At 43.6% G+C, this 110,867-nt stretch overlaps 4 protein-coding genes and 1 pseudogene across 5 annotated transcripts; 3 read left to right on the top strand and 2 right to left on the bottom strand.

Moving 5' to 3' along the window:
* The first annotated feature begins 10,732 nt into the window (after positions 1-10,732).
* Positions 10,733-18,117, top strand: LOC105494283 (acyl-CoA thioesterase 6). The gene is made up of 3 exons (XM_011762567.3): positions 10,733-11,236; positions 14,908-15,110; positions 17,463-18,117. The coding sequence occupies exons 1-3, from the start codon at positions 10,780-10,782 to the stop codon at positions 18,066-18,068; spliced, it is 1,266 nt and encodes a 421-aa protein (XP_011760869.2). The 5' UTR covers positions 10,733-10,779; the 3' UTR covers positions 18,069-18,117.
* A 16,063-nt stretch (positions 18,118-34,180) lies between these two features.
* LOC105494323 (acyl-coenzyme A thioesterase 2, mitochondrial-like) lies at positions 34,181-40,778 on the top strand. Its single transcript, XM_071099889.1, has 3 exons — positions 34,181-35,378; positions 35,787-35,871; positions 39,355-40,778. Exon 1 carries the CDS (start codon positions 34,899-34,901, stop codon positions 35,340-35,342), a length of 444 nt encoding a protein of 147 aa, XP_070955990.1. The 5' UTR covers positions 34,181-34,898; the 3' UTR covers positions 35,343-35,378; positions 35,787-35,871; positions 39,355-40,778.
* Positions 40,779-46,431: 5,653 nt separating this feature from the next.
* On the top strand, positions 46,432-104,849 carry LOC105494282 (dynein axonemal light chain 1). Of its 2 annotated transcripts, none has more exons than XM_071099887.1 (8): positions 46,432-46,572; positions 51,841-51,879; positions 55,861-55,970; positions 59,664-59,719; positions 69,478-69,533; positions 73,927-74,053; positions 75,609-75,749; positions 97,402-104,849. In XM_071099887.1, the coding sequence occupies exons 1-8, from the start codon at positions 46,570-46,572 to the stop codon at positions 97,440-97,442; spliced, it is 573 nt and encodes a 190-aa protein (XP_070955988.1). In that variant the 5' UTR covers positions 46,432-46,569; the 3' UTR covers positions 97,443-104,849. The 2 variants fall into 2 exon arrangements, with proteins under 2 accessions (XP_070955988.1, XP_070955989.1); XM_071099888.1 differs by lacking the exon at positions 46,432-46,572 and adding an exon at positions 50,036-50,193.
* Positions 56,598-56,696, bottom strand: LOC139355539 (U6 spliceosomal RNA; annotated as a pseudogene).
* A 3,162-nt stretch (positions 104,850-108,011) lies between the features above and the next one.
* On the bottom strand, positions 108,012-110,653 carry LOC105495814 (PNMA family member 1). Its single transcript, XM_011765632.3, has one exon. The coding sequence runs from the start codon at positions 109,870-109,872 to the stop codon at positions 108,811-108,813; it is 1,062 nt and encodes a 353-aa protein (XP_011763934.1). The 5' UTR covers positions 109,873-110,653; the 3' UTR covers positions 108,012-108,810.
* Positions 110,654-110,867: the final 214 nt, after the last annotated feature.

Below are 110,867 nucleotides of genomic sequence, written 5' to 3'. Positions count from 1 at the left end.
CTGGCTAATTTTTGTATTTTTAGTAGAGATGGGGTTTCACTATGCTGGCCGGGCTGGTCTCTAACTCCTGACCTCAAGTGATCCACCTGCCTCAGTCTCCCAAATTACTGGGATTACAGGCATGAGCCACTCGCCCGGCTTACCTAGCATTTATTAATATAAGTGTATTTGAAAAGATAATGACTGAGAAATTTCCAAAACTGATATAAAAGACATTCAAGAAGAACTGTAAATGCCAGGCAGAATAAATACAAAGAAAAACCATGCTTATCACAGTAAAACTGTTTATGGTAATTTTATTATTTATTTATTTATTATTATTATTTTTTGAGACGGAGTCTCGCTCTGTCGCCCAGGCTGGAGTGCAGTGGCACAATCTCGGCTCACTGCAAGCTCCACCTCCCGGGTTCATGCCATTCTCCTGCCTCTGCCTCCCGAGTAGCTGGTGGCACCCGCCACCACGCCCGGCTAATTTTTTGTATTTTTAGTAGAGACAGGGTTTTGCCATGTTAGCCAGGATGGTCTCGATCTCCTGACCTCGTGATCTGCCCGCCTGGGCATCCCAAAGTGCTGGGATTACAGGCGTGAGCCACCATGACCAGCCATTATTTATTTATTTACTTGAGACAGTCCTGCTGTGTTGGCCAGGCTGGAGTGCGGTGGCACAATCTCAGCTCACTGCAACCTCTGTCTCCTGGGTTCAAGTGATCCTCCTGCCTCAGCCTCCCAAGTAGCTCAGACTATAGGCATGTGCCAGCACGCCCAGCTAATTTTTGTATTTCTTTTTCTTTCTTTCTTTCTTTTTTTTTTTTTTTTTTTTTTTTGAGACGAAGTCTCACTCGGTGGCCCAGGCTGGAGTGCAGTGGTGCGATCTCAGCTCACCACAACCTCCACCTCCTGGGTTCAAGCAATTCTCCTGCCTTAGCCTCTCGAGTAGCTGGAACTACAGGTGCCTGCCACCATGCCTGGCTAATTTTTCTATTTTTAGTAGAGACAGAGTTTTACCATATTGGCCAGGCTGGTCTCAAATTCCTGACCTCATGATCCATCCGCCTCAGCTTCCCAAAGTGCTGGGATTACAGGCATGAGCTACCGCACCTGGCCTTGTATTTCTTTAGTAGAGATGGGGTTTCGCCATATTGGCCAGGCTGGTCTTGAACTCCTGACCTCAAGTGATCCACCTGCCTCAGCCTCCCAAAGTGCTGGGATTACAGGTGTTAGCCACTGCACCAGGCTTGTTTATGGTAATTTTAAAACATAGCTGTAAATTCATTGGCATTTCCCTCATCAAGAGATGGGAGACCTATGTCCCCTCCCTTCAAATCTGGATGAACTTGTGACTGTTTCAGTCAGTAGAGCAGAGCGGCAGTGATGCTACCTGACTTTGCAGGCGAGGTCATATAAGGCCATGAGGATTCCACCTTGTTTGCCAGGAACACCTGCCTTTGGAGCTTGAGCCACTATGTAAGAAGTTTGGGCCAGGCGCCGTGGCTCATGCCTATAATCCCAGCACTTTGAGAGGCCGAGGAGGGCAGATCACCTGAGGTCTAGAGTTCGACACCAGCCTGACCAACATGGTGAAACCCTATCTCTACTAAAAATACAAAAAATTAACCAGGTGTGGTGTCGGGTACCTGTAATCTCAGCTACTCAGGAGGCTGAGGCAGGAGAATCTCTTGAACCTGAGAGGCAGAGGTTGCAATGAGTCAAGATCACACCACTGCACTCCAGCATGGGCAACACAGCGAGACTCTGTCTCAAAAAAAAAAACTAAAAGAAGTTTGACAACCTTGAGGATGTGATGCTGTGATGCTGTGAGGAAGCTTAAAATATATGTATAAGTCAACCACAGGCACTCCTGTGACAGTCTCAGTTGTGGTCAGCATCTCAGTTATCTCAGCCCAAGTGCCAAACATATGAGTGAAAAACACCCCCAGATCATTCTAGCCCCCAGCCATTTAAATCTCAGTGGAGACTTCACATAACCTCCACTGAGCAGTGATGTCCCTCTCAAGCCCTGTCCAAACTGCAGATTTGTGAGCAAAATAGATCGTTTTTGTTTTATGTGACTGTTTTCAGGTGTGTTTCAGTTATCTATTGTTGTGTAGCAAACCACCCTAAAACAGCAGCTTAAAACACTAACCATGTATTTTTCTCAGGAGTCTGCAAATGGGACAGGACTTGGTAGGAATGGATCACCACTGTTCCAAGTGGCACCGGCTGGGGCAATTTGACTGAGGGGTTGAAAGTCAGCCCAAGTAATTAGCAAGAAGGCCCAGATGGAGAGAATTTAAGAACCCCCTAAATCATATCCCTTCCTGAGTTCCCAATTGACAGCCAGCACCAACCTCCCTGCCATAAAAGTAGAGTCTCCAAGAGTGAGCACACCGAGTAAGGCAGACTTGCATTGACCTTTGTTCAGCTTTGTCTTGGAAGCTATTATACATACTATCAGTCTGCCATGCTCTATTGAACAAGGCAGTCAAAGGCTAACCAAAGTTCAAGGAGAACATAGTCTGCCTTTTGAAAGAAGAGTGGAAAGGTTCTGGAGAAGAGCATGTGGAATGGGAAATAATTGTAACCATCTTTGGAAAATAAGTCTGCCTTCTGGCCATACATTCCTCCACGTGTAAAATACACCCATCTCTCTTCTAAACCCTCTCCCTGCAAAATCCCTCATTTCATTATAGCATCACACTCAGGCTGAAGGTCCAAGATTTCATCATTTATATCAGGTCCAGGTATAGATGAGGCTCAGAACAGTCCCTTGGGTATAGCTCCTTGAATATCATTCTTCTTAATCTGAACAGCTTTGAAACAAACAAGTTAGCTATCCTCGCAGAAGCATGTTCATAATATAACGGTGGGAGAAGTGTAAGATAACTCCTATAGACACTTCTGTTCAAAAATGGGGAAAATGTGGCACACAGCTGTCACTAGCCTGTAGCGACTCTGAAACACACCTGAGAACATGCTGCCAATTCCTTCATTAGCGTTCAATTTACTCTCTGTGAGTTGCTCTCTGTAGCATTTGGTTCTGCCTCCTGAGTCGAAACCTTTATTTTTCATAAGAAAATGAATTAGCGATTAAATTAACCTGCCTCCTACATGGAAAAGGGGAGTTCAAATTTCTCTTTTAATTTTGTATTCTCTACCTTTTAAGTTCCAGCTCACAGTGGAACTGGAGTTATTCTTCAGCCAGAACAATTTTCTTTTTTTTTTTTTTTTTCTGAGACTGAGTTTTGCTGTTGTTTCCCAGGCTGGAGTGCAATGATGTAATCTCAGCTCACTGCAACCTCTGCCTTCCGGGTTCAAGCGATTCTCCTGCCTCAGCCTCCCAAGTAGCTGGGATTACAGGCGCCCACCACCACGCCCGGCTAATTTTTATATTTTTAGTAGAGACAGGGTTTCACCATGTTGGCCAATCTGGTGTCGAACTCCTGACCTCAGGTGATCTACCTGCCTAGGCCTCCTAAAATGCTGGGATTACAGGCATGAGCTACTGCGCCCAGCCAGCCAGAACAATTTTCTTAAAAACTTTGTGGAGTTTTCTAAAAATCTCAGTGGGTTTCACTCCACTAGACAAAATACACCTCTAGAAATCTGTTTAAGAACTTCTCAGCCAGGCGTGCTGGCTCACGCCTGTAGTCCCAGCACTTTGAGAGGTCAAGGTGGCAGATCACCTGAGGTCAGGAGTTCGAGACCAGCCTGGCCAACATGACGAAACCCCTTCTCTATTAAAAATACAAAAATTAGCCGGGTGTGGTGGTGCGTGCCTATAATCCCAGCTACTTAGGAGGCTGAGGCAGGAGAATTGCTTGAACCCAGGAGGTGGAAATTGCAGTGAGCCGAGATTGCACCACTGCACTCCAGCCTGGATGACAGAGCGAGACTCTTCTCCAAAAAAAAGAAAATGACAATTAAATGCAATCTTTCTGTAAATGTTTAAATGTACCTGAAGCTTTGACTGTCTTCCCAAAAATATGGATGTGACAAACCAAACATTGGTTATAAACTACTTTAGCAGGTCAGGTGTAGTGGCTCAGGCCTGTAATCCCAGCACTCTGGGAGGCTGAGGCGGACAGATCAGTTGAGGTCAGGAGTTTGAGACTGGCCAACATGGTGAAACCCCATCTCTACTAAAAATACACAAATTAGCCGGGCATGGTGGTGCATGCCTGTAATCCCCGCTACTTGGGAGGCTAAAGCAGGAGAATTACTGGAACCTGGGAGGCGGAGGTTGCATGAACTGAGATTGTGCCACTGCACTCCAACCTGGGCAACAGAGTGACACTCTGTCTCAAAAAAGAACTACTTTAGCAATTTATAAGTCAGCACACCAATATATATTTAAATTGGATCATTTTGTCTTTTCCATGATGAATCATAGAAAGCATAACTTTTAAGAACAAAATCTTTAGGGACTCAAGAAGGACAAGGCAGCCGTCCTGGTTCTCCATGAGTCCATGCTTAACACTGGATTTATGTCCTCTTGAATACCAGCTATTTCTCTAATTTAGGTGCATAGCACTGATAACCAACGGGTTTTTACAGGTAATTTGTCTTAGACCATGGAATTCAAATGACTTTAAATAGTAATAGTTAAAACACTTTTAACAAGGAGATCTGGTTATTTCTGTGCTACAATAACAATATAATTATGCTTTTTAAAAAATCTTATTTCATTTTTTTTGAGACAGTCTCGATCCGTATTTTTTGTTTGTTTGTTTGTTTGTTTGTTTGAGACGGAGTCTTGCTCTGTCACCCAGGCTGGAGTGCAATGGCCTGATCTCAGCTCACTGCAACCTCTGCCTCCTGGGTTCAAGCGATTCTCCTGCCTCAGTCTCCTGAGTAGCTGGGACTACAGGTCCACAGCACCACATCCAGCTAACTTTTGTATTTTTAGTAGAGATGGGGTTTCGCCATTTTGGCCAGGATGGTCTGGATCTCTTGACCTCGTGATGTGCCTGCCTTGGCCTCCCAAAGTGCTGGGATTACAGGCAGGAGCCACCGTGCCCAGCAGGTACTTATTTTTCTTTAAGCCAATTAATTAGAGTCCTTTTATGCAAACGTCACACACATAACACATATATACAACTACACAGACAGAAGAAAATCCAGTAGTTGTAAGATTTTTCATTTGCTAGTTTCCTTTTTTTTTTTTTTGAGATGGAGTCTCGCTCTGTAACCCAGGCTGGACTGCAGTGGCTCAATCTCTGTACCTTGGCCCCTTTTAGCCAGAGGTGGAGTGACTGGGACACAGGGCACCAAGTCACAAGGCTGCACACAGCAGGGGAACTCTAGACCCAGACCAAGAAATCATTTTTCACTTCTAGGCCTCCAGGCCTGTGATGGGAGGGGCTGCCATGAAGTTCTGTGACATGCCCTGGAGACATTTTCCCCATTGTCTTGGTGATTATCATTAGGCTCCTCATTACTTATGCAAGTTTCTGCAGCCAGCTTGATTTTCTCCCCAGAAAATAGGGTTTTCTTTTCTTTTCTTTCTTTCTTTTTTTTTTTGGAGACAGAGTTTCGCTCTTGTCATCCAGGCTGGAGTGCAATGTTGCGATCTGGGCTCACTGCAACTTCTGCCTCCCGGGTTCAAGCAATTCTGCCTCAGCCTCCCAAGTGGCTAGGATTACAGGCATGCACCACCATGCCTGGCTAATTTTTGTATTATTAGTAGAGACGGGGTTTCACCATGTTTGCCAGGCTGGTCTCAAACTCCTGAACTCAGGTGATCCACCTGCCTCGGCCTCCCAAAGTGCTGGGATTACAGGCGTGAGCCACCATGCCCGGCGAGGTTTTCTTTTTTCTTTTTTTCTTTTGAGACAGAGTCTCACTCTGTTGCCCAGGCTGGAGTACAGTGGTGCGATATCGGCTCACTGCAACCTCCGCCTCCCAGGTTCAAGCAATTCACCTGTCTCAGCCTCCCGAGTAGCTGGGATTACAGGCGCCCGCCACCACACCTGGCTAATTTTTGTATTTTTAGTAGAGACGAGGTTTCACCATCTTGGCCAGGCTGATCTTGAACTCCTGACCTCGTGATCCACCTGCCTTGGCCTCCCAAAGTGCTGGGATTACAGGCATGAGCCACTGTGCCCAGTCAGGGTTTTTCTTTTCCATAGCATAGTCAGTCTGCAAATTTTCCAAACTTTTATGCTCTGCTTCCTCTTGAACGCTTTGCTGCTTACATATTTCTTCTGCTAGTTACCCTAAATCATCTCTCTCAAGTTAAAAGTTCCACAGATCTTTGGGGCAGGGGCAAAATGCCACCAGTCTCTTTGCATAGCAAGAGTGACCCTTACTTCAGTTCCCAGCAAGTTCCCCATTTCCATCTGAGACCACCTCAGCCTGGACTTCATTATTCATATCAGTATCAGCATTTTGGTGAAAGCCATCTCACATCTTTCTTTCTTCTGAGCACTCCAAGTCTCTAGGCAGTTCCAGACTTTCCCAAGCTTTCCTGTCTTCTTCTGAGCCCTGCAAACGGTGCCAACCTCTGCCTGTTACCCAGTTCCAAAGTCGCTTCCACATTTTTGGGTATCTTTACAGCAGTGCCCCACTCTCTGTGGTACCAACTTACTGTATTAGTGTGTTCTCACGCTGCTAATAAAGACATACCTGAGATGGGATAATTTACAAAGGAAAGAGATTTAATTGACTCACAGTTCAGCATGGCTGAGGAGGCCTCAGGAAACTTACAGTCATGGCAGAAGGGGAAGCAAATATGTCCTTCTTCACATGGTGGCAACAAAAAGTGCTGAGCAAAAGGGGGAAAGCCTTTATAAAACCATCAGATCACAGGAGAACTCACTCACTATCACCAGAACAACGTGAGATTAACCACCCCCATGATTCAATTTCCTCCCACCAGGTCCCTCCCAGGACATGTGGGGATTATGGGAACTATAATTCAAGATGAGATTTGGGTGGGGACACAGCCAAGTCATATCAGGTGTAATGCTAGCCCTCTGTGACAGGTTTCGTGAACGATATTGATTGTATGGGGGAGACTGAGCTCATGTCACTATGCCATCAGTGAGAACTGGCTGGTGAATGCCAATCCTCCATAGCCATGACTGGGTCGCTGAATAAAATAATTCAGTGTGCATCCGAAAGCTGCCTCTTTCTCTGTGGGTGATCTGGGAGTGAGCCAAACATGGGATGGACAATGTCATACCTGGAAAGTTGGCAGATGATGGGATCCTGGACATGGGGCATGCTGGGGGTGCTCCTGCATATTACCCCTGTGTACAAGACACATTATTGGGCCAGTAGCCTAAAAGTTTGCGCCATGCTTATTAGGAACCTGTCAGGTCATGGCTGATTCTAGGTTTAGGTCCTCTATGACATTTTTGGTACCATACAAAGGAGTCAGTGCTCATGAAGAAAATGATAGGAAAACTGTGCTTGATATTGCTGCTTCCAGTGCCACTGCCTTGGCAGCCCAGGGACATCCTTCAACTCCCTTCGGAAGGTTGTTTTATTATTTATTTTTATTTTTTATTATTTATTTATTTATTTTTGAGATGGAGTCACTCTGTTGCCCAGGCTGGAATACAGTGGTGTGGTCTCGGCTCACCACAACCTCTGCCTCCCGGGTTCAAGCGATTCTCCTGCCTCAGCCTCCTGAGTAGCTGGGACTACAGGCACGCATCACCACTCCAGGCTAATTTTTTTGTATTTTTAGTAGAGACGGGGTTTCACCATGTTGGCCAGACTGGTCTCGAACTCCTGACCTCGTGATCCACCCGCCTTAGCGTCCCAAAGTGCTGGAATTACAGGCATGAGCCACCGCACCCGGCTGTGTTGTTTTAAACAACAGAATTCCTCTAGCCTTTTTTTTTTAGACTAACTGGGAGAAGTGTGTGCCACTGCCAACATCTCCTGGCATACCTGGATAAACACCTCAGGCATGGTGGAGACATAGGTAGAGGAGATCTGGAAGCAGGCCTACTGGTTGCAGTCAGAGTGGCTACCTAAAGAATCTTTCTTGGACCTCTTTAACAACTTCTTACCTGGATCACTAGGACTTGGGCGTAGGCCACAGCTCCAAACAAGCCTGATCATCCCGCTTATTATAGTAGTCTCCTGGGCCTAGTGCAATGTATTCTGGCCATGGCTTAATAATGTTGCACTGAGATTGTGTCAGTCAAGGTGTCGCTTTTTTTTTTTTTTTTTTTTTTTTTTTTTAGACAGAGTCTTGCTCTATCGCTCAGGCTGGAGAGCAGTGGCGAGATCTCGGCTCACTGTAATTGCCACCTCCTGGGTTCAAGCATTTCTCCTGCCTCGGCCTCCTGAATAGCTGGGATTACAGGTGCATGCCGGCACATTCAGCTAATGTTTGTATTTTTAGTAGAGACAGGGTTTCACCATGTTGGCCAGGCTGGTCTCAAACTCCTGACCCCCAGTCATCCGCCCCCCACAGCCTCCCAAAGTGCTGGGATTACAGGCATAAGCCACCATGCCCGACCAAGGTGCCATATTAATATGAGCAAACCTCTGCCTCCAGATCCTGGGGGTCTGGAGGGCATATGAAATGTACTAGGTTTGCTAAAGCAGATATCTGGGTTGGGGATGGACTGCAGGGCAGTTCTCTGGTTGGCCTTGGACTGACTCAGTTCTCCCCTTTCTCACTAGTAGTTTTCAAGCATAGAATGTGCTGGGAATGTAACATCCTGAGATAGGGACGGACTGACTAGAATGGCCCTGGCTCTATTTCAGCCCCTCCCTACAAATAGGATGTCTTTCAATGCTTTAGCCCAGCAGTCACATGACCCCAGAGTACAAAACTCAGGGCAGCTGCAGTGCAAATGGGGCACACGCACATGAGACTCCATCACCCAGGCAGCATTCCTGAGTCTTGGGGGACTGCTTTCCAATGATTCTTAGGCTTCTGTCATTCTTTGCTGCCTATCTGTAAGTAATAAATCCGGTTCATGTAAATTGTTGTATTAAATATATGAATGTGTTTTCTCACTGGACTCAGACAAGTTGGTAACCAGCATACAGTGAACTTGCTTCATATAGTCTAATACCTTTTTGCTCAGTGTATACATGTTTACTGAGCTGGCCATCACTATATGCTCTTCTTCCTTCTCCACCCTGCTATGTTCCCAGCTAGGCTGAGCTGTGTGGTTGGGTTTGGCCAAAGAGAGGCATTAGCAAGATAATGAAAAACAAGAGGAGAGTCAAGGGATATTATAGTCTCCTCCTTCCTGCCACAAACCATAGGTTTCTTCTAGAAAAGCTACATCTCCTATCAGACTGCCCCCTTCCCTTGAACCTTCAGATTCAGGGTTCTACACCGAATCTTGTTTCATTGTTTTTGTTTCTGAATCTTGCCCATGCCTTTGTAGATAGTACCTTTATAAAACTCTCCTCAGTTAACACAGGCTGAGAGTGCCACTTGCTTATTGCCAGAACTCTGTATGCACACAACCCAAAAGGGACTCTGCCAGTGATTAGATTTGTGAGATAAGAAACAAAACTTTCACTGGGTACTAACCCTACAGGTGTGTCAGTGTAGTGTTTTTACACATTAGCGCATTTAATGGTCACAATAAGCCTTTTCAGATAAGAAAACTGATATTAAGGCCGGGCGCGGTGGCTCAAGCCTGTAATCCCAGCACTTTGGGAGGCCGAGACGGGCGGATCACGAGGTCAGGAGATCGAGACCATCCTGGCTAACACGGTGAAACCCCGTCTCTACTAAAAAATACAAAAAACTAGCCGGGCGCGGTGGCGGGCGCCTTTAGTCCCAGCTACTCGGGAGGCTGAGGCAGGAGAATGGCGTGAACCCGGGAGGCGGAGCTTGCAGTGAGCTGAGATCCGGCCACTGCACTCCAGCCTGGGCGGCAGAGCGAGACTCTGTCTCAAAAAAAAAAAAAAAAAAAAAAAACCTGATATTTAGAGGGTTATGTTTCTTGCTAAAGATCACCAGGTATTAATACTAAGGATCAGGGTCAGACCGGAACTCGGCTAGGTCTGCCTCCCTAAACATCAGCTTTGCTCCAGGTACCATTAGCTCTGGAAAAAAGGCTTGGTAAGGGACTGAGGGGTAAAGGATGGATTACGAACATGTTTCTCCAAGGGGTCACCTGAGAACAATCACCTGGGATGCTTTTTCAAAATCTAGATTCTTAAACTGTATCTCTCTCAGTCCTTTAGTTCTCAGTGGTTTTTGTGCCTCTATTTCGACACTCACCACATTGGATTGCAGGAATAAGGAATAGCCACTAACTCGCTCTCTTTTTTTTTTCCCCAGACGGAGTTTTGCCCTGGTTGCCCAGGCTGGAGTACAATGGTGTGATCTTGGCTCAGTGCAACCTTTGCCTCCTGGGTTCAAGCAATTCTCCTGCCTCAGCCTCCCAAGTAGCCGGGATTACAGGCATGCGCCACCACACCTGGCTATTCTGTATTTTTAGTAGAGATGGGGTTTCATTGTGTTGGTCAGGCTGGTCTCGAACTCCTAACCTCCAGTGTGATCCACCCACCTGGGCCTCCCAAAATTCTAGGATTACAGGCATGAGCCACCGCGCCCGGCCGGATTGGTCATTAACTCTTATTTCAACAGATACTCCTTCATTTGGGACACTGGTGTATTTGCACAAATTCTAGCGCTCCACGCAGCGGCCTGGAGCCTGTCCCCAAGTCCAACCAATGGGAGTAGTGTTAAGGGTTCCGCCCTCGACTCCTTTCAAGCACTGGGCAAAGCCGCCAGGCCCTCCCACTGACGCCGGGGAGCTGAGTCGTCCCTCTTCTACCCAGGTCAGGATGGCAGCGACGCTGATCCTGGAGCCCGCGGGCCGCTGCTGCTGGGACGAGCCCGTGCTCATCACCGTGCGCGGCCTGGCCCCGGAGCAGCGGGTCACGCTGCGCGCGTCCCTGCACGACGAGAAGGGCGCGCTCTTCCGGGCCCACGCGCGCTACCGCGCCGACGCCCGCGGCGAGCTGGACCTGGAGCGCGCGCCCGCGCTGGGCGGCAGCTTCGCGGGGCTCGAGCCCATGGGGCTGCTCTGGGCGTTGGAGCCCGAGAAAGCCTTGGTGCGGCTGGTGAAGCGCGACGTGCGGACGCCCTTCGCCGTGGAGCTGGAAGTGCTGGACGGCCACGGCCCTGAACCCGGGCGGCTGCTGTGCAGGGCGCAGAACAAGCGCGACTTTCTCCAGCCGGGGGTGCGGCGCGAGCCGGTGCGCGCGGGCCGGGTGCGCGCCGCGCTCTTCCTGCCGCCGGGTGAGTAGTCTGCCCAAAACTTGGTCGAGCTCTGCGACCCCCACCTGCCCTTTTCCTGTCCTGGGAATCACGTGATTGTGGAACATCCCTGAACTTTTTCCTTCGCTCCAGAGTCTGTCATGGATTCTGAGTCTCTGGGCTCCCACTGTTGCCCAGGCTGGAGTGCCGTGGCTGGATCGTAGCTCACACTGCAGCCTCGAACTCCTGGGCTCAAGTCTTCTCGCCTCAGCCTCCTGAGTAGCTGCTCCAGTCTTTCTTTTTTAAGTTTCACGTCCCTCCCTGGAGGCACTGCCACTTTCGCTCTGTGCTGAATAGTGCATTCAACTTATTATATATTTATTGAGAGCCACTATGTGCCAGCCGTGTGGTTTTGTTTGAATACGATATGGGCAAAACCTTAAGCTGATGTGCAAGAATGATTTTTGCCTCAGTTCACATCAAACTTCCAAAGAAGCTAAAATCCACAATAGTGGCAATACCCTTTAATTGTTTAAAAACACACACAAAACTGCCTGACAGTCCTCTCCCTTCTATCATAAACATTGTTGTACTTGGTTCTCAACCTGCAGTGATTTTGCCGCCTTCCCTGGGGGAAATTTGGCAATATCTGGAGACATTTGTGGTTGTCGTTCCTGAAGGGAGAGGTGCTATTGGCATCTAGCAGGCAGAGGCCAGGGATGCTGCTAAACACTCCACAATGCACGGGACAACCGCCAGAACAAAGAATTGTCTTGCTCAAAGTGTCTGTACTACTGAGGTTGAGGAACCCTAGTCTAAGTAAACACAAGATATTTGCTAGGTAAAGGTAACCCAGAAAGAAGGCTCCTGATTAATCCCTTCTAACTAAATTCCTGATTTAAACCTCTACCATATAAAAATGCTGAGCCGGGCACAGTGGCTCAGGCCTGTAATCCCAGCACTTTGGGAGGCTGAGGTGGGCAGATCACTTGAGCCCAGGAGTTCAAGACCAGCCTGGGTAACATGGTGGAATTCTGTCTCTACAAAAAAAAAAAAAAAAAAAAAAAATTGAGGCAGGCATGGTGGTGCACGCCTGTAGTCTCAGCTGCTTGGGAGGCTGAGGTGGGAGGATTGTTTGATATCAGGAAGTAGAGGTTGCAGTGAGCCGAGATCACGCCACTGCATTCCAGCCTGGACACCAGAGTGAAACCCTGCCTCAAACAGCAACAACAACAAAAAATTCTAGAGTTGCAACAGCACACAGAATCCTTAAACTGAATTCTGTGATGATTCTCCAAAAACAAGGAAACTTGCTTTATTTTTACGGCTCTTCAGCAATTCTTAGCCTTAACTCGTGGCTGCCCACTACACTGTGAATTCCTGGGGCTGGAATTGGGTCTTACAGGTTTCTAAATATCCATGTTCCTAGAGGCTTTTGCAAGGTTATAGTAAGAGTTCAATAAATCATAGTGTCTGGGCCAGGCACAGTGGCTTACACCTGTAATCCTAGCACTTTGGGAGGCTGAGGTGGGTGGATCACTTGAGGCCAGGAGTTCAAGACCAGCCTGGCCAACATGGCAAAACCCCACCTCTACTAATAATATAATACAAAAAAAATTAGCCAGGCATAGTGGCTCACACATGTAGTCCCAGCTACTAGGGAGGCTGAGGTGAGAGAATTGCTTGAACCTGAGAGGCCGAGGTTGCAGTGAGCCAAGATCACGCCACTAGACTTCAGCCTAGGCAACAGAGCGAGGCCCTGTCTCAAAAAAAACAAAACAAAACAAAAAAAAGAAAAACAACACATACTAAGAATCAACTAAAACCTTTCATTAAAAACAAACAAGGCGGCCAGGCGTAGTGGCTAATGCCTCTAATCCCAGCACTTTGGGAGGCTGAGGTGGGTAGATCATGAGGTCAGGAGTTCAAGACCAGCCTGGAGAAGATGGTGAAACCTCGTCTCTACTAAAAATACAAAAAATTAGCCGGGCATGGTGGCGGGCGCCTGTAATCCCAGCTACTTGGGAGGCTGAGGCAGGAGAATTACTTGAACTCAGGAGGCAGAGGTTGCAGTGAGCCGAGATCATACCACATCACTCCAGCCTGGGCAACGGAGAGAGACTCTGTCTGATAGAAAACAAAAAACAAACAAAACAAAAAGAAACAAACAAGGCTGGGCGCAGTGGCTCACGCCTGTAATCCCAACACTTCGGGAGGCTGAGGTAGGCGGATCACCTGAGGTCGGGAGTTTGAGACCAGCCTGACCAACATGGTGAAACCCCATCTCTATTAAAAATACAAAATTTGCCTGGTGTGGTGGCACATACCTGTAATCCCAACTACTTGGGAGGCTGAGGCAGGAGAATCGCTTGAACCTGGGGGGAGACAGAGGTTGCAGTGAGGTGAGATCGCACCATTGCACTGCAGCCTGGGCAGCAAGAGTGAAACCCTGTCTCAAGAAAAACAAAAACAAAAAAACAAACAAGCAAAAAAAAAACAGGCTGAGTGCAGTGGCTCACACTTAAAATCTCAGAACTTGAAGAGGCCAAGGTGGGAGCATTGCGATGGGAGGATTGCTTGAGGCCAGGAGTTCGAGACTAGCCCAGGCAGCATAGTGAGACCCTGTTTCTACAAAAAATTAAAAATGGGGCCTAGCTATTTGGGAGGGTAGCTACTTGAGGCTGGAGGGTCACTCGAGCCCAGGGATTCAAGGTTACAGTGATCTACAGGCTACAGTGCAGTAGTGTGATCATAGCTCACCACAAACTAGAACTCTTAGGCTCAGATGATCCTCCCGCCTCTGCCTCCTGAGTAGCTAAGACTATAGGCATGTGCCATCATGTCCAACTAGTTTTTTAAAATTTTTTGTAGAGACAGGGGTCTTGTTATGTTGCCCAGGCTGGTCTTGAATTCCCAGCCTCAAGTGATCCTCTTATCTTGACCTCCCAGAGCACTGAGATTATAGGCATGAACCACCACGCCTGGCCTCATTATGTTATTTCTAACTTGGTTTATCTTTGTTTGTGAAAATAATTTCTATTATTATCATTATTATTATTATTATTATTGAGACAGAGTCTTGCTCTGTCGCCCAGGCTGGAGTGCAGTGGTGTGATAATAATTTATATCATTAAAAATTTTTAGGCCAGTTGCGGTGGCTCATGCCTGTAATCCCAGCACTTTGGGAGGCCAAGGTGGGCAGATCACCTGAGGTCAGGAGTTCAAGACCAACCTGGCCAACATGGCAAAACCCATCTCTACTGAAAATACAAAAAAATTAGCTGGGTGTCTGGTGCATGCCTGTAATTCCAGCTACTTGGGAGGCTGAGGCAGGAGAATTGCTTGAACCCAGGAGGCAGAGGTTGCAGTGAGCCAAGACTGCACCACTGCACTTCAGCCTGGGCGACAGAGTGAGACTGTCAAAAAAAAAATTAATTTCAATACCTTTTGGTGTACAAGTGGTTTGGGGTTACATGGACGAACTGTACAGTGATGAACACTGAGATTTTAGTGCACCTGTCACCTGAGTAGTGTACATTGTACCAAATATGCAGTTTTTTATCCCTCTATATTATTATTATTGTTTGAGAAAATAAGACATTTTGTTCTTTTTCTGCCAATCTGTCTACCCCCAATCTCCTTGGCTTCAAAAACTTGTTTGCTTGCTGTCTTTTGAGACTCTAAAGCTCCTTGTGATTTGTGATGTTCTCCAGGCAAGGGGCCCTTTCCTGGGGTCATTGATCTGTTTGGGAGTGGCGGTGGCCTTTGTGAATACAGGGCCAGCCTCCTGGCCGGACACGGTTTTGCTGTGCTTGCCCTGGCTTATTTCCGATTTGAAGACCTCCCTGCAGATCTGAATGATGTACATCTGGAGTACTTTGAAGAAGCCGTGGACTTGATGCTGCAGCATCCAGAGGTGCGTTCTGGTGGCCACCTGAGTGTAGAAGAGAGGGGGCAGAGCTGACGCAGGGCGGAATCCCAACACTGGGAACTAGAAACATGCCAGGAGACACCAAGTCTCCTTCAAAAATTACTAGGATGGAAGCTGGGCATGGTGATGTGCACCTGTAGTCCCAGCTACCTGGGAGGCTGAGGCTGAGGGATTGCTTGACTCCAGGAGTTCAAGACCAGCCTGGGCAACATTTAGTGAGACCCCTGTCTCAAAAGAAGTTTTTATACTAGGATTATTATTTCCATTTTCTCCCATCTCTCTCTAATCCCTTAAGACTTGACTATTTAGTTGTCTTTGTAATTGTGTACCAAAATTCAAAGAGCACAGGACTAAAAAGAGTTCTGGCTCTGTGTCTACCACAGAGTGGCCTTATGATTCTGAATAAAGCAGTTACTCTCTCTGGAGTTCAATTTTCCTCCTTAATAAGATTAACATAAATGTATATAGAGAAAATGACCATAAAGAGATATTTTTTGAGACAACTGGAGACATTTGAATAAGAATGGTATATTTGATTATATGAAATAATCGTTATTAATTTTGTTGGGTATGATAATGGTATTATGGTTTTGTACAGAAAGTCCTTATCTGATAACAGAAATAATCAATTAATTAAAACATTTTGGGCCGGGTGCGGTGGCTCACGCCTGTAATCCCAGCACTTTGGGAGGCAGAGGCGAGCAGATCACTTGAGGTCAGGAGATCGAGACCAGCCTGGCCAACATGATGAAACCCCATCTCTACTAAAAATACAAAAATTAGCCTGGCATGGTGGTGGGCACCTGTAGTCCCAGCTACTCGGGAGGCTGAGGCAGGAGAATCGCTTGAACCCAGGAAGCGGAGCTTGCAGCGAGCCGAGATCGCGCCACTGCACTCCAGCCTGGGCGACAGAGCAAGACTCTGTCTCAAAAAAAAAAAAAACATTTTGGCCAGGTGTGGTGGCTCACGTCTGTAATCCCAGCACTTTGGGAGGCTAAGGCAGGCAGATCACTGAGGTCAGGAGTTTGAGACCAACCTGGCCAACATGGTGAAACCCCATCTCTACTAAAAATACAAAAATTAGTTGGGCATGGTGGTGCACACCTGTAATCCCAGCTACTCGGGAGGCTGAGGCAGGATAATTGCTTGAACCCAGGAGGCAGAGGTTGCAGTGAGTCGAGATTACACCATTGTACTCCAGACTGGGCAACAAGAGTTAAACCCCATCTCAAAAAAAAAAACAAAACAAAAACCACAGCAACAAAAAATTTTGGTATAACTAAAAATTGAATGATATATACTCTTTGTTATCATCCAAGTTTAAAGAGACCCAGACATTCTAATGTTAAGATATAAGATGTTCTTCAGGGTTCTTTCCCCTATAACCCCCAATGCTCTTGGGATCTGGCACCCCAGAATTCTCTGCCAAACAGCTCTGATCCTGCTTCCAGGCCCTAAGCCTCTTTTCTGGGTTCATCAGTGTGTATACATCTAGGCCTTAAACATGCAGGTTGGGGTGTCCACACACATGTGTGAAAGGCCCCTTAAGGTCCATGAAGGAGCCAGTGATGGAAGAGAAGGAGTGTGGTGCAGGGCCCAGGGGCAGGCCTCTCCTGTATGTCACATTCCAGTACAGAACTCCAGTGGATTCCAAGATTTTAAATTTGAGCCTGACCTTATGAATTGTTATGGTGGTATATTTATCAAGGCAGAAGAAAATAATATACTGTATTTAACAGTTTGTTCATTTGATTTATAATTTTGAAATATTTAGGTATCGGGTGTCTGGGCCTCTGTGTATACTCCTGACCCAGTCCTCATAAATATTAGGGGATGATCCATTACTAGGAAATCAGTTGATTTGCTTATTAGAAGACATATTTGAACTTTGCAGATTGTTGGATAAGGAAGGAAAGCAAATGATAGTTAAGAAAGCTACTATCAGGGCATGGTGGCTCATGCCTATAATCCCAGCACTTTGGGAGGCCCAGGCGGGTGGATCACTTGAGGTCAGAAGTTTGAGACCAGCCTGATCAACATGGTGAAACCCTGTCTCTACTAAAAATACAAAAATTAGCCAGGCGTGATGGCGGGCACCTGTAATCCTAGCTACTCGGGAGGCTAAGGCAGGAGAATCGCTTGAACCCGGGAGGCGGAAGTTGCAGTGAGCCAAGATTGCACCACTGCACTCCAGCCTGGGGGACAGAGCGAGACTCCATCTCAAAAAAGAAAAAAAAAAAAAAAAAAGAAAGAAAGCTACTTGGAGAATGTAAAATCACTGTCTGTGTCCTCCATTTGTGAACTCTAAGCTTGTTTCCTTCTCTTTTTCCTCAACAGGTGAAAGGTCCTAGTATTGGGCTTCTTGGATTTTCCAAAGGAGGTGACCTGTGTCTCTCAATGGCTTCTTTCTTGAAGGGCATCACAGCCACTGTTCTTATCAATGCCTGTGTAGCCAACACAATAACTCCTCTACATTACAAGGATATGATTATTCCTAAACTTGTCGATGATCTAGGAAAAGTAAAAATCACTAAGTCAGGATTTCTCACTTTTATGGACACTTGGAGCAATCCCCTGGAGGAACGCAATCACCAAAGTCTTATTCCATTGGAAAAGGCCCAGGGGCCCTTCCTGTTTATTGTTGGCATGGATGATCAAAACTGGAAGAGTGAATTCTACGCTCAGATAGCCTCTGAAAGGCTACAAGCTCACGGGAAAGAAAGACCCCAGATAATCTGTTACCCAGAAACAGGTCACTGTATTGACCCACCTTATTTTCCTCCTTCTAGAGCCTCTGTGCATGCCGTTTTGGGTGAGGCAGTATTCTATGGAGGTGAGCCAAAGGCTCACTCAAAGGCACAGGTAGATGCCTGGCAGCAAATTCAAACTTTCTTCCATAAACATCTCAATGGTAAAAAATGTGTCAAGCACAGCAAAATATAACATTGTAGCCACAGACCAGATACCATTAATAAAAATCCTGTTCATACAACTAGTGTTGGGCGGGCTTCCTTCCTTCCTTCCTTCCTTCCTTCCTTCCTTCCTTCCTTCCTTCCTTCCTTCAAGTCTCACTGTGTCACATAGGCTGGAGTACAGTGGCGTCATCTCGGCTCACTGTAACCTCCACCTCCCAGGTCCAAGCTATTCTCTGACCTCAGCCTCCCGAGTAGCTGGGATTACAGGCGCATGCCACGGCACCCAGCTAATTTTTGTATTTTTAGTAGAGACAAGGTTTCGCCATGTTGGCCAGGCTGGTTTTGAACTCCTGGCTTCAGGTGATCTGCCCACCTCAGCCTCCCAAAGTGCTGGGGTTACAGGTGTAAGCCACCACACCCAGCCTGTGTTGGGTTTCCCAGAGCCCGTAGCAACCTTTTTTGTGACGAAGCAACCATCTCAGCTTCTTTGTCTGGTTCTCCCTGATTCTCAACCTTTGCAACCTGCCTTCCTTCACCGCTGGGTCCACATAGGCTTAACCTTGATCTTATTTGTAGGACCGGTCTTCACCTTAAGCAAGAGAAATGTAAGAAGTGCTTTCCCAATTCCCAGTTGCTGGCCCAGCTTTGGCCTCGTGTCCCCTTTCTGAGGACTGACCTTTGGTATTGCTCTGGAGTCTCATATCCCCTTTGGCCCTAACTGACCATGTCTGAGTCTTGGGAACCTGCCCACACGAGTGCCTTAAGGAATGGACTCTGCCTCATTCTCTCTCTCTCTCTTTTTTTTTTTTTTTAAGATGGAGTCTCGCTTTTGTTGCCCAGGCTGGAGTGCAATGGTATGAGCTTGGCTCACTGCAACCTCTGCCTCCCAGGTTCAAGCGATTCTCCTGCCTCAGCCTCCCAAGTAGTTGGGACTACAGGCTCACGCCACCATGCCCAGCTAATTTTTGTATTTTCAGTAGAGATGGGATTTCACCATGTTGGCCAGGCTAGTCTCGAACTCCTGATGTCAGGTGATCCACCTACCTCAGCCTCCCAAAGTGCTGGGATTACGGGTCTGAACCACAACGCCCGGCTCTACCTCATTCTTGCCCATACACATGGCTGAATGTTTACTCAAGACTTCTCCCTGGGCTAGGCGTGGTGGCTCATGCCTGTAGTCCCAGCACTTTGGGAGGCCAAGGCATGTGGATCACCTGAGGTCAGGATTTCAAGACCAGCCTGGCCAACATGATGAAATGATGAAACCTAGTGTCTACTGAAAATACAAAAAATTAGCCGGGCAAGGTGGCGGGCGTCTGTAATCCCAGCTACTTGGGAGGCTGAGGCAGGAGAATTGCTTGAACTCAGGAGGTGGAGGTTGCCGTGAGCCGAGATCACGCCACTGCACTCCAGCCTGGGCAACAAGAGCAAAACTCTGTCTCAAAAAACAAAAAACCCTTGTCTCTGAACCCCAATCTGAACACCAGGAGCATTATACCTGTGGATATACTTCCTTTATGTTTGCCAGGGGATTCCCAGTCACTATATGGTCATTGCTTGCCTGGAGGAATGCCTTGCTGCCAAGATTTTCAGGACAATACTTTGCAGGCAATGGCCTTCATCTTTGATGTCATGTTATACCTACCAAATCGGACTTCATCCCACAACCATCTAGTCCAATTACCCTCCTCCTGAGAAGGACTGGGACCTGTCTGCCTCAACCCACTGCAATATACTGGGAACTATCTAGAGTCATAACAGACCAGAGCAGAGAGTCTTCTTTGAGCATAAGAAAGTTTTCCTGTGATTTCACGGCACATCCCATGATTTTCTGAGTACGTACAAAATCCTTCACCAATTTGAGTCTATCCAAGCAAATGCCCATTAGATCTTAACGATGAAAAGAAAAGTTCCTTAGAGGTAACTTAATTTTGATCAGTTGTTAAACTCTGTGTTGAGTATAGTCATTCACCATGTAGTATAATTTTCCTTTCCTTTTCCTTCCCTTTTCTTTTCTTTTCTTTTCTTTCTTCAGTCTCACTCTCACTCTGTCATCCACGCTGGAGTATAGTGGCATGATCACGGCTCACTGCAGCCTCAACCTCCTGGGCTCAAATGATCCTCTCACCTCAACTTCCCGAGTGGCTGGGACTACAGGCAAGCACCACCACACCTTTTTTTATTTTTTGTAGAGATGAGGTCTCCTTATGTTGCCCAGGCTGGTCTCCAACTCCTGGGCTCAAGCGAACTGCCCCCCTAGGCCTCCCAAAGTGCTGGGATTACAGGCATGAGCCACTGCCCCTGGACTGTGTAGTCTTAATTTTCTATGATGTGAATTCTGGGAGCCTGTGCTTTAACTCACTCCCAGGTGGATCTGCTACTGTAGAGATGCTCTTGGGGTGTGAGATCACAGGAGGAAGATAGGAGGAAAGTGGCAGGGAGGATAAGAAAGCAAAGGCCAAAAAGGTAGTCCCAGAAGTCATGCAGGAGGATGATGACTCTACATCTATATGTATTAAAGCACTAGGGCAGGACAGCCCTAGACCTCAATTTCTTCCTTACAGATAAAGCAACCTAGAAATGGCATACACTGACTAAAGATATTTGCTTGCTTTTCCCTGAGAGGTGACTGTATGTGGCCACCTGTCTCCAAGATTTTTTTTTTTTTTGAGATGGAGTTTCGCTGTTGTTGCCCAGCCTGGAGTGCAGTGGTGCAATCTCAGCTCACCGCAACTTCTGCCTCCCGGGTTCAAGTGATTCTCCTGCCTCAGCCTCCCTAGTAGCTGGGATTACAGGAATGCGCCACCACGCCCGGCTAATTTTGTATTTTTAGTAGAGACAGGGTTTCTCCATGTTGGTCAGGCTGGTCTCGAACTCCTGACCTCAGGTGATCTGCCCGCCTTGGCCTCCCAAAGTGCTGGGATTACAGCCATGAGCCACCGCGCCTGGTTTGAGATTTTTATTTCAAAAGAATCTCAGGTTGTTATCAAGCCATTCAAAATGGAGTAAAGCAATATGAAGTAGAAGGGAGAAAGAGAAAGGTTATCCATAAAGTTAAGCTGGAAATGAGGCTTAACAATAACAGTGCTTATTATGGAATCCTACGCCCTTGCCTGGATTGACAACTCATTCAGTCATGTATTTTATAGTGGTTTTTTTGTTTGTTTGTTTGTTTTTTGCTTTTTTTGAGACAGAGTTTCACTCTTGTTGCCCAGGCTGGAGTGCAGTGGTGCAACTTCGGCTCACTGCAACCTCTGCCTCCCAGGTTCAAGCGATTCTCCTGCCTCAGCCTCCCTGTAGCTGGGATTACAGGCATGCATCACCATGCCTGGCTAATTTTGTATTTTTTCAGTAGATACTGAGTTTCACCATGTTGGTCAGGCTGATCTCGAACTCCTGACCTCAGGTGATCCGCTCGCCTCAGCCTCCCAAAGTGCTGGGATTACAGGCATGAGCCACCATGCCCAGCCTTATAGTGGTTTATGCAAAGAAGGAAACCTAATTAGTTATGCAAAATTTACAACTTTCATAAAATAAAAGCCAAACTTAGAAATCAGTTTCTTCCAAAGATAGTCGTACTAAGAAACATTAAGTGATATAAAGGGTGGTGCTATAGTTTAGATGTTGTCCTCTCCAAATCCTATGTTGGAATTTGATCCACAGGTGGGCATGGTGGCTCATGCCTGTAATCCCAACACTTTGAGAGGCCCAGGTAGGAGGATTGCTCAAGGCCAGGAGTTTGAGACCAGCTTGAGCAAAGTAGCAAGACCCTGTTTCTACTAAAAATGTTTTTAAAATTAACCAGGCATGGTAGCAAACACTTGTAGTCCCAGCTACTTGGGAGGCTGAGGCAGGAGGATTGGTTGAGCCCAGGAATTCTAGCTATGATGATGCCACTGCATTCCAGCCTAGGTGACAGAGCAAGATCCTATCTCTAAACAATAAAGAGAAATTTGAATCCCAGTGTTGGAGGTGGGGCCTAATGGGTGGTGTTTGGGTCATGAGGGCCAACCCCGCAGGAATGTCTTGGTGCAGTCCTCTCTGTGAGTTCCCACAAGAGTTCCCCTGAGAGCTGATTGTGAAAAAGAGCCTGGCACTTCCTTCCCCTCTTTCCTGCTTCTCTCTCGCCATGTGATCTGCACACACTAGGGCTCTGTCCCTTCTGTGGTGAGTGGAAGCAGTCTCAGGCCCTTACCAGAAGCAGATGCGGGCACTGTGCTTCTTGTACAGCCTGCAGAACCGTGAGCCAAATAAACCTCTTTGTGACCAGGGCCAGTGGCTCGTGCCTGTAATCCCAACATTTTGGGAGGTTGAGGCGGGACGATTGCTTGGGACCAGGAGTTTAAGACCAGCCTAGACAACATAGTGAAACCCCATTTCTACAATTTTTTTTTTTTGATACTGCATCTTGCTCTGTTGCCCAGGCTGGAGTGCAGTGGCGCAATCTTGGCTCACTGCAACCTCTGTCTCCCAGATTCAAGCGATTCTCCTGCCTCAGCCTCCCGAGGAGCTGGGACTACAGGCGCCCGTCACCACGCCTGGCTAATTTTTGTATTTTTAGTAGAGATGGGGGTTTCACCATGTTGCCCAGGCTGGTCTCAAACTCCTGACTTCAGGTGATCCACCTGCCTCGGCCTCCCAAATTGCTGGGATTACAGGCGTGAGCCACCGCGCCCGGCCAACCCCCAAATTTTTTTTAACAAAAATTAGCCAGGTGCAGTGGTACCCACTTGTAGTCCCATGTACTCAGGATGCTGAGATGGGAGAACAACTTTAGTGTAGGAGGACAAGGCTACAGTGAACCATGATCACACCACTGCACTCCATCCAGCCTGGGTGACAAGAGCAAGACTGCTCCCCGCCACCCCAACAAAAAACCTCTTTTTAAACTAACTCTTCTTTATAGCAACACAAATGCACTAAGACAGGTAATGTCTTCGAGGATGCTTCTACAGTAGACGTAAATCCCAGCCGAATCCAGGCTCACACAGTTTATAAAGGAGTGCAGCCTGGGGTTTCTGTCTATATGCCTCATCTATGAAATGGGCATAATAATAGTAGCTACTTCATGGGGCTGTTGTGATTAAATTAGACAATCCATGTAAGGTACTTAACATACTTTACTTTTCAAATACAGGTAGACTTTGTTTTATTGGGCTTTGCTTTATTACATTTTCCACAAGTTAAAGGTCTGTGACAACCCTGTGTCAAGAAAGTCTATCAGCACCGTTTTCAACAACTTGTGCTCACTTTGTGTCTCTGTGTCATATTTGGTAATTCTCACAATACTTCGGTCTTTTCATTATTGTTTACTTATTTATTGATATTTGAGATGGAGTCTTGGTCTGTTGCCAGGCTGGAGTGCAGTGGTGTGATCTCGGCTCACTGCAACCTCCGTCTCCTGGATGCAACGATTCTCCTACCTTAGCATCCCAAGTAGCTGGGACTTACAGGCGCCCGCCACCACACCCAGCTAATTTTTGTATTTTTAGTAGAGGTGGGGTTTCAACATGTTGGCCAGGATGGTCTCAATCTCTTGACCTTGTGATCTGCCCGCCTTGGCCTCTCAAAGTGCTGGGATTACAGGTGTGAGCCACTGCACCAGGCCTATTTTATTTATTTTATTTTTTAGATGGACTCTTGTCACCCAGGCAGGAGTGCAGTGGCACGATCTCGGCTCACTGCAACCTCCGTCTCCTGGGTTCAAGGCTGAGGCTGCCTCAGCTTCCTGAGTAGCTGGGATTGCAGGTTCATGCCACCATGCTCAGCTAATTTTTGTATTTTTAGTAGAGACAGAGTTTCACCATGTTGGCCAGTCTGGTCTCGAACTCCTGACCTCAGGTGATCTGCCAGCCTTGGCCTCCCAAAGTGCTGGGATTACAGGCATGAGCGACCATGTCCAGCCTTTTTCATTATTATTATATCTGTTACGGTGATCTTTGATGTTACTCCTGTAATTGTTTTGGGGCTCCAAAAACTGCACCCACATAAGATGGTGAACTTAATAAATGTTGTGTGTGTTCTGACTGTTCCACCAACTGGACTTTCCCATCTGTTTCCCTCTCCTCAGGCTTCCCTATTCCCTGAGACAAAACAATATTGGAATTAGGCCAATTAATAACCCTACAATGGCCTCTAAGTGTTCAACTGAAAGGAAGAGTCTCAGGTCTCTCACCTTAAATCAAAAGCTAGAAATGATGAAGCGTATGGAAAGCCAAGATAGGCTGAAAGCCAGGCCTCTTCCCCTAAGCAGTTAGCCAAGTTGTGAGTGCAAAGGAAAAGTTCTTGAAGGCAATTGAAAGTCCTACTTAAGTGAACACAGTAAAACATCCTTATGGCTGATTTGGAGACAGTTTTAGTGGTCTGGATAGAAGATCAAAGTAGCCACAACATTCCCCTCAGCTAAACAGCAGGGGTGTCCAATCTTTTGTCTTTCCTGGGCCACATTGGAAGAAGAATTGTCTCAGGTCACACATAATATACAACAACGCTAATAATAGCTGATGAGCTTTAAAAAACATCGCACAAAAATCTCATAATGTTTTAAGAAAGTTTACAAATTTGTGTTGGGCCACATTCAAAGCCATCCTGGGCTGCATGCAGCCCACAGGCTGTAGGTTGGGCAAGCTTAAGCTAAAGCCCAATCCAGAGCAAGGCCTTAACTCTCTCTTCAATTCTATGAAGGCTGGGAGAAGTTAGGAAGCTGCAGAAGAAAAGTTTGAAGCTAGCATATGTTGGCTTATGAAATTTAAGGAAAGAAGCCATCTCCATAACATTAAAGTGCAAGTTGGCCAGGTGTGATGGTGCATGCCTGCAGTCACAGCGGCTCTGGAGGCTGAGGAAGAAGGATCACTTGAGCCCAGAGGTTCAAAACCAGCCTGGGCAACGTAGTAAGACCCTGTCTTTAAAAAAAAGTTCAAGGTGAAGCAGCAAACGCTGATGTAGAAGCTGCAGCAAGTTATCCAGAAGATCTAGCTGAGATAACTGGTGAAGGTGGCTACACTAAACCACTAAACAACAAATAGCCTTTTTTTTTTTTTTGAGATGGAGTTTTGCTATTGTTGCGCAGGCTGGAGTGCAATGGTGCGATCTTGGTTCACAGCAACCTCTGCCTCCCAGATTCAAGTGATTCTCCTGCCTCAGCCTCCTGAGTAGCTGGGATTACAGACATGCGCCACCACACCTCGTTAATTTTTATATTTTTAGTAGAGACAGGGTTTAGCCATGTTGGTCAGGCTAGTCTTGAACTCCTGACCTCAGGTGATCCACCCGCCTCGGCCTCCCAAAGTGCTGGGATTACAAGTGTGAACCACCGCGCCTGGCCAAAACAGACTTTCATAGTTAGTGAGAAGTCTATCCCTGGTGCAATTCTCTCACTCAACACAACAATCAACACAGAATACTTCTGTGACCAAATGTAGGAGGTGTCTCCCCACACACCACGCAAGCAAACAGTTCTGCAGTAGACACCAGCTGGGTGTCCTCCAATTCAATTCTGACACAGTCTACCTGGAAATAACATCAGATCCCATAGGTTGAGGGGTAGGTCCCACAAGACCAGTCTCTTCCCACCAGTCTTAAGTCTAGGTTTTTGGAACTTCTGACCAACTGGCTTCACACTGGGGTTCCAATGACCCCCTCGTTGGGTTCGATTTGCTGGAGTGACTCACAGAACTTGGGAAACACTTCCACTTACTGGTTTACGATAAAGGATATTACAAGTGATACCTATAAAGAGATGTATGGGGAGAAGGGACACAGAGCTTCCATGTCTCCTCCCTGGGCATGTCACTCTCCAGGAACCTCCATGTGTTCAGCTATCCAGACGATCTCTGAACCCATTTCTGGATTTTTATGGAAGCCTCATCATCTAGGCATGATTGATTATATCATTGGCCATTGGTGATCAGCTTAACTGTAACACTTTCCCTCCTCTCCAAGGTTTGGGAGGATTACAATGGGGCTGAAAGTCCCAACAATTTTTTGTTTTTTTTTTTGAGACGGAATCTTACTCTCCATTGCCTAGGCTGGAGGGCAGTGTTGTGATCTCAGCTCACTGCAACCTCCGTCTCCTGGGTTCAAGCGATTCTCCTGCCTCAGCCTCCCGAGTAGCTGGGATTACAGGTGGGTGCCACCAAGCCTGGTTAATTTCTGTATTTTTAGTAGAGACGGAGTCTCGCTATGTTAGCCAGGCTAGTCTCGAACTCCTGACCTCAAGTGATCTGCCCACCTTGGCCTCCCAAAGTGCTGGGATTATAGGCGTGAGCCACTGTGTCTGACCTTCAACTCTTTAATCCTGCCTTGGTGTTTCTGGTGACCAGCCCTCATCCTGAAGCTACCTAGGGGCTACCAGCCATCAATCAACTCATTAACACAGGAAAGATAATACGTTGGAGATTCTAAAGCTTTTAGGAGTCGTATGTCACAAAACAAGATTACGACCAAATATATATTTCGCAATATCACATAGTCTTTTTTAAAATTTAAACAAAATTGATAGAGATGGGATCTTGCTAGGTTGGCCAGGTTGGTCTTGAACTCAGCCTCAAGCAATCCTCCTACCTCAGCCTCCCAAAATACTAGGATTACAGGCATGAGCCAGTGTGCCCAGCCCGTAGTCTTATTTTTAAAAATAGCCACAGCCACTGGGTGTGGTGGCTCACACCTGTAATCCCAGCACTTTGGGAGGCCAAGGCAGGCGGATCACCTGAGGTCAGGAGTTCGAGACCAGCCTGACCAACATGGAGAAACCCTGTCTCTACTAAAAATACAAAATTAGCCAGGCATGGTGGCACATGCCTGTAATCCCACCTACTTGGGAGGCTGGGGCAGGAGAATCACTTGAACCCAGGAGGTGGAGGTTCAGTGAGCTGAGATCGGGCCATGGCACTCCCATATGGGCAACAAGAGTGAAACTCTATCTCAAAAAAAAAAAAAATTCTACAGTGGTGGCTCATGCCTGTAATCCCAGCACTTTGGGAAGCCGAGGCTGGTGGATCACCTGAGGTCAGGAGTTTGAGACCAGCCTGGCCAACATGGTGAAACCCCGTCTCTACTAAAAATACAAAAATGTTACCCGGGCATGGTGGTGGGCGCCTGTAATCCCAGCTACTTGGGAGGCTGAGGCAGGAGAATTCCTTGTACCCGGGAAGCGGAGAGTGCAGTGAGCCGAGATCACGCCACTGCACTCCAGCCTGAGCAACAAGAGCGAGACTGTTTCCAAAAAAAAAAGAAAAAAAAATTGCCACAGCCACACCAGCCTTCTGCAACCACCACACCACCCTAGTGAGTCTGTGGCCTTCAACATGGAGGCAAAACTATCAGCAAAAAGATTACGACCCACTGAAGTCTCAGAGAATCATCAGCATTATTTAGCAGAGGTGTGTTTTTTCATTAAGGTACGTACTTTTTTTAGACATAATGCTATTGCAACTTAATAGACTACAGTATATTATAAACCTTTATATGCACTAGGAAACCAAAAATTCATGTGACTCACTTTATTGCGATATGTGCTTTATTGTAGTGGTCTGGAAGCAAATCTGCAATATCTCCCAGGTATGCCTGTATTAACAATTATTATTTCAGATGAGAAAATGGAGATCCCAGAGAATTAAGAAACATGCCTGCTTAGTGGGAGAGCTAAGTCAGTCCAAGGCCAAAGCCCATGCCTTCACTGACCATTTGGCTCTAGTGCCTTCCAGCCTGAGGAGAGACTGGAAGAGTGCAGAGCTGCATGAAAGGGACTACAAGAAAGTTAATGGTATGTCAGGGTCACATGATGGAGGTTTCATAACCCAAGGTGGAAAGTTTAGATTTAAAGTGATAAGAAATAAGTAATCTGGGGCCAGGCACGGCGGCTCACGCCTGTAATATCAGCACTTTGGGAGGCCGAGGTGGGGGGATCACAAGGTCAGGAGATCGAGACCAGCCTGGCTAACACAGTGAAACCCTGTCTCTACTAAAAATACAAAAAATTGGCCGGGCACGGTGGCTCACGCCTATAATCCCAGCTCTCAGGGAGGCAGAGGCGGGAGGATAGCTTGAGCCCAGGAGTTCAAGACCTGCCTGGGTAATATAGCGAGACCCCATTCTCCACAAAGAGGAAAAAAAAAAAAAAGACAAAAATACAAAAAATTAGCCAGGTGTGGTTGCAGGCACCTGTAGTCCCAGCTACTGGGGAGGCTTAGGCAGGAGAATGGTGTGAATCCAGGAGGCGGAGGTTGCAGCGAGCCGAGATGGCGCCACTGCACTCCAGCCTGGGCAATAGAGCGAGATTCGGTCTCAAAAAAAAAAAAAAAGGAATAAGTAATCTGGCCAGGCACGGTCGCTCATGCCTGTAATCCCAGCCCTTTGGGAGGCTAAGGCCGGTGGATCACATGAGGTCAGGAGTTTGACACCAGGCTGAGCAACATGGTGAAACCCCATCTCTACTAAAAGAATACAAAAAAAAAAAAAAAAATTAGCTGCGTATGGTGTCGCACGCCTGTAATTCCAGTTACTCAAGAGGCTGAGGCAGGAGAATCACTTGAACCTGGCAGGCAGAGGTTGCAGTGAGCCGAGATCATGCCACTGAACTCCAGCCTGGGTGACAGAGCAAGACTCCATTTCAAAAAAAGAAATAAATAATCTTTGTTAACATGCAATACTGAATTTTTTTATTGTACTTTAAGTTCTAGGGTACATGTGCACAATGTGCAGGTTTGTTACATATGTATACGTGTGCCATGTTGGTGTGCTGCACCCATTAACTCGACATTTATGTTAGGTATATCTCCTAATGCTATCCCTCCCCTCTCCCACCACCCCACAACAGGCCCCGGTGTGTGATGTTCCCCTTCCTGTGTCCAAGTGTTCTCATTGTTCAATTCCCACCTATGAGTGAGAACATGCGGTGTTTGGTTTTCTGTTCTTGCAATAGTTTGCTGAGAATGATGGTTTCCAGCTTCATCCATGTCCCTACAAAGGACACGAACTTATCCTTTTTTATGGCTGCATAGTATTCCATGGTGTATATGTGCCACATTTTCTTAATCCAGTCTATCATTGATAGACATTTGGGTTGGTTCCAAGTCTTTGCTATTGTGAATAGTGCTGCAATAAACATATGTGTGCATGTGTCTTTATAGCAGCATGATTTGTATCCTTTGGGTATATAACCAGTAATGGAATGGCTGAGTCAAATGGTATTTCTAGTTCTAGCTCCTTGAGGAATTGCCACACTGTCTTCCACAATGGTTGAACTAGTTTACAGTCCCACCAACAGTGTAAAAGTGTTCATATTTCTCCGCATCCTCTCCAGCACCTGTTGTTTCCTGACTTTTAATGATCGCCATTCTAACGGTTGTGAAATGGTATCTCATTGTGGTTTTGATTTGCATTTCTCTGATGGCCAGTGATGATGAGCACTTTTTCACGTGTCTGTTGGCTGCATAAATATCTTCTTTTTAGAAGTGTCTGTTCATACCCTTTGCCCACTCCGCTCTGTCACCCAGGCTGGAGTACAGTGGCCGGACCTCAGCTCACTGCAAGCTCCGCCTCCCGGGTTTACGCCATTCTCCTGCCTCAGCCTCCCGAGTAGCTGGGACTACAAGCGCCCGCCACCTCGCCCGGCTAGTTTTTTGTATTTTTTAGTAGAGACGGGGTTTCACCGTGTTAGCCAGGATGGTCTCGATCTCCTGACCTCGTGATCCACCCGTCTCGGCCTCCCAAAGTGCTGGGATTACAGGCTTGAGCCACCGCGCCCGGCCTTGCCCACTTTTTGATGTGGTTGTTTGTTATTTTTCTTGTAAATTTGTTTTGAGTTCTTTGTAGATTCTGGATATTAGCCTTTTGTCAGATGAGTAGATTGCAAAAATTTTCTCCCATTCTGTAGGTTGCCTGTTCACTCTGATAGTAGTTTCTTTTGCTGTGCAGAAGCTCTTTAGTTTAATTAGATCCCTTTGTCAATTTTGGCTTTTTTTGCCATTGCTTTTGGTGTTTTAGACATGAAGTCCTTGCCCATGCCTATGTCCTGAATGGTATTGCCTAGGTTTTCTTCTAGTGTTTTTATGGTTTTAGGTCTAACATTTAAGTCTTTAATCCATCTTGAATTAATTTTTGTATAAGGTGTAAGAAAGGGATCCAGTTTCAGCTTTCTGCATATGGTTAGCCAGTTTTCCCAGCACCATTTATTAAATAGGGAATCCTTTCCCCATTTCTTGTTTTTGTCAGGTTTGTCAAAGATCAGATGGTTGTAGATGTATGGTATTATTTCTGAGGGCTCTGTTCTGTTCCTTTGGTCTATATCTCTGTTTTGGTACCAGTACCATGCTGTTTTGGTTACTGTAGCCTTGTAGTATAGTTTGAAGTCAGGTAGCATGATGCCTCCAGCTTTGCTCTTTTGGGTTAGGATTGCCTTGGCAATGCGGGCTCTTTTTTGGTTCCATATGAACTTTAAAGTAGTTTTTTCCAATTCTGTGAAGAAAGTCATTGGTAGCTTGATGGGGATGGCATTGAATCTATAAATTACCTTGGGAAGTATGGCCATTTTCACAATACTGATTCTTCCTATCCATGGGCATGGAATGTTCTTCCATTTGTTTGTGTCCTCTTTTATTTCATTGAGCAGTGGTTTGTAGTTCTACTTGAAGAGGTCCTTCACATGGCTTGTAAGTCGGATTCCTAGGTATTTTATTCTCTTTGAAGCAATTGTGAATGGGAGTCCACTCATGATTTGGCTTTCTGTTTGTCTGTTATTTGTGTATAAGAATGCTTGTGATTTTTGCACATTGATTTTGTATCCTGAGACTTTGCTGAAGTTGCTTATCAGCTTAAGGAGATTTTGGGCTGAGACAATGGGGTTTTCTAAATATACAATCATGTCATCTGCAAACAGGGACAATTTGACTTCCTGTTTTCCTAATTGAATACCCTTTATTTCTTTCTCCTGCCTGATTGCCCTGGCCAAAACTTCCAACACTATGTTGAATAGGAGTGGTGAATAGGCATCCCTGTCTTGTGCCAGTTTTCAAAGGGAATGCTTCCAGTTTTTGCCCATTCAGTATGCTGTTGGCTGTGGGTTTGTCATAAATAGCTCTTATTATTTTGAAATACGTCCCATTAATACCTAATTTATTGAGAGATTTTAGCATGAAGGGCTGTTGAATTTTGTCGAAGGCCTTTTCTGCATGTATTGAGATAATCATGTGGTTTTTATCATTGGTTCTGTTTATATGCTGGATTACATTTATTGATTTGCGTATGTTGAACCAGCCTTGCATCCCAGGGATGAAGCCCACTTGGTCATGGTGGATACACTTTTTGATGTGCTGCTGGATTCGGTTTGCCAGTATTTTATTGAGGATTTTTGCATCAATGTTCATCAGGGATATTGGTCTAAAATTCTCTTTTCTTGCTGTGTCTCTGCCAGGCTTTGATATCAGGATGATGCTGGCCTCATAAAATGAGTTAGGGAGGACTCCCTCTTTTTCTACTGATTGTAATAGTTTCAGAAGGAATGGTACCAGCTCCTCCTTGTACCTCTGGTAGAATTCGGCTGTGAATCCGTCTGGTCCTGGACTTTTTTTGGTTGGTAGGCTATTAATTGTTGCCTCAATTTCAGAGCCTGTTATTGGTCTATTCAGAGATTCAACTTGTTCCTGGTTTAGTCTTGGGAGGGTATATGTGTCCAGGAATTTATCCATTTCTTCTAGATTTTCTAGTTTATTTGCGTAGATGTGTTTATCGTATTCTCTGACGGTCGTTTGTATTTCTGTGGGATAGGTGGTGATATCCCCTTTATCATTTTTTATTATGCAATATTGAATTGTTTAAAGGGCTATCAATAATGGAGTCTCACTCTCCATTGCCCAGGCTGGAGTGCAGTGGCTTGATCTTGGCTCATTGCAACCTCTGCCTCCCGGGTTCAAGTGATTGTCCTGCCTCAGCCTCCCGAGTAGCTGGGATTACAGGCACGTACTACCACGCCTGGGTAATTTTTGTATTTTCAGTACAGACGGGGTTTCACCGTGTTGGCCAGACTGGTCTTGAACTCCTGACCTCAGGTGATCCACCTGCCTCGGCCTCCCAAAGTGCTGGGATAGGCATGAGCCACTGTACCCGGCCAATAATTTTTTCTTGAAGCTTAGTGGCTCAAAGTAGTTGAAGCCTAAATGGAATTCAGTTGGAGACAGTTATTAAAATGAGAACAAATAGCAAATTAGAAAATGTTACTAAATTCAACCCATTATTTTGTTTGTATACCTAATACCCTTGAATGTTCTATCACGATAAAAAAGGCTGACGGACAATTGTGAAAGCAAATGTAAGATTTTTCTAACCACTGATCGTTTAAAAAACATTTGTACAAACCGGTTACGTATTTCAGGCTATTGAAAACACAAAGACTTCTTAATTATTTCAAATTATCATGAGTATTTTATATTCATTTAAAGCTATTTTATATTCACTTAAAGTGGCCTTGGAACCCTGGGACAATAAAAGCTTGTGGAAGGCAGTGTATTTTTTCCATGTTAACATACAGATACGCACAAAATCTACCATTTATGGCCAGTATAATGATGGATTTGGAGGCAGACGTCAAAATTACTTGAGTTGTTTTTCTAATGTTGGGAGGTCAGTGATACAGTGGTGCGATCTCAGCTCACTACAATCTCTGCCTTCTGGATTCGAATGATTCTCCTGCCTCTGCTTTCCAAGTAGCTGGGATTACAGGCGCCCATCACTAATCTTTGTACTTTTAGTAGAGAAGGGGTTTCACCACGTTGGCTAGACTGGTCTCGAACTCCTGACCTCAGGTGATCTGCCTGCCTCATCCTGCCAAAGTGCTGGGATTACAGACGTGAGCAACTGTGCCCAGCCAAGACTTGGCTTTCTGAAGGGTCATTACAAAAATCAACTTTCAAAAGGCAGATTAATTGGAGAAAAGGCATACAATTTATTTATCATGTATTACGGGAGCCTTCAGAATGAAGATCCATCCAGATGTAGTGGCTCATGCCTGTAATCTCAGCTCTTTGGACTCAGCACTTTGGGAGGCTGAGGCTGGAGGATTGCTTGAGGCCAGGAGCTCAAGATCAGCCTGGGCAACATATTGAGACCCCGTCTCTATAGAAGAAAAAATTAGCCAGGCATGGTGGCACATTTCTGTAGTCCCAGCTATTGGGGGAGTGGGAGAGTGCTGAGGTGGGAAGATAGCTTGAACCCAGGAGATGGAGGCTACAGTGAGCCATGATTGCAACACTGCACTCCAGCCTGGGTAACAGAAGGCCAGACACAGTGGCTCATGCCTGTAATCCCAGCACTTTGGGAGGCCGAGGCTGGCAGATCACCTAAGGTCAGGAGTTCAAGACCAGCTTAGCCAACATGGCTAAACCCTGTCTCTACAAAATACAAAATACAAAAATTAGCTGGGCATGGTGGCACATGCCTATAATCCCAGCTACTCAGGATACTGAGGCAGGAGAATCACTTGAATCCAGGAGGTGGAGGTTGCAGTGAGCCGAGATTGCACCACTACACTCCAGCCTGGGTGATAGAATGAAACCCTGTCTCTACTAAAACTATAAAAAATTAGCCAGGCGCGGTGGCCTTCGCCTGTAGTCCCAGCTACTCAGGAGGCTGAGGCAGGAGAATGGCGTGAACTCAGGAGGCGGAGCGTGCAGTGAGCCGAGATGGCGCTACTGCACTCCAGCCTGGGCGACAGAGCGAGACTCTGTCTCAAAAAAAAAAAAAAAGAAAAGAAAAGAAAAAGAAATGTAATATACTTGTTAAGTTTTTTTTCTGCATACAAAAAATATACATTATTAATACTTGTGCCAGGCCACAGGACAATAGAACTTATTTCCTCAGGGTATATATCTGTAGTTCAGCTTTCTCTCTCTCTTTTTTTTTTTCGAGACAGGGTCTCATTCTGTCCCCCACACTGGAGTGCAGTGGCACAATCTCGGCTCACTGCAGCCTCCGCCTCCCGGTTTCATGCAATTCTCTCGCCTCAGCCTCTCAAGTAGCTGGGATTACAGGTGCCTGCCACCACGCCTGGCTAATTTTTGTATTTTTAGTAGAGACTGGGTTTACCATGTTGGCCAGGCTGGTCTCGAACTGCTGACCTCACGTGATCCACCCACTTCGGCCTCCCGAAGTGCTGGGATTACAGGCCTGAGCCACTGCGGGCTGCCCTGTAGTTCCGTTTTCTGAATGAAAAAGCAAAATATATGCTCCCTCCTGCGCTCATCCCCTATGTCCGGCTGGGCTCGTTTTAGGTCTTTGCTGGCATTCAAGTTTGGGAAGTGTCTCTCCACCAGTTTCTATTATCAATCTCTACTATTTTATAGTTCAATTCAGTATCTCATCGGAAACGTTTAAACTTTAACCTTGACAGGCTTTCTTAATCCAGGACAAAGGTTACTTAAAAGGGAGGAAAGGAATTTGTTCGGAGCCTAGCACACTTGGCCTCCTTCAATCAAGTTTAGAGAATAGTGACCCCTGGTGGCCAGTGAGGGAATTCAGAGGAGGCCAGAGGCCGGCACTTTCTGTTAAAAATGTTTTTTATTCGCCACACGTCCAGGGTAAACTCGCGAGGGGATCCTGCCTCTTCCAGACGGTTCCACACGGGACCTCTAGGAGTTCAAAGGACCCTGGGCCCTCCGGAGTCGCCTCTTCTTGCAGCCCGTTGCTAAGTGGCGCCGCAGGGAACAGCCCAGGTCCCATCACGTGGCCCTGCAGGGTTTTGCCCCACGGGGCCACGCCCTGCCAGGCCGGGCCCCACTCCTCCCTTCTCCTCAGCGCGGAACCTCGGCCACCAGCGCCCGGCCGCCTAGACGTTGGCGGAGGTCAAAGCCGCAACGGTCCCGGCACGATGTGGAGGGCGGCCCGGGCAGCGCTCCGAGCCTCTGGGGTCCCCCTCCAGACCTGGAGGCCGATATTCACATCGTCCCTTTTCTCCCAAAAGGCCGCGACCCTGACAGTCACGCCCAAGACTGGGCTGGCCGACAAGCGCCCGGATGTGAAAGCAGAAGGCTTGGGCTCCGGGGAGCGGGTGACCCTGAGGGTGTCGGGCGTCCGCCACCGAGGCTGCCTCTTCCACTCCCTCGTCCACTACGAGGTGGACAGCGGCGAGGGGCTGGCCCTGGCCAGGGACCTGGCTCCGGGCGGCGACTTCACGGGCGTGGGGCCCATGGGGCTTCTGTGGAGCCTCATGCCGGCCGCTTCGAAGGATCCCTGCCTCAGTCGAATGCCGAGGGCAGCCTTGAAAAACCCCCTCAAAGTGGAGGTGACCGTCCACCTAACGCCGCTGCAGTAGGCGGCGCCGCTGGATCCAGCGCTGGCCTCGGCCCAGGTGCAGCGCTGGTTCTCCACCCCCCAGCTGCGCCGCGCGCCTGCGGGGGGTCTTCCTGCTGCCATCAGGTTCGGGGCCCTTTTCCGCGGAGTGCCTGGCAGCACAGTGAGGGAATCCGACTGGCTGGTATAGGAAAGCTGGCTTGCTTTGCTAGCTGGTTTGTCATCTGAAAACAAAGCGAGCTCCTTAATCCCTTATTTTGTCTCCTAGACATCAAGTGGAACATTAAATGGTGGCTAGGATCTAAATTTCATCTGCTCATGCACCTTTCTTCTGCCAGCTGCTCACCCGCCAGAGTCCTAGTGCTGCATACGCTATTCCTTAGGAGCATACACCCTGCGTGTTTGCTATATTAAGCATAAGATTGCTGCAAAATTTCTAGCATTAAATGCTTTTGTTTGCTTACAGCAGTCTCAACCTCCTGAGCCCAAGCGATCCTCCCACCTCAGCCTTCAGAGTAGAGTATCTGGGACAGCAGGCATGTGCCACCCAGGTAAATTATTTATTTATTTATTTATTTTTGAGACGGAATTTCACTCTGTCGCCCAGGCTGGAGCGCAGTGGCGTGATCTCGGCTTACTGCAAGCTCTGCCTTACGACTTCACGCCATTCTCCTGCCTCAGCCTCCCGAGTAGCTGGGACTACAGGCGCCCGCCACCACACCCGGCTAATTTTTTGTATTTTTAGTAGAGACGGGGTTTCCCTACGTTGCCCAGGCTGGTCTTGAACTCATGGGCTCCAGCGATCCTCCCACCTTAGCCTCCCCAAGTGTTGGGGAGCCACCACACCCAGCCATCTTTCTTTTTAAAATTCTTATTTTTTTAGAGACTAGGTCTTGCTCTGTCACACAGGCTGGAGTGCAGTGGCACCATGGTAGCTTATTACAGCCTCGAACTTCTGGGCTCAAGTGATCCTTCCACCTCATCTTCTCAAAATGCTGGGATTACAGGCATACATGGCCTCATTTTAACCTTTTAGTTTTTTTAGAGATGAGGTCTTGCTATGCTGCCCAGACTGGTCTTGAATTCCTGGCTTGAAGCAGTCCTCCCACCTCAGCTTCTCAAAGTACTGGGATTACAGACACACACAACTGAGCCTGGCTTTTTAAAAATTATTATTATTATTTGAGACAGGGTCTCAGTCTGTCACCCTGGCTAGAGTGCAGTGGCGCTGTCATGGCTCACTGCAACCTCCCCTCCGGGGCTGAAGTGATTCTCCCACCTCAGCCTCCCAAGTAGCTGGGACTACAGGATCTCACCACCCAGCCCAACCACTTTTACTTTAATTGGAATAACAAAGGAATATATCTGAAAAATACCAGGAAACAACTGGCCGATAAATTCTTCTCTTGGAATAGTGAAGGAATAACACATCCCCAATACGAATATTGAAAGAGAAATAATAGACCAACATTAGGAGGATATTAGATTGATAGTTTAGTATCTCTTCACACATGTAGTTCACTTTATAGTACACCTTCATTAGACCTTTAAAATAGTTTAATCCCTGTTGAATTATGGATTTTGGTGACTCTGACTGTATCTTAAATTTATTGAGAAATCAAAGGGCCCTTTAAATTTGGATGTCTGGGTTTCTTTTTGTTTTTTGATTCTTTGTTTTTTTTTTTTTTGAGACGGAGTCTGGCTCTGTTGCCCAGGCTGGAGTGCAGTGGCCGGATCTCAGCTCACTGCAAGCCCCGCCTCCTGGGTTCACGCCATTCTCCTGCCTCAGCCTCCCGAGTAGCTGGGAGTACAGGCGCCCGCCACCTCGCCCGGCTAATTTTTTTTGTATTTTAGTAGAGATGGGGTTTCACCGTGTTAGCCAGGATGGTCTCGATTTCCTGACCTCGTGATCCGCCCGTCTCGGCCTCCCAAAGTGCTGGGATTACAGGCTTGAGCCACCGCGCCCGGCCGATTCTTTGTTTTTTGAGACGTAGTCTCACTCTGTCGCTAAGGCTAGAGTGCAGCGGCCCGATCTCAGCTCACTGCAACCTCCGCCTCCCAGGTTCAAGTGGTTTTCCCACCTCAGCCTCCTGACTAGCTGGGATCACAGGCATGCACCACGACAACCAGCTAGTTTTTTGTATTTTTAGTAGAGATGGGTTTTTGGGGTTTCACCACAATGACCAGGCTGGTCTCCAACACCCGACCTCAAATGATCGGCTCACCTCGGCCTCCCAAAGTGCTGGGATTACAGGCATGAACCACTGCACCTGGCTTTAAAAATCTCATTCTAAAAACCAGACATCCAGCTGGGCGCGGTGGCTCACGCCTGTAATCTCAGCACTTTGAGAGGCTGAGGCGGGCAGATCACCTGAGGTCAGGAGTTTGAGACCAGCCTGGCCAACATGTAGTGAAACCCCATCTCTACTAAAAAATACAAAAATTAGCTGGGCGTGGTGGCACACGCCTGTAGTCTCAGCTGCTTGGGAAGCTGAGGCAGGAGAATTGCTTGAACCTGGCAGGCGAAGGTTGTAGTGAGCTGAGATTATGCCACTGCACCTAAGCCTGGGCAACAGAGCAAGACTCCGCCTCTCAAACAAACAAACGAACAAACAATAGCAGACATCTGGCCAGCACAGTGGCTTACCCCTGTAATCCCAGCACTTTGGGAGGCTGAGGTGGGTGGATCACCTGAGGTCAGGAGTTCGAGACCAGCCTGGCCAACATGGCAGAAACCTTGTCTCTACAAAAATTAGCAGGGTGCGGTAGGGGACAAGAATTGCTTGAGCCCAGGAGGTGTGGAGGTTGCAATGAGTCCAGACCATGCATGCCACTGCACTCCAGCCTGGCCTATGGGAGTGAAACCCTGTCTCAAAAAAGAAAAAAAAAAAAAAAGAAGGAGATTTTTATTCTTACATAACTCAAAGCCTGCATAACTATTTGCTTAGACTTATCAGGACTTGTACTTCAAACCAAAATACCTTCCACATATTTGATGCGATTTTTCTTTCTTTCTTTTCTCTTTTTCATTTACCATGGTTAACTCACAGGAAAAAAAAAATATTTTTACATTTATAGCTTCAAAATAGCTCAAATAAATGTCTATTTCAACCACAATAATAAATCCATTTCCACCAAAACAGATGTTTTCTTTTCAAAGTGAGTAGGTAGTTTTTTTAAAAAATAAGATAAATTATATGATCAAATTTTTATTTAGAAAATGTTGGCTAGGTACTATAGTCCATTAAATGTTCTGTCATCTAGCCCAAGATTCATTCCCTTTCCTGGGTTATAGGTGATGGTCCTTTTCCTGGTCTCATTGATATATTTGGTGATGGAGGATTAAGTGAATCTTGAGCAAGTCTCCTGGCTTGTTGAGGTTTTGCTACTCTGCTTTGCCATTTTTTGGCTATGAAGATCTACCTCCAGTCGTGAAAGACTTAAATTTAGATTACTTTGAAGAGGCAGTTAAATTTGTGCAAAGTCATCCAAAGGTGAGTGGTATGAGAGAAATGAATGAATTACTCCAGAAGAGAGTGAATAATGCAAGTGTTACTAATGGGTTGGAAAATATATGTAACAAATACCTGTTGAATTAATAAATAAATACTAGAGTTGTCTGATAACTTCATAAAAGACTTTCTGGCCAGGCACGGTGGCTCACACCTGTAATCCCAGCACTTTGGGAGGCCAAGGCAGGCGGATCATCTGAGGTCGGGAGTTCAAGACCAGCCTGACCAACATGGAGAAACCCCATCTCCACTAAAAATACAAAATTAGCCGACTTGGTGGTACATGCCTGTAATCCCAGCTATTTGGGAGGCTGAGGCAGGAGAATCGCTTGAACCTGGGAGGCAGAGGTTGCGGTGAGCCCAGATTGCGCCATTGCACTCCAGCCTGGGCAACGAGCGAAACTCCGTCTCAAAAAAAGAAAGACTCTCCTTTATTGAGGACTTTGGTGATCCCATTAACAATTATGCTTCATTTTTCCTTTGTCTCTTTCCGTGTTTGCCTTCTTCTTCTTCAATCTGCAGGTCAAAGGTCCAAACATTGGAGTGATTGGCTCAGGCAAAGGGGCAGAGTTGGCATTTTCCATGGCTAGCTTTCTCCCAAATATAGCTGTGGTCATGACCATCAATGGCTGCATCTCAAACACAGCTACGCCCTACCTGTGGTAGCTTGATCCTGCCAGGACTGCCTTTTAACCTAGACAGAATCTTTGCCACTGATTCAGGAGTATACGGTTAAAGAAGCACTGGAAGACCCCTTGGACAAGCCTACCAAAAAAGCTGTATCCCTCTTGAAAAAGCCAATGCTGGCTGGGCGCAGTGGCTCACGTCTGTAATCCCAGTACTTTGGGAGGCCGAGGTGGGCGGATTACCTGAGGTCAGGAGTTCGAGACCAGCCTGGCCAACATGGTGAAACCCTTTCTCTACTAAAAATACAAAAATTAGCCAGACATGGTGGCACATGCCTGTAATACCAGCTACTCGGGAGGCTGAGGCAGGAGAATTGCTTGAGCCCAGGAGGCGGAGGTTGCAGTGAGATGAGATCGTGCCACTGCACTCCAGCCTGGCCTACAGTGCGAAACTCTGTCTCAAACAAACAAACAAGAAAGAAAGAAAGAGCCAATGCCCATTTCCTTTTTATTGTTGGAGAGGATGACAGGCGTTGGAAGAGCTCCGTTTATACTGACATAGCCGTGAAGTGTCTCAGAACATGGGAAGACAAATTTTACTCTTTTAAGCTAGTCCAGTGCTGGCCACAAAATAGATTCCCCCTTATAGTCCTTTTTTCTCTGTAGCTCTGGATCCCGTATTAAGGGTACCTAATTTGGGAGGGGGGCAGCTCAAAGCTCATGCTATTGCTCAGATTGAGTCTTGGAAGATCTTGGAGTTTTTGCACTTAGGGTAAAGGCTAACTAGACAATTAAATGTATTATTTATTTATTTAAGTGGCAGGGGTCTTGCTCTGTTGCCCAGGCTGGTCTTGAACTCCTGGCCTCAAGCAATCCTCCCCCCTCACCCTTCCAAAGTGCTAGGATTACAGGCATGTGCAGCCTTGCTGGGCTAGACACTTAAATTTAGTTATGCTTCAGAGCAAATCCAGAGACAGACTGAATATTTTTATCAAAAAATGACTGAGATCTGAACTTCTCATGGTCATCTGCAAGCTTTTAAAAGAAATAAAAATGCTAAATTCAAGTTCATCATAGACTGCAGTTTTGGAACTATCCATATTTCTCCCTGTTTGGTTTGTTTGAGCTTTAACTCAAGGTAATTGCTAACTGAAAGCCAGCTTTCAAGCTGCTACTTACCCATCTTTCCCACCTACTCTTCCTGCCACCTTCTGTACCTCCAAAGATCTAAAAAGCCAGTGTATGACTATTAGTTTGCTATATCTGTCCCCGAAGTTTTAGATTTTTTTTCCCTCCCTCCCTCCCTCCCTCCCTTCCTCCCTTCCTCCCCTCCTTCTTTCCTTCCTTCCTTGATAGAGTCTCCCTCTGTCACCCAGGCTGGAGTGCAGTGGCTTGATCTTGGCTCACTGAAACCTCCACCTCCCGAGTTCAAGTGGTGCCTCCCACCACGCCCGGCTAATTTTTGTATTTTAGTAGAGATGGGTTTTCACCATGTTGGCCAGGCTGACTCAAATGATCTCAAGTGATCCTGACCTCAAGTGATCCACCCACCTCGGCCTCCCAAAGTGCTGGGATTACAGGTATGAGCCATCGCGCCCGGCTGTTTTAGGTATGTTTTGACCAGGGGTGAATACATACACAGAGGCCCCTGGTTTTGTGATGAGGAACCATTTGGTTATGACAATTTTCTCATAATAGTCAGAGACTAGAGTGAATTCTACAGGATGACTCAGAGGCTAGTTGGTGGTAGACTGAAGTCACAGAATATTTTCTGCTGTTAATCAGATTTTGATATGTGTCTAGCTGCACCCTGTTCCAGGATCTTTACAGAAAGCTGGGAACTCTAAGATATTTATCTTTAGAATGGCAACTAATTACTGAGAAACACTTGCTTTGATTCTCCAAAATTCCCTTATCTTGGTATAGTTTTAAAAACTTTCCTTCATGCTTTTGTTTAAAATTATATTTTAAAACAGGCAGGTTCCAGGTTCTAGTTGCAAATTGATAATTACACATGTAGACAATGTAATTATCTGAGGGAAAGACAGAGTTTATCCCTTCCACCTTCTCCACCAAAAACTTAATTACAGTTTGTGGATGAGCTTTAACTTGTTAGAATTATCTTAGATGAAGTTCTGAGTTTTTATTCTAAACACTTAAAATGTATGGAATTGAAACATGTTAAAAGTTCTGGTCCTCATTATAATTTAGTTTTAGTTTTGCAGTTGCCATTTGTTTTTACATATTTGAAGGGAAAGGTACCAATATTAATTATTAGACTTTGATTTTGGTTGATCAGTAATCTTGTGCTTATGACTGGTTTGCGGCTGGGCACGGTGGCTCACACAGGTAATCCCAGCACTTTGGGAGGTTGAGGCGGGCAGATCACTTGAGCTCAGCAGTTCAAAACCAGCCTGGGGATGATGGCAAACCTTGTCTCTACCAAAAATACAAAAAATTAGCCAGGCGTGGTGGCACACTTCTATGGTTCCAGCTACTTGAGGGGCTGAGGTGGCAGGATCGCTCCAACCTGGGAGGCCAAGGTTGCAGTGAACCGTGATTGGTCTACTGTATTCCAGCCTGGGTAATAGAGTGAGACTCTTATCTAAAAAAAAAAAAAAAAAAAAAACCAGTTGCGAGGGGTCTTCTTGGAAGAGGTTGAAGAGTTGTTGCCCTAATTTATAGTATTATTAAATAGTTTCCCCCAAAATTAACATTATTTTTAAAATCGAATACCAGTTTCAATTATTAACATCAAGAAAAAATACAGGCTTTGGTGGGGTGGTTTAGGCCTGTAATCCCAGCACTTTGGGAGGCCAAGGTGGGAGGACTGCTTGAGCTCAGGAGTTCAAAACCAGCCTGGACAACATAGCAAGACCCCTGTCTCTACAAAAAAAATTTAAAATTTAGCTGGGGGTGGTAACACATGCCTATAGTCCTAGCTATTTGGGAGGCTGAGGCAGGAGGATCATCTGAGCCTGAGGGATTGAGGCTACAGTGAGCTGTGATTACAGCACTACACTGCAGCCTATCTACCCTGGGCAACCAAGTGAGACACTGTCTCCAGAAAATGAAAAAAAGGTGTGTGTGTGTGTGTGTGTATAAACTCATACACACCACTTCTTGAATTCAGGGTTTTTTGTGTAAGATTTTTGTTTCTTTTTTTTTGAGTCTGAGTCTCGCTTTTGTCACCCAGGCTGGAGTGCAGTGGCGTGATCTTGGCTCACTGCGACCTCCATCTCCCGGGTTCAAGCAATTCTCTTGCCTCAGCCTCCTGAGTGCTGGAACTATGGCATGCACTACTATGCCCGGCTAATTTTTGTATTTTTAGTAGAGATGGGGTTTTACCATGTTGGCCGGGCTGGTCTCAAATTCCTGACCTCCAGTGATCCACCTGCCTTGGTCTCCCAAAGTGCTGGGATTATAGGCAGGAGCCACCACACCTGGCCCTTGTGTAAGATTTTAAAAAGAGGTTTATTGTTGCCCAGGCTGCAATGCAGTGCATGAGCCATCATGCCTGGTCAAGGTTTATTTTATTTTATTTTTATTATTTATTTATTTATTTATTTTTTTTGAGACAGAGTCTCGCTCTGTTGCCCGGGCTGGAATGCAGTGGCATGATCATAGCTCACTGCAACCTTGACCTCCCAGGCTCAAGTGATTCTTCCACTTCAGCCTCCTGAGTAGCTGGTACTACAGGCTCACGCCACCATGCGCAGCTAATTTTTCTTTCTTTTTTTTTTTTTTGGTTAAATATGGGGTCTCGCTATGTTACTCCGCCTGGTCTTGAACTCCCACTCTCAAGCCATCCTCCTGCCTTGGCCTCCCAAAGTGCTGGGATTACAGGTATGAGCCACTGCACCCAGTCAGCCAATTCTAATTTGAATTGATAAACCTCTCTAGTATATAAACAACCTTAAGAATTAGTGCCTATCCTAGGGTTTAAGTCCTTTTTTTAAATTTTAAGATATGTAACTTTTAGCTATTTTGCTTAATCTCTAACTCATTTCTTAAATGTGACAATTTTTTCTTCTCTTTTGTTTGGCCCACATTTTTGTTTAAAAATTAAGGATTTCGGCCGGGCGCGGTGGCTCAAGCCTGTAATCCCAGCACTTTGGGAGGCCGAGGCGGGCGGATCACGAGGTCAGGAGATCGAGACCATCCTGGCTAACACGGTGAAACCCCGTCTCTACTAAAAATACAAAAAACTAGCCGGGCGCGGTGGCGGGCGCCTGTAGTCCCAGCTACTCGGGAGGCTGAGGCAGGAGAATGGCGTAAACCCGGGAGGCGGAGCTTGCAGTGAGCTGAGATCCGGCCACTGCACTCAAGCCTGGGTGACAGAGCGAGACTCCGTCTCAAAAAAAAAAAAAAAAAAAAAAAAAAAAAAAAATTAAGGATTTGTTTTGAGACAGGTTCTCGTTCTGTCGCATGTTCTGTCGTTCAGTGGCACAACCTTGGCTCATGGCAACCTCTGCCTTCCGGGTTCAGGCAATTCTCCTGCCTCAGCCTCTCGAGTAGCTGGGATTACAGGCACGCGCCACCATACCTGGCTAATTTTGTATTTTTAGTAGAGACAGAGTTTCTCCATGTTGGTCAGGCTGGTCTGGAACTCCCGGCCTCAGGTGATCTGCCTGCCTCGGCTTCCCAAAGTGCTGGGATTACAGGCATGAGCCACCGCGCCTGGCCTTCAATACTATTTTTAAACTTTCTTTCAACTTATTTTATCCAAGCCTGAAATAAGAGCAAGCAGACCCACACGTTCTCTGGTGAACAGGTTTTGGAATCTATTTTGTCATTTTGTAGGATATGAAAGAACAAAAGAAGGGTCCAAGTTATATAATTATTTTATTTTCTGTGTGAATGTTTTTAACCTTTGAGAATCTGGAACTCAAAATGTTCTTTATGTGAAGTGTACCAATATTTTGAAACCTATCCAATAGTCCCATAGACAGTTTTTTGTTTTATTTTGGCCGGGCGCGGTGGCTCACGCCTGTAATCCCAGCACTTTGGGAGGCCGAGGCGGGCGGATCACAAGGTCAGGAGATCGAGACCACGGTGAAACCCCGTCTCTACTAAAAATACAAAAAATTAGCCGGGCGCGGTGGCGGGCGCCTGTAGTCCCAGCTACTCAGGAGGCTGAGGCAGGAGAATGGCGTAAACCCAGGAGGCGGAGCTTGCAGTGAGCCGAGATCGCGCCACTGCACTCCAGCCTGGGCGACAGAGCGAGACTCCGTCTCAAAAAACAAACCAAAAAAAAAAAAAAAAAAAAAGAAATTGACCCTTCCGGTTTTAAAGCTTAAAATTTAGGTACCCCCCAGACCTCTCAGAAAGTATCAAAGAACGTAAACTCACCAGATCACTACATATGAATTTTGGTGTACCACCACTCAGTCCACAGCAAACATTAAACCCTCATAATATCCTTTTAGATAAAGGTTTATATGTGTCTGTGTACTATGTATAGCTTTTCCAATATTTTTTGTTTTTTTTTTTGTTTTAGAGACAGGGTCTGACTCTGTTGCCCAGGGTAGAGTGTAATGGCACAATTATAACTCATTTCAGCCTCAAACTCCTCAAATGATCTTCTTGCTTCAGCCTCCCCAGCAGCTGAGGCTATCAGTGTGTACCACAACGCCTGGCTAATTTTTATTTTTTATAGAGCCAGGGTCTTGTTATGTTGCCTAGGCTGGTCTCGAACTCCTGGGTTCAAGGGATCTTTTTACTTTGGCCTCCCAAATTTCTGGGATTACAGGCATGAACAAACTGCACCAGGCCACTATGTATAATTTTAAAAGAAAATCGTACCAACTATTTTGTTCGGTAACTTCTATTTTTACTTAAAATATGACTATCTTTGGATGTGAATAGATGCCTTTCAGCAAGTCATTGGTACTTTTTTAGTGGAAGAACATTATTGCATTGGATGTTCAATACTACTAACCAATTTTCTCTCTTTCTTTCTTTTTTTTTTTTGTTTGTTTGTTTGTTTTGAGACGGCGTGTCACTCTTGTTGCCCAGACTGGAGTGCAGTGGCGCGATCTCGGCTCACTGCAACGTCCGCCCCTCGGGTTCAAGCAATTTTCGTGGCTCAGGCTCCGGAATTGCTGGGACTACAGGCGCGTGCCACCACACCCGGCTAATTTTTGTATTTTTAGTAGAGACGGGGTTTCACCATGTTGGCCAGGCTGGTCTCAAGTGATCAAGTGATCCTCCCGCCTCAGCCTCCTAAAGTGCTGGGATTACAGGCGTGAGCCACCAGTCCCAGTCACCAATTCTCTTTTGTTGATAATTGAGTTTTTCTTTTTTCTTTTTTTTTTGCTATTAAAGCTTTGAACACACATCTCTGTGCTCAGGATAAAGTCCTAGATGTGGAACTGCTGGACCACAAAGGGTGCAAAAGTTTTTGAACAGCCAACAGCCTTCCAGAAAGGCTGTATCAATTATAAACAGCAGCGTATTTGTGTGTTCCTACTTCTCCATACCCCTATCAACTCTATGAATTATTATTATTGTTAATTTTTAGCTCATTTGGTAGGTGGGGGAAAAAAGACACCTTGGTGATTAAAACCCACAATTTGTGATATTTAAAATGTGGAACAGAGCTTTTAGCTGCCTCTGGCTCCCTGGAGGATCCGGGGTAAAGAAACATAAAATCGGTGGAGTTTGGCTCTGGTATTCTCAGTGGGACGGAGGGATAAATTACGGCAAGCCGCTTATTTTCCCTCCTCCGGAAAAGGGTGGGAAAGGCCATCGGTAGGGGAAAGGAATTAAAAACATTATTTTATGAAAAGGGCAGTTGTTAGGGGGACGTTTTAAGGTCTTTAACTTTAGGCGGGCGAGTCACTACAGATCAGCTGAAACTGCTTTCGGTCCTGACCACTCTGTGCGCGGTTAAGCCCTAGAGCAGCAAAAGGGCAGCCAGCAACAGCCGGACGGGAGGACCCCGGCGGCCGCCACGCAGTCCCACAATGCCCCGCTCGCACCACCCTGAGGGCGGAGAGAAAGGACCGCTGCCGGGCATGGGGCTTCGGCGGGGAGCGCCGAGAAGTGCGCACGCGCACTGACCCCGCGGGCCCTAGCAACCAGAGCAGTGACAGTAGCAACCGCCGGAATGGTGAGTACCTTTCGGGCCGCGTAGCCAAAGCTGAGAGAAGATTGGGAGTGGAAAAGGGTGACTGTGGAGTGTTGAGGGTCTGGGGGTCCTTGAACAGCGGAAGGGAGCCGGTAGCTGACGCTAGCTCTGTGGAGTCAGGGGCCCCGGGCGAAAGAGAAGCCCTGGCCGGGGGTGGTCTGGGGTGAGGGCGGCCTGGGGTGAGGGCGGCCTGGGGTGGATCGGAGGTTGGGTTAAGGTGGAGGGACTCTGACAGGAGAAAAGGGAGGGCGAAGAGCAGGAAATTCTCCAAAAAGAGCGTATTGGAGTGGGAAGGGTGATGGGAAGGAGAGTGTGAAGATATCTCTTTACATATCAGTAATTTTAATGACCCCCCCGTCGAGATGCAGGGAGGGACTGGTTACCAGAGGGTTCTGTATAACAGGGATTGCAGCAGTATTCGTAACCTGTGATGTACCCAGGTTGCCTTCTGAATGACTACGAGTGCAATTATTAGGTAACGCTGTAAAACACACTCTGGTGGATGTATTAGAGCACTGATTCTCAAATTTCAGTATGCATAAGTATGGGCTTGTTGGAATGCAGATTATGAATTTTTAATATGATTGGGGGTTTCAGGAATGTGCATTTCGACAACACACCTCAAGTGATTATAAAATTGGGGGGCATCCCACCACACTGAGAAATGCTGTTACCTTAGGTTTGAAATCTACCAGCTGTCTATCCAGTCAGAGCTCTTTATGAAGTAATGGTTTTACCTAGAGATGCTCCTCAACTCTTACTTGAAGTGTTCACTCTCTTGCTTACATACTTGGTAGTTCTAACTAGTCGTTTCAAAAGGATTACAGACAGAGCTATTGAGCAAAGTATGTGATGTCCTACTGGATAGAGATGTTTATGAAGAAGCAGCATAATTACTTGTCTTCTTTTTGTGATTCCAGTGCTATATTAGTGGGCAGAAATTGAGCCCAAGAGATGAAAATGATGAGGAAGTCATGCCTGCCCTCAACAGATTAAATACCACTCTTTAAAAAGTAGTTTCCCCCCCTGCTTTCCTTACTTTGTCCCCCAAGCAGTTAGCTGAAAGCCACTGCCAAGGAAAGTTGAAAGTTCTGGAACCTGGGTTTATATTCAGGTGAAGAAAGCCTCAGACCTAAATATTTATGAAAGTATGAGCCATAGTGATTGTTGAAAATCTTCAAATAGAGAATCAGAACGAGTACAGTTATAAGTCACTTAATGATGACAGGGATACATTCTAAGAAACATATCATTGGCAGTTTTGCCTTGCAAACTTCATAGAATATGCCTACAAAAACCAGATGGTGTAGGCTATTGCTCCTAGGCTACAAACTTTTATAGCATCTTACTGTACTGAATACTGTAGGCCATTGAAACAATGTATTTGTGTATTTAAACATAGAAAAGCCTCCAGAGTGCAGTGGCTCACGCCTGTAATCCCAGAACTTTGGGAGGCTGAGGCTGGCAGATCACCTGAGGTCAGGAGTTCAAGACCCCCCGGGCCAACATGGTGAAACTCCGCCTCTTCTAAAAATACAAAAATTAGCTGGGTGTCGTGGTACGCCTATAATCCCAGCTACTCAGGAGGCTGAGGCATGAGAATCACTTGAACATGGGAGGTGGAGGTTGCAGTGAGCTGAGATTGCACCACTGCACTCCAGCCTGGGCAACAGAGCAAGACCCTGTCTCAAACAAACAAACAAACAAACATAGAAAAGTTACAGTAAAAATACAGTATTACAGTCTTATGTGACCACTGTCTTATATGTTGGCAGCTTTCCCTCTTTTTCTGGTTTCTGAAACAACTTGTTACAGGGAATACCCTTGAAAGCTTAGTAGAACTCACTTGCAGAAGTGTCTAGGCTTGCAGTATTAGGGGAGGAGGATAAGGGTAAATCTATCATTTTAATATTTTAAATAGTGTTGGTCTATTCAAATTTTCTTGATTCTTATGACAGTTTTGACACTTTTATGTTTTTTATAGAAATGCATACCTTGTCTAGGTTTTAAACCTTATTGCCATATGTTTGCTTATGATATTTATTTTTTATTTTGGAGATGGAGTCTTGCTCTGTCGCTCAGGCTGGAGTGCAATGGCACAGTCTCGGCTCACTGCAACCTCCACCTCCTGGGTTTAAACACTTCTTCTGCCTCAGCCACCCAAGTAGCTGGGACTACAGGTGCACACCACCATGCCCAGCTAATTTTTGTATTTTTTGTAGAGATGGGGTTTCCCAATGTTGGCCAGCCTGGTCTCAAACTCCTGACCTCAAGTGATCTACCTGCCTCAGCCTCCCAAAGTGCTGGGATTACAAGCATGAGCCACTGTGCCCAGCAATGATATTTTATTTTTAAAGTCTCTGTGGTGTCTGTAGTTATTTCTCTGTATTCTGTCTCTTTTTCTGTATGTGTGTGTATGTGTGTGGTTTTTGTTTGTTTCATTTTTGAGACAAGATCTCGCTTTGTCACCCAGGCTGGAGTGCAGTGGCACCATTTAGGCTCATGCAGCCCTGACCTCCCAGGCTCAAGTGATCCTCCTGGCTTAGCCCCTGCCCAGTTCCCCAGCCCCCCAGTAGCTGGAACTGCCAGTGCCTGCCACTATGCCTGACTAATATTTGTGTTTTTTTGTAGAGACAGGGTCTTGCTATGTTGTCCAGGTTATATATATTTTTTGAGACAGGGTCTTGCTCTGTTGCCCAGGATAGAGTATAGTGGTGTGATCTCGGCTCACTGAAGCCTCCCTCCCTGGGTCAAGTGATCTTCCCACCTCAGCCCCCCGAGTAGCTGGCACCACAGTCATACGCCACCTTGCCCAGTGCCACCACGCCCTAATTTTTGTTTATTTTTTGTAGAGACAAAGTCTCACTGCCTTGCCCAGGCTGGTCTCGAACTCCTGGGCTCAAGCAGTCCTCCCACTTTAGCCTCCCAAAGCGCTGGGATTACAGACATGAACCACCATGCCTGGCTCATTCTATATTTTCAGTTTATATTGCTCTCTTTTTTGCTCAATCAGGCTTGCCAGGGATTTAAGAACCAACTTTTAGTTTTGTTAGTTATTTTATCCCCCCATTCTGTTTTCCATTGACTTTTTCCTTTGTATTTCCTTCTACCTTCTTTGGGTTTGTAATGATGTACTTTTCCAAATGTGTGAACACCTAGCTCATTTGTTTTCTATCTCTTATTTTCTGACAAGTGTATTTGAATCTGTAAGTTTCCTTCTTAGTGTTATATTCCCCAGATTTTGACTTTTTTTCTTTTATTATTTTATCATTTTCTTTTTAACCCAAGGGTTACTTATTACTATGTCTTTACTTTCTAGACATAATGGTATATATTTGTGAACAAAAATTCTCTCAAAAGGAAAAGGGAGGGAAGAAACCTTATTTCAATGAACAGTTTACATATGGCTACATGCAGCCTTAGGTTTAGAAGGGAGGTGTGTTCCAGAGAATAAAGGGAGGGCTTGAGTTTTATAGCCAAAGTTCCCACCTTCTCAATCAGGTCTGTTTATGCAAATGAAGGATTCAAACTCATTCAGGTCTGGCTCGTTGATACAGCTGGGCCTTGATTGGTTGAGGCAAGTGAACTGATTGGTTGATTCAGGTGAGTTCTGATTGGTTAGTTCATATGAACTCTGGAAGTCCCAAAGTTGAACAGAGGTGTGTTTTTTGGGGGGACTCAGAATATGCATATGACCTCTAGTAAGCAAATGGCTGCTTGACTCTAATTAATTTGATTTAATCTAATTTAATTTTTTCAGAGACAGGCTTGCCCTGTTGCCCAGGCTGGAGTGTGGTGGTGCCATCATACCTCACTGTAACCTTGAACTCTTGGGTTCAATTGATCATCCCACCTCAGCCTCCCAAGTAGCTAGGACTATAGGCATGCACCACCGTGCCAGACTAATTTTTTTTGTTTGTTTGTTTTGTAGAGGTGGAGTCTCTGTATGTTGCCCAGGTTGGTATTGAACTCCTGGCCTCAGGTGATCCTCCCACCTTGGCCTCCCAAAGTGCTGGGATTATAGGTGTGAGACACTGTGCCTAGCTTAGGCCCTGTTTTAAATTTAGGCCCAGTTAACTACTCAGGATTTGTCTTGAAGAATTGATTCTTTCAGGTTCACATTTGTTCACATAGTTTAAAAACTTTTCTTTTGTTATTCTTTGGGGTTCTTTTTTAAAAAAAGAGCACCAGCAATAAATCATTAAGGATATCTTCCGTTGGGTACCTTTAGAGTTTTAAATATATTAAATTGAATCTAAGCTGCTATTAATTATAAGGTGCAACATTATTTTGTTTTACTAAGAAAAAAATGGTTTGAACTGAACTATGACAAATATTTTATTATTTAAAATTTTTATTTTGTACTTATTGATAGAGTTCTTTTAAATGTATGTAGACATACAGATTTTTATCCTATCCTTTATCCTCATCCTTTGCAAACATAAAAAGGAATATATGATAAGAAATAAAGTGGTTAATATTTTTCTAAAATTTCACCACTGCCACCTGCCCACAGCAATTGTAAATTGTTCCTGAGTATAAAATATATCCAAATTTCAATATTAAAATGTAAGAAAGATGTAGATCCTTAGAATCAGTAAAATAAGATGTATTTTAATATCAAGTATTGAAAGCTACATATTTTTTGTAAACCAAGTGGGAGTGAAGTGTATGGGTGTTACATAATGATTTCCTTATTTTTTTCTCAGAGATATTTAAATTATTCTGATTTCAGCAAATTAAAACATCTTCTTTGCATATAAAATCTCCAAGAAAGAAATCCTTTTAATGGTAGAAGCCAAGGCTAATAGTTATTGCTTGAAAAGTGTATCAACAAATTACACCAATAAAGACAACTTGGGGCCGGGCGCAGTGTCTCACGCTTGTAATCCCAGCACTTTGGGAGGCCGAGGCAGGGGAGGGCAGGGAGGAGGGCGGATCATGAGGTCAGGAGCTCGAGACCAGCCTGGCCAACATGGTGAAACCCCATCTCTACTAAAAATACAAAAAATTAGTCAAGCATGGTGGCACGCACCTGTAGTCCCAGCTACTTGGGTGGCTGAGGCAGGAGAATTGCTTGAACCCAGGAGGCAGAGGTTGCAGTGAGCGGAGATCACACCATGGCACTCCAGCCTGGGCGACAGAGCAAGATTCTGTTTCAAAATACATACATACATACATACATACATACATACATACATACATACATACAACTTCTTTTCTTTTCTTTTCTTTTCTTTTTTTTAAAAGGCAAAAGCAACAACAATCAAAGAAGCCTTAGCGAGATGGGTGAGTACATGAGTTTTTCCTTCTTTTAGAAACTGTACAAAAAAAATGTTAGTTATTCAAATCCAGCTGTTTAATACAAAGGATCCTTTTGGTATTGGAACTATTCAGCTATCTTGACTATGGTGGTGGATGCATGAACCTACACAGATGATAAAATTGTGTAAAACTTAATATACACATACAGCCGGGCGTGGTGGCTCACGCTTGTAATTCCAGCACTTTGGGAGGCTGAGGTGAGCGGATCACGAGGTCAGGAGATCGAGACCATCCTGGCTAACACGGTGAAACCCCGTCTCTACTAAAAAATAAAAAATAAAAAAAATTAGCCGAGCGCGGTGGCGGGCGCCTGTAGTCCCAGCTACTCCAGAGGCTGAGGCAGGAGAATGGCGTGAACCCGGGAGGCGGAGCTTGCAGTGAGCCGAGATCGTGCCACCGCACTCCAGCCTGGGCGACAGAGCGAGACTCTGTCTCAAAAAAAAAGAAAAAAAAAAAAAAGCTTAATACACACATACAAACACACAGTCATACATGCACATGAGCACAAGCAAACTTGGGAAAATCAGAATAAAATCAGTGGATTGTATCAATAGCAATACTATAGTTACATTATGCTATAGTCATAAAATGCTACCCTTGGGGGAACTGGACAAACTTCAAATATTATAATAAAAATTTCAATTAAAAAAATCTGACCTCTGGAAGATTTAAATATGGAAAAGCCGATTTTACCTATTGCTATAAAATTGCTGGAATTTCTGTGTTAATACATTTTCTTTTTCAACTGTATCATCACTAAGCTACATATCATTTTCATATGCTGGAGTCATATGGGTTGTGAATTATCTAGGCTTTAGAAGGTGGTTTTAGCCTCGTGGAGGTTAGTACAGAGACAATCAATGTGGACAATGTAAATCATGCATAGACAACTGAAAAAAAAACACTGAATAAAAATACTCAAGTAGCAATAGTAGAAAGGAAACTACATTGTAAAAAACATACATTATATATAAATTATATTTTCAGTATTATATAACATTCTATATGGTTTGAACAGTTAGAATTCAGCATTGTAGACATAATTTCCATAGAGTACAGAGATGGCTCCTGAATTTCTGTGCCCATAAACTTGTCTATGTTATCAGTAGTTTTTTTGCTTCGATTCTCGGCCTTTTGACTAAGATCTAGTGTAGTTTTTTTGCATAATAATGTACCTTTTGCTTTTGTAACTAGGCTTTGAATAAAAAGGCTTTCAGAAGCGTTGGTGTCTGGGGAAAATAGACAAAAGTCGATAAAATAATGAAATACTTGAATTCTTGTTTTAGTGCTTATAAATTTCTCATTTACTTTAAATGTATTTTTATAATTTATTTCTGTTTAGTTAAATATTTAATGAAAAATCTTAAGAAAAAAAAGAATATGGAGTAGACTTAGTACCAGATTTCATTTTCCTTGAATTGGATTTTGACACTTTATTTTACTTACAATAACTAGTGTTTTTTTTTTTTGTTTTGGCTGGTAGAGTCTATTTCTGGATTACATTGTGGCCATACATTTTTTACTTTTTTTTTTTTTTTTGAGACAGTGTCTCGCTCTGTCACCCAGGCTGGAGTGCAGTGTCACAATCATAGCTCACTGCAGCCTCAGTGTCCTAGGCTCAAACACCTGAGTAGCTGGGAGTACAGGTGTGCATTACCACCCCTGACTAATTTGTTGTTGTTGCTGTTGTTGTAGAGACAGAGTCTCATTATGTTGCCCAGGCTGGTCTTGAACTCCTGAGCTCAAGTGATCCTCTTGCCTCAGCCTCCCATGGTGCTGGGATTACAGGCGTGAGCCACTGTGCCTGGCCCATGCATTTTTTATTTTAAGATTATTCAAAGACATCAATCTCACTTTTTCATTGATTCCCGCAACATTTATTGAGGATCTACTAGGTGTCAATTTCTCCTCCTCTAACCTACAAATATATGACATAAAAATAAACACTGAGTGGATGCGTATTAGATCTTACAACTGATTGTATATTTTCTATCATTATTATTAAATATATTTTATTTTAATTTAATGTTGTTAAAGTAAAGATGGGGTCTCACTATATTGCCCAGGCTGGTCTCAAACTCCTGAGCTCAAGTGATCCTCCACGCTCAACCTCCCAAAGTGCTAGGATTATAGGCATGAGCCATTGTGCCCAGCCTGTTTTCTATTATTGACATGTGGTGATTTAAGTTTTTGAAAGGAGTTTTGTGTGTCTTACACTGCAGTGGGTTATAAAAAACATAGGAAAGCAAAGGAAATGGCTCCTGAGCTTCTAGTTTTGTTTGGTTAGTTAGTTTGTTTTTCTGGGGACAGGGTCTCTGTCCCCCCAGGCTGCAGTGCAGTGAGCTCAAGTGATCCTCCCACCTCAGCCTCCACCTCCCGATACTATAAAGTATTGGCACATCACCAAGATGTGGTGTGTGCCACCACATCTGGCTGATTTTTAAATTATTTGTAGAAATGAGGTCTTGCTACGTTGTTCAGGCTGGTTTCCAACTCTTGGGCTCAAGCAGTCCTCCTTCTTTGGCCTCCCAAATTGCTGGTGTTACAGGCATGAGCCACTGTGCCTGTTTGTCATTTTACTATTGTGTTGAGTTCACTTGTCAGATGAATAGTTCGCAAATATTTTCTCCCATTCAACAGGTTTTCTCTTCATTCTGTTGATTGTTTCCTCTGCTGTGCAGAAGCTTTTTATTTTTATTTTTATGTTTTGAGATGGAGTCTTGCTCTGTTGCCCAGGATGGAGTGCAGTGGCATCATCTCAGCTCACTGCAACCTCTGCCTCCCAGGTTCAAGCAATTCTCCTGCCTCAGCCTCCCAAGTAGCTGGGATTACAGGCGCACACCACCACGCCTGGCTACTTTTTTGTGTTTTTAGTAGAGATGGTGTTTCACCATGTCGGCCAGGCTGGTCTTAAACTCCTGACCTCAGGTGATCCACCCATCTTGGCCTCTCGAAGTGCTGGGATTACAGGCGTGCACCACCACGCCTGCCCAGAAGCTTTTTAGTTTTAGTTCCATTGTTTATTTTTGTTTTTGTTGCCTGTGCTTTTGAGGACTTAGCCATAAAATCTTCTCCTAGACCAATGTCCTGAAGTGTTTTCCCTGTATTTTCTTCTAGTGGCTTTATAGTTTTGAGTCTTACTTTTAAGTCTTTAATTCATCATGGTGATTTTTGCACATGGTGCGAGAAAGGGGTCCAGTTTCATTCATCTGCATTTGGATATCCAGTTTTTCCAGCACCATTTATTGAAGAGGGTATCCTTTTCCCAATGTATGTTCTTGGTGCCTTTGTCAAAAATCAGTTGGCTGTAAATACATGGACTTATTTCTGGATTCTCCATTCCATTCTATTGGTCTATGTATCTGCCTTTATACCAATACCGTGCTGTTTGGGTTGTGTTCACCTTATAATATATTTTGAAATCAGGTAGTCTGATAACATCCAATTTTGTTCTTTTTGCTCAGGATTGTTTGGGCTATTTGTGTTCTTTTTTGGTTCCATATAAATTTTAGGACTTTTTTCTATTTCTGTGAAAAATGACATTGGTATTTTGATAGGAATTACATTGAATCTGTAGCTTGCATTGGGAAGTATGGTCATTTTAATTATATTAATTCTTCTGATCCATGAATATGGGATATCTTTGCATTTGTTTGTGTCCTTTTCAAATTTTAAATACCACAAAAATAAAGTTTTTTTAAATTTTCTTCTCATTTTCATTTGGTAGGGACCTAATAGTTATCTGATTCAGCCACATGTAAATCTGATTATTAGGGTCAGTAGGTAAATGTTTTCAATAAGCTAATGGTAAAGAATTATTAAACAGTTTGCTAAATTCTAGCAATTGTTTTGAAATAAACATGGAAAAGCCTTGGGAAATTCTGGCCTCTTTTGGTTCCACATTACAATCATGGGTTATTTCTTCCAAATGTATTTTTCTCATAGGAAGAGAAAACTGGCCAGAGGCCATCTGAAGCCAAAGAGATAAAACTTTATGCCCAGATTCCCCCTATAGAGAAGATGGATGCATCCTTGTCCATGCTTGCTAATTGCGAGTAAGTTCTCTTTTCATCCTTCTAGTATTGCTGTTAGGTTTCCCTTTCTTTTCTTAAACACACAAAGTAAGAAAATATGTTTGTTTTCTGTGGTCTTCATTTTTTTTTTTTGTTTGCTTAGTGTAATTCTCCCTTTGGCAAGGCCAAACATGAAAAATGACTGGTTTATGGGATTATTAATAGAAACTATTGAACAGTACAGTACAATTTTTTTTTTTTTTTTTTTTTTTTGAGATGGAGTCTGGCTCTATCGCCCAGGCTGGAGTGCAATGGCATGATCTCGGCTCTCTGCAACCTATGACTCCTACCTATGACTCCTGGATTTAAGCAATTCTCCTGCCTCAGCCTCCCAGGTAGCTGAGACTACAGGCACGTGCCACCATGCCCAGCAAATTTTTTGTATTTTTAGTAGAGACAGGGTTTCACCATGTTAGCCAGGATGATCTTGATCTCCTGACCTCGTGATCTGCCCACCTCGGCCTCCCAAAGTGCTGAGATTACCGGCGTGAGCCACCGCGCCTGGCCGAACAGTACAATATTTTTAGTACAGTTTTTATAATGTGTTTGAAAATATACATCTCCTAGTCTTTTGGGAGAAGCTAAATAACACAATAAACTATATATTTTTTAAATACGGAATGCGTCATGAATGTGTATGTCATCCTTGTGCAGGGGCCATGCTAATCTATTGTTCCAGTTTAGTACATGTGCTGCTGAAGCGAGCACCATAATAAACTATGACTCTTGTAAAATCTACTACTTTCTCTTGTAAAATTATCCACAAAGTCAGAAATGTATTTTCTTACTACATGCCTAAGAGATACCCCTTAAAAAAAAGTTTAAAGTTAATAAAAACACGTTGTAAAACATCTGGAAAATATAAGCAGCACAAAGAAAAGGAATTAACATCAACCAAAATCCAGCACTGTGTGAGAACCAGTGCTAGCATTTTTGTAGAGCCTTCTAACTTAAAAAAAAAAAAAAAAAAATTCTAATTGGGATCAAATTATCCTTTATTTTTTTGAGACATTCTTTGTCACCCAGGCTGCAGTGCAGTGATGTGATCTTGGCTCATTGGAACCTCTGCCTTCTGGATTCAAGCAATTCTCCTGCCTCAGCCTCCCAAGTAGCTGGGACTACAGGCGCTCGCCACCACACCTGGCTAATTTTTTTAAATATTTTTAGTAGAGATGGGGTTTCACCATGTTGGCCGAGTTGGTCTCGAACTCCTGACCTCAAGTGATCCACCCACCTCAGCCTTCCAAAGTGCTGGGACTACAGGCATGAGCCACTGCGCCTGGACTACTTATTTTGTAATCCTATATCCTGTGACTTTAAATATCAAATCTATAGTAATTTCTGTTAATTTATTTTCTCAATATATGTATTTTAGCAGCATTCTGTGGCTAATTTGAGGCAATTATACCATGTTGCCTTGTAACCATGTTTTTAGGCTACAAGTGTCTCTCATCAGGGCTATAGTATACCACAGAATCACTGGGTTTTTTTCTGATTTCTTCACCCTGTGTTTGTCTAAGTGTGATCCCTTGATCATCTGCACTTTATGCAGGAGATCAGCCCTATCCCAAATTTATAGAAATAGAATATTTACTGATGAAACCTAGGAATCTGCATTTACAGTAAGCAACTTGGGTAATTCTAGGACGCATGTTTGTGAACCCATGCATTAGACTAATATCCATCTGTGGGATCAAAGGGGAGAGCAAACATATTTAGCTTTTGTACACAGCTTGTTCTTTGTGATGAGAACACAGTGTGTCACGTAAAAATCCACCACCACATGCTTTTTTGGCATCAGGCATGATTTCAAAGTCATCAAATATCTTCTTATCATAAAGCCATCTCAAAGGCAAACAAATTTGAGAAGGTTTTGTACCTCATGCTAAAGCACCTTGTGTATCACCTCGAGTCAACCTGTTCATATTTTGCTGACAATTTCTTTGTGCTGGCTGCCTTAACAAGAATTAAAGAATTATTTCCCAACCGTATTCCTAGATTTAAAGGCACTCCATTAATCACTGGGAGTTCTCAGGAGTGGGGGGTGACTAGAAAATATACAGATTTGGCCAGTCGTTTACATGACTTGCACACTCATAATCCCAGCTACTTGGGTGGCTGAGGCATGAAAATCACTTGAACCCAGGAGGCAGAGGTTGCAGTGAACTGAGATCATGCCACTGCACTCCAGCCTGGGCCACAGAGCGAGACTCTGTCTCAAAAAAAAAAAAAAAAAAAAAAGTATTGTTCTGCTAGATGGTTTTTAAATTATGTATCATAGACATCTTCCCAAGTTGGTGTCTATAGCCCAATCTTCTTTGTTTTAGTGGCAGCTTAATATTTCACTATCTGTTCCTCAGTTAACAGGTGCTTATAGATTTTTTCAATTTGTCTGCTATTCCAGTAATACGTATAATCTAGTTCATTATCTTTTGGCATTTATATTAATATTTCAGTAGGATGTATTTCTATAAGTGAAAAACTGAGTCAAGAAATGTATGCATTAAAAAACTTGATAGGCCGGGCGCGGTGGCTCAAGCCTGTAATCCCAGCACTTTGGGAGGCCGAGGCGGGCGGATCACAAGGTCAGGAGATCGAGACCACAGTGAAACCCCGTCTCTACTAAAAATACAAAAAAAAAAATTAGCCGGGCGCGGTGGCGGGCGCCTGTAGTCCCAGCTACTCAGGAGGCTGAGGCAGGACAATGGCGGGAACCCGGGAGGCGGAGCTTGCAGTGAGCCGAGATCGCGCCACTGCACTCCAGCCTGGGCAACAGCGTGAGACTCCGTCTCAAAAAAAAAAAAAAAAAAAAAAAAAACTTGATAATACCAGGGCCAGGCGCGGTGACTCACACCTCTAATCCCAGCACTTTTGGGAGGCCGAAGCAAGTGGATCACGTGAGGTCAGGAGTTCAAGACCATCTTGGCCAACATGGTGAAACCCTATCTCCACTAAAAATACAAAAATTAGCCAGGCATGGTAGCAGGCACCTGTAATCCCAGCTACTTGGGTGGCTGAGGCAGGAGAATTGCTTGAACCAGGGAGGTGGAAGTTGCAGTGAGCTGAAATGGTGCTACTGCACTCCAGCTTAGGTGATAGAGTGAGACTGTGTCTTTTTTTTTTTTTTTTTTGAGACGGAGTCTCGCGCTGTATCACCCAGGCTGGAGTGCAGTGGCGCGATCTCGGCTCACTGCAAGCTCCGCCTCCCAGGTTCACGCCATTCTCCTGCCTCAGCCTCCGAGTAGCTGGGACTACAGGCGCCCGCCACCACGCCCGGCTAGTTTTTTGTATTTTTAGTAGAGACGGGGTTTCACCATGTTAGCCAGGATGGTCTCGATCTCCTGACCTCGTGATCCACCCGCCTCGGCCTCCCAAAGTGCTGGGATTACAGGCTTGAGCCACCGCGCCCGGCCGAGACTGTGTCTTAAGAAGAAAAAAAAATTGTTAATACCAAATTGCCCTCAAGAAGATTTTTTCAAATTTTCAATAAGTGTTTATTAACTTATGTAATCAGAGAAAAACAATGATTTTAAAATGAAGTAATAAATACTATGATTGAGTGGGGAAGTATTACTTAAATACTATCTTTCATGGGCACTATTGTTAAGGAATAATTTCTGATTTACCATTTAAGTTTTTCACATTAATTTAAATTTTTTCTTTGTTCTTTTAAAGGAAGCTTTCACTGTCTACAAACTGCATTGAAAAAATTGCCAACCTGAATGGCTTAAGTAAGTGATTCACAGTAACAGATAGTTCATGGATTTCCTAGTTATTTTAATAAACATTCCAGAGACAATATGTAATTCCAGAAGCTGGCACCTGTTTTAGCTATACTTGTTGTCAGATAGTAGAATACATAAACTATGTCTTGAGTTTGATTATCCAAAGAAAAGTAGAGATAGCATGAGCTCTGAACATTTTAAAGACATTTAAAAGCTTTTATAGAGTTAGAATTGAGATGTCTTAAATATAATATCAGATTTTTAATTATATATTTCTTTGTTCAGATTTGTCTTTTCTGTATTTCCAACTTGTTATATTTAATTTTTAATTCATCATCCCTGTTTTTCCTGTGCTCCTTATCCTTGTTAATGACATTGCCTCCCTCCCAGTTGCCAAGGCCTCTGACTCTGTGTTAGTTTCCTGTGGCTGCTGTAATTTGATGGCTTAAAATGATGGATATGTATTCTCTTATGGTTCTGGAGACCAGAAGTCTGAAATCAGTTTCATCTGGTGAAAATCAAGCCATGCTCCCTCTGGAGGCTGGAGGAGAATCTTTTTCTAGCCTCTTCCAGCTTCTGGTGGCTGCTGCATTCCTTGGCTTGTGACTCATCACTCCAGTCTCTGCCTGTAGTCACATTGGCTTCTCCTTCTATGTCACATCTCTGTCTGCCTCCCTCTTATGAGGATACATGTGATTGCATTAGGGCACACCCTGATCTTGAGGATAATCTCCCCATCTCTCAAGATCCTTAATCATATCTGCAAAGTACTTTTTTTTTGCCATATAAGGTAACATTCACAGGTTCCAGGGATTAGAATGTAGGTATCTTTGGGGAGCCATTGTTTAGCCTACCACAGTCTCTCTTGAAGCCCTATATGCAAGTTCATCACTAAATCCTGTTAACTCTACTCTTTGAAGGAGCACTCAAATAAAGTATTGCTTTTCCATTTCCAGGAGTTACAACTTTAATTTAGACCCTCATCATCTTCCCCTTAGGTCATGTTCTTCAAACATTTTGACTACTTTCCATTGTAAGAATTACATCTGAATTTATTATACATTCATATGAATATGCATATCAAATATGTACATACACGTATAAACATGAATAAAGTTTGCAAGACAGCATTTACCCTTATATAGCATAGGTCCCAGTAATTTTTTTTCTTTTTCTTTTGAGATGGCGTCTCACTCTGTTGCCCAGGCTGGATTTCAGTGGTGCAATCTCAGCTCACTACAACCTCCGCCTCCTGGGTTCAAGCAGTTCTCCTGCCTCAGTCTCCCGAGTAGCTGGGATTACAGGTGCCCACTGCCACACCTGGCTAATTTTTGTATTTTTAGTAGAGACAGGGTTTCACCATGTTGGCCAGGCTGGTCTCGAACTTCTGACCTAAAGTGATCCACCCGCCTCAGCCTCCCAAAGTGCTGGGATTATAGGCATGAGCCACCACGCCTGGCCACTTCCATTATGTGTTTTTAAAATTTTCTTTCTTTCTTTTTTTTTTTTTTTGAGACAGAGTCTCGCTCTGTCGCCCAGGCTGGAGTGCCGTGGCGCGATCTCAGCTCACTGCAAGCTCTGCCTCCTGGGTTCACACCATTCTCCTGCCTCAACCTCCCGAGTAGCTAGGACCGCAAGCACCCGCCACCATGCCTGGCTAATATTTTTTGTAATTTTAGTTTCGTGTTAGCCAGGATGGTCTCAATCTCCTGACTGACCTCGTGATCCGCCCGCCTCGGCCTCCCAAAGTGCTGGGATTACAGACGTGAGCCACCACGCCTGGCTTTTTTTTTTTTTTTTTTTTAATGTTGATCACAACACACTAAATTGATTTCATAACCTATTAATTTAGGCTCACGACCCATAATTTGAAAAACACTATAACTTTTGTGATAGTGAAACAGGTCAGGGTCACTGGTCTTATTATCTAAGGTGTTATCCTAGTTCGTTGTCTCATGACTGAGAAAATTAAGGAATGTGGATGCAAAGGGTGAGGTTGCAGTGAAAGTTTAATGAGTGAAAAAAGAAAGCTCTCTGCAGTGGAGAGGGAACCCCAAGTGAGTTGCTGTTTTTACAGTTGAATTCAAAAACTTTTATAAGAAACTCCTCTCACCTCTGTAGCTGTTTGAGTAACTTCTCTTATCTGAAAAGCTGTCTGCACAACTCCCCCTTATCTATGTAGTTGTGGGTATATCTCCAGGCAAGCATCAAAGCACTGCTTCTCTTCTTTGTGTAATTATGGGTTTATTTTAGGTAAGTCCCTTTCCTCCCTGTACAAGTTCCCAGGGAGCCTACTGTGTACGTATCTGAAAAGGGGAAGAAACTTTCCTGGGAGCCCGCCATTTATACAAAGAGCAATTTGTGCTGGACCCTACATACTTATCCGTGCAGGTGCTGCCTGAGTTTTCCCCAGGCTGTTGTATTTTTGCCTGTAGCTATGATTTTTCAGGCAGGCTGCTTTTCCAAGGACTGGCCTTCACTGTTTACTTAACTGATTTCTCCTTTTCTTCTCCCTCAATAGCCTCCTAATTGATCTCCTTTTCTCCTGTATTTCTGCCCTTCAGGTGACCTTCCTCACTGATAAGAGAGTTTTCTTTCTAAAAATATTATTTGAATATCATTATATCAGAGACCTTTTAATGATGCCTCTTTGCCTAGTAAAGACCAAATGCTTTGATGTTGCATTCAAAGTCATCTAAAAGCTTTTACTATCCAATTCACACCCAAATATACTATTTTAAAAATGACTTTGTAACATTTATTATTGCAATACTTTTCACTGAGAACAGCTTCTTCCTGTAACAGGAAAATCCTGTAAGAATTTAAGATTAAGAATGCAGCCAGATACTGTGGCTCATGCCTATAATCCCAGCACTTTGGGAGGCTGAGGCAGGTGGATCACTTAAGTTCAGGATTTTGAGACCAGCCTGGGCAATATAGCGAGACCCCCGTTTCTACTAAAAATGTTAAAAATTATCTGGGCATGGTGGTGTTTGCCTGTAGTCCCAGCTACTTGGGAGGAGGATTACTTGAGCTCAGGAGAGTGAGTCTGCAGCGAGCTATGATGGTGCTACTGCACTCCAGCCTGTGCAACAGAGCAAGACCTTGTCTCAGAAAAAAAAAAAAACATTACGAATGCTATGTGTGAATGTCACCCCTCCTTAAAGACTTCCCTCATCTCCATCGTCAAAATTAATTACTCCTTTGGGAATATTCATAACAGTCTACTTGGATTATAATAATAATTACCTATCTCATATAATTATTGTGAAGACTGAGTTAGTATATATAGAGTACTTAGAATTATGGCTGGTGCATATAAAATGCGCAACAAATATTAATCATTATTATAGTTAATTGGGAATATGTTCTGCTCTTTAGATAGTGAATTCCTTGAGGAAAAGCATCATCTTGTTAATCTTTTAATCTTCTATTCCAGTACCCCTCGTACCTTACTCAAAGTCGGCATTCAGTACTTACACACTGCTGGAAAGTTGGCCTTCAGTATTTACATATGTTAACTAGTAGAGTTGTGTTGTGAGATGCCTGTCTATTCTAATTTTTTGCTGACTCACTCATTAAACAATTTATTACATTTTATTCAGCTTTTTTGTCTGTAATTGAAGTAACTTACTTAAATGTGACTAAGCAAGTTGATAACATATTATTTATCATGACAGATTACATGCTTTTCTTTATATAAAAACATGACTGTGGACTGGGCATGGTGGCTCACACCTGTAATACCAGCACTTTGGGAGGCCGAGGTGGGTGGATCACCTGAGGTCAGGAGTTTGAGATCAGCCTGGCCAATGTGGTAAAACCCTGTCTCTACTAAAAATACAAAAATTAGCCAGGCATGGTGGTGGGTGCCTGTAATCCTAGCTACTCGGGAGGCTGAGGCAGGAGAATCGCTTGAACCCTGGAGATGGAGGTTGCAGTGAGCTGAGATTGGGCCATTGCACTCCAGCCTGGGCAACAAGAGTGAAACTCTGTCCCCAAAAAACGAAAGAAGGCTTGGCGCAGTGGCTCACACCTGTAATCCCAGCACTTTGGGAGGCCGAGGCAGGTGGATCATGAGGTTGGGAGATCGAGACCACTGGCCAACATGGTGAAACCCCATCTCTACTAAAAGTACAAAATTAGCTGGGCATGATGGTGCGCACCTGTAGTCCCAGCTACCCAGGAGGCTGAGGCAGGAGAGTAGCTGGAACCCAGGAGGTGAAGGTTGCAGTGAGCCAAGATTGTGCTACTGTACTCCAGCCTGGGAGACAGAGTGAGACTCATCTCAAAAAAAAAAAAAAAAAAAAGACTATGATAATACTGAAAATGGATGACCTTCTATGTAGGGCTGGCACTGGGTTTTAAATAACTTTCTAACTTTGGTCCGTTGGTAGAGACTCTTAGGAAAATTGTAATAATAAGAGTTCCAAAAACTTAGTGGAACGAATACCTTGATCAATTATTGATGTCTGCTGTAGACACAAAATCAGAGAGTATAGGTATTTGCTATATTTGGCTCATTTCATTTTAGTTCTGCTAGTAACAAATACAATTTATGCAGTCTGTGGCTAGCGAATACATTTTATCTGTGACTATGAAGCAAAAAGAAGCTAATTGATCCATATAAGGATTGAAGTTATGCTGTAGCTTGCCTTCTACCCATCTCCTTTCATGAACACTGTAGTCTTACCTATTATGCCATCATGAGATGATCTGAAATAAATAGGTATTCCTATTTAACAGGTGATTTATCAGGCAGAACAACCCTAATAGCAATTTTTATTTATTGTACCAGAATTGTGACTAGAAAATTGCTTGATATGACTGTGTTCAAACCATGACTAAAAAGCTGTATAATATGAATAATAATCTTAAAGATTAGAAAATAAATTTTGTTGCTATTTGTCTTTGGTGAAAAAGTATACTCCTTCAGGTTACAGGTTACAAATAAGCATAAAACTTGAAAGCACAGTTTTGATTTTCATCAGGATCTTGTATGAAGAAAACTATAGTACTTTTCTTCTAGTGATACCCTACTTATGCAGCACATAAAATATGGAAAATATATATTGTGTTATGTTAGAACACTTAATCTATTAACTTTGGATATCAATTTATTTCCTTATACAGTAATACATATGGTCTTTTTAGCCATTCATTACCATTTTCATGTGCAGTTTTTCAAAAAGGAGTTAGAGATTATCTTAGAAAAAATTGCATGTATTTCTTATCTCCCATTGCTGAGGTCATTTCTCAGTCCTCATCTTAGTTGATGAATCAGCGTATTTTTGACACAGATGATTTCTCTTCCCTCTTTAAAGCATTTTCAGTATTTGGCTTTAGGATACTGTCCCCCTTGATTTCCTCCTGTCTTTTTGGCCACTTTTTCCCAGTTTCATATCCATAACCTTTAAATATTGGAAGGCCCCAGGACTCAGTTATTGTATCTCTTCTCTTTTTTTTCTTCATTTACTCCCTAGATTATCTCATCCAGAGTCATGGCCTCACCATCAGTATGCTGATGGCTGCCACATTTAGATCTCTAGCCCAACTGTGTCCTCCGAATTGCAGATTCATATATTCCATTGGGTGATATTTCCACAGGATATCTGACAGACATCTCATACTTTTTAAAAATTGAATTTTTCATTTTTTAAAAAATTGAATTTTATGGCTGGGGATGGTGGTTCACACCTGTAATCCCAGCACTTTAGGATGCCCAGACAGGTGGATCACTTGAGGCCAGGAGTTCAAGACCAGCCTGGCCAACATGGTGAAACCTCATCTCTACTAAAAATCCAAAAAAGTTAGCTGGGCGTGGTGGCACACGCCTATAATCCCAGCTATTTGGGAGGCTGAGGTGGGAGGAGCTCTTGAATCAAGTGTGAATCAAAGTGCTGGGATTACAGGTATGAGCCCCAGTGACTGGCCAACATCTCACACTTAACATGTCCAAAACTGAGTCTAGATATCTTCCCCTAACCCCAGATAAACCAACTCCTGTGTGTTTCTTTTCTTTTTACAGGATCTTGCTCTGTCACCCAGGCTGGAGTGCAATGTGATGCCATCTCGGCTTACTGCAACCTCCACCTCTTGGGCTTAAGCCATCCTCCCACCTCAGCTTCCTGAGTAGCTGAGACTATAGGTGTGCACCACCAAGCCCGACTAATTTTTTTTGGGTATTTTTATAGAGTTGGGGTCTCCCCATGTTGCCCAGGCTGGTCTCGAATTACTGGGCTCAAGCGATCTGCCTGCCTCGGCCTCCCAAAATTCTGGGATTACAGGCGTGAGTGAGCCACTCTTGCACCAGATTTATCTCAGATAGCGACAAGTCCATTTCTCCAGTTGTTCAGGCCAAACCTCTTGGTAATTTCTTGACTCCTCTCTCTCACATCCTCTCTAAAGCCTATTATTTCCTTTAATTTCTTTCATATTATATGTATGGACTTACAACCAAGAATATTTCCTCTAAGTTCATGTCCTATTACTCTTCATTCATTCTCTCAGCTTATGTGGTCCTGCCTCAAAGCTTTTGTACTTGAAGTTCTCTTGCCTGTAAATGTTCTTCCTCCAGATATCTGCATGGTGAACTCTCTTACTAACTTCCTTTGGGTCTTTCCCTAACATCATCTCCTATCAAAAAATCAGCTGTTCCCAACCTCCTGATATTTCATTGCTTTTACTTGGTTATTTCTTTTCTCCTTCACATTTGTCACTATCTAATATACTTACTTATTTTTGTTTATCTGCCAAATGTTAGCTCCTTGATAGCAGGAATTTTGTCTGTATTATTTGCTGTAATATTGCAAGTGCTTATTGCTGTTCCTGGTGTATGGTAGATGATCAATAACTTATGTGTTGAGTGAATAAATTATTGAATAAGCATTTAATTCTTCATGAAATAGAAAAAAGAAAATGGTGTTTTTTCATATCAAGAAGCTTTAAAGAATAATTATGTGATTTTCTTAAATATTTAATTTTCATAAATTTATAGTAGTTATATAGGATATATTAGTTTGCTAGGTTGCCGTTACAAAGTCCCACAGATTGGGTGGCTTAAACAATAGAAATTTTCTCACAGTTCTGGAGGGTAAAAGTCCAAGGTCAAGATGTTCAGCATAGTTGATTTCTTCTGAGGCCTCTCTCCTTGGCTTGTAGATGACTGTCTTCTCCCTCTGTCATTTTTTTTATTTTTATTTTTTTGAGACAGAGTCTTGTTCTGTCACCCAGGCTGGGATACAGCGGCATGATCTTGGCTCACTGCAACCTCCGCCTCCCAGGCTCAAGCAATTCTTCTGCCTCAGCCTTCCTAGTAGCTGGGATTACAGGCACACACCATGCCCAGCTAATTTTTTTATTTTTAGTAGAGATGGGGTTTCGCCATGTTGGCCAGGCTGGTCTCAAACTCCTGGCCTCAAGTGATCCACCCACCTCGGCTTCCCAAAGTGGTGGGATTACAGGCGTGAGCTTCCACACCTGGCCCCTCCCTCTCTCTTTACGTGGTCTTTTTCTGTGTCTGTGTCCAAATTGCCTCTTGTTACAAGGATACCAATCATGCTGGACAAGGATACCAATCATGCTGGATTACGACCCATCCAAATGACCTCATTTTACCTTAATTACCCTTTTATTTTTTTTAAGTGTCTAAATGGCCCAATTAACTACCTCTTTCTTTTTTTCTTTTAGACAGGGTCTTACTCTGTTACCCAGGCTAGAGTACAGTGGTACAAACTCCTGTGCTGAAACCATCCTCCTGCCTCAGACTCCCGAGTAGCTAGGCTAGGCTTACAGGCATGTGCTACCATGCCCCATGCCCAGTTAATTTTTTTTTTTTTTTTTTGAGAGGGAGTCTTGCTCTGTCACCAGGCTGGAGTGCAGTGGCACAATCTTGGCTCACTGCAAGCTCCACCTCCTCGGTTCAAGCGATTCTTCTGCCTCACCCTCCCAAGTAGCTGGGATTATAGGCATGCGCCACCATGCCCAGCTAATTTTTGTATTTTTAGTAGAGACGGGGTTTCACCATGTTGGCCAGGATGGTCTTGATCTTCTGACCTCGTGATCCACCCGCCTCAGCCTCCCAAAGTGCTGGGATTACAGGAGTGAGCCACCTCGCCCAGCCTAAATTTTTTATTTTGTATTTTTATTTCTGTAAAGGCAGAGTCTTTCTATGTTGCCCAGGCTGGTCTCGAACTCCTGGCCTCAAGTGATCCTCCCACTTCACCTTCTCAAAGTGCTGGGATAATTGGCATAAGCTACCATGACTGGCCCAATTACCTCTTTACAGGCTCTGTCTCCAAATGCAGTCATGTTCTGATGCTAGCGATTAGGATTTAAAGATAAGAATTACACAATTCAGCCCATAACATGGGGTCTTGCTTCAACAGTTAAATCATTTGGTGTGAATTAGACCACTCTTAAAATACCTTGCTCTAAAAGCTCATTGTTTCTTGTAAGACGATTTAAAATAATTTATAAAATAAATTAAAGTTTAAAGTCAAAGTTACATATGCCTGATTCACACAGACACACACACACACACACACATTCACACACAGATCATTTATTGTGTACTTACCATGGATTACACATCTCACTGAATGTTTTAGGTAATTACCTCATTTCATCCTTAGATTCCTATAAGATAGAAATTATATTTCCCCATTTTATATATGGTAAAATAGATTCAAAGAGGTTTGGTTGCTTCCCTAGAGAGTTGGGATTGAAACTCAGTTAATTGGATTTGAGTTCTTACCATTCAATTATGGATGTTGTAGAATAATGTCATCCAACAGAACTGTCAGCACTGTCCCAATACAGTTGCTACTAGCCACATATAGTTATTAAGCACTTGAAATGTGGCTAGTGTGACTGAGAAACTGAATTTTAAATTGTAATTAATTTTAATTAAAGAGCCACATGTGGCTAGTGACCACCATATTAGACAAAGAAGTTACAGATGTTTAAGGTGTGAAAATTCAATATAGTGATAAGCAAAAGTAATCACAGTAGTTTCTTGGAACAGAAATGAGGTTTCCTGGGTGTTTAAAAAAGATTTTTTTTTTAATTTGGAAAAATAATATATGCATCTGGCTTTATTCAAATGGTTCAAAAGAGATTACAATGGGAAATGTCTACTTCTAACCATAGACTGTTATTTCCTCCCCAAAGACAACCACAGTTTCTACTTTCTTTTTTCTCCTCCAGAAATAGCCTATATGATATACAAATAGAAATAACCTTTAAAAAATAAAGATAGGCATTTTATTTTTTAACCAAATCACAGTCTAATTATTTAAAAACTTGAAAGCAAATGATTTTTTAAATACCAAATTTATTTTATTTCACTTCTAATCCTTCATGGAGTGAGGTGGACAATACATAAATATATGTTCTTATTTTCTAGTGTGAGTTCTCATAAGAGATTTGAAATATATATGTTCCCAAACTCAAAATATTCTCTACTGTTCTTCTATCCTGTAATATTTTTATTAGCCAGCAATTTAAGACCATGTGTTCCAGATAGCTAACCATTTTTAAATTTAATATTGACATGTTATGAAATTATACCTGTAGTGTTTACTTTAGGTGATAGGTCGATGTTATTTTCTACTTGATTACCCATTTTTGTTAACACAACCTTTCTTACTCATTGTATAAGGATATCTATTATATAAAACTTATTAAAGCTTTATTATACTAGATTTACAACAATTGTGTACTATGATTCTAGTAAACAAAAAAATGTTTTCTTTTCACTACAGAAAACTTGAGGATATTATCTTTAGGAAGAAACAATATAAAGAACTTAAATGGACTGGTAGGTTGTTATTTATTATTATTTTATTTATTTAATTTGCACACATCCATGAATAATTTCTTGGATAAATTCCTTGAAATGGAATTGCTAGGTCAGAAGGTATCAGTTTCTTTTAAGGCTTTTGTGACATATTCTCAAGTTGCCCTTCAAAAAGTTTGTAACAACCTATACTCCCACCAGTAATGTGTGAGATTTCCCAATTTCCCATACCAGCCTTAGGCATTTAAAATTTTTTTGACATGTCTTATTTCTATATTTATTGGCCATTTGAATTTCCTTCCAAAGAAGGTAAGATGGAGTAATAACGTAAAACTAGGCAACTTCATGAAAGATGAAGTGTATTTTTCTTGTATCTGTTCCCGAAAAGACAATAATTTTTAATGTGTTTATTGTTAAATAATTCATAAACATACTGAAATTTTGTATGGCCCTGACTCCTTTCCCCTCCCAATAAATCTAGCTTGTGCTTTGTAAGAGGCAGTGGGGAGCTGAAATTGCAGTGGTTTTCAACAGTAACCTCCCAAGACCAAACAGGCTAACATGGCCATCCTCCTCAGTACAGAAACAGTGGTAACCCTGAATAGGAGTCATGTTCAGAGGTGCAATTTTGGAATTATCTCAAATTTATTAGCCAAACTGTGAATTATATTTCCACCTCTGTGATTCTATTTACCCACGTAAAGTGTTACTGATGAGTTTTAAAAATGCTTGGAAATTCTTAAGGGTCAGGCTGGGCGCGGTGGCTCACACCTGTGATCTCAGCATTTTGGGAGGCCGAGGTGGACGGATCACGAGGTCAAGAGATCGAGACTATCCTGGCTAACAAGGTGAAATCCCATCCCTACTAAAAAAAATACAAAAAAAAATTAGCCAGGCGTGGTGGTGGGCGCCTGTAGTCCCTGCTACTCGGGAGGCTGAGGCAGGAGAATGGCATGAACCTGGGAGGTGGAGCTTGCAGTGAGCTGAGATGGGGCCACTGCACTCCAGCCTGGGCAACAGAGCGAGACTCTGTCTCAAAAAAAAAAAAAAAAGAAATTATTAAGGGTCAGATTCTGGGATTAAATAAAGGAAGTTTATAACCATTAGATGAATTATTTGCTTTCTAATTGGATATAGTGAGTAAAATTCTTTTTTTTTTTTTTTTTTTTGAGACGGAGTCTTGCTCTGTAGCCCGGGCTGGAGTGCAGTGGCCGGATCTCAGCTCACTGCAAGCTCCGCCTCCCGGGTTTACGCCATTCTCCTGCCTCAGCCTCCGGAGTAGCTGGGACTACAGGCGCCCGCCACCTCGCCCGGCTAGTTTTTTGTATTTTTAGTAGAGACGGGGTTTCACGGTGTTAGCCAGGGTGGTCTCGATCTCCTGACCTCGTGATCCGCCCGTCTCGGCCTCCCAAAGTGCTGGGATTACAGGCTTGAGCCACCGCGCCCGGCCAGTGAGTAAAATTCTTAATGCTCTATAAAAATTTGATTTTTTTTTTTTTTTTTTTTTTTTTTTTGAGAGGGAGTCTTGCCCTGTCACCTAGGCTAGGGTGCAGTGGCGTAATGTCAGTTCACTGCAACATCTGCCTCCCAGATTCAAGTGAATCTCCCTCCTCAGCCTCCTGAATAGCTGGGATTACAGGCACGTGTCACTGTACCCAGCTAATTTTTGTCGTTTTAGTAGAGATGGGGTTTCACCATATTGGTCAGGCTGGTCTCGAACTCCTGACCTCAAGTGATCTATCCGCCTTGGCCTCCCAAAGTGCTGGGATTACAAGCATGAGCCACCGTGCCCAGCCCACAACTGTAGATTTTATAAAACACTGTACACAGGCTACACTTAATTTATAAATAATGTTTTAGCTGGGCACAGAGGCTCAGATCTGTAATGCCAGCACTTGAGGAGGCCGAGGCAGTGGGATCACTTAAGGCCAGTAGTTGGAGTCAAGCATGGACAACATAGTGAGACCCTTGTCTCTACAAAAAAAAAATTTGTTTCTTTAATTAGCCAAGCATGGTGGCACCTGCCTGTTCTAACTACTCAGGGAGCTGAGGCAGGAGGATCACTTGAGCCCAGGAGTTCAAGGCTGCAGTGAGCTGATTGTGCCACTGCACTGCAGCATGGGTAACAGATCAAGACCCTGTCTCTAAATTAAAAAATAAACAAAGAAACAAAAAAACAGAGATTTTTATGCCATTTCATAAAGCTCTCCCACTTCTGTAACCTCCAATATGATATTATTTACAGAGCAGACGTTTACTTTTTTGTTTTCAATACTTACAATGGGTTGACCTTAAAAAATCATAAATTTTAATAGCTGAGAGGTGCCTTAAAGAACTTGTCCAACTTCCTCATTTTTTCCAATGTTTTTTATGGTGGTGAAATATGCATAACATAAAGTTTACCATCTAAAGGATTTTTAAGGGTATAGTTCAGTGGTAGTAAGTAGACTTGTACAACCATCACCATCCATCTCCAGAACTCTCTTCGTCTTGTGAGTCTGAACCTCTATAAGCATATAATAGCTTCCCACTGCCTCTTCCCCCATCCCTGGCACCCACCATTCCACTTTCCATCTTTACAAATTTAACTACTCTAGGTATTTCATATAAGTAGTATCATACAGCATTTATCTTTTTATGACTGGCTTATTTAACTTAGCGTAATGTCCTCAAGTTTCATCCATGTCGTAGCATGTGTCAGAATTTCCTTTCTGCTTAATGTTTTTTTTTTGAGACTGAGTCTCACTGTATTGCCTAGGCTGGAGTGCAGTGGCGCAATTTCGGCTCATTCCAACCTCCGCCTCCCAGGTTCAAGCAATTCTTCTGCATCAGCCACCAAAGTAGCTGGGACTACAGGCATGTGCCACCACACCCGGCTAATTTTTTTATATTTTTAGTAGAGATGGGATTTCACTATGTTGGCCAGGCTGGTCTCAAACTCCTGATCTCAGGCGAACCACCCGCCTCGGCCTCCCAAAGTGTTAGGATTACAGGTGTGAGCCATTGCACCCAGTCCGTTCCTGCTTAATGTTAAATGATATTCTATTATGGTATGTATGTACCATATTTTGTTTATCCGTTTGTGTATCAGTGGACACTTGGTTCACGTCCATCTTTTGGCTATTGTGAATTTACTACTGTGAACATGGGTGTACCAATATCTTGAGACCCCACTTTGATTTCTTCTGAATATGTGCCCAGAAGTGGAATGGCTGGATCCCCTGTTAAGTGATATCAGTTATCACATGATAATTGTTTTAATTTTTTAAGGAACTGCCAAATTGTTTTCTATAGCACCTGCACCATTTTACCTTCCTGCCAACCATGTATAGGGTTCCAATTTCTCCACATCCTCACTAATACTATTTTCTATGATATTGATAGTAGCCATCCTAATGGGTATGAGATGGTATCTCATTGCGCCAATCTCCTCATTTTACAGAGTAAGAAACTGAGGAGAGAAATGACTTGTTTACATGCAGAAGCTGACCAGCTTGCTAAATGACTGTTCAGTTATTGTCCAGTTCTTGAAAGAGTCAGTTTATTTAATGACAGATTTCACTGAATTGATTCATTCAAACTTTGCCAGGTTTTCCTAATTGATATTCACTAGCCTACTTCACTAAAATCTTGTCTTTATTATCTACTTAACAAATACCTGTAGGAAATTGTATTATTGGCTGGGCACAGTGGCTCATGCCTGTAATCCCAGCACTTTGGGAGGCTGAGGTGGGCAGATCCCTTGAGTTTAGGAGTTCAAGACCAGCCTGGACAACATCTCTACAAAACCCACCTCTACCAAAAAGACAAAAATTAGCCAGATGTGGTAGTGTGCACCTGTAGTTCCAGCTACTAGGGAGGCTGAGGTGAGAGGATTGCTTCAGCCCAGGGGAGGTTGAGGCTGAAGTTAGCTGTGAGTGTGCCACTGTACCCCAGCCTGGGTGACAAAGCAAGACCCTGTCTCAAACAAAACAAAACAAAAAACAAATTTTTTATGTTTGAAAATTATCATAATAAATGTTGGAGAAGACCCTGAATTTTAGACCTAGCTCTATTATTTAATAGCAGTGTGTTCTTAGAAAAAGCCCTTAATCCCTCTATACCAGAAATCAAATAACCTGCCTTATCTTCTTTCAAGCAGATGTTGTAAGGACCAAATAATATACTCTGTGGGAATGTAATTTGAAAACCATAGCATTAATGAAAGTGATAAGGTGGTGCTGTTGTTTCCCCTCTTGGTGATTTCAGTATTTCAGTAGCTATTCTTAAAAAAACTCCCACACAGCTACTAGCTCTTCTACAAGTAGACAGGCAGGGTCTAAGTTCGCTTGGAAAGCTATTATGCATATCTTTATAAAGGAGACGGAAAGAAAAGGTTAAACATAAACATAAATCAAATTTTGTTCTTTTTCAGGAGGCAGTAGGGGACACGTTAGAAGAACTGTGGATCTCCTACAATTTTATTGAGAAGTTGAAAGGGATCCACGTAATGAAGAAATTGAAGATTCTCTACATGTCTAATAACCTGGTAAAAGACTGGGGTAAGCTGAGAGTGGCCCTTTGCTAACCGTCTACCGCCTGTTTATAGAAAATAGTCCGAGAGGGAAAAGATGCAAAACGAGAACGTTTATTTCTAAGCACAGAGAGAAAGTGGGAACATTTATGTCTAAGCTCAGAGAGAAATAGTATAGGAGTTTCTAAATTTTAAATGCTTAACATTTATATTTAACTATTTACTTAGGATGAGTATAATCTGATAGGTCCTGGTCCTATTAATCATGAAAAAAATTTAAGCTATTATCCAAAGGCTGAAGTAATCAGTTTAACTATAATACTTCATAGGCAGAAGACTTGTTTGATATCTATGTTACTTTGCTTTTTTATTGTACATAATTCATTCAGTTATATGCGATGAACTATACCAGTCTCTTTGGATACATAGTTGAATAGGACATTATCTCTGCCCTCAAGGAGTTCACAGCTTAGTGGGAAAAATTAGTTTGTAAGTTAATAATTATAAAACTATGTGATAAGAGGCCAGGCGCAGTGGCTCTTGCTGGTAATCCCAACGCTTAGGGAGGCCGAGGCAGGCGGATCACCTGAGGTCAGGAATTCGAGACTAGTCTGGCCAACATGGCAAAACCCAAAAATTTTTTTGTAAAAATACGAAAAGATAGCCAGGTGTGGTGGTACACCCTGTAGTCCCAGCTACTTGGGAGGCTGAGGCATGAGAGTTGCTTTAACCCAGGAGACAGAGGTTGCAGTGAGTGGAGATCATGCCTTTGCACTCCAGCCTGGGTGACAGAGGGAGACTCTTTCTCAAAAAAACAAACAAACAAACAAACAAAAAAACACAAAAACTGTGTGATAAGTTCTGCAATAGAGATTTGAATGAGTTGTTTTAAGAATTCAAAGATGAGGGAATGGGTACAGACAAAGGCAAGTTAGCTTAACCTACACTGATGCAGCACAGCATGAAGAAGACCTGTCACTGGAAAGTGATTTGTTCTTTTTGACTCTGAATCTCATTTCATTTTGTTTCATCCTTATGCTAGCATTTAAAGTAAAGAAGTGTGTCTTCCTTTTCCTTCCCATCCTGTAATGTCTTCTGAGAACGACTTTATATGGTATAACTTTCCCAGTTTCCTTCAAAATCTTAAACAACTAATTGTCATGAATAGTCACAAACTGAGGGTTAATGATATTGGAATTTAATCCCCAAAATTGTAACAGTAAAACTTGCTGGGTGTTTTGTTTTGTTTTGTTTTGTTTTGAGATAGAGTCTTGCTCTGTCACCCAGTCTGGGGTGCATTGGTGCAATCTCCGCTCACTGCAACCTCCACCTCTCAGGTTCAAGCAATTCTCCTGCCTCAGCCTCCTGAGTAGCTGGAACTACAGGTGCACGCCACCACGCCTGGCTAATTTTTGTATTTTTAGTAGAGACAGAGTTTCACTGTGTTAGCCAGGATGGTCTCAATCTCCTGACCTCGTGATCCGCCCGCCTTGGCCTCCCAAAGTGCTGGGATTACAGGCGTGAGCCACTGTACCCAGCCAAAACTTGCTGTTTTAATATGGAAAATATTATTTTACTTGTAGCTGAGTTTGTGAAGCTGGCAGAACTGCCATGCCTGGAAGACCTGGTGTTCGTAGGCAATCCCTTGGAAGAGAAACATTCTGCTGAGAATAACTGGATTGAAGAAGCAACCAAGAGAGTGCCCAAACTGAAAAAGCTGGATGGTGAGTGATTCTGAGCTGGCTTGGACCTGTCTTCTGGGCATAAAAATGGAATTTGTGGCATGGAATCGTGAAGAGGAGAAAAACTAAAGAAAAAATACCTCTGATATTCCAGGTCATTTCTATCTATATAAAATTGAATGGTCTAGGTTTGAGCCAAGGTAAGATGAAAAACTGCTAGGATATTTAGACTGGTACAAGACTCTCCCTAGACTGAAAGCTTACAAGAAAGCTAGGCCTGACCAGGCACGGTGGCTCATGCCTGTAATCCTAGCACTTTAGGAGGCTGAGGCGGGTGGATCACCCAAGGTCAGGAGTCTGAGACCAGCCTGGCCAACATGGTGAAACCCCATCTCTACTAAAAATACAAAAATTAGCCAGGCGTGGTGACGGGCACCTGTAATCCCAGCTACTTGGGAGGCTGAGGCAGGAGAATTGCTTGAACTCGGCGGGTGGAAGTTGCAGTGACCCGAGATTGTGCCATTGCACTTCATCCTGAGCAAAAAAGAGTGAAACTCCATCTCAAAAAAAAAGAAAAAGAAAAAAGAAAGAAAGAAAGCTAGGCCTAGGCCTTATAAATCTATGTGGGGCCAGTCACAGTGGCACGTTTCTGCAGTCCCAAGCTATTCAATGAGGCAGGAAGATTGCTTGAGGTCAGGAGTTTGAGATCAGCCTTCATAATATAGCGAGACAAACCCTGTATTTATTTTTTTAAAATTGTATATTTATATTTTCCTGATATAAATTTCCTTCTGTTATGTTGGATTAAAGCTGGAATTATTCAGGGTTTGGTGCTGAGCCACCTCCTTTTCTCACTCTTCCCTCTATCACAAAGAGGTCACCCATGAAAGCAGTAAGAGAGAAGGATCCTGGCCAGGTGCAGTGGCTCACACCTGTAATCCCAGCACTGTGGGAGGCCAAGGTGGGCAGATCATCTGAGGCTGGGAGTTAGACCCGCCTGACCAACATGGAGAAACCCATCTCTACTAAAAATACAAAATTAACCGGGTGTGGTGGTTTGTGCCTGTAACCCCATCTACTAGGGAGGCTGAGGCAGGAGAATCGCTTGAATCCGGGAGGCGGAGGTTCTGGTGAGCCACGATTGTGCCACTACACTCCAGCCTGGGCAACAAGAGCGAAACTCCATCTCAAAAAAAAAAAAAAAAAGAGGGAGACGGATCCTGACTTCCAGACAACATCAAGTTCCATGTCTATCTACTATCTACTTGTACTTTTATGTAAAAGAAAAATAAACTTCTAGTTCACTTAAGCAAGTTAAAAAAAGAAAGAAAGCTAGGCTTGTCCTCAAGTCAGAAAGGTGACACAAAGGTCACAAATTTTGGTCAGAATCAAAAATTATTCTGATTATACAGAATAATCAGAAATACATGGTAAGCAGTTGCTTTTTTACAATTGGATCAAAATTGTGGTGTTCTCTCTCACTGTCTCTCCCCTCATCCCCAGTCTTAGTTTCCCAATATCTAATATCAGTGTCAGCATCAGTAGATAACCCTGATTAACTGAGTCAGGTCCCAGCTCCTCCACTTAATAGTTTGTGAAATTGTGCTAATTAATTAATCTCACCAAACCTTGTTTATTTGTAATCTAAAAAGTGGAGATGATAATAGTACCATTAGTAATCATTTAGAACATATATCAGAGTATTATTATGAGGATTAAATGAAATAATCTATGTGAAACACTGAACACATGGAGATAATCTATGCTAAACGTTGTGCTTAACATAAAGTAAGTATTCAAAATATATGTTATTAACTGGGTGTGGTGGCTGACACCTGTAATCCTAGCACTTTGGGAAGCCGAGGTGGGAGGATCACATGAGGTCAGGAGTTCAAGACCAGCCTGGCCAACATGGTGAAACCCCGTCTCTACTAAAAATACAAAAATTAGCTGGACGTGGTGGCGGGCGCCTATAATCCCAGCTACTTGGGAGATTGAGGCAGGAGAATCACTTGAACCTGGGAGGCGGGGGTTGCAGTGAGCTGAGATTGTGCCACTGTACTCTAACCTGGGTGACAGAACAAGACTCTGGGAAAGAAAGAAAGAGAGAGAGGGAGGGAGGGAGGGGAGGGAGGGAGGAAAGGAAGGGAGGAAAGGAATGAAAGGAAGGAAAGAAAGAGAGAAAGAGAAAGAGAGGGAAAGAAAGAAAGAAAGAAAGGGAAGGGGAGGGGAGGGGAGGGGAGGGGAGGGGAGGGGAGGGGAGGGGAGGGAAGGGAAGGGAAGGGAAGGGAAAAGAAAAGAAAAAGGCCGGGCGCGGTGGCTCAAGCCTGTAATCCCAGCACTTTGGGAGGCCGAGGCGGGATCACGAGGTCAGGAGATCGAGACCATCCTGGCTAACATGGTGAAACCCCGTCTCTACTAAAAAAATACAAAAAACTAGCCTGGAGAGGTGGCGGGCGCCTGTAGTCCCAGCTACTCGGGAGGCTGAGGCAGGAGAATGGCGGGAACCCGGGAGGCGGAGCTTGCAGTGAGCTGAGATCGGGCCACTGCACTCCAGCCCGGGCGAGAGAGCGAGACTCCGTCAAAAAAAAAAAAAAAAAAGAAAGAAAGAAAGAAAGAAAAGAAAAGAAAAAAAAAAAGAAAAGAAAAGAAAGAGAGAGGCTGGGCACAGTGACTCGCACCTGTAATCCCATCACTTTGAGAGGCCGAGGCGGGCAGATCACCTAAGGTCGGCAGTTCGAGACCAGCCTGACCAACATGGAGAAACCCCATCTCCACTAAAAATATAAAATTAGCCAGGTGTGGTGGCACATGCCTGTAATCCCAGCTATTCAGGAGGCTGAGGCAGAAGAATTGCTTGAACCCGGGAGGTAGAGGTGGTGAGCTGAGATCACACCACTGCACTCCAGCCTGGACAACAAGGAAGGGAATGGAATGGAATGCAATGGAGAATGGAATGGAATGGAGAATGGAATGGAATGGAAAGGAGAATGGAATGGAATGGAATGGAGAATGGAATGGAATGGAATGGAGAATTGAATGGAATGGGGAATGCAATGGAATGGAATAGAGAATGGAATGGAATGGAATGGAATGGAGAATGGAATGGAATGGAGAATGGAATGGAATGGAGAATGGAGAACGGAGAATGGAGAATGGATAATGGAATGGAATGAAGAATGGAATGGAATGGAGAGGAATGGAGAATGGAATGGAGAATGGAATGTAATGCAATGGAGAATGGATTGCAATGGAGAATGGAATGGAATGGAATGGAATGGAGAGGAATGGAGAATGGAATGGAATTGAGAATGGAATGGAATGGAATTGAGAATGGAATGGAATGGAATGGAATGGAGAATGGAATGGAATGGAGAATGGAATGGAATGGAATGGAGAGGAATGGTAATGGAATGGAGAGGAATGGAGAATGGAATGGAATGGAATGGAATGAAATGGAATGGAATGGAGAATGGAATGGAAGGGAATTGAGAATGGAATGGAATGGAATTGAGAATGGAATGGAATGGGGAATGGAATGGAGAATGGAATGGAAAGGAATGCAGAGGAATGGAGAATGGAATGGAGAATGGAATTGAGAATGGAATGGAATGGAAAGGAGAATGGAATGGAGAATGGAATGGAATGGAGAGGAATGGAAAATGGAATGGAGAATGGAATGGAATGGAATGGAATGGAGAATGGAACAGAATGGAATGCAATGGAGAATGGAATGAAATGGAATGGAGAATGGAGTGGAATGGAGAATGGAATGGAATGGAGAATGGAATGAAATGGAATGGAATGGAGATTGAAATGGAATGGAATGGAATGGAGAATGGAATGGAATGGAATGAAATGGAATGGAGAATGGAATGGAGACTGGAATGGAATGGAATGGAATGGAATGGAGAATGGAAGGGAATGGAGAATGGAATGGACAGTGGAATGGAATGGAATGGAATGGAATGGAGAGTGGAATGGAATGGATTAGAATGGAATGGAATGGAGAATGGAGAATGGAATGGAATGGAGAATGGAATGGAATGGAGAATGGAATGGATTGGAATGGAATGGAATGGAGAGTGGAATGGAATGGAATGGAATGGAATGGAATGGAGAGTGGAATGGAATGGATTGGAATGGAATGGAATGGAGAATGGAGAATGGAATGGAATGGAATGGAGAATGGATTGGAATGGAATGGAATGGAGAATGGAATAAAATGGAATGGAATGGAATGGAGAATGGAATGGAATGGAGATTGGAATGGAATGGAATGGAGAATGGAATGGAATGGAATGGAATGGAATCGATTGGAATGGAATGGAGAATGGAATGGAATGGAATGGATTGGAATGGAATGGAGAATGGAATGGAATGGAATGGAGAATGGCATGGAATGGAATGGAATGGAATGGAGAATGGAATGGAATGGAATGAATTGGAATGGAATGGAGAATGGAATGGAATGGAGAATGGAATGGAATGGAATGGAATGGGGAATGGAATGGAGAATGGAATGGAATGGATTGGAATGGAATGGAATGGAGAATGGAAAATGGAATGGAATGGAGAATGGAATGGAATGGAGAATGGAATGCAATGGAATGGAATGGAGAATGGAATGGAATGGAATGGAATGGAGAATGGAATGGAATGGAGAATGGAATGGAATGGAATGGAATATAGAATGGAATGTAAAATGGAATGGAATGGAATGGAATAGAAAATGGAATGGAAGGGAAAGGAATGGAATGGAGAATGGAATGGAATGGAGAATGGAATGCAATGGAAAATGGAATGGAATGGAATGGATTGGAGAATGAAATGGATTGGAATGGAATGGAATGGAGAGTGGAATGGAATGGATTGGAATGGAATGGAGAAAGGATTGGAGAATGCAATGGAGAATGGAATGGAATGGAATGGAATGGAATGGAGAATGGAATGGAATGGAATGGATTGGAATGGAATGGAGAATGGAATGGAATTGAATGGAATGGAGAATGGAATGGAGAATGGAATGCAGAATGGAATGGAATGGAATGGAGAATGGAATGTAGAGTGGAATGGAATGGAATGGAATGGAGAATAGAATGGAATGGAGAATGGAATGAAATGGAATGGAATGGAATGGAATGGAATGGAATGGAATGGAGAATGGAATGGAATGGATGGATTGGAATGGAATGGAGAATGGAATGGAATGGAGAATGGAATGGAGAATGGAATGCAGAATGGAATGGAATGGAATGTAGAGTGGAATGGAATGGAATGGAATGGAGAATGGAACGGAATGGAATGGAATGGAATGGAATGGAGAATAGAATGGAATGGAATGGAATGGAATGGAATGGAGAATGGAATGGAATGGAATGCATTGGAATGGAATGGAGAATGGAATGGAATGGAATGGAGAATGGAATGGAATGGAATGGAATGGAATGGAATGGAATGGGGAATGGAATGGGGAATGGAATGCGGAATGGAATGGAATGGAATGCAGAATGGAATGGAATGGAATGGAATGGAGAATGGAACGGAATGGAATGGAATGGAATGGAATGGAATGGAAAATGGAATGGAATGGAAAGGAGAATGGAATAGAATGGAAAATGGAATGGAATGGAATGGAATGGAATGGAATGGAGAATGGAATGGAATGGAGAATGGAATGGAGAATGGAATGGAATGGAATGGAATGGAATGGAGAATGGAATGGAATGGAAAATGGAATGGAATGGAGAATGGAATGAAATGGAATGGAATGGAGATTGAAATGGAATGGAATAGAATGGAGAATGGAATGGAATGGAATGGAGAATGAAATGGAGAATGGAATGCAATGGAGAATGGAATGGAATGGAGAATGGAATGGAATGGAATGGAATGGAATGGAGAGTGAAATGGAATGGAATGGAATGGAAAATGGAATGGAATGGAATGGAATGGAATGGAGAATGGAATGGAATGGAATGGAGAATGGAATGCAATGGAATGGAATGGAGAATGGAATGGAATGGAATGGAGAATGGAATGGAATAGAAAATGGAATGGAATGGAATGGAATGTAAAATGGAATGGAATGGAATAGAAAATGGAATGGAAGGGAATGGAATGGAATGGAGAATGGAATGGAATGGAGAATGGAATGGAAAATGGAATGGAGAATGGAATGCAATGGAAAATGGAATGGAATGGAATTGATTGGAGAATGAAATGGATTGGAATGGAATGGAATGGAGAGGGGAATGGAATGGATTGGAATGGAGAATGGAATGGAATGGAATGGATTGGAATGGAATGGAGAATGGAATGGAATGGAATGGAATGGAGAATGGAATGCAGAATGGAATGGAATAGAATGGAGAATGGAATGTAGAGTGGAATGGAATGGAATGGAATGGAGAATAGAATGGAATGGAGAATGGAATGAAATGGAATGGAATGGAATGGAGAATGGAATGGAATGGATGGATTGGAATGGAATGGAGAATGGAATGGAATGGAGAATGGAATGGAGAATGGAATGGAATGGAATGGAATGGAGAATGGAATGGAGAATGGAATGCAGAATGGAATGGAATGGAGAATGGAATGTAGAGTGGAATGGAATGGAATGGAATGGAGAATAGAATGGAATGGAGAATGGAATGAAATGGAATGGAATGGAGTGGAGAATGGAATGGAATGGATGGATTGGAATGGAATGGAGAATGGAATGGAATGGAGAATGGAATGGAGAATGGAATGGAATGGAATGCAGAATGGAATGTAGAGTGGAATGGAATGGAATGGAATGGAGAATGGAACGGAATGGAATGGAATGGAATGGAATGGAGAATAGAATGGAATGGAGAATGGAATGGAATGGAATGGAATGGAGAATGGAATGGAATGGAATGGATTGGAATGGAATGGAGAATGGAATGGAATGGAATGGAATGGGGAATGGAATGGGGAATGGAATGCAGAATGGAATGGAATGGAATGCAGAATGGAATGTAGAGTGGAATGGAATGGAATGGAATGGAGAATGGAACGGAATGGAATGGAATGGAATGGAAAATGGAATGGAATGGAAAGGAGAATGGAATGGAATGGAAAATGGAATGGAATGGAATGGAATGGAGAATGGAATGGAATGGAGAATGGAATGGAGAATGGAATGGAATGGAATGGAATGGAGAATGGAATGGAATGGAGAATGGAATGGAATGGAAAATGGAATGGAATGGAGAATGGAATGAAATGGAATGGAATGGAGATTGAAATGGAATGGAATAGAATGGAGAATGGAATGGAATGGAATGGAGAATGAAATGGAGAATGGAATGCAATGGAGAATGGAATGGAATGGAGAATGGAATGGAATGGAATGGAATGGAGAGTGAAATGGAATGGAATGGAATGGAAAATGGAATGGAGAATGGAATGGAATGGAATGGAATGCAGAATGGAATGTAGAGTGGAATGGAATGGAATGGAATGGAGAATGGAACGGAATGGAGTGGAATGGAATGGAAAATGGAATGGAATGGAAAGGAGAATGGAATGGAATGGAAAATGGAATGGAATGGAATGGAATGGAGAATGGAATGGAATGGAGAATGGAATGGAGAATGGAATGGAATGGAAAATGGAATGGAATGGAATGGAATGGAGAATGGAATGGAATGGATAATGGAATGGAGAATGGAATGGAATCGAGAATGGAATGGAATGGAGAATGGAATGGAATGGAAAATGGAATGGAATGGAGATTGAAATGGAATGGAATAGAATGGAGAATGGAATGGAATGGAATGGAATGCAGAATGGAATGGAATGGAGAATGGAATGGAATGGAGAATGGAATGGAATAGAATGGAATGGAGAATCGAATGGAATGGAATGGAATGGAATAGAGAATGGAATGGAATGGAGAATGGAAATGAATGGAATGAAATGGAATGGAATGGAGAATGGAATGGAGAATGGAATGGAATGGAATGGAGAGTGGACTGGAATGGAATGGAATGGAGAATGGAATGGAAAGTGGAATGGAATAGATTGGAATGGAATGGAATGGAGAATGGAAGGGAATGGAGAATGGAATGGAATGGACAATGGAATGGAATGGAATGGAATGGCGAGTGAAATGGAGAATGGAAGGCAGAATGGAATGGAATGGAGAATGGAATGGAATGGAGAATGGAATGGAATGGAGAATCAATGGAATGGAATGGAGAATGGAATGGAATGGAGAATGGAATGGAATGGAGAATCAATGGAATGGAATGGAGAATGGAATGGAGAATGGAATAGAATGGAGAATGGAATGGAGAATGGAATGGAATGGAGAATGGAATGGAGAATGCAATAGAATGGAATGGAGAATGGAATGGAATGGAGAATCGAATGGAATGGAATGGAGAATGAAATGGAATGGAATGGAGAATGGAATGGAATGGAATGGAGGATGGACTGGAATGGAGAATGGAATGGAATGGAGGATGGAATGGAATGGAGAATGGGATGGAATGAAATGGAATAGAGAATGGAATGGAGAATGGAATGGAATGAAATGGAGAATGGAATGGAATGGAGGATGGAATGGAATGGAATGGAGAATGGAATGGAGAATGGAATGGAATGGAATGGAGGATGGAATGGAATGGAGGATGGAATGGAATGGAGAATGGAATGGAATGGAATGAAATGGAATGGAAAGGAATGGAGAATGGAATGGAGAATGGAATGGAATGGAATGGAGAATGGAATGGAATGGAATGGAGGATGGACTGGAATGGAGAATGGAATGGAATGGAATGGAGGATGGAATGGAATGGAGAATGGAATGGAATGGAATGAAATGGAATAGAATGGAGAATAGAATGGAGAATGGAATGGAGAATGAAATGGAATGGAATGGAGAATGGAATGGAATGGAATGGAAGATGGAATGGAATGGAGAATGGAATGGAATGGAGAATGGAATGCAATGGAATGGAGGATGGAATGGAATGGAGAATGGAATGGAATGGAGGATGGAATGGAATGGAGAATGGAATGGAATGGAATGGATTTGAATGGAGAATAGAATGGAATGGATTGGAATGGATTGGAATGGAATGGAGAATGGAATGGAATGGAGAATGGAATGGAATGGGATGAATGGAGAGTGGAAAGGAGAATGCAATGGAATGGAGAATGGAATGGAATGGAGAATGGAATGGAATGGAATGGAATGGAGAATGGAATGAAATGGAATGGAATGGAGAATGGAGTGGAGAGTGGAATGTCATGGAATGGAGAATGGAATGGAATGGAATGGATTTGAATAGGGAATGGAATGGAATGGATTGGAATGGATTGGAATGAAATGGAGAATGGAATGGAGTGGAATGCAATGGAATGGAGAATGGAGAATGGAATGGAATGGAATGGAGAATGGAATGGAACGGAGAATGGAATGGAATGGAGAATGGAATGGAGAATGAAATGAAATGGAGAATGGAATGGAGTGGAATGGAATGGAATGGAGAATGGAATGGAGAATGGAGAATGGAGAATGGAGAATGGAATGGAATGGAATGGAGAATGCAATGGAATGGAGAATGGAATGGAGAATGGAATGGAATGGAATGGAATGGAGAATGGAATAGAGAATGGAATGGAATGGAGAATGGAACGGAATGGAATGGGGAATGGAATGGAATGGAGAGGAATGGACAATGGAAGGGAGAATGCAGTGGAATGGAATGGAATGGAGAATGGAATGGAGAATGGAATGGAATGGAGAATGGAATGGAGAATGGAATGGAATGGATCGGAATGGAGAATGGAATGGAATGGAGAATGGAATGGAATGGAATGGAGAATGGAATGGAATGGAATGGAATGGAATGGAATGGAGAATGGAATGGAATGGAATGGAATGGAATGGAGAATGGAATGGAATGGAATGGAATGGAATGGAATGGAGAATGGAATGGAATGGAATGGAATGGAGAATGGAAGGGAATGGAGAATGGAATGGAGAATGGAATGAAATGGAATGGAATGGAATGGAATGGATTGGAATGGAATGGAATGGAGAATGGAGAATGGAATGGAATGGAGAATGGAATGGAGAATGGAACGGAATGGAATGGAGAATGGAATAGAGAATGGAATGGAATGGAGAATGGAATGGAATGGAGAATGCAATGGAATGGAGAATGGAATGGAGAATGGAATGGAATGGAATGGATCGGAATGGAGAATGGAATGGAATGGAATGGAATGGAGAATGGAATGGAGAATGGAATGAAATGGAATGGAATGGAATGGAATGGAGAATGGAATGGAATGGAATGGAATGGAGAATGGAATGGAGAATGGAATGGAATGGATTGGAATGGAATGGAATGGAATGGAGAATGGAAAATGGAATGGAATGGAGAATGGAATGGAATGGAGAATGGAATGGAATGGAATGGAGAATGGAATGCAATGGAATGGAATGGAGAATGGAATGGAATGGAATGGAATGGAGAATGGAATGGATTGGAATGGAATGAAGAGTGAAATGGAATGGATTGGAATAGAATGGAATGGAGAATGGCGAATGGAATGGAATGGGATGGAATGGAGAATGGAGTGGAATGGAATGTAATGGAATGGAATGGATTGGAATGGAATGCAGAACGGAATGGAATGCAATGGAGAATAGAATGGACAATGGAATGGAATGGTGAATGGAATGGAGAATGGAATGGAATGGAATGGAATGGAGAATGGAATGAAATGGAATGGAGAATGGAATGGAGAATGGAATTGAATGGAATGGAGAATGAAATGGAATGGAATGGAGAATGGAATGGAATGGAGAATGCAATGGAATGGAGAATGGAATGGAATGGAATGGATCAGAATGGAGAATGGAATGGAATGGAATGGATCAGAATGGAGAATGGAATGGAATGGAATGGAATGGAGAATGGAATGGAATGGAATGGAGAATGGAATGAAATGGAATGGAATGGAGAATGGAATGGAATGGAATGGAATGGAGAATGGAATGGAGAATGGAATGGATTGGAATGGAATGGAATGGAGAATGGAATGGAATTGAATGGAGAATGGAATGCAATGGAATGGAATGGAGAATGGAATGGAATGGAATGGAATGGAGAGTGAAATGGAATGGATTGGAATGGAATGGAATGGAGAATGGCGAATGGAATGGAATGGGATGGAATAGAGAATGGAATGGAATGGAATGGAACGGAAAGTGGAATGGAATTGATTGGAATGGAATGCAGAACGGAATGGAATGGAATGGAGAAAAGAATGGACAATGGAATGGAATGGTGAATGGAATGGAGAATGGAATGGAATGGAATGGAGAATGGAATGAAATGGAATGGAGAATGGAATGGAATGGAATGGAGAATGGAATTGAATGGAATGGAGAATGAAATGGAATGGAATGGAGAATGGAATGGAATGGAATGGAAGATGGAATGGAATGGAGAATGGAATGGAATGGAATCAAATGGAATGGAATGGAGAATGGAATGGAGAATGGAATGGAATGGAATGGAATGGCATGGAGAATGGAATGAAGAATGGAAAGGAATGGAATGGATAATGGAATGGAATGGAATGGAATGGAGAATGGAATGGAATGGAGAATGGAATGGAATGGAATGGATGATGGAATGGAATGGAGAATGGAATGGAATGGAATGGATTTGAATGGAGAATAGAATGGAATGGATTGGAATGGATTGGAATGGAATGGAGAATGGAATGGAATGGAGAATGGAATGGAATGGGATGAATGGAGAGTGGAAAGGAGAATGCAATGGAATGGAGAATGGAATGGAATGGAGAATGGAATGAAATGGAATGGAATGGAGAATGGAGTGGAGAGTGGAATGGCATGGAATGGAGAATGGAATGGAATGGATTTGAATGGGGAATGGAATGGAATGGATTGGAATGGATTGAAATGGAATGGAGAATGGAAGGAATGGAGAATGGAATGGAATAGAATGGAGAATGGAATGGAATGGAATGGAGAATGGAATGGAATGGAATGGAATGGAGAATGGAATGGAATGGAATGGAGAATGAAATGGAATGGAATGGAGAATGGAATGGAATGGAATGGAGGATGGAATGGAATGGAATGGAATGAAATGGAGAATGGAATGAAATGGAATGGAATGGAGAATGGAATGGAATGGAGAATGGAATGGGAATGGAATGCAATGGAGAATGGAATGGAGAATGGAGTGGAGAGTGGAATGGCCTGGAATGGAGAATGGAATGGAGAATGGAATGGTATGGAGAATGGAATGGAGAATGGAATGGAATGGAGAATGGAATGGAGAATGGAATGAAATGGAGAATGGAATGGAGTGGAATGGAGAATGGAATGGAGTGGAATGGAATGGAATGAAGAATGGAATGGAGAATGGAGAATGGAATGGAATGGAGAATGGAATGGAACGGAGAATGGAAAGGAATGGAGAATGGAATGGAGAATGAAATGAAATGGAGAATGGAATGGAGTGGAATGGAATGGAATGGAGAATGGAATGGAGAATCGAGAATGGAATGGAATGGAATGGAGAATGCAATGGAATGGAGAATGGAATGGAGAATGGAATGGAATGGAGAATGGAATAGAGAATGGAATGGAATGGAGAATGGAATGGAATGGAATGGAGAGGAATGGAGAATGGAATGGAGAATGGAATGGAATGGAATGGATCGGAATGGAGAATGGAATGGAATGGAATGGAATGGAGAATGGAATGGAGAATGGAATGGAATGGAATGGAATGGAGAATGGAATGGAATGGAGAATGGAATGGAATGGAATGGAATGGAATGGAATGGAGAATGGAATGGAATGGAGAATGGAATGGAATGGAATGGAGAATTGAATGAAATGGAATGGAATGGAATGGAATGGAATGGAGAATGGAATGGAATGGAGAATGGAATGGAATGGAATGGAGAATTGAATGAAATGGAATGGAATGGAATGGAAAATGGAATGGAATGGAATGGAGAATGGAATGGAGAATGGAATGGATTGGAATGGAATGGAGAATGGAGAATGGATTGGAATGAAGAATGGAATGGAATGGAGAATGGAATGAAATGGAATGGAGAATGGAATGGAATGGAATGGAGAATGGAATGGAGAATGGAATGGAATGGAGAATGGAATGGAATGGAATGGAATGGAATGGAATGGAGAAAGGAATGAAATGGAATGGAGAATGGAATGGAATGGAATGGAGAATGGAATGGAATGGAATGGAATGGAATGGAATGGAATGGAAAATGGAATGGAATGGAATGGAGAATGGAATGGAGAATGGAATGGATTGGAATGGAATGGAGAATGGAGAATGGAATGGAATGGAGAATGGAATGGAATGGAGAATGGAATGAAATGGAATGGAGAATGGAATGGAATGGAATGGAGAATGGAATGGAGAATGGAATGGAATGGAGAATGGAATGGAATGGAATGGAATGGAATGGAATGGAGAAAGGAATGAAATGGAATGGAGAATGGAAAGGAATGGAATGGAGAATGGAATGGGGAATGGAATGGAATGGAATGGAATGGAGAATGGAATGAAATGGAATGGAATGGGGATTGAAATGGAATTGAATGGAATGGAGAATGGAATAGAATGGAATGGAGAATGGAATGGAGGATGGAATGGAATGGAATGGAGAATGGAATGGAATGGAGAATGGAATAGAATGGAGAATGGAATGAAATGGAATGGAATGGGGATTGAAATGGAATGGAATGGAATGGAGAATGGAATGGAATGGAATGGAATGGAGAATGGAATGGAGGATGGAATGGAATGGAATGGAGAATGGAATGGGGAATGGAATGGAATGGAATGGAGAATGAAATGGAATGGAATGGATTGGAATGGATTGGAATGGTTGGAGAATGGAATGGAATGGAGAATGGAATGGAATGGGATGGAATGGAGAGTGGAAAGGAGAATGCAATGCAATGGAGAATGGAATGGAATGGAATGGCATGGAGAATGGAATGGAATGGAATGGAATGGAGAATGGAATGAAATGGAATGGAATGGAGAATGGAGTGGAGAGTGGAATGGCATGGAATGGAGAATGGAATGGAATGGAATGGATTTGAATGGGGAATGGAATGGAATGGATTGGAATGGAGTGGAGTGGAATGGAGAGTGGAATGGAATGGAGAATGCAATGGAATGGAGAATGGAATGGAATGGAATGGAATGGAGAATGGAATGGAACAGAATGGAGAATGGAATGCAATGGAATGAAATGGAGAATGGAATCGAATGGAGAATGGAATGGGAATGGAATGCAATGGAGAATGGAATGGAATGGATTGGAATGGAGAATGGAATGGAATGGAATGGAAAATGGAATGGAATGGAGAATGGAATGGAGGGTGGAATGGAATGGAATGGAGAATGCAATGGAATGGAAAATGGAATGGAGGGTGGAATGGAATGGAATGGAATGGAGAGTGGAATGGAATGGATTGGAATGGAATGGAATGGAGAATGGAATGAAATGGAATGGAGAATGGAATGGAATGGAATGGAATGGAGAATGGAATGGATTGGAATGGAATGGAATGGAGAGTGGAATCGAATGGATTGGAATGCAATGGAATGGAGAATGGAGAATGGAATGGAATGGAGAATGGAATGGAGAATGGAATAGAATGGAATGGAATGGAGAATGGAATGAAATGGAATGGAATGGAATGGAACGGAATGGAGAATGGAATGGAATGGAATGGATTGGAATGGAATGGAGAATGGAATGGAGGGTGGAATGGAATGTAATGGAGAATGCAATGGAATGGAAAATGGAATGGAGGGTGGAATGGAATGGAATGGAATGGAATGGAGAGTGGAATGGAATGGATTGGAATGGCATGGAATGGAGAATGGAATGAAATGGAATGGAGAATGGAATGGAATGGAGAATGGAATGGATTGGAATGGAATGGAATGGAGAGTGGAATCGAATGGATTGGAATGCAATGGAATGGAGAATGGAGAATGGAATGGAATGGAGAATGGAATGGAGAATGGAATGGAATGGAATGGAATGGAGAATGGAATGAAATGGAATGGAATGGAATGGAACGGAATGGAGAATGGAATGGAATGGAATGGATTGGAATGGAATGGAGAATGGAATGGAATGGAATGGAATGGAGAATGGAATGGAGAATGGAATGGAATGGAGAATGGAATGGAATGGAGAATGGAATGGAATGGATGGAGAGGAATGGAGAATGGAATGGAGAATGGAATGGAATGGAGAATGGAATGGAGAATGGAATGGAATGGAGAATGGAATGGAGTGGAATGGAATGGAATGAAGAATGGAATGGAGAATGGAGAATGGAATGGAATGGAGAATGGAATGGAACGGAGAATGGAAAGGAATGGAGAATGGAATGGAGAATGAAATGAAATGGAGAATGGAATGGAGTGGAATGGAATGGAATGGAGAATGGAATGGAGAATCGAGAATGGAATGGAATGGAATGGAGAATGCAATGGAATGGAGAATGGAATGGAATGGAGAATGGAATAGAGAATGGAATGGAATGGAGAATGGAATGGAATGGAATGGAGAGGAATGGAGAATGGAATGGAGAATGGAATGGAATGGAATGGATCGGAATGGAGAAAGGAATGGAATGGAATGGAATGGAGAATGGAATGGAGAATGGAATGGAATGGAATGGAATGGAGAATGGAATGGAATGGAGAATGGAATGGAATGGAATGGAATAGAATGGAATGGAGAATGGAATGGAATGGAGAATGGAATGGAATGGAATGGAGAATTGAATGGAATGGAATGGAATGGAATGGAATGGAGAATGGAATGGAATGGAGAATGGAATGGAATGGAATGGAGAATTGAATGAAATGGAATGGAATGGAATGGAAAATGGAATGGAATGGAATGGAGAATGGAATGGAGAATGGAATGGATTGGAATGGAATGGAGAATGGAGAATGGAATGGAATGGAGAATGGAATGGAATGGAGAATGGAATGAAATGGAATGGAGAATGGAATGGAATGGAATGGAGAATGGAATGGATAATGGAATGGAATGGAGAATGGAATGGAATGGAATGGAATGGAATGGAATGGAGAAAGGAATGAAATGGAATGGAGAATGGAATGGAATGGAATGGAATGGAGAATGGAATGGGGAATGAAATAGAATGGAATGGAATGGAATGGAATGGAGAATGGAATGAAATGGAATGGAATGGGGATTGAAATGGAATGGAATGGAATGGAGAATGGAATGGAATGGAATGGAGAATGGAATGGAGGATGGAATGGAATGGAATGGAGAATGGAATGGAATGGAGAATGGAATGGAATGGAGAATGGAATGAAATGGAATGGAATGGGGATTGAAATGGAATGGAATGGAATGGAGAATGGAATGGAATGGAATGGAATGGAGAATGGAATGGAGGATGGAATGGAATGGAATGGAATGGAGAATGGAATGGGGAATGGAATGGAATGGAATGGAGAATGGAATTGAATGGAATGGATTGGAATGGATTGGAATGGTTGGAGAATGGAATGGAATGGAGAATGGAATGGGATGGAATGGAGAGTGGAAAGGAGAATGCAATGCAATGGAGAATGGAATGGAATGGAATGGCATGGAGAATGGAATGGAATGGAATGGAATGGAGAATGGAATGAAATGGAATGGAATGGAGAATGGAGTGGAGAGTGGAATGGCATGGAATGGAGAATGGAATGGAATGGAATGGATTTGAATGGGGAATGGAATGGAATGGATTGGAATGGAGTGGAGTGGAATGGAGAGTGGAATGGAATGGAGAATGGAATGGAATGGAGAATGCAATGGAATGGAGAATGGAATGGAATGGAATGGAATGGAGAATGGAATGGAACAGAATGGAGAATGGAATGCAATGGAATGAAATGGAGAATGGAATCGAATGGAGAATGGAATGGGAATGGAATGCAATGGAGAATGGAATGGAATGGATTGGAATGGAGAATGGAATGGAATGGAATGGAAAATGGAATGGAATGGAGAATGGAATGGAGGGTGGAATGGAATGGAATGGAGAATGCAATGGAATGGAAAATGGAATGGAGGGTGGAATGGAATGGAATGGAATGGAGAGTGGAATGGAATGGATTGGAATGGAATGGAATGGAGAATGGAATGAAATGGAATGGAGAATGGAATGGAATGGAATGGAATGGAGAATGGAATGGATTGGAATGGAATGGAATGGAGAGTGGAATCGAATGGATTGGAATGCAATGGAATGGAGAATGGAGAATGGAATGGAATGGAGAATGGAATGGAGAATGGAATGGAATGGAATGGAATGGAGAATGGAATGAAATGGAATGGAATGGAATGGAACGGAATGGAGAATGGAATGGAATGGAATGGATTGGAATGGAATGGAGAATGGAATGGAATGGAATGGAATGGAGAATGGAATGGAGAATGGAATGGAATGGAGAATGGAATGGAATGGAGAGGAATGGAGAATGGAATGGAGAATGGAATGGAGTGGAATGGAGAATGGAATGGAGAATGGAATGGAATGGAATGGAGAGGAATGGGGAATGAAATGAAATGGAATGGAGAATGGAATGGAGAATGGAATGGAGAATGGAATGGAGGGTGGAATGGAATGGAATGGAGAATGCAATGGAATGGAAAATGGAATGGAGGGTGGAATGGAATGGAATGGAATGGAGAGTGGAATGGAATGGATTGGAATGGAATGGAATGGAGAATGGAATGAAATGGAATGGAGAATGGAATGGAATGGAATGGAATGGAGAATGGAATGGATTGGAATGGAATGGAATGGAGAGTGGAATCGAATGGATTGGAATGCAATGGAATGGAGAATGGAGAATGGAATGGAATGGAGAATGGAATGGAGAATGGAATGGAATGGAATGGAATGGAGAATGGAATGAAATGGAATGGAATGGAATGGAACGGAATGGAGAATGGAATGGAATGGAATGGATTGGAATGGAATGGAGAATGGAATGGAATGGAATGGAATGGAGAATGGAATGGAGAATGGAATGGAATGGAGAATGGAATGGAATGGAATGGAGAGGAATGGAGAATGGAATGGAGAATGGAATGGAGTGGAATGGAGAATGGAATGGAGAATGGAATGGAATGGAATGGAGAGGAATGGAGAATGAAATGAAATGGAATGGAGAATGGAATGGAGAATGGAATGGAGAATGGAATGGAATGGAATCCACCAATGTAGAACTTGAATAGACAAAGCTACATTGTGGCTTTTTGGACCATGTACTGGCTGCAAACTTGCCTATTTTTGTTTCTCTTTGCTCATAAGCAAAACTTAGGGGTCTTTATTTATTTATTTATTTATTTTTGAGATGGAGTCTCAGTCTGTCACCCAGGCTGGAGTGCAGTGGCGTGATCTCAGCTTGCTGCAGCCTCTACCTCCCAGGTTCAAGCAATTCTCTGCCTCAGCCTCCTAAGGAGCTGGGATTATAGTCACCCGCCTCCACGCTCAGCTAATTTTTGTATTTTTAGTAGGGACGGGGTTTCACCATGTTGGCCAGGCTGGTCTTGAACTCCTTACCTCGTGATCCCCCCATCTCGGCCTCCCTAAGTGCTACAATTACAGGTGTGAGCCACCTTGCCCAGCCTAAAGCTGAGGGATGTTAAAAGTCTAAAATAAAAAAGACAGACAATACCAAATGCTAGTGAGGATGTGAAGCCAGTCTTATACCCTGTAGGATGGTAATGTAACTTGGTATAACCACTTTGGGAAATTGGCGTTATCTACAAAAGCTCTCCGCGTACATTCCTTGTGACCCAGCAGTTTCCCTCCTAACTACATACCCCAAAGAAAAGGGTGTGAATGTTTACCAAAAGACACACATGAGAATGTTCATAGTAGCGGTATTTTAATAGTTAAAAATTAGAAACTACTTAAATGTACAATATTCACGAACAATAGAATAGATAGATAAAATATGGCATAATCATACAATGGAATATTAAACAGCAGTAAAAATGAATGAATTACAGTTTTATGCTACATGGATGAATCATACAAACATAATGTTGAATAAAAGAAGCCAGACACGGGGTACATACTATATCATTCCTGTGGTCCTATTTGGGAGGGTGAGGCAGGAAGATTGCTTGAGTCTGGGAGTAATGAGCTGTGATCACACCACTGCACTCCAGCCTGGGTAACAGAGCAAGACCTTGTCTTTAAAAAAACAAACAAAAAACAAGGAAAATAAGATATGGGTGTTAGATATTAGGATAGAATATATCTTTTGTGGTTGTAGTGACTGGCAGGGGGCCTGAGGCAGTTTTGGGAGTTCTGATAATCTTTTCTTTTTTAAATCTGGGTGCTGGTAACTAGCTTGTATTCACTTTATGAACCTTTATCAATCTGTACATTATAATGTGTACACTTTGTATGTTGTGCGTCAATATAAAGTTCACTTGTCCCACAAACAAATGCTCAGAGGTGTACAGAGAGGTCAAACTATGCTCACTGCCATAAAGAACATATCCCTCTTGGAAGGCATCACTGAGGAAGAGAGGCACTGGGGTTTGTTCTTAATAAAGGGTAGGGTTTAGATGGAGAGTTTAGATGCAGAGTTAGATGGAGGAGAGTTGAGGAGGAAATTACAAAATGAAGGAACTTTAACCTGGGCACTGTGGCGTGCACCTGTAGATCCAGCTACTCGGGAGGCTGAAGCATGAAGATCCTTTGAGCCCAGGAGTTCAGATCCAGCCTGGGCAACATAGCAAGCCCTGTCTAAAAAAAAATTTTTTTAATTAAAAAAAAAAAAATTAAAAAAAAGAAGAAGAAAGAAAGTCTTAAGAGAAGAGGAAAGAAAAGGGAAAAAAAAATGAAGGCACTTTGTTAACCAGTAGGCCAGAGGTAAAAGTGTGCAAGATGAGTTTGGGAGACAATGAATTGATCTGGTTAGCTGGAGTGCAGGGTAAATGGCTAAAGAGTTAAAACTGAATAGTCAACTGGGGTCAGACTGGCTTCAAATGCTAAAACTCAGATGGGTGGCCCTTGGCCCAGTGAGAGCCAGAGATGTGCTTTGTTTCCTCTACAGTGATTCTTTTTTCTTTTTTCTTTTTTTTTTGAGAAGGAGTCTCGCTCTGTCACCCAGGCTGGAGTGCAGTGGCCGGATCTCAGCTCACTGCAAGCTCCCCCTCCCGGGTTTACGCCATTCTCCTGCCTCAGCCTCCTGAGTAGCTGGGACTACAGGCGCCCGCCACCTCGCCTGGCTAGTGTTTTGTATTTTTTAGTAGAGACGGGGTTTCACCGTGTTAGCCAGGATGGTCTCGATCTCCTGACCTCGTGATCCGCCCATCTCGGCCTCCCAAAGTGCTGGGATTACAGGCTTGAGCCACCGCGCCCGGCCGTGATTCTTTTTTCAATGTAGCCCTAATGTTCAGCAGTTGGGGGAGGTCATATAAAACGACAATTAGAGTAGTTCAGATTTTTAGCAGTACTGTGATTACACATTTTATTGTGGGATATGAGGAATATTTCTTTATGCTTAACATAGAAAGCTTTTTTTTTTTTTTTTTGGAGATGGAGTCTTGCTCTGTCGCCCAGGCTGGAGTGCAATGGCATGATCTTGGCTCACTGCAACCTCCGCCTACTGGGTTCAAGCGATTTGAAAGCTTTTAACCTGTACAGAACTTACTTTATTTTTCTGCTTGGTACTTGTTGGCTTTTTTTTTTTTTTTTTTTTTTTTTTGGAGACAGGGTCTTACTCTGCCTCCCAGGCTGGAGTGCAGTTGCATAATTACAGCTCACCACAGCCTGGATCTCTTAGGCTCAAGTGATCCTCCCACCTCAGCCTCCAAAGTAGTTGAAGACGACAGGCTCACACCACCATGCCTGGCTATTGTTTTAAATTTTTTGTAGAGATGGGGTCTTGCTATTTTGCCCAGGCTGGTCTCCAACTCCTAGGCTTAAGCGCTTCTCTCATCTGGCCTCCCAAAGTACTGGAATTAGAGGCAGTGAGCCACCATGCCTGGCCATAGGCATTTTTATTTGCGGTTTGGCAGTTATGGGGCTTAATATTCATAAGTATGCATACTAAACCATTTGAGAATTCTTCTGAGAAGCTTTTCAGAGAATTTGAAATTAAAGAGATTATTTTGTGAAATTATTTTTATTATGGCACACTTCATAGTATCTCAGAGTTTCTCAGGTTTTTCTTTTTTCTGAGATGAAGTTTTGCTCTTGTCACCCAGGCTGGAGTGCAATGGTGCAATCTTGGCTCACCACAACCTCTGCCTCCCGGGTTCAAGCGATTCTCCTGTCTCAGCCTCCCAAGTAACTGGGATTACAACCACCCGCCACCACACCCAGCTAATTTTTATATTTTTAGTAGAGACGGAGTTTCACCATGTTGGCCAGGATGGTCTCGAACTCCTGACCTCAGGTGACCCACCTGCCTTGGCCTCCCAAAGTGCTGGGATTACAAGCGTGAGACACGGTGCCCGGCCAGGAAAATATTTTCATCTAGAATTTTAGCAATTTTTTGAGAATAACTAGTAATAATTTTCTTTTTCATTTTAGGTACTCCAGTAATTAAAGGGGATGAGGAAGAAGATAACTAATGCCACGCTTTCCACTGTGTGTTAACTTATTTAAATGTCATAAGAACAATAGATAAATTTTATATAATTGTCTATTTTAAAGATTCTGTATGGGACAAAAGTTTCTTAAGATAAAACAGATCACTCATTCTCATCTTTTTTCCCCCCCTTAACTTATTCAGTGTTTCTTCCCAAAACTGGTAACGCCAACCTTATATATCCTATTCCTCTTTTTAGAAATCACAAATTTTCAATTTTTGTCTTCAGTCTCAGTTATATACTACGTAGCCCCATCTACTAAAACAAAACCTTTGTAGACCAGTCATTTTTAATAACAAAGGAACAAATGTTTTTTTCAGTTCATTTTTTTTAGGTTAGACATTTTAAAAGATATACATTTGAAAATTTAGAACGTTTTTCCTGAAGGTCTGTCTCTGTACAATTCAGAAGCACAAATATATCATGCCTTTAGCTCAGAAGGTAGTATGGTGATGGGAAGGGTTCCTCTTAGAAATACAGCAGGTCTGGAACCAAGACTCCAAAGTTCCATTGGAAAAGATATGTGAAAAAAGGAAAAAGTGGGATCTCAGAGACCTTCTAGTCTATATTATACTTACTTGTTTTTCCAAAAATGTGTACATCGTCAACTGGAATTTAGGTTGTTTTATATGCATAGCCACTTGAGTCATTGTGTGCAGTCAGTCGTTCTGTGATCTAAGTCAGTGATTAAAATGACTGTCATGATCATGTCTTTGACTGATAATGTGGCCATGTTACTCATGTGGACCTGGCCTTAAGCACACATTTTGGTTTTATAGTTCCTTATGTGTTTAAAGCATTAGTTATATTTGAATTCCTAGCCTAAATGCTAGCCATTGATGTATGTCAAAATTTACCCTAATGATTTGGTCTGGTGACCTTCAGTGTTGGGAAAAGTGACTATCATGGTTATAAGTAAGGGTATAATGAAACTTAGTATTTCAAAATCTATTTTTTGAGAAGTTCTAAGTTAAACAGCTCTTAAAATGTATTATGTACGTGGTTGTGGAAGGAAGAGAAATGTTTCATTATGAGATCCCAGGCAAATGGCAATATGTTTGAGGATTGTCTCCTACATAAAACAGTGTAGGCAATATAACCTCAAAATTGCAAAGCAATAGTTAGATGCGGAGGTTAGAATTTATCATGTAAACAAAAAATCTTTCAGGAAAATGTAAGACATTGTAGTCAGTAAGCCGATGAAGTCATAAGAGGCCATGGCTGAATCACTGTTAGATTGCAGAAAAGAAGTCAGGGGCCCTCTGCCAAATTGTGCCTAACGTCCCTCAGAGACTGTTGATTGTTCTTTCCCCATCTACTTGTGTGATTTTACTTGCATAAAATCACAGTGAAAGAGGGGAGAATCATCTTTAAAAAGTGATTGCATAAGTAGTCCTGGGTTTCAGAAGATTACAGCTATCATTTATATAGGAATTACTTGATTTTTCTAAGTCACTCTGATCAAAAGGGACCACTGCTTTGACAATCAACTCTAAATACAAACAAGAGAGGCCAGGCGCGGTGGCTCACGCCTGTCATCCCAGCACTTTGGAAGGCTGAGGCGGGCGGATCATCTGAGGTCAGGAGTTCAAGACCAGCCTGACCAACATGGCGAAACCCCATCTCTACTAAAAATACAAAATTAGCCGGGTGTGGTGGTGGGCGCCTGTAGTCCCAACTACTTGGGAGGCTGAGGCAGGAGAATCATTTGAACCAGGGAGGTGGAGGTTGCAGTGAGCCGAGATTGTGCCACTGCGTTCCAGCCTAGCAACAGAGCGAGACTCCGTATCCAAACAAACAAACAAACAAACAAGAGGAAAACTTGGTCTAACACCCTTTTAGTTTTCTTTTCTTTTCAGTCTGATAGAAAGAAACCTTATTCTACTCTAGCTGGTTCATGTATTCAAAGCCTTTGGACATTTCTTTTATGGACTGTAGGCAATGAGCCTTCATTCTCCTTGGTGATGTTTAAGTTCCATAAACTGAGAGGGAAGATGATCTTCTTAAAATTTGCACTTCCTCCAGTAGGCAAGCTTGAAGCCATGTTGATATGGATATGTTTTCTAAAAGTAACGCAGGAAGTGAATATAATAGGAAGTAAATTATTTCATATTGAATTTATTTGTAAAATGACTTAGAGTTTTGCTGTTTGTTTTTTCTGAATTCTGCAATGTAGAAACTGGTTTTCTTTTTACTTGTTTCTCAATGACTGTTAATTACAGGTAGTTCTCAGAGAAATGTAAGATACTTCTCTCTGTCCATTTCATGCAAAATTCATATTTAGTATCATTCAACAAATCTTTAAATGACTTCTATGCATCCCTGTTCATGGAACCCATGCCATTAGGAAATGGCAGTTGGGATGTATGAAGAAATGTAGGATATTTTCTCAAATCATTCCCTAAATTATCCTTTACTGCTGCAAATTTAGCTGATATAAATGCCTTTAGTTTATGCCTCTTGGATCATATATTTGACCTAGGTGGAATAGATTCTCTCTGTGCTTCCAGTTTATTAAGCCATTTTAGTGGATCATTTAAATTTAAATTTTTTCTATTCTGATTTTTTTGTTTGTTTGTTTTTTAAACAGAGCCTCAATCCTGAGTAGCTGGGACCACAGTCACATGCCATCATGCCCAGCCTATTTTGTATTTTTAGTGGAGATGGGGTTTCACCATGTTGGCCAGGCTTGTCTTGAACTCTTAACTTCAGGCGACCTGCCCACATTGGTCTCCCAAAGTGCTGGGATTACAGGCATGAGCCACTGCGCCTGGCCAAATTTCTTCTATTCTTGTAAGTGATGGTAAAACTCTGGAATCAGTTCAGTATTTTAGTTTTTCACAGCAAATTTGATTTTAGTCTACCAAGGAGTTTAACTTTTCTATGTTCCCTAACTCTAAGATTAGGGCTGTATTACGCAGACAGGCCTTAAAAGGTTTCTGTTTTCTCTGTTAATAAGAATTTGTTCCTTTAAAGCAGAGGATCAACCTTGGAACTATTAACATTTTGGGATCGATAATTCATTGTTGTTGGGAGCTGTCCTGTGTACTTATGATGTTCAGCTGTATCCCTGGCCTCTACCCACTAGATTCCAGTATACCCTCCTCAGCCATGACAACAAAGATATCTCCAGACATTGCCATCTGTCTCTTGGGAGACAGATGTTCCCACCCAGTAGGAGGGTGGGAACAAATTCTCCCTTAGTTGTGCTTTTTATACCAATATCACCTGTGTCCAGGGTCCATTTATTTTCAGTCTGTAGCCATGTGCCACTTGAATTGTTATATGAGAGAAGGTGATGTATTCAATAATCATGGATGGAAAGAAATGGTCACTGGTATTTTCTTTTTTGTAATGCTCATTTTTGTTGTTGTTGTTGTTGAGACGGAGTCTCGCTCTGTCGGCTAGGCTGGAGTACAGTGGTACGATCTTGACTCACCGCAACCTCCGCCTCCCGGGTTCAAGCAATTCTTCTGCCTCAGCCTCCCAAGTAGCTGGGACTACAGGTGCCCGCCATCATACCTGGCTAATTTTTGTAATTTTAGTACAGATAGCGTTTCACCATACTGGCCAGGCTGGTCTCAAACTCCTGACCTCGTGATCTGCCTGCCTCAGCCTCCCAAAATGCTGGGATTACAGACGTGAGCCACTGCAACCGACTGTAATGCTCATTTTCATAATTTTCATGTAATATTAGAAACTCAGGGCTGGAGGGTTCAACTTCTCTTTTTTGAAGCAGGGTCTCAACTTTTATTTCTAAGCATTCTTGCTTATATTAGGACAGTGATTATTAACCTACCTCTCTGTTTCTATCAACAGAAGCCAACTTTATGATAGATTCTGCTTTGTCTCTAAAGTTTAACATTTTGAGTGTACTTTAGAAAATAGGTCATCATTCTTTAAGCATCATTCATTGTCTAGTAATGCACATAATTTTGCAGACCATGGCAGTCATTAAATACAGAAAAATACTGTGTAAAATTTGATAATCTTATAGGAAAGTTAGCTGATATAGACATCAATTTTGGGTGTGATCAGAAGAATGTCTCCTTAAGATGACTGGTCAATAACTTGGTATGGTTACTGGATTCATTCCACATATAGTGGTATAAGGCACTTAAATGTGTTTCCTGATTGGGCACTGTGGCTCATGCCTGTAATCCCAGCACTTTGGGAGGCCGTGGTGGGCAGATCACTTGAGGTCAGGAGTTCGAGACCAGCCTGGCTAACGTGGTGAAACCCCTTGTCTACCAAAACTATAAAAAGTTAGCCGGGTGTGGTAGTGCATGCCTGTAATCCCAGCTACTCGGGAGGCTGAGGCAGGAGAATTGCTTGAACCCAGGAGGCAGAAGCTTCAGTGAGCCGAGATCATGTGACTGTACTCCAGCCTGGGTGACAGAGTCTCCATCTCAAAAAGAAAAAAAAAAATGTGATTCTTTTGTGGAAAGAGAAATTTGAACTTGAATAAGCACTTCTTTTGACACATTTTACCAGTGGTCAGAGCAGAATAAGGAAGAATAAGAAATGAATCTTGACTGTTGACTTATTCTGAGAATTGGTGATGTGTGAAGAGAGTTGGAATCTTCTACCTGGGTTTTTCTCAGGGCTAAATGGAAAAGCACAGGGCCCAGAAAGGTTGGAGTTAATCATTCACTTAAAAGCATTAGGAGGAAGTGTCAAAGCATCAGTCATGTATAGATTGTGTCTCTCTGACTACAGTCAGACCATCAATTCACTAACACCTTACATACTGTAAGTGTTAGTAAAGGAAGAAAACTGCTAAATTGCATGTTACCCTTTACTAGAAATTCATTCCTTTGGCACAGATTTTCTTTATTTGGGGCTATTTAATGTGTCTGTAAATAATGAAATATAAAAGCAAGATTCAGCGTAGCAGAGTTGGTGCTGCTTCTGACAAGGTAACTTGACCATATTTCTTTATCTTTGCTCTAACATGTGTCATATTGTTTTCTTTTTGTAAACCACAAAATGGGTGAACTTCCAAAAATCAAGGGTTATGTTTTAAAATCACGGAACTTTTAGAAATACCATATCTGTATCTCTATTCCTGCATTTTGTAAATCTGTAAAGGAAGAAAACTGAAAGGAAGAACTAGACTGAGTGTCTTACCTTTCTCTGGCCTAAGATAAACTGAGAAAACTTTTTACTTGATACTTGGAGAAGTCATTAACTGGATTCTAGTTAATTTCCCATATTGGGCAGTTTAGAGGAGACCCAGCCAACCAAATTATGATCTAGCAAATTTAACATGGGGGAGAGTAACATGGGGGAGAGTAAACTATTTTTCAGTAGATTTGCACTTTAAACTTATGAACTGGATGTTGGTGGAAAGGACTTCCATAGAGCAGATAGGTAAATATCTAGCCTGCACTTGGATGTTAGAGAATCAAACCTCACCCTTGCTCGTTCTAAACCCACATGAGTAGTTACTGTCTTCTGACATAATCAGAGTCAGGATTTCCCTTTTTCCCTACTTGAGTCGTCTTCCACGTCTGTTACATCCAAGATCATCCCTCTGGGGGATGTATCAAGTAGTTCTCCTACTCAGAATAGAAGCTTTGCGAATTATCGTTCCCACCTCTAGATTTTAAATGAATGTAGAGTTGTCTAACATTATGTGGGTGGGAGGCTCTTTGCCTCTGTGATCAGTAGGGTACCTGCCTCGGAGGTGCTACTGCCTAGAGGGGATCACTCCCATCAAAAGACTGGTGAGTTGGAAGCTAAGAGCACGTGTGCATAGCCAACTCCTCTCCCAGGCTGGCAGTTATGATTACGGGCATCATTCCAGAATCTTTGGCTTCTAGAACCAACTCCATTCTGAAGAACATTTTAACATCTATGAATACTTTGGTAATCTTTTATACACAGGAGTTTTGTAGCATGACTTTATGACTAAACTTATTGTGAATTAAGTTATTTAGAAATGTTGAGTTTCTGAATGTTATTTTGTGAAATGTTTTAAAATAGTAATAAATTGTGTTATTTTGTAAAAAAAAAAAGTATATTTTTGGTACATGATTATTAGTTGTAGCTAATATAGAGCAATTATATAAACTTCTAGTGATATTCAGTCCAAAGAAATTCAGCCTTTGGATAACATATACCATGCAGTTTGTGTGGGGGGTGTGTGTGTGTGTGCATGCACGTGAGAGAGAGCGAAAGACAGAGGTGTTTTGTTTTGTTTTGTTGTTTTTTTGTTTTTTTTGAGACAAAGTCTCACTCTGTCGCCCAGGCTGGAGTGCAGCAGTGGCACGGTCTCAGCTCACTGCAACCTCTGCCTCCCGTGTTCAAGTGAGTCTCCTGCCTCAGCCTCCCGAGTAGCTGGGACTACAGGCATGCACCACCATGCCTGGCTGATTTTTGTATTTGTAGCAGAGACGAAGTTTCACCATGCTGGCCAGGCTGGTCTCAAACTCCTGACCTTGTGATGTGCCCACTGCGGCCTCCCAAAATGCTAGGATTACAGGCAAGAGCCACTGCACCCGGCCAGAGGCGTTCATTTCTTTAGCTAAATTTTTTTTTTTAGTAGTTTTTTTTCTCCCAGGCTTGTAACTCTTCCTCAGTTCTTTGGGCACTATTTCAAATTATTAGGCTCCTAGAAAGAGTACTTCCAGGAACAGCAAGTTACTACTGCACTTGACTATTCCTAGTCCTCACCTGATTACCAGAAGGTATGCAAGGTAAAGGTTAGCTGATAGGCCCTGAGTTGAGAAAAAGGAATCACCAAGCAATATCAGTAACGTTACACATTTTGCCAGCACATTTTCTGTGCTATCAGCTAAAATGTAATTTTGGTCGCAAAATAGAGCTGTAGTGTAGTTTCTACTTCTTATTCCAGTTGTTTATGAGGATACATTTCTTGCTGCTGTCCTCCACTAAACAGCAGACAAATTGTCAGGTGTGGTGGCTCATGCCTGTAATCCCAGTGCTTTGGGAGGCCAAGGCAGGAGTTTGAGACCAGCCTAGGAAACATCGTGAGACCCCACCTCTACCAAAAAAAAAAAAAAAAAAATTAGTTCTGCCACCTGTGCTCCTAGCTACTGGGGAGGCTGAGGCAGGATTGCTTGAGCCCAGAAGTTTGAGGTTACAGTGAGCTATGATCATGTCACTGCAAGATCCTGTCCCTAAAAAATGGAAAAACAAAGACAAATTTCAATTTCTGAGCTTATAAAAAGAAAGCCTTAATTCAGATCATAAATATCCCATTGTTACTTTTAGTTCATTGTTTCCTAGAACAAAGGATGGACATTTAGGAGCCTGACACTGATTGATGTCATATATATGTAATGCATTGAATATATATGTATGCATGTAGATATATACAATTGTTTTATATAATTAAGAAGTCAGAATCCTAGGTGATAACTTCCCTCCTAAGAATGCAGCCAACTCTACATCTATGAAAAGAAGGTATATCCCTATGTTTAAGCTATAGAAGGATGTCCATAACATATTGGGCCAAAAAAAAAAAAAAAAAAAAAAACACCAAACACACACCCAAAAAAACAAAACAAAAAGACCCCAAAGAATCCTTATATACCTAATTTGTTTTTTTGTGCATCTGTGTGTGTGGTGTTTTGGTTTTTTTTTTTTTTTCGAGACAGGGTCTTGTTCTGTCACCCCAGGCTGGAGTGCAGTGGCATGTTCATAGATCACTGCAACCTTGAACTCCTGGGCTCAAGCAGTCCTCCTGCATCAGCCTCCTAAATGGCCTGGCTAATTTTTAAATTTACTTATTTTTGTAGAGACAAGATCTCACTATTTTGCTCAGGCTGGTCTTGAACTCCTGTCTTTAAGCCATCCTCCCACCTCAGCATCCCAGGTGTGAGCCACTGCACCTGGCCCATTTAAAAAAATCTAGCATGTGAGCCGGTTGCGGTGGCTCACGCCTGTAATCCCAGCACTTTTGGAGCACTTTCGAACCACGAGGTCAGGAGTTTGAGACCAGCCTGGCCTACATGGTGAAACCCTGTCTCTACTAAAAATACAAAAATTAGCCGGGTGTGGTGGCACACACCTGTAATCCCAGCTACTTGGGAGGCTGAGGCAGGAGGATCACTTGAGCCCAAGAGAGAGGTTGCAGTAAGCCAAGATTACGCCACTGCACTCCAGCCTGGGCAACACAGCAAGACTCCGTCTCAAAAAAAAAAAAAATGTAGTATGTGTGTATATGTGTGGAGTGGGAGTGTGTACATATATGTGGTGACTCGTTGGTGTTTGGTGGTGGGAGTGTGTGTGGGTGTGAGGAGAAGTGGGAATGTATGTTGAGGTTGGGAGAGTGGCATAGTGTACATGGAACGGGAGGAGGGTGTATGTTATCCTGGGAGTACTGAGGGGGAGATGTGAATGTGAATGTGTCCAGAGTGTGAGAGGTCCGCTGAGTGCGTGCCTGATGCTGGTGGGAATGGAGGGGAAAGTTATGTGAATGGTGGGTAGCGGGTGAAGACATGCCGAGTGTTTGTGGTAAGTGAAGCTGAGCGTATCTGTTGGGAACCAAGGCAAGTATGTGGAGATGTGTTTGTGACAGGAGGAAAGGGATGTACAGACGTGAAGCGAATATGTGCACCGAAAAATCTGGAAGAACATACATTACCCCTTATAAACTTGTCGAATGGCTCAGCTATAATTTTAAAACCTTATTAGGGAAAAGCTCACTGAACACAATATTCATGTAGTAACTTTAGATTCACTGAGGACCTCAAAAGATGGATATCTTCAATCACTGAATCTTTGCAGCAAAAAAAAACATGTTTTATAGCTGTATTTCCCTTTTTATATCTTCCTGTTATAAATGGCTGCTGTAAAATAAGCCGTCATTTTACACAGGTGTGATGAATTATAGTTATTTCTTCAGTGAAATAAAATGTTTAGCTGAAAAGTGATCTTTTTTTTTTTTTTTTTTTTTTTTTGAGACGGAGTCTCGCTGTGTCTCCCAGGCTGGAGTGCAGTGGCGTGATCTCGGCTCACTGCAAGCTCCGCCTCCCGGGTTCACGCCATTCTCCCGCCTCAGCCTCCCAAGTAGCTGAGACTACAGGTGCCCGCCACCACGCCCGGCTAGTTTTTCTGTATTTTTAGTAGAGACGGGGTTTCACCATGTTAGCCAGGATAGTCTCGATCTCCTGACCTCGTGATCCACCCGCCTCGGCCTCCCAAAGTGCTGGGATTACAGGCTTGAGCCACCGCGCCCGGCCAAAGTGATCTTAAGAGAAAAACATTGCCAGATAACCTCCTGAACCCCATTTCAAGATTTTCTAAAAAAAATTTGAGAAACAGGGTCTCACTTTATCACCAGGTTGGAGTGCAGTGGGGCGATCATGGCGCACTGCAGCCTCAACCTCCTGAGCTCAAGCAATCTCCCACCTCAGCTGCCTGAGCTGCTGGGACCACAGGCCTGTGCCACCATGCCTGGCTAATTTTTAAAAATGTATGTGGAGATTGGGTCTGTGTTGCCCAGGCTGGTCTCAAAATCTTGGCTTCAGGCAATCCTCCCTAAGTGCTGGGATTACAAGTGTGAGCCACCATATCTGGTCTCTAAATTTTTTTTTTTTTTTTTTTTTTTTTGAGACGGAGTCTCGCTCTGTCGCCCAGGCTGGAGTGCAGTGGCGCGATCTCGGCTCACTGCAAGCTCCGCCTCCCGGGTTCACGCCATTCTCCTGCCTCAGCCTCCCGAGTAGCTGGGACTACAGGCGCCCACAACCGCGCCCGGCTAATTTTTTGGATTTTTAGTAGAGACGGGGTTTCACCGTGGTCTCGATCTCCTGACCTTGTGATCTGCCCGCCTCGGCCTCCCAAAGTGCTGGGATTACAGGCGTGAGCCACCGCGCCCGGCCAAAATTTTTTTTTTTTTTTTTTTTTTTTGAGACAAGAGTCTCACTCTGTTGCCCAGGCTGCAGTGCAGTGGCGCAATCTCGGCTCACTGCAACCTCTGCCTCCCAGAGTGATTCTCCTGCCTCAGCTTCCCAAGTAGCCGGAATTAAAGGCACCCACCACCACACCCGGCTAATTTTTGTATTTTTAGTAGAAAAAAACTAGATGGCTCATGCCTGTAATCCCAGCACTTTGGGAAGCCGAGGCAGGTGGATCACTTGAGGTCAGGCGTTCCAGACCAACCTGACCAACGTGGTGAAACCCATCTCTACTAAAAAAATACAAAATTAGCTAGGTGTGGTGGCGCATGCCTGTAATCCCAGCTACTCAGGAGACTGAGGCAGGAGAATCACTTGAATCCGGGAGGCAGACGTTGCAGTGAGCTGAGATCGCTCCATTGCACTCCAGCCTGGGCAACAGAGCAAGACCCTCTCTGCCCTTAATAAAAATAAAAAATTTAAAAAAAAAAATAAACCAAAAAAATGTTAAGATGACAGCAAGAGGGGAAGGAAAAAAAAGGACTTGCCATTTAAATTCACATAGTATCATACAAAGCTTAAGAGTAAAATAAATGGTTTAATGACAAAGTCTTCATAAGAAAAAAGGACAGAGTTTACTTAGGCTAAAAATGTTTATACATGCCAGAAAAATGAGAAGACAACAGAACTTTTAAAATATTTTAATTTGTATATATAACTTCAAATTTAGAACACTCAGTATGAACAAGAACTATTCTCTGACAAAGATCTGAAATGGGGAAGTGAATTACTGTACAGGTGCATATCAACCTCTCCATGCAATTTACATCTGTATCTTATGCAATGAGAAACTGGTTTACACAGCTCCGTAATTGCAGTATTTTTTTAACACCCCATTTTGCAGTCTCAGAATACTTTTCAATTAAACTGATCGACATGTTTAAAGATGAGAAATATGATGTTTGCATTGTAAAGTTGAGTAATAGCTAATAAATGCACATTTCCTTCCATCAATATAAATCTGGAACTATTTATGGTAAAGAAAAATCTATCTGCGCTATCAGTAATCTAATAGTTCATACTTTTACTGAACACTTCCTGTGAGCCAGGCCCCGTAGTAAACATCTGCACATGCAATTTCACATTCAGTGTGGAATAGGAAGTGTCAGAGGTTCGTGTGTTTTTCACAACTGATTATGATGTCCATGATGACAGCGTGCACTAAGCGCTGTGTCCAGCCAACCCTTTACCTGGCACTTTAGCCAGCAAGACCCACTTGCATTGTAGCAGCTCACGGTGCTCGCTTGCACAATTTTAGAATGTTACATGAATACTCAGGCCTGACTAACCTTCCCCTCCAAAAAAAACAACAAAACGGAACAGGGCTAAGCCTTTACTACTCAGAGACACATCTGTAAGACCCCCACAGGGACAAGAAAACTAGCTGTGATCTAGGTCTGCACTAAAGCTGTCTTTTCTGGCACTCAGAAGTGCCCTTCCAGGCCTAACTGCAGAAGGGTGGCCTCAGCCTCCTCCTCCTCCTCCTTGGCTTCCTCCTCACGGATCTGCACCAGCAACTGAAAGAGGTTTGGGGCCGGCCCTTCCCCAGCCCCGGTAAGCCACAGCTGCCTTCGGATGGCCCCGCTGTGGTTGGCCCCAGCAATGACCTGCTCTAGGCGGGCCTGGTTCACGTTATCTTTATCAATGGCCCCCTTCTCTACCACCTTCTGTAGCAGAGGCTCCAGACGAATGACATAAGCAGACAATTTTTCTCCCGGGTTCTGATAAGTGTTCAGAAATTTGATCTGGGCATCCCTAGAGCTCTCAACGCTCCCAAACACCTGCTCAAGCGCCTTCAGGCATTCGGCAGTGGTTATCGCGGGGTTGTTGGACTTGAGGATGCGAATGACATCAGCGGCAGGGCCTCTAAGGCTCTCCATCAACCGCCGCCTCTTTTCTACATCGGACACCTGCCACTCCTCTAGGACCTCATTAGTGTGCTCCAGCCAGGGATCAAAGGTTTCCTCTCCAGGCCCTGGGATGTCCCTCCCCGAGAAAAGTGTCAGCCTCTTGTACCATATGGACTCAACAAGAGGCTGAATAACATTATCCAAAATATAGTTTAGCATCTCTGCTGGCATCTCTGGGCCCGGGGTCGGAGTAGGGTTCTGAAACCCAAGGACACGGGCAACATCTTGCACGGTCCACCCCTCTCTAGCTAGGAAGAGGTGCAATCTTTCTAAAAATTCAGCATCAGAAGTTGGGGGCTTAAACAACACTTTCCAGACCCCTCCTTTGCCCGGCATCTCCCTGGGGATCGCGGCGTAATCGACAGCGCCAGTGAGCTCTAATAAGGCTGCTTTCGCATTTTCTTCCCTCCAGAACATTCTCCCAAGCATTCGGTAGGGGACCTGGGGCATCGCTGCCTGGAGGGTCTCTTCGATTTCAGCCTCATCACAGTTCACTGGGATGCCCCAGACCAACAGAGCTCTCTGGGAGTTCACATCCATCCCCCGGCACCAGTCTTCCAACAGTGTCATCGCCATTTTCTCAACTATCAAGACGCCAATTCTACCAACAGACTGTGGCTCACCGTACTCCTGGCCTTAGAACAATACCAGACACTCCCACCAAGTAGGCCCAAGGGAGGTAGGCTTCATGCATTCACGACTAACAAAGACACAGAGTCCTGATCTCGCCCTTCTCTGCCCCCCCAGTCAGTCCGTAGGTACACTTGGAGCTGAGCTCGGGGACGCTGAGGAAGTCACGCGGCCGTCGCCATCTTGCGTCTGGGTCCGGGTCCGGTCGGGTCTGCCGCTTGCAGCCGGGCTGTCGCGTCGTCGTGCAGCGGGCAAGGAGCGAGGGCGGGCGGCGAAGGCAGGCGCGCTGGGCCGAAAGCAGCCGGGGTGTGGTCGCGGGGCGTGGCCGCTGGGCGCTCGCTGCGGCTCCTGGAGAGGATCGGGCGTTCGCGGTCGCAGCCTGGTCTTCCCGCGGGCGAGGAGCGGCCGTTTGGGAGACTAGCCAGAGGGAGAGACTGTGCCGAAGTCGCGGCGGCTGCGGGCCAGCGGAGAGCGGCTTCTTGGAGGGCGTGGGGACTCCTCTTGGCGGGCGCGGGGACTCCTCTGGGCGGGCGGCGAGGACGGCCGAGGACCAGAAACGAAGGCAGCAGAGGAGCAGGAAAGCCGGAGAAGCGAGGCTGGAAACAGCACAGGCAAGGGTGGGCAGCGGCGGCCGCGGCGGCCTGCAGCGGCTCAGGCGCTGCGCGGCTGCCCCAGCGTCGAGTCCTACCCGCAACCCGCTGCGACGTTACTGCTGCAGTGGAGGATGGGGCCAGCCCGCGAGCGGCGTCAGCCCCGCCCCGTCCCGCCCCCGCGGCGGAGCCGCTCGGGCGTCGCCATGGCAACGGCGCCCCAGCTGGCGCGAATCACGCCTGCTCCCGCGGCCCGCGGGGGGTCGAGCGGTTGCCATGGTGCCAGCGAGGGGCTCGGGCATTTGTTTCTCTGATGGCGCATTTCCTTTTTCATAATTTTCCATTTTAACA

This window comes from Macaca nemestrina, chromosome 7 (genome assembly GCF_043159975.1).
Source record: "Macaca nemestrina isolate mMacNem1 chromosome 7, mMacNem.hap1, whole genome shotgun sequence".
Classification (NCBI taxonomy): domain Eukaryota; kingdom Metazoa; phylum Chordata; class Mammalia; order Primates; family Cercopithecidae; genus Macaca; species Macaca nemestrina.
Note: the sequence above shows the minus strand (reverse complement) of the source record. Positions and strands in the feature narration are given on the sequence as shown.

Excerpts from the sequence above, each read along its gene's own strand:
- LOC105494323 (XM_071099889.1), top strand. The coding sequence starts at position 34,899 with ATGTGGAGGGCGGCCCGGGCAGCGCTCCGAGCCTCTGGGGTCCCCCTC.
- LOC105495814 (XM_011765632.3), bottom strand. The coding sequence starts at position 109,872 with ATGGCGATGACACTGTTGGAAGACTGGTGCCGGGGGATGGATGTGAAC.
- LOC105494283 (XM_011762567.3), top strand. The coding sequence starts at position 10,780 with ATGGCAGCGACGCTGATCCTGGAGCCCGCGGGCCGCTGCTGCTGGGAC. Across the intron at positions 11,237-14,907 it reads CGCGCTCTTCCTGCCGCCGG|GCAAGGGGCCCTTTCCTGGG; the intron begins GTGAGTAGTCTG and ends GATGTTCTCCAG. Across the intron at positions 15,111-17,462 it reads TGATGCTGCAGCATCCAGAG|GTGAAAGGTCCTAGTATTGG; the intron begins GTGCGTTCTGGT and ends TTTCCTCAACAG.
- LOC105494282 (XM_071099887.1), top strand. Across the intron at positions 51,880-55,860 it reads AAGAAGCCTTAGCGAGATGG|GAAGAGAAAACTGGCCAGAG; the intron begins GTGAGTACATGA and ends TTTTTCTCATAG. Across the intron at positions 75,750-97,401 it reads CAAACTGAAAAAGCTGGATG|GTACTCCAGTAATTAAAGGG; the intron begins GTGAGTGATTCT and ends TTTTCATTTTAG.